Consider the following 121,896-nt stretch of genomic DNA (forward strand, 5'->3'; position numbering starts at 1 on the left):
TTAATTAATATAGGGAAGAGCGGGGCACAACCTAACGCTTTTTAATTTTGGCTCTATAATTCAAAAAATATTTAAGTTATATAAATCATATTTTTTTTCACAATCAACACACACATCTCTACTACAAATAAACACTTTAAGTTTGTTTGTGGGACCTACTGTTATCGTACAATTAGACCGAAAGTGACAGGAGTGCAAACTTTACAACTTACCCCATAGGTTTGGTTAATTGTAACAAACTAAGTGTTTGTTGTAAAACCTGCTAGAAAATTTGGTTAGAAGACAAATTCAATACAATTCTTTCTACATACTCCCTACTGAAAAATCCAGCTAAGACCAGCATAAGCTGGTAGCTGGTTTTAGCTGGTTTAAGGTGGTTTTTGCTGGTCCTGCCAGCCTGACAAACCTGGTCATGCTGGTGTGCCAGCTGGTCTTCAAGCCCGACCAGCTAAGTCCAACTAGACCAGCTTAAAAAGTGACCAAAACACAGCTAGACCAGCTTGCTACACCAGCAAAACCAGCTTCATACACCAGCAAAACCAGCTAAAACCAAGCTGGAGACCAGCTAAAACCAGCTCACCAGCTTATGCTGGTCTTAGCTGGATTTTTCAGTAGGGCTAAAGGTGGAAGGGTTAACGGGCTGGACAATTAAGACAAAAAAAATCATTATTGTCATCAATCATTTTTGTGTCAATTTAAACAACGCTCATACTCGTCAACATTTCGGTACTAAAATCTTAGAGACTTCTGAATGCCAGAAATGTCCCCGTGATAAACAATACACGATACAGTCGTGTGTGTTGCTATATTTTGGCCTCGAGATATTAAAGTCTTCCGTCCATCTGTTGTCAAAATTTATTAATTATGTTTTCCATTATACTAATTATACTAATATCATAAATTCACTCTCCTACGCAGATATATTATTGTGCAGCTGGGTTGTAGGTTGCCGGGTTGAGTTCACAATTGGATTGAAATATGTAAGAGGTATCGATTGTTTGAATACGATGCGTTTCCTACAAGATCTGTCAACTGGACAACATAGAATATTATATTGATGTGATTTTAGGTCATACAATTTACGGAAGTTTAAATAACAAAACGGGAGAGAGGCGGAATATGAGTGTGAAATACGGGAGACTCCCGGGGGGGAATGAGTATTTGTTGACAGGTATGAGCTTAATAAACTGTAATAAAAAGCATGTTAATTAATTATCATATTACCAAAAGCAGTAAGCGTCTAACACAACTGTCTACTGTGCTTCGTAATCTTCCCTACCTGTCCTGCATTGTTTCTCAGCTGTGTTTTCAACATTTACAGCTCCTACCCCTACCACTTATGACCGAACACAGTTCAGAATTCGCTTTATATGGCCGAATCCCCCATTGTTGCGTCATGCGTTCTAAATTCCATGATGTCATCCGTGGCAACCATAGGCGGTGGCAACCGGTGGCAACATTTGGGTCACGTGGGTGCCGAGGTGCCGAGCCATCCAACCACGATGGAGGAGGCGGGACAAATTTTACACAGACCAACCGGAACATCTTACCTCTTAAGAGGTGAAGAAAATGTCCTAAAGTTAACTAACCATGTGGATTTTTCGTGCAGTGTAAATAAATAATGACTAAGGCATTACACTTCTTAACTTTAAAATAAATGTTATATTTATTGACAAATTCGATTCGAAAAAATTTTGATCACTGTTGAAAAAGCGGTTGCAGTGAGGGTAAGTTCACTGATTATAGGATTAATATTATTAATAAAAAATACCTAATGGTTATCATTCTTTACTTTTAGCTGTGTGTTAGCCTACCGTTGCAATAATCCATTATCATGTTTTATTTTCATCTATCATTCATTTTCTGTGTTTAAAAACTATTTTTCTTTATAGCTATTTTCCATCTTTAAATAATAGGCTTGTAAATTTGTTAGACTGATAAGAGACTTTTATATATTAGAGGGTGAATGACCCCTTGTTCCATTTTATTCCTTTATGTTTTTCCTAATTTTGTGCGCCTTGCTATTGTTTTTTTATGTATGCCATTTTGAGTGTACATTTTGTTCATACTTAATGAAAGTCCACTAGATGGCACCATGTTTATTTGATTCCAATTTTTAGACAGGGCCCTAATACTATTTGGGAATTAAACCTTCAAAGACAATTATTTTCAAAACGTGCCTGTCTTAAATTAAACTGGTCACCATTGTGCTCTTAAAGGGATAGTTCACCCCAAAAATAAAAATTCAGTCATCACTTACTCACCCTCATGTTGTTCTAAACCTGTATGAATTAATTTTTTCTGATGAACACAAAAGAAGATGTTTTGATAAATGATGGTAAGCACACAGTTGATTGTAACCATTGACTTCCATAATAGGAAAAAATATTTTGAATTTATTGTGATAAATGATGAAGAAGATATTTTGATAAGTGATGGTAAGCACACAGTTGATGGTACCCATTGCACTTCATCGTATTTTTTATTCCTACTATGAAGTTTTTTAATTTTATTCCTACTATGAAGTTATATATGTTTTTATGAAGACATACTATGAAGACATACTACAGTATGTCATATTTCCTATATAGAGATTTTAAAGGTGTTTGGGAATATTCACACATAAAAACAAGATAGCAAATAAAAAAACAAACACATAATGGTCTTTTAAACCATAAAACATTTGGACAAATACCCAGCCAAATTTATAACAATGTTTCTGTGTTGTGACAAATCAAAAATACATATTTAATATCACTTACACAGACTTTAAAAGAAAAATGTAGAAAAGTTGCTAAAACATGCCATACATGCAATTTTTGCCACACACACGATGGAGGTGGATGACAGTGGGAGGTGGAGGGACTTTTATACAATTTTTTTTTCTCTTCAAGTAATTCCTTGTTTGTCTATTACACTTTGTACCTTGCGTAATTATTATAAATATTCGAATGTTTTAATTGATACATTTAGAGGAAAGATAGAAAAGTTGCGTAACAATGGACTTTTTATACAGATTTATTGTCAGCATTTTAACTCAGAGGTGACATTGAGAGGTGGAGGGACTATTATAAACAAACATTTTTTCCTTCAGGTAGTAATAATAATGTCTATTATACTTTGTAATCTTTTTACAGATTTTTGCATTTTATGCAGGTTTACAGCATTTTAATTGTGGTGAAAGTGACATGCTTGTCAAGTATGCAAGTCATACTCAAAACGAGACCTTTGCATTTAACCCATCCCAGAAAGAAGTAAACACACACACGCACGCACGCACGCACGCACGCACGCACGCACGCACGCACGCACGCACGCACGCACGCACGCACGCACACACACACACACACACACACACACACACACACACACACACACACACACACACACACACACACCTGGAGCAGTGGGCAGACATCCCAGCACCCAGGAAGCAATTAGGCAAAAGTGCCTTGCTCAAGGGCACCACAGTCAACACCCACGTTGGACATGAGACTTGTCCAGGAGGTGGAGGGACCTACCTTGTGTAATTATTATAAATATTTGAATGTTTCAATTAATACATTTATTAAAGGAAAAATAGAAAAGTTGCTGAACAATAAACTTACATACAGATTTATTGCCAGCATTTTAATTCAGAGGTGGATGACAGTGGGAGGTGGAGGGACTTTTATACTTTTAATTCAGGTAATTACTTGATTGTCTTATTTACTTTGTATCTTACTTAATTACTATAAATATTTGTATATATTTTTAATTTATACTTTAGGGACAGGCTTTTCAAATGCTTGTTGTTTTGGCATTACGTACGTATGTATATTTCTCCCCCTACTGGAGGAATCAGGAACAACGGGGTGTAAAACTGCCTGGACCGTAAATCTGCCTTGCTCCAGGTCTGCATGCCTCCGCGTATAGGAATAAAGAAAACTGTTGAATGAATCATTTGGTGTTTTGTTAGAGGATCTTATATATTTCTGCGATGTCGACATCAGTGAAAGTCTGAAAAGAGGCACAGTGAGTCAGAATGTGGTCGTGTAGGATGTACTGACATCATGCGGCTCGACGTTTTTGTCGCTGTATTAAGTTACCAGCATTTGCATTACTATCCTTTCATAGTAAAAAAAACCAAGACGTTTGCTCTTTAACACAAGGTTTTCTGTTATGTTAACTTAGTAAACTTCTTTATACACTTACATTTTGTTCGTGTAACACAACCTATATTAATACAATCGCGAGACAGTGTTAACTAATCAAATATATATATATTTTAAAACGTTTAGATTAAGAAAGTACCAATACATAAAACTAGTCGTGTTACTGTATCATTATGGAAAGGTATTCACTACCTTGCGGAATTAAGTTTACTTCAAATTAAGTTCATACACCCAGAACACAGCTAATTCATTTTTCAGATGACAGGATAGGCGACCTGTCTAAAAACAACGATTAATATTAAATTCAGAACCATGTAGAATAATTTCAAAACATATAATACAACGGCGAATTAACAGATTATATCATTCTTGACCTCATAAATTCATCGGTTTCGACCGTGGCGCCGTGGCTTAGTTGGTTAAAGCGCCTGTCTAGTAAACAGGAGATCCTGGGTTCGAATCCCAGCGGTGCCTTTTTGATATGCAGTTCAGTACAACAGGAACTGTTATTGAAACAGTCTCGGCAATACTTGGTTTATTATTTATTATAGGATTTATACATTTTATTGTAAAATTAGCTTATTCTACACTTAATGAGTGCCTGTTACAAATACCTAGATTATAATTGTACAATATTTCATATAGATATTTGTATTGAGAAACTTTGTTATAAAAATAGAATAGTGTGATTTTACATCTTAAAAAATGTAAAGCAAGAACAATACTGAAGAATTTGTTATATGCTAATATTACTTGCTACATTGGCAAATGCCTGTTAGCACCATAATGACAAAGAGTATTATTTCATCACAGCTTAAATTTGCTTTTTAACAGCCAGAGGCTTCTCTAACTGCTGACCATGCAAATTGTGCACCATCCACTCTTTGTTATTAAGGACAGTGAAGTTATTGGTTTTGTAATTAAGCATGTCTTGGGCACGAAACACCTTGTTGGATTCATACAGGTTGCTCCAATAGCGAGGGAGGGGTTGGAAACCTCCCAGTTGGGCAAGCTCATCATTATAGGCCCATTGCTCAGAGTCCAGTTTAAGGATATGGCGGGTGGCAATCCCACGGGCACGACGGGCGGCAATATCCAAATCGATGTCCTTCTCCATCTCCTCGCGTGTTGGAAGGGTGAATGAACCATCTAACACTGACATGACAAACTGAGACTGAGGAGAAAAAATGAGGGACAAGCAAGAAAAGAGACACATAAGTAAGAATAATAAAATTATTTTAAACATTAACACAAGATATATAATAGGAATTGCAGCCCTAAAAAGATATAAATATTAAAACTGAAAACAAAAATGGTACTTTGCCATGGCACCCTACTAACCTGAATGTGGAAATGTGGGAAAGGGCATATGGCCCTGCAGATGCCCACTATAAAGAGTGAAGGGTAGGCCGGAGGTATTAGGAACTTGTAAAGTGGCCAGACTAAGTGCTCCTGGACTCTTACACCCACTTTTTCGTCCAGAAAAGGAAAGGTGAAGTTGTAGCCTGTACACATTAGGAACACCTCTGGCTTGGCCCTCTTCCCATCTTTGAACTCTAGAGAGCCATCATCTAGCACAGACGTTACTGGAGGAGCCTGCTGGACTCCTGAAGGAAGGGGGCATGTCAAAGGGCGCTGTCCATGACTGAGAAACACCTGGTGGTAAATAACAGCACAAGGTATATAAGTATATAATGGCCATGTTGGTTCCCATTTAAAGGTGCATTGTGTAACTTTTAGAAGGATCTCTTGACAGAAATGCAATATAATATACTATATATCAGTTTAACTATTTTATCAGTGGTGTATAAAGACTAGTGCTGGGAAAAGATTAATCGCATACAAAATAAAAGTGCATTTTTGCCTAATATATGTGTCTGTTCTGTGTGTAATTATTATGTATATTTAAACACACACACACATATATACATTTCAGAACATTTTTATTTATATATCCATTTTTATAGTTAATATAGAATATATCACAAAATAAATAAATATATATACACATGTAAATGTTTCTGAAATACATACATGAATCTGTGTGTATTATATATCCATAATAATTACACACAGCGCACACTCATACATTATGCAAAAAATCACTTTTATTTTGTATGCGATTTATCGCGTTAATCTTTTCCCAGCACTAAAAGACCTTACATAATGAACTGTATTGTTTTTATTACCTTAGAATGAGCTGTTTTTATCTACATACACGCGGGTCTCCTTACATGGATGTCGCCTTCATATTTGTAAAGTAACCCTAAACGGACCAACTGTTTTACAGACCGCATTTCATCCCTATGTTGTTTCAGATGATGACATGTTTGTCTTGTGGCGGCTACCATATGCGTTTTGAAATTGAGGGGTGAGCTTTTGTTGCAATTCGCAATCTCACTACTAGATGCCGCTAAAATCTACACACACCACCTTTAAGAAAATAAAATTTTTATATAAAATTATTTGTTTTTCTTTATCTGAAAAAATAAGTTCATATACATCTGGGATGGCATAAGAGTAAATTATGAGATATTTTTCATACTTGGGTGAACTTTAATTGAGAATAAAAGGTATATTGCTTTTTCCAGTGGAAGAAATACTTTTACTATTGATTTTATTTTATGTTAGTTGGATTAAAAAATATTTTTTTTGCTTTAATATATGTATTTTGCGGTTCTTGAGGCTAGCGCTGTATCATGAAAAAGTCACGGCTGGAGAGGTAACAGTGCTTTGTGCCATGCCTAACGACACCCTTATTGTTTACATAAAGAAGGTAAATTGCTACTAGTCAGATGGGCAGTGAACTATGGGCTGCAAAGTTTGCTCTTTGGTCTGCTTTTAACTAACTGCACTTCTGCTCACTATGCTATTTAAAATTATTGAATATATTTTTTGATTGACTTTAGTGTTCTGGCTACTACCTACAACCAGACACGCTAGTCTTTCTTTAAATAACACCTTCTCATCACCTTAAAACATGTACATTGTATACACTCAATGAGCTATGCAAAATCCTAATGCATTATTCTAAATAGGAAAACAACTTAACACTGTGAAATACCTTAGCATCAACATTGGAGAGCTCCATTGCAATATCCAGCCCAGAGAGACCAGCTCCCAGCACGACAACAGATTTTCCCACAAAAGGTTCAGCATTTCGGTAATCATGACTGTGCATCAGTGTCCCTACATTGATATAGACAAACATTTAGAAAAAATAATATTTCTGCAAATAGTACAGCAACTTTGATGTTGCAGAATTACATTAAAGAAATAGTTCACCTTAAAATTTTAAATCTGTCATTAATTACTGATTTCAACGTCAATCCAAATCTGTATGATTTACTACTTATTTATATTATATAAGAATAAAAACTTGGGCTGTCAAGGAATGATTGGAATGACATACAGGTGAGTACACAAAGACAGAATTTAAATTTTTAGATAAACTATTTCGCTAATTCAAATATGTGGTGCAAGCAGTTCTAATTTTGTATTTGGCTGTTAGCTATACTAACAATTACTAAACCAATTGTATACATACATAAATGCTTGCATAATCAAATTTTATTTATAAAGCGCATTTTTTAAACCGCGGAGGCTTAACAAAGTGCTGTACACGAATCAGTCAGACAACAATAACATTAATACAAACAATCAACGATACAACAATAAATAAGACAATAAAACCACTCTCACATAGAGTCAAAAGCCAGACTTTGGTAATACGTTTTTAGACTAGATTTAAAACCAGCAAGTGTTTGAGTCTGTCGGATGTACAGGGGTAGGCTGTTCCAGAGCTTCGGTCCTGCACAGAGGTGTAAAGTACTCGAGTAAATGTACTTCGTTACTGTACTTAAGTATTTTTTGGGCTACTTTGTACTTGTACTGAGTATAAAAAATATAAGCAACTTTTACTCTCTACTCAATTACATTTTTGATTGGGTATTTGTACTCTTTACTCCACTACATTTGAAATGACACTTAACGTTACTCGCTACATTGTTTATTCGTCAAATAAAAATGAGACGAAAGTGTCAGAGGGTGATGATGGATAGAATCTGTGGTCGCGAGGTTACACGCACACACACACAACTTCATTTGGCGCTGCGCAGAGCAATCGTAGAAATCAAAGTACTGCGAGAGCGAATCAAATGCATATGGAGAAGTCTGGTCTCGCGGTACTTTGATGTCAAACGCTGAATGGCTTGCGTTGAGCCACCGTAGCGGGACATCTGCGTGCTGCGTATGTCATTAACTGTAGAGAAAAGTTCGCGTCTGGACTGAAAGAAGAGATAAAGAGCAAACATATGGATGCATATCACATTTGCTTCAGTCAAGGGACCCTTTGTTAAACTTGTGATGCTACAATCAAAACAAAAGTGATGCGCGATTGCAGGAGAATCATCCCGCAACTCAAAGGCAAGCACAAATGTTTATATACTCTGATGCTACTTTATCAGCTAACCTGAGCTGGTACATAACTTGATATAACTTACTATATAAACCAGCGAGGTCCTGTACTGATTGCCCGAGTATCTTAAGTACATTATAAGATTGATAATAAGTTAATTTCCCTGTCCTCACATTTAATCAAGTATGCTGTAATGTATTTACTGTAAGAGGGATGCATGACGGAAGAAATGTAGTGCACTTGTGAGATAGTGGTGTTACGTACTACATGTGTTTACAATTAATCTTTCAAATGAACAACTTCACGTTTTTAATATGCATTATCATATTTCTGTTGGTGTAATTTTAGTTTACTGGAATTTTTTAAATATTAAAATTATATATTTTTAGGATAGGCCTATATAAGAATATTTGGTAACACTTTACAATAAGGTTCATTAGTTAACAGTAGTTAATGTATTAACCAACTTGAACAAACCATGAGCAATACATTTGTTACATTATTTCTTCATCTTTGTTAATGTTAGTTAATAAAAATGTAAGCTTTAATTGTTTGTTCATGTTAGTTCAGACAGGGGCGCAATGAAGTGTTTCAAGGGGGGTATGCGAGACAGAATTTTGGGCCCCTTTCTTTAGATGATTGTTTGATTTTCATACCATAATGTGTAGCTATAGAAAATACTCAGCTGAGTGCGTTTATTAAATTTTATAAGTCGCATTTGCACCTAAAAATAAATGCATGAAGCAAAAAAAAAAAAAAAAGATTTAGGCTATTCGAAAAACGAATACCATTTTAATCTGGAATGGCAGAAAACATTCACGTAACTGATTTTAAAGAGATCACTTAAAGAAGAATAATGCATGGAGATGCATTTCTGAATCTATGGAAATCTATGGAAGGCGCTTTGAAAGTCGCGGCAGTCGAGTTTTCTGTGTGGTTTTATAAGCGAAATGTGTACATTTATGTTTAGCCTATAATAGTTCATTTTTCAGAGTTCAATTCAATTCATATTGATGATCTTATAGTCCATTTAGTCCATTTAAAAATGTTCTTACAAACTGATTTTATTTATCAGAAAACACCAAATAACTTATATTCTCTTAATGTCGTTGTTCTCCGCAACCCCCACACGCGTCCTCCGCTCATGACAAAAAGCATGGCCGGCAAAAGTTTTTAAAATTAATATAACGTTGATTTTTTTTTAAAGTATGTGCCTCGCCCACCCATGCCCTTGCAGTGACACAGAAATTGCAAAAAGCACAATTTAAATATGACGTTGATTTTCAGTCAAAAGCATGCCGCAATCAAATGTGCTGCTGATGGGAATGCACATTTAATTTCTATGCACTGAAGGTTTTATGAAAAGCGATAAAAGGGATGTACTCCATAATATGATGTTGCATATCCAACAACAACTATATCATTACAAAAATAATACTGCATGTTTTGGCATTTGATAGCATATTGCAGTATATTTGTTACGTAATGATGCACGGTGTTCTTTTTAATGTTCTTTTTCTTTAATATTCACAACACTTATCAACAAAACATTGATTAAAATTAAGAGACTAATTATATTAAACGAAATTTATTTTAAGCAAACATTTGAAGCAAACAAAACTTAAATTAAACTCGAAAATTATGTCTTATGATTCACTCCATTTGTACCGTCATATTAGCCTTCAATCCATTACAACGCCCAATATAGCGTTTAAAATTACAGTCTAATAATCGAATTGAATTGAAACAAAACAGAAACAACATTACAACAACATTTAAACACAACAATACTTAAACATAAATATAGAACAGACATTCTCTATTTGGATACATGTTAAAAACAATCTGATATAGCGTTTATAATAGCTGCACTAAGGGCTAAACCTCCGTTGCAAACCTAAATAAAAATGAATCACTTTCACTTTGAAAATGATGCGTTGTCACATTAAAACCATCTCTTAGTCATTTAAAATTTAACTCAATTACAATGGCTTAGACAATTCTCCTATTTCATGTTTATTTATTAAAGAGTCCACAATTGCAGAAAATAATATTTTTAACTCCGCCTATTACGTAAGTAATTGTCCGTCTTAGAAATGCAATAGCCTAGTTGTCAGCAGTCGCTATCCTAATATTTCCTTAAATAAAGCCATTGCTGTCCTTTTGTTTTAACACAAATATTTTTAATTAATAATGAAACATACAGTTTATGGATCAGCATGAGCGTTTTTATTGGCATGTGAGATCTTACCTTGAAATGCCAAACAGGGCTGTCGACTGTTTGTGGTAACTTAAAAAGATTGCATAGCAAACCCACCAAACTGATCCCAAACCAAAATGTTGCCTACCCACCCATATCCATACCAGCACAATCAAATTAAAAACCACCAGAACCGCCAAATATGTAATTGCATCTACTAGGTCATGGTTGCACGCTGTTTTAAAAAGTGTCTTAATTTTACTTATCACAAAGTCATTTACAGTAGTTTTATATTAATTTACTTTACATTTAACTATAGTGTTAATAATTAAACGTGTACAACAAAAAAACGGAAAAGTGATGACGGTGGGGCCCCCTAGCGTACTCATGGGCCCATATGCCTTGCATACTCTGCACCCCCCCTAACGGCGCCCCTGAGTTCAGAGTGCATTAACTAATGTAAACAAGATTTTAATAAAGTATTAGTAATTGTTGAAATTAACATTAACAAAGATGAATAAATGCTGTATAAGTGCAGTTCATTATTAGTTCATGTTAACTAATGTAGCTAACGAATGTTAACTAATGAACCTTATTGCAAAGTGTTACCATATATTTATATCACAAAGTTAGGCTATATATTTTTCAGCATGGCACATTCAAGTACACAATGACACTAGACTAAAATTAAATGGGTTTAAATTAAATTTAATGTAGATTTCTAGACTAAAATCTCATGGTATTTAGTTGAATAAAATTAGACTAAAACTAAATCAATTCAGATGACAAAAATATGACTAAAACTTAATTAAATTTTAGTCAAAAGAAGACTATGACTATGTTTAATCTGTGTTTGTTCTGCCAGGTCAAAATTTTGAGGTGTTTGATTTCTTTTCTATATTAGGAAATAAAACCTCATAAATAAACTTTCTTAGTTTTCACTGCCCAGACCTACAATGTCTCTTTGTGTTGAGGACTAGTGCATCTTTGAGCCAACATTCAGTACGAGTAAAAATACTTGAGTACTTTTAAATTGGGTTACTTTAATACTTTTACTCAAGTCGTATTTAAATTGGTGACTTGTAACTTGTAGTGGAGTAATTTTTACAGTAAGGAATTTGTACTTTTACTCAAGTATGGCTTTCAGCTACTCTTTACACCTCTGGTCCTGCAACAGTGAATGCTCTTTCACCCATGCTTTTCAGCATTACTCGTGGGACAACTAAAAGTAAGTGGTCAGCAGACCTAAGGGCTCTTGACGGGGTGTACTGGTTGATCAGGTCAGACAAATACTTAGGTGCAAGACCATTAAGGGAAAAAAAAAGTTTAACATAATTAAACTTTGTGAAAACTAATCTGATAAAAAAGAACAGCATGCACAAAACTAAATGGTTTTCCAGGTGATTGATACATGGTAAGTAGTATAATGATTAACCATATTGCCTCTGCTCATCAAACAACGGCATGGTTCAATCTAAAGTTTTCTCTGCAATCTTCTGTGCTGATAAACTGATAACATGTTGCAACAGCAAAGCATTCTTTACCATTTGCAAGTCCAGGCACATTTAGACGGTGAATCACTGCAAAGCCTTTTGAATGCAAACTAAAATATATGATGTGCGGAAGGGAATACCTTTGTATTTTTCCAGTCCAGGAATAGCAGGGATGTAGGGGTCATAAAAATGACTGTAATATAAACATAAATAATTTTATTTGTAGTAAATTCCACTTCTTTCAACCACTTTCTTACCAAATAAAATAATCAAAGCTGACTCTGAAAAATTTAACTGTATATACCTAAGTGAATGTGCAATCATTTTGTTGCACCATTAGTTACTGTTTAATCCACCTAGGCAATCCCCATATTGATCTAGCCATGTACATTTTAACTGCATGGTGGAAAGAGTATGAGGAGCTGTCATTCATTTCACATTTGTGCACTCACCCATTACACACCATTACGGCATCAAATCTCTCCGTTGTGGATTTGCTGTTGTCTAGGCCATCATTGGAGGTGACGTTCCAAGCCATCCCTTTCCAACCATCCTTTACTTCCTCTGGAGTCACTGAGGCCACCATGGTGCCAAACTTGATAAAAGAAAGGAAAATTTTAAAGCTTTATTTAAGACTGATGGTTATCAAGCAAATTAATAAATCATTCAGGCCACTTACCGGTAGTTATTTTTCTATTTTGCAATTTCAACTAATCATCAGTTTATAGTTAAGATAATAACAGTTCATGACAGACCAATCAAACTCAGTGTTAAAAAATTATCAGTGGCACAGACTGATTGGTCATAGCAGACATTGTCATTAATGATTATCTGTCAAATCCTATGTGAAGTACATTATTTCCAGCTTTTATCCATTTTTAAATGTGCACTCCAGGTGTGTGATAATTAAAAAAGGCTATTTTTGTACCTTTATGTGGTCCCACAAGCGAAAATGATGACAATACTGCTCAAGATATTTCCTCACTTCGGTGTGATGAACAAAAGATGGGAGATGCTTTGCAAAAGGAAAATCAGGGAAAGACATCACCTCCTTCGGAATATTGGTTCTGTTAAATTACATGACAACACAATACAGAATTACAATACAGCATTGAAGACTTTATCCCACGTGCTATGAATACTGCAGGAAGAAATAAACCATAGATTTATGTGACACTACAACTGCAACACAAAGTACTTACACAATTTATTTGCAAGATAAATGAAACATGTGGTGGCATTGATTAAATAAAATTTAACATACCTGTAGATACTAAAGATGTATTAATACATGAACTAAATCTTTAATTTTTAATGTATAATAAATGATTAATAGTTGTTGGCCTTACTTTTAGGAAATTATTATTAGGTTTTCAGAAGACAATCTTCATCCCTAAATGTATGAAAGGGAAACGACTCTTATCACACTACTTTATCACTTTCAATCAGTAATCATAACTTTAAGATAATAACTAACAAATATTTAAAGTTTTTTCTAGAAATATTTTGTCTTTTATAATATTTTTATTTCAATTTAATTTAGTCTTCATTCATTATAGAGTTCCTATTATTAGGTTTAAAAGTAATTAATAGTAATTCAAACTTTTCACCTTAGGTCCCTGTACATGCTGCTGTGAATGGGTAAGCCATCGTCGTAATATCCCACTTTTTCCTCGTAGACCCAGGTTCCTCCAATGTTCTTGGTGAGTTCATACACTACAGGTGGCGCAAAGGTGTCTGGGCGAGAGAGGAGATGGCGGGCCGCGCACAATCCCGCAGCACCGGCCCCTATAACAGCCACGCGTAGCTTCCCCAAGCCGGACATCCTAAGGCAGAATATGGATATAAACTAGCAATTTGACACCTGAGAAAACAAACAGAAAAACACGTGAATAACAAGTATTTTCCCCTTATTCAAATAGTGTATTTGTACCTGTTACTGGAATGACCAACACTAGGCTCTGTCTGTTTCTCTTTCTGCTTGTCTAAGTGCATATCGAATACATTTTGGAATCTGTCCAACTGCGCCGAAGGCTACTCTATCATATTAACCCTTCGCGTTTGAAGGCACCTTTTCATTGCAAATTGACCAAGGAGCTGTAAGGTAGAGCTTAAATAAATTCATGTTTATGCATGTAATTTAAAATAGCTTTGGTTTTAGCGCTACTAATTACACCTGGAAAATAAAAATCATATGTACAGGAGGACATTTACCTCAACCTCTCTGAATATTTTGGTTATTTTTACCGACTACACCTTATTGTCAGTGGACAGTGCGCCATCTACAGGCATTTTCTAACACTTCGCTTTAATATTTATGTCCTGCAGACAGTGTTGGTTTCATTAGTTTCATTTGAATGAAATGCCTCTCCCTATTAGTTTGCAAAAAAGTGTTTTAACGTTCCTGCGATCAGACAACATTTACACAGTTTTTAGCAAGAAAAATTTGTATTTCCAAAACGTAAAATCGCTGCGAGCAGGGTTCGAACCTGCGCGGGGAGACCCCATTGGATTTCAAGTCCAACGCCTTAACCACTCGGCCATCACAGCACCGGAAACAGAACTTAGTTGGGCCGCTTTTGTTTAGGTGAATAGTGTGAATAATACATAATTTATTGAAGTGAATAAACAAGTATGCATTTACAGAATAAGAAAGGTTCCATAGCACGCAAATTACAGCATATCATCTAGCTTTTACTAAACTAAGCGCAAGCTAATGTTGTTTTATTCTTTTTCTCAGTAAACTACTTTCCATATAAGATATAACCTATATAACATACGATTAATTCATTGCATTTTTAGTTAATTGTGATTAAATCATACCGTAAACCGATGCAGAGAAGACAAATGCAGATGCAAACGGACCTCCCGCAAGAAGTCACTGACTACTAGTAGCCTACATTCTCTTTTTTTACATACATATCGTCACATGATAGCCATTGTTGCCAGGTGCCCTCCCATTTTTCATTTTGTACTGTTCATCATGTATCAGAAAGGCTCTGTTCGTCATTTTGAACTGAATAAATGACATTAATAGCTCACTTGTTTCATTTAAACCGTTTTTATCAGCTCAAAAAAGTTTTCCCAGACTGACACTTCTATAAATTACAGCAGTGCGTCATGGAAAGATACAGTAAGCCTATGTGTTAGCACTGAGCCCAGACACATATTTTATACTGACCAGTGAACACAGGAAAGAAGGGCACGATTGTATCTAGTCTCTGCTTTCAGTCTTTTAGTTCCTTCATGATAATGTTTTTGGCACGTTTTACTATTATAATTATTTACGTTTATTCGGTTAAGCCAGCACGCGATAAGACAAAAAAAATGTTCGATATAATTAACGACCCTGCACTCATTGTAATACAATAAGTACGAATTGCAATACTATCTTAACTAAACGTATTTCGTTTCTATCTACAAAATTATAAGTTGGTAAAGTTTTCTACCCAGAGTTCGTGCTGTAGTGCAGTTACATGCTGTATTTTTAGTAAATGTCCAGCAGGTGGCGATACCACCACAGAAACAAAGATTAGTGTCCTAATCTGCTACAATGTGTCTATTGACAAAAGGTAACACTTGCTGTAAAGCTGAAATCTGAAAATGAATAGTAGAGAAAAAAGTGACTTGGTTTTTAACAGGGAGTTAAAAAATATCACAATCCAAAAAGTCAACACCATACACAATGAATTTCAAGTTATATTATGTACGTGACAGGATGTCAAATATCATGTTAATAATAAGGCAGCAAGGCTGTCAAATGTTACCTTGGATGGTTTTTAGTACGGGACAAAATATTAATAATAATACATTTAATTGTATAACATGTGTTACACAATTTTTATATAATATTACATTGTTTTACATAATTTATTTTGTGATCGTATATAATATGTGTCAAGCTCCCTGTCTGTCCTCCTGTTCTGTTCTCCTTGTATTCATTGTTTGCCTCCCTCTGCACTCCTTTTCCCATCATCCTCCATCACTCACCTGTTTCATGTCTACAGTCATCCCCACCTGCCAGCAATCAGCATCATCATCTCCACTTCATTTAAGCTCTCCTGTTTCCCTCTTTTTTTAGTGTGTCTGCCAATTCTTCTTCTTATTATGATTATATTAATCGTTTTTCCGAGTTGCCAGTCTCCTCTCTCTACACACATCTCTGGCAGGAGTCTTATTCAGAGACATCATTGCTGGTAAAACTCATATTGCCTTAATGTCTCACTACAACTATGAATGATTATTCATAACAATTACATTGCTTTGAGCGTGTGCATCTACAAAAGCAGCCTAGGAAATGTATGATATAATAATAGATAAAACTATTTAAAGTCTAAATCACACCCAGTTTTATGGAATGGCTCAGACAATTTTTTTTCCTGTACAAAGATCAACTGACTGTAGCTATGCTGACTTCCTTTAGTTGTTAAGTTTTGTTGCTGGTTACCATGTATGTTATAACCACATATAATGTAAGTTAAAAATTATATTTCACATAAACCTGTAAATCTAAAAATGGGACTTACTGTAAATTATTTATGAGCCTTTTTGTGCAATGATAGATACTGATCAGTCTTCTATCACTATGTAAAAGCAAATCACCTATTTGTTAGTGAGTTATTTTTATCTTCATCAAAAGGCTATAATTTGAACTCTTCAGTCGTTATAATTATTTTCTTTTCAGTCAAAATGCTCAAAATAAAACAGAGACAACTATTATTTTGAACAATTGTTTACCACAGGAGTTTTATTCTACATTTTCTGACCCTGCTTTTTGTTTCACAATAGTAGACTAAACGTTAACCCTGGGGTCTGAGTGTGTTTTGACTTGCTCTTACGTTTGACATCTTTCAATTGCTTAAAAAATATTAGTGGCTAATATCACATACCACCCAACACCATATTCAGCAGAATCTCTGCTACAATAATATGTGAGCAACATGTATGTACATGTTTGGAATTTTAAGTAAATTATATTTATGTATGTTAACAAATAATATATTGTAAAAAAATTATGAAATAAGGCAAGGGAGCACATATTAAACATTTGTTCACATGACTTTTGAGTACTGAATAGGGTTGAGTATTTGCTACATTTAAAAAAAAAACTTTTTGTTGTTTAAAGGCAGTATGCTATAAAGTGTCAATGCTCAATGGCACTGATATATTTTAAGATACGTCACTGGAAGGTGTTTTTAAATTAAGGCAGCTCAAACATGCATTTTAGTCTTGGACTAGTATGAGTCCTGTCCAGGAAACTTCCCCAATATCTACTCAAACTACTAATCCATGTGTTTAATTGTGTTGATATGATTGGTTACATGTTTGTGACGATTGAAACCTCAGGAATGAAACTGTGTTTATGGAGAAAATACTCAGCAATTGTATTAAATGATGCTTTCCCACAGTGAGAGTTTAAAGGTGGGGTAAGCGCTTTCTGGTAACCTTTGTTGATAATTCAAATTCCCTAAACAAACACGCCCTAAAAGAATCTGGACCCTCTTTTGATAGCCCCACACAGACGAGCGCAACCCAGGCAACAATGTCGTAAATGAGTAAAAGCAATGTGCATTACTATGGTAATCTATAGGTCAAATGTCTTTTAATAGTATCAGCGGTTTTAAAGTGTGAATGGTTTTGCTCCGTTTCAGAGGTTAGGCCACGTTAAATCCCCGGCAAGATGAAGAGGCAGAGATCAGAATGTTGCCGTGGACAAGCGTCGAGAAACATTACACATATAGCGCATCATGAACATGTTGCAGGATCAAAGACTTGCAGTAGCGCAAATAAGTGTCCTTGTTTGACAAATTTTTTTACCAGTAATGATTTTTTCAGTATTTGCTTAAACCCTATAGAGGTTTGATAGAACTGAGCACTCGATCCTCCTCATTATTAGTAGACGTCCTTTACTGCTACTCGGCCGACACACTTTAACAAAGCGTTTTTCAATTATCGCTTATCCCAACTTAAATATATACCTGTGAAAGCAGTAAGGATTTGCTGATTTTTTTCTATATGGTTTCAGCATTTTTCTTATTGCACTATAAAGCAGAACTTTATTACACACTAAAAGAACCGTTCATATTCTGAATTGCTGTAAAGTGCCATAACATGCTAGAAATATAAAATGGACATCTCTCTACAGTCATATACATACAGTATTTGTGCTTTACTGAGGAGGGTAATTTCTACACGATGTTCAGAGAAAGCTCCAGACATATCAGCACTTCACTAGTGCAGTTACAGCCTTGCACTCTCGGTTTTACAGTTATCACACACACCTTGTTCCTTTTACATTTTTCTAAGAGCTGAAACACTTTTCAATCACCATGATTTTCCCCTAAAGTAAACTGTAAAGTGTTTGGTCATAAATGTAATTTAACAGGAATACATTAACAGAGCAAGAAAAGTAAAATTTGCATTGGAGTCAAGACATCAAGTTTAAACAGATCATAACTACCAGTGAACTTTCTGAAAAAAAACTTTATCTTCCCTCAAGAGAGTTTTATCAAGATCTCCACAGCCCTTAAAACACTAACAGTAATATCATTAGCACTATTTAATCTTTACGGTTATGTATCAGGACATGCAGTTAGTTATTCACACATGGCTTCTTCATTTTGGCCTTGTTTTGGGAAATAAATAATGATGGAACAATTTCATGCTGTTGCTTATCTGATGTGATACTGAGCTCATTTTAAAACCAGACCAGATAATTTTTTATTATACAGGTATACTGGTATGTAAAACAATATCATTTTATAGCTATGACATGTTCATCATTTACGCACACGGAAGAACAGTCGCATATTATGAATTCAAGGAAAACGAGACATACGAGAAATAAAGATAGTAAAAGTAATAAATATGAAGAAGGTTGTAGGTGTTGCATATACACTATGCTGGACTGGTATACTGTATGACTAAGATAATCAACTGTTATAGTGTGTTAAGATATTTTATTGATCAGATATGTTGATCATTAGCTTTTTACAATATATAGGCTACAACATTACTTATTTATGCTGTGCTTTATGATGCTTTTGGTACAGCCATGATTCAGAAGAGTAGAATGCTATTACACACCCTGTATATGGGACAAAGGTACCAACTGGGATTTTACATCATGAGGAACAAAATTATCATGTATTAGTAATTTCACAAAGCCAGGAAAGATGTATTGTGGCCCCAAATATGTGAAAAACTACTAAATAAAATAACATTTGTTGTTCATGTACATGCTTTTATTCATACTTTTCCCACTTGTGCTTATTCTGAGGAACACTTGCTTAAAAGGTTCTTCAGAGCAATGCCATAGAAGAACCCTTTTGGTTCCTCAAAGAACCATTTAGTTGAAGTTTTTTTTAAAGAACCATTTCTATATATTTTTATAAAAATATATTATATATTAAGTCTTACATTTTTTAGGTGTTACCAAGTGAAGTAATTTTCAAGTTGATCCAACTTTTCACTTTTTACAGTGTATGGCATCGTTAAGCATATTTTTAAGAGTGAAGAGGATTTTTACTTTTTGAGAAGTGTGCACTAAAATGATACATAAGTAAACAATCACAAATGTTTTGATTGTGTAATGTATTCACAGCTAAAACATACATATTAAAATATTGAAAGGTGTAACAGCAAATAAACTAACAGCACTGGGCTTAAATTTTCAAGTACTTCTCAATCTAAATTTAATGATTAATAAGAATAATGAAAAACATCTTCAACCATTGTATAAATCAGAAAAATATACCTAATCACAAATGTTTCAGTAACATTTAGATCAGTGGTTCTCAAACTTTTTTAGTGTGCGGGCCCCCTTGTGAACAGCGCATCCCCCCCAATGAAAATTTATGACAAAATGTAATTACAAAGAATTCATGATAATTTATTGTATTTTATAAAATGTGATAAAACTGGGGCCCCCCTGGCACCATCTCGCAGCCCCCTTGGGGGCCCCGGCCCCCAGTTTGAGAACCATTGATTTAGATAATATATCCATATATAGCATGCAAAGTGTTATGAAAATTTACTGAAATGATATGCACTGCAGCTGAATGTAAACTTGTACTGTACGTAAAAAAGGAGTATGCAATGTACAAAAAGTATGTTGAGTTGAAGCTTGAACTGTCCGATTGAAATAATCTTATTTACTTATAGATTTAGCCAGGCTAAATTCTTCAGATTAATTTAAGATTCTGTTGACCCATCAGGCTTTAGTGACTCACACTTATGGGCTGGACCTAACACCTTAAAGGGCCTCTTTATACGGGCATCATAAACATACTTTGTGTTATCAAAGGGACAGGTTTGAATTTTAGTGACGTAGGAGTATTTCCCATGAAGTGTATTCCAGTACAAAGTGAATAGCATCAGAAATAATACTAGGAAGCATTGATTCATTTTTCAATAATAAATATTATCTCAGTGAGAAATTAGTTTTTTATTTTTAGATACTTACAGTAAACAGGAGGCTAAAAATATGAACTTATGCAAAATAATTCCAATTGGATTACTAACCAAAACATTTTAATGGCGGTGATTAATTGTGTGATGCAATAAAAGATATAAACTGGGATCTTATTGATGACAGCAATTAATTCTTTTCTATTCAGATCATTGAAAAAGTCATTGTAACAAAGTTGTGATAAACGACATAGAGGTGTCTGGTTTCAGAGTTCATATTTATTAAGCAACACCGTCTGTGTTAACTAACATAACTGTATCTTTTGATACACCCTCACTTGGAGAACAGGGAAACACACCCTGCACCTATCACTAACAGTTACTGATTCACCAAATTGGTTTTGTAATCAGTCATGTAAAACAATATACATGAAAGTGATAAAAACAAATGCACTTTTCATGCCCTCCCTCACGAGCCATGTATTGCAGGGTCCTTTATAAACCCTCATAGCACTCCTGAATCTCTCTTAGTGAACCAAACACCATTCATTAATCCAGATATGGGACATCTGGAGTTAATACTAATTTTAACATGGATATCAGGTTGCTATACCATAGACCACAATGACATTAGGTGAGATGATTATTAATATTTAGTAGTTGAATTAAATGTTTTGACAGTGATTAAAATTAAAACCTATTTTTAGTTTGAAGCTTTAAACAATTTTAATTGTATTGTGTATTTCTCTAAATTTAACCTCAGATCACGTAACAGCTAGTACATGCTATCAAAATAGCATGTATGATCTCTTGTAATCTGAACCAAAACATAAAAAAATCTAAATGATAAATGTTGCTATGACAATTAGTACTTAATAACTGATTAATTTATGTCTTTAGTGTAAGAAAATTATGTTTTATGTAGTGCTGGGCAAAGATTGATTCCGATTAATCGCATACAAAATGAAAGTGAGGTTTTGCATAATATGTGTTTGTACTGTATATGCAATTATTATGTATATTTAAACACACACACATATAGATTAGATGGTCATGGTCCTTATAATGGGTCTTTTTTTTAAATGTTCAACTCTCATCCCCTAAATGTGTTAGGATATCAATAAAAACACACTGTGAAAAATTTTGAGTTGTTCCTACAATATCTAGAGGTTTCTCAAAAACTGTACCATTTAAAAACGCAACATTGAAGCTTTCTTGCTTTGAAAAACATATCTTAACTAAAACAGGAGTTTAAATTGCATGGAGCATGGTCAAAAAGTCCATTGCTGCCATAAGTATATATTAGTAAACAATTATGCTAGCACAAAGTATCACATAATACATATATATATATATATTATTCAACCATATTGGTGGGGTGAGAACATGAACTTTTAAAAGTTGAAAAATAAGGACCACCCTAATATACATGTCTACATTTCAGAATTAATTTTTTAACTTATATATAAAAATGTGTGTGTGTATTTATATATACATATTAATTAGCACACACACTCATATATTATGAAAAAACTCACTTTTATTTTGTATGTGATTAATCACGATTAATCTATGCCCAGAACTAGTTTTATGTTATAACCATATATTTTTATCAGATTAAGTAATATATAATGTAACATAATGCAGTTAGTAAAATATAAGGATATATGATTTTATTAACTCTGTCTTTTTATTTTTTATATTTTCTATAGATACAATGTGAAACAAAGTGAAGCTGGTAAGTATTCATATTAAATATTTTTTAGAGAAACATTGTTTAGCAGGAAATGGCTACAATCGGCAAATGCTTTCTGGATTTATTGCAAATATTCATTATTTTTTCTCAATTTCAAATTTAATAATACTTTATGAACTACAATTTTCATAACAAATATCTCTTATTGATGAAACACTATTGATGGTCACAAAGAGTAAAAAATAACTTAGCATTGCACAAAATCTTGTAATCAGGCAAGGACACAAGCATAACTTTCGAAAAGAACAAGAGAATTGCCCTCATAAATCCTATCTGGTATTTGTCAATTTCCAACACATTATAAGAACATTTATGGCATTGTGCAATCTCATTTCAGGGATAATTTTGTTTTTAAAAAATCCGTAAATTTAGCAGTGGGGTAAACTGGGGTAAACATTTTAAATCATTAATTTAAATGAGTTTTTAATGGTTTCTAAGCCAAATGGAATATTATGCTACTTTTCTTCCCATTGCAATTTATAGAACAAAATAGTTTCAGACTAAAATTTGTTTTTGTCTTTCAGTGTTGGCTTCATGTGACTTTGACAGAAACGAAGAACCTTTCTGTAACTTCAGACAAGACCCTACAGATGACTCAGACTGGACGCGTCATACAGGACCCACCCCAACATTAGGCACTGGACCGCCAGGAGACTATCCCAGTGGCTGTGAGTAGAAAACCAATTTTGACCTGACATTGCAGACCCCAAATACGACTGCCAAGCAGAGGTGTCAAGTAACGAAGTACAAATACTTCGTTACCTTACTTAAGTAGATATTTTGGGTATCTATACTTTACTGGAGTAATTATTTTTCAGACGACTTTTTACTTCTACTCCTTACATTTTCACGCAATTATCTGTACTTTCTACTCCTTACATTTTAAAAATCGCCTCGTTACTTCTATTATTTCGGCTTGTTTGCTTTTTTTCATTCCGGCTTGTCATCGTTAAAAAAACCTATCTTGATAAATTGCATCATCCAGATAAATGCGATTGTGGTTGGATGAGAAGTATAAACATACACCATTCCGACACCCTATTGGTTTGTACGCAATCCCCGCCCCCCAGCTGACTGCAGATGATCAAAAGTTTGTTCGATGCTGCTGCACAGAAAAACATAAAAGAACCGCGAGAGCGATTAGAAAGCATGCGGCGCAGTTTGCTCTCGCGATGCTTTGATATCATCCGCCATCTGTTTGTACAGTAACAGAACGCGGCATTCTGTCTTCAAATGGAAAAGTACGAAATAAAACTCGCGCATCACTTTCAGGTCAGTTCACATTCACAAGCCTGTGTAAATATATAGCTGGCTGCTGACACCAACTCATCTGTGTGATTTAAATAGTGTAACAATACCAATTTATATCATATAACTTCAGTTGTTCAACTTAAATGACATTGTGCTGCGTTGCGTTTTGAAGCATGGCAAAGATATCTATGCTAAAGACATCTGTTGTTTTGTATATGCTTATAACTACCCTAAATTTTATTTGCATTAACAAAACCTACTTAGCTGAACGCTTGAGTGTTAAATCAATCAAACACATAACCATACATACCAACTTTTGCTTTTGTTAATAGACATCAGCTGTTTCCTTAAACCTGACTTTTTGAATTTACTTACAAGAAAGACATTTAGTAATTCTCCTTAATTGCTTGGATTTATACTGACTAAAGTAAAGTATACTAAAGTCCATTAGCTACACAAGTACAGATACAGGAATATAGGCTATAATATATAATTGCATATTTGTATAATTGTAGTTTGTGTTGCTGTCAAAATAAAATTATAAATGATAACAATAGCATATTTCTATTCTCACACATACTATAGTTGTGTGAGATTTTGTTGTTTTTTAACTAAAGAGGGCACCACTGTAAAAGTTTGGCCATCAGCGGCCCTGCTCTGAAGTTTGACTTTTTGCACCATTACAATATTCATAGGCAACTAGTCATCATATCTTCCTCTCTATGGAACACATGTTAATGCTCAGTAGTACACATATGTGGTTCTTTAATGCAGTGGTTATCAAACCTTTTTTTTTCGCGCCTCCCTTGTGTACAGTGGATTCCTTCACGACCCCCCAAAGAAAATGTATGACATAAACATTCTAAAACTTACAATTTGAATTAAACAAACATATTAAATTATACAATGTATTGCTTTTGTTTAGTAGCCTTCTTTTTTGAGGTTTAATTACACAGAATTTATAATAAAGTAATGTATTTCATAAAATATTATAAAACTGGGGCCCCTGGCACCATCTCGCGGCCCCCAGTTTGAGAACCACTGCTTTAATGTATTTGTTCGCATTGTATTGAAATGCGTTCATTTTTAATGGGTATATACCGTATGTGGTTGAAACAGATAGTCTAGTGCAGGGGTAGGCAACATGGAGTGCCGATGTCCTGCAGTGTTTAGCTCCAGGTCTAAACAAGCAGACCTGAACAAACTAATAAAGGTCTATAAAGTCACCTGAAACTACAGGTAGCCAAGGTTTTATAAGGGTTGGAGCTAAAATCTGTAGGACATCGGCACTCCAGGACTGATGTTGCCTACCCCTGGCCCTAGTGCATCCCAAATTGTTTAACATTAACATTTTTAATATAACACTATAGTTATTATGGCCTTTAGAAACATGTTTTAGAGGAGATAGGGTAGTGCACAATAGGCCCTTGTGGCGCGCCCTAGGCTTTTTTCCGTAATGAAATTTTTTCCTTACATTACTTTTACTTTTATACTTTAAGTAGTTTTGAAACCAGTACTTTTTCACTTTTACTTGAGTAAAAAGCTTGAGCTGATACTTCAACTTCTACAAAAGTCTTTTTTAACCCTAGTATCTATACTTCTACTTGAGTAATGAATATGAATACTTTTGACACCACTGCTGCCAAGACAGTTTTCGGACGTAGAGTATGCGCATTGCTGCGTTGCTGCGGATACGCGCCGGTTCTGGTTAGTCTAGATGAGATACAGCTACGGCCAAATCTCGCGAGGTGTTTGGGTTACGTTTGGGGGCAGAAGTAGGCTAGATTGGATACAGCTGCTGACTAACTTACGTGAAATGTTGGTGTTAAGGTTAGGTTTGGGGTAGGACTAAAACAGCGCTCATCACGGCGAGATTTCCACAAAGTCTGGCAGAGGCTGTATCCCTTCTAGCCACAACCTTACGTGCCTGGCTCGAGTTAACTTCCGGTCTGTGCTTGTTTATCGGTCTGGCTAGTGACTCAACAGTCCTCTGGAACAAATACCTTGTGTACAATAAAGATGTTTCGGTTTCCAAAAGACAGGAAATTAATGACCTCTAGGCTGTAAGTGTAAACTCATTGTAAACATTCATTTTACCCAGTAAAATTAGCTCAATGTAATGGTTGATACGTTTAACCTATGTAAGCTAAGGTAATTTTCTTGTCGTTTATTTAGCTTGTTTAAAAAAAAAGCTACTCTTGAGACTCTCTTGTTATATTGATTCTATGCAAAAGTCTTCCTGAAGTTAAGTTTGGGCCAAAAAAGCAATTTGTTTACGCTGTTGCCACTGAATAGGCCATGCGCATAAATTTAATCTAACAGTGGAGGTAACAATAAACAAAAATTTCTCCAGAGCAATTTTTTAAGGGAACACAAATAATACAGTTAAAATTGTATTTGCATAAGCTGGTAGCTGGTTTTAGCTGGTTTAAGTGACAGTAGCTTAAAACTGGTCCTCCCAGCCTGGCAAAACTGGTCAAGCTGGTGAGTCAGTTGATCTTTCAGCTAGACCAGCTTAAAGGAATATTCAATTTTCTTATAAGAAAAATCCAGATAATTTACTCACCACCATGTCATCCAAAATGTTGATGTCTTTCTTTGTTCAGTCCAGAAGAAATTATGTTTTTTGAGGAAAACATTGCAGGATTTTTCTCATTTTAATGGACTTTAATAGAGCCCAACATTTAACACTTAACTCAACACTTAACAGTTTTTTCAACGGAGTTTCAAAGGTCTATAAACGATCCCAAACGAGGCATAAGGGTCTTATCTAGCAAAACGATTGAATGAATAAAAATAACAAATATACACTTTTAAACCACAACTTTTCGTCTAGGTCAAGTCCAGCAGCGCGACCTAACGTAAATGCGTAGTGACGTAGGGAGGTCACGTGTTACATATATAAAATGAACACTTGCGGACCATTTTAAACAATAAACTGCCACAAAGACATTAATTAGTATCAGTTGACATACAACAACGTAGGAAAGGTCCTCTTTCAAGACGCTTGTAAACACTGGGCCGGAGTTTCGCGTTCGTCCTCTCTGACCTCTTGACGTCATGACGTATTGCGTGGGGTCAGCTGGCGTATCACGACCGGATCTACATGACGAGAAGTTGTGGAATAAAAGTGTATATTTGTTATTTTTATTGTCAAAAATGACAATCGTAGAAACAACACAATAAAATTACAAAAATAAACACAAAAAGAATTAAAAGTAAATCAAGTAAAAGCAATCCTAAAATAGAATGTTTTGAGAAGAGATTTAAAAGTCACTCATGTATTTGCTTTTCTAATGTCGGCCGGGAGAGAATTCCAGAGCTTGGGAGCATAAACAGAAAATGCTTGACGATCATCCCTAGTATAGAGCCGTGTCTTAGAAACAACCAAGAGACCACTCTAAGAGGAGTGCAGATTGCGACGTGGTGTGTAAGGCATTAATAGATCAGTCAAGTACTGAGGTGCCAGATTGTGCACAGATTTATATGCCAACATAAGGATTTTAAAATCAATACGGTACCTAACAGGTAGCCAGTGCAGTGACTCCAAGACAGGGGTTATGTGGTCCCTAGCCCTGACCCCAGACAGTACTCTAGCAGCTGAATTTTGTAGATATTGCAGTTTATCCAATGATGATTTAGATACCCCAGCTATAAGACCATTACAGTAATCAATGCGTGAAAAGACAAAAGAATTTATCAACTTCTTAGCAACCGGGAAAGACAGCATAGGACGTAGCCGAGCTTTATTTCTGAGGTGAAAAAACGATGTCTTAACTGTATTCTGCACAAAAATCTTAAATGACAGTGTGGCATCAAATATGACACCAATCTAAGGCAACACCATCAACAGACAAAGTAGGAGACCCAACCTTTCGCGTTTGATGTGGCGATCCAAGGAGCATAATTTCTGTTTTAGAGCCGTTTAGCGACAGAAAATTATTGGACATCCAAGTCTTTATCTCAGCAATGCAGTTAGATATATGCACAACGTTCACTTGCTGATCCGGTCTTGTATGAATATAGATCTGTGTATCATCAGCATAAAAGTGATAATTGAGGTTGAGAGATCGTAGTAATTGACCAAGTGAATAGGTATACATACTAAAAACTAAGGAACCCAATAATGACCCTTATGGAGCACCAGTATGAACAGAGCCGACTTTGGACCTATGACCACCCATAAAAACAAAATGACTGTGGTCAGTGAAATAGGACTTGAAGCAGTCCCTTTATCCAGTTAGACCAGGTTGCTACACCACCAAAACCAGTTAAAATCAAGCTGGGAGACCAGCTAAAACCAATTCACCAGCTTAGAGAAAATAGAGAAAAGCCTTATATTTTTCTTCAAAACTATTTATTTATTGCAATGTTTTTGAAGTTGTGTACAGTCAAGCCACCAAAAAAATTTAACTTAATGACTGTTAGCTAGGTAACGTTATAATCTTTAAAATAGCGGACTCATGGGAAAAATACATAATTTATAAAACATTTTTTGTCATGATTTATTTAATAATGACCCAGCATCATCTGTATTTAAGAGAAAAGGATCAATTTCTCTGATGTTTGAAGTTAATGATAGCTTTGACAGTTGACTTGGAGTTTCACAAATACTGAACGAGTTAATTCTCTCTCACCGTAAGTTACTTGTATGTGTAAATGAGGTAAAGGGATAAAGCAGGCAGTGGACCAAATCACTGTAAGACAAGGGGGGACTCATAATGTTTCTGAACTTAAAACACATTTTTTCTACCCTGTTTGGAATTGAATTATTTTAGTACTCAAACATATGCTTATATTATTTATAATACACATGTTTTTAATCATAATTTTAGGGGGTACAACCCCAGAATGTTTTATTAGATCTTTTTGTTAATTTGTCTCATGCATTCTCAAATTGAACCTTTCTCTCCATAGCCGGCTATTACATATATCACGAGGCTGACAATGTCGCGAATGGACAGAAGACCCGTCTGCTCAGTCCGACTGTTAGCAATGGACCTGCTGAGATCTGTGTACAGTTCTTCTACTATATGTATGGCGCTGATGAAGCAAATACTCTGACTGTCTATGCCAAACGTCCCAGCACTGAGGAAGAACTATGGCAGAAAATCGGCATCCAAAGCCCATCATGGCTTGGGGCTTCTGTTACAGTGCCCATTCCAGCTGGAGAGAGTGTTCAGGTGAGGGTATGAGTCTGCTCAAGTTTAGTAAATGGACGCCTCTGTTAATTCTTGTGTGTGGCTATAGACTGTTTGACTGCTGTTCTGCTTAAAGGACTGCAACCTGTAGGCAACTTTTGAAATGCAATAGGCAATAGCTGTTATGCCTTATCCTGTTCGACATGTGTTTTTAGATAAAGTGTTTATGGCTACAAGTGCACTACAGTGTGTCTAATCTATATTGGGTGTAAATCACACTTGAAGTCATAAAAATATTTTTTACTCTAGATTGTGTTTGAAGCAAAGCGAGGGCTCACTTCATCATGTGACACTGCCCTGGATGACATTGTCATAAGCGAGGGAGCCTGCCCTGGTAGTTTAATTTATTCTAACACATTTACATACAGACCCATTGGAGTTATACATACTGTATAAAACATTTATGTGTATATACAGAAAAGTTATGTAAAAGGAATATATGTTTGTTTCTGTTTTTACAGGTTGTATTGCTGGGTGTGATTTCGATGAGGGAAACTTCTGTGATTGGACAAATGAGGTGACATCTGATGAAATTTTTGGATGGGAGCATTGGAATGGACAGACAGAAACACCAGACACTGGCCCTGATGATGACTTCTCCAAACCTGGATGTGAGGCCAACGTTTCATACGTGACTTTGATGAAAACGCCATGATTTTCATTCCTTCCTTCAGAAAATTAATCTCAATGTTTCTTGTTTTTTCCTTATGTAGTGGGGATTTACCTGTTATTGGACTCCTTGTCTAGTGTAGAAGGTGAGGCAGCTCAGCTCTGGAGCCCCTCTACTTCAGCTGCTTCTTCTGGTTGCTTACAGCTGGATTTCCATTACTATATGTATGGCAGTGCCTCCAACATGGAGCTGAACGTCCATGTAGTAACAGCTGGTAAGATTTAATGGAATGGAGACAGTTTATTCAAAAATCTATGCATTCAGAGGACACTAATGATTTTATTATATCACTAGAATCACATTCACTCTTTTGAGCAATTAAATCATTTTACATCTCTCGTTTTCAAACAACAGTACTATCACCAAGGATAGCAAAATTAAAAGCTCTGACATTTTTTGTAGGTGGGGCACTTGGAGCCCCTATTTTTAGCCTCAAAGGAAATCAAGGTCAAGGCTGGAAACCAGCGACGGTTCCCTACATTGGTTCAGCTGATGTGCAGGTCAATTTTCATTTCAGTCTGAAATTCAGTCACTTTAAATTTACACAATGATCTGATCTGACCCATGTCTTTTACAGTCATTTATATTTGTTGCACATATTGCCCAAAGGTGTTTATATCTCTATTCATTATTTCATTTTAGTTTGTAATTGTTGGTGTTTATGGTGAAACAGACAAGACAGATATTGCTATCGATAGTGTCTGCATTACTACTTGTATAGGTAGGTGATGAACAAATCCCCCTCTTAATGTTTTCTTTTTAAAATTCACTACTAGTAACAGAAACATTTTATTGTAAAAGTCCATTTATTGTTTTTTCGCTTCATTTTAGGTGAAACTCCAACAACAGCACGACCGACCACACCTAAACCAACAACAGCAAGTCCATCAACGCCCAAACCAACAACACCTAAACCAACAACAGCAAGTCCATCAACGCCCAAACCAACAACACCTAAACCAACAACAGCAAGTCCATCAACGCCGAAACCTACAACCCCTAAACCAACAACACCAAAGCCACCTACTACACCACCACCAGGTTGGTAATTTTTCTTCAAAAATGTTTACCTTAAAATGTGAGATTAGAAAAGCTAAACAAGCCTTTATGTCTTCCAACAGTGACATGTCCTCCAGATGCTGAGTACATTGATTGTGGCCCAGCCTGTATTCCTAGCTGTGATCGGCCTTCAACAAATTGCACAGGTTCATGCATCAGTGGCTGCTTCTGTAAACCAGGATTTGTTTTCCGTGGTCAGCGCTGTGTTCCTATTGAACAGTGTGGTTGTCTAGATGAAGACAACAATTACTTTGAGGTATGTGAGTGTTCATTTATGTAAGGATGCATTTTTATCTGTGATCAAAGTCTTTGCTCTAAACTCAGTCTGTGTTTATACTCAGCCTGGTGAAATTATATTTGGAAATGGCTGCTCCAAGTTGTGTCGTTGTGCTGGCAACTACACCTTTGACTGTGTGGACAACAGCTGTGATCCTGTGACAGAAGAATGTCGTGAGGTTGGTGGCGTTCATGGCTGCTACCCTAAAGGTATGACAAGAAACTACAATCTCCCCTTAGGTCACAATAAATTAAGCCTTGATTTTAGATTAACTTTTGGCAATTAACAACTTGTTAACCGATACCTGTTAATAAAAAAATGTGTACACAAGTCAGTTCTTCTGCATTTAAATTTGTTAAATATATTTTGAAATTTCGCTCACAGGAACATCGACTTGTATTTCTTCTGGTGATCCTCATTACACCACCTTTGATAAACAGCGCTATGACTTCATGGGGAACTGCTCCTACCTGATGTCTGAGCCTTGTAACAGCACAGATGTGCCGTACTTCGCTGTGTACACAGACAATGAGAATCGCTACAACAATCCTTCAATCAGCTATGTAAAAGCTGTGCATGTCCATGCATTTGGAGTGAAAGTGTCCATTCTGAAAGGAGGAATTGTGCAGGTAGATGATTGTTGATGGTTTATGCACGGTCATGTCTGTTCACTATTATAACTCTAGATATATTTCATGTTTAGTGACACAATGAAAGGTACAGTATCTTGTTTGACTTTTCTTAGGTGAATGGTACCAATGTGAACATCCCTTTTACTCCTGTCAATGGCATTGACATTTTGATGGCTGGTGCACAATACACAGTGGCATTAAACTTTGGTGTGACTGTACGTTATGATGGAAACCACTACATGGACATTAAAGTTATCAAAGAGTGAGTATGACCCATTGAAACTTTATGAGATTGTTTGAGACCTTGTATTTCACTTTTAAATGTCTCTGCATGATTTTCCAGCTATGAGGACAAACTTTGTGGACTGTGTGGAGACTACAATGGAGACCCTAAGGATGACTTCCGTACCCCCACTGGTGAACTCGTCCAAAGCCCTAAAGATTTCGGTAACAGCTGGAACACAGACCCTGAGTAAGGCAACATGCAGTGCCTACAGTGTTAACAAGTACATTTATATAAATGGATATCATAGATGAACCTTTGATTCTTTCTTTCAGTTGTGAGAAAACAGAGGTTGACCCATCGCCTGGGTGTACAGATACTGAACTGGACTTGTATGAAGGACCTGCTTACTGTGGTATCATATTGGACAGCAAAGGTCCATTTGCGACTTGCCATCCAAAAGTCAACCCCAATGTGAGTGAAATGAAATCATATGATTTGTTAAGCATAATTATAAACTTCTAATGCATACTGTCTTAACATTGTGTGTATAGGGTTTCTTCAAAGACTGTTTGTTTGATGTGTGTGAGTTGGATGGTGCTCAGTCTGCATTGTGTGAAGCAATAGAGGCGTATGTCAATGAATGTCAGCAACGGGGTGTCACAATTGGATCCTGGAGAAACAGCACCTTCTGTCGTAAGTCTGAAAAATACATACAGTATTCCTCAAGGACACCGTAAGATACATGCGTTACATATTAAATAATATCCTGTGCTCTGTATTATAGCATGAAACTGCTAAAAGGTTAAATTAAAAACAATGGCAATAAAGCTAATTAAATATAACCCTGCCTGAAAATTCACTGCATTTAAACCAAACATTGTGAATAAGTGTAATAAACCACAGGTTAACACACAGTTTTCCTCTACAGCTCTTAAATGTCCAGCCAATAGTCACTTTGAATCCTGCGTCCCAATTTGCCAACCATCCTGTTACCCAATTCCACCAAATCAGTGTACTGGGCCCTGTTCTGAAGGATGTTTGTGTGACCCTGGGTTTGTCCTTAGTGCTGGACAGTGTGTGAAACAAGATGAATGTGGCTGCATGCGTAATGGACAGTACTACCAGGTGAGGAAACTGTCAATGTTTTAATATGTACACAAGATATAACTTGTTCACTACTGACATGATATTTACGTTACGAATTTCAGCCAGGTGAAGAGTTTTACACTAAGGACTGTGAGCAGTTGTGTAAGTGTGAGCCTCCATTTGTTACCTGTAATGCTGCTGACTGCCCACCCATGGAGCAATGTGGTGTACAGGGTGGAGTCATCGGGTGTTACCCAGAAGGTCAGTATTATAGTTGACTCACTGTGAGTAGCTGTATACCCGAATATAACCATATGATCACATTACACTGCAGTGAGACAGATCCCATCATATACATCTCATTATTTAAAAATACAGTATACTGTTGAATTTGAAAGAAGTTTTATTACAAATGGTTAATATTTAAAATATACTTGAAACATATTTTGTTTTGTATTTCATCTAAATCTTCTAGATTCTCAGGACTGTATTATCTCTGGTGATCCTCATTATAACAGCTTTGATGGCAAATACTTCACTTTCATGGGCACTTGCACCTACACTCTGGCACGCACCTGCAAAAACAACACTGGTAAGCAAAGTCAAAAACCAGAATACAAATGAACAACTAATGTTCAGACACTCAATGTAAGTGTATTGGTATTCAGCTTTAAAACAGTGATGTGTTTTTTCTCTTCTGGATTTGTAGGCCCCTGGTCCTCAATAGAGGGTAAAAATGAAGAGAGAGGAGTCTCTGGTGTTTCTTACCTGAGGAAACTTTATGTGACTGTCAATGGTGTCACTGTGACAATGATGAAAAGCAGGAAAACTTTGGTCAGTATTCACAGCTGCTGTCAAAATGAAACCATCATTTAATGAAGGTATTCTGTAGTCTTGAGTTTATAACTTTTGCTTTTAATTCACGTCTGTTGCTCTTTATCTCTTACACATTCAGGTAAATGGACTCAGGGTTTCCCTCCCTCACTCCCCATCTCCGCTCATGTCTCTCTCTCTTGCTGGTCAATATGTTATCCTCACTACTTCCTTCGGTCTGGAGGTGAAATGGGACGGCAACCATTATGCTAAGATCACTGTTCCCAGGTACTGTAGCTCTGAAAACAGATTCATTGTAAAATATCCTTCACTCTGAACTAAAACAAGAAAGAAACACTAAAACCCCACAATGATTGCTAAAGGGCATCAGCCACAAATAAATCTTAAAAAAGCAAATGAAAAAACATCTCTTAGGGATTGAATATCTTTTAATCTCTTTTTCATTCTTACTTTTTCAGTTCCTACTATGATCAGATGTGTGGCCTGTGTGGAGACTATGATGGAAACCCCAATAATGACTTCACTAAGCCAGATGGCTCTCAAGCCGATAGCTCAGATCAGTTTGGTAACAGCTGGCAAACTGATGAAGATGAGGACGAAACGTTAGTACTTTGACCTCTTTTTCATTTTATCAACTGCAGAAAAAAGTCTTGATGATTGGGTCCATCAAATTTTTGACAAATCAGTGTTGTGTTTTCAGATGCAAGCCTGACACAGGGCCTGACCCACCCTGTGATCCTGAGCTGGAGGATCTGGTGTCAAACCCAGAAAACTGTGGGAAAATAACTGACAACAATGGACCATTTAGGTTTGGCTTTAGTGTTTATATTGTTTCAAACATGAGCTAACAGACTACAGAGACCTTTAAGTGCTTAACCACTGCACACTTTCTCTCACCAATGCTCCTCACAGGGACTGTATAAAGGTGGTGGATCCACTGCCTTTCTTCCAGAGCTGTGTGTTTGATATGTGCCGTTATGAGGGACTACAGCAGACTCTCTGTGATCAGCTTCAAGCTTACACTGATGCTTGTCTGAGTGCAGGTGCACCTGTCTATCAGTGGAGGGAGCCAGACTTCTGCCGTAAGTCATAATCTCTTATATTACACAGCATAAAGTATAGACTGGACTGGATTCAACATATTAAACAGATACTCTGCAGTTTTGTATCCACCATGGAAAAAAGCCTCTTTTTTTCTTTCAAAGTGAGCTGGATTCAGCTAATCATTTTACCTCAGTATGTTGCCCCCTTGAGGCAACCAAAAAATCCCTTTATTTGGCTTTTGTTAGCATTTTAACGTAAAACTGAACTTGCACCCCCATTTCAACCTTCTTTATCATTCAATGACAAGTTTTTCTTTATATTTATTTCCTCCAGCTCTGGTTTGCCCTCCAAACAGCCATTACTCCATATGTGTGAGCTCCTGTCCAGAGACGTGTCTGGGTATCAACGGACCACCAGGCTGTAGTGAGAAGTGTGTTGAAGGCTGTGAGTGTAACCCTGGATTCATCTTAAGTGATGATAAATGTGTGCCACTTAAAGACTGCGGCTGTGTGGACTCCTCAGACTCCTACCATCCAGTGAGTTTACTTGAAACACAGGACAGTTTTGAAGATCTGATTTTTTTATTTCCATTTTTTACTGCTTGAGAAACAGGTTTATCATTGTGCTTGTTGTTGTTTTATCTCTATCAATGTTGTCATTTAGGTAAATGATAGCTGGTATGTTGAGGGCTGTACAGAGAAGTGTACATGTGAGGGTGGAGGATCTATTCAGTGTTATAACACCAGCTGTCTGCCTACTGAGAGCTGCCAGCTTCAGGATGGAGACTATGGCTGCAGACCTCTTGGTAACAATGACAGTAGCTTATATATAATGAAGTTTTACATGTCCTGGTACACTGTTTACAAACTTTAACACATTATATATAACTAACACATACTTTTTGACAATCTTTGCAGCAACACCTAAACCAACAACACCTCAGCCAACTACACCACCACCACCAGGTATTTCACACTTTCATTTTCCTTAATAATACTGTAGTAATTAAAAATGTGAGATTAGAAAAGCTAAACAAGTCTTTATGTCTTCCAACAGTGACATGTCCTCCAGATGCTGAGTACATTGATTGTGGCCCAGCCTGTATTCCTAGCTGTGATCGGCCTTCAACAAATTGCACAGGTTCATGCATCAGCGGCTGCTTCTGTAAACCAGGATTTGTTTTCCGTGGTCAGCGCTGTGTTCCTATTGAACAGTGTGGTTGTCTAGATGAAGACAACAATTACTTTGAGGTATGTGAGTTGTCATTTATGTAAGGATGCATTTTTATCTGTGATCAAAGTCTTTGCTCTAAACTCAGTCTGTGTTTATACTCAGCCTGGTGAAATTATATTTGGAAATGGCTGCTCCAAGTTGTGTCGTTGTGCTGGCAACTACACCTTTGACTGTGTGGACAACAGCTGTGATCCTGTGACAGAAGAATGTCGTGAGGTTGGTGGCGTCCATGGCTGCTACCCTAAAGGTATGACAAGCAACTACAATCTCCCCTTACATCAAAATAAATAAAGCCTTGATTTTAGATTGACTTTTGGCAATTACCAATTTACCAATCCATTCTTGTTAATAAAAAAAGTGTACACATTTCTAATGAAGTCAGTTTTTCTGCATTCAAATCTGTTTAATATAATTTGGATTTCTTTCCTTACAGGAACCTCAACATGTGTTTCTTCTGGTGATCCTCATTACACCACCTTTGATAAACAGCGCTATGACTTCATGGGGAACTGTTCCTACCTGATGTCTGAGCCTTGTAACAGCACAGATGTGCCGTACTTCGCTGTGTACACAGACAATGAGAATCGCTACAACAATCCTTCAATCAGCTATGTTAAAGCTGTGCATGTCCATGCATTTGGAGTGAAAGTGTCCATTCTGAAAGGAGGGATTGTGCAGGTAGACGATTGTTGATGATTTATGCACGGTCATGTCTGTTCACTATTATAACTCTAGATATATTTAATGTTTAGTGACACAATGAAAGGTAAAGTATGATGTATGACTTTTCTCAGGTGAATGGTACCAATGTGAACATCCCTCTTACTCCGGTCAATGGCATTGACATTTTCATGGCTGGTGCACAATACACAGTGGCATTAAACTTTGGTGTGACTGTACGTTATGATGGAAACCACTACATGGACATTAAAGTTATCAAAGAGTGAGTGCGATTCATTTTAACTTTATGAGATTGTTTGAGACCTTGTATTTCACTTTTAAACGTCTCTGCATGATTTTCCAGCTATGAGGACAAACTTTGTGGACTGTGTGGAGACTACAATGGAGATCCTAAGGATGACTTCCGTACCCCCACTGGTGAACTCGTCCAAAGCCCTAAAGATTTCGGTAACAGCTGGAACACAGACCCTGAGTAAGACAACATGGAATGCCTACAGTGTTAACAAGTACATTTATATTAATGGATATCATAGATGAACCTTTGATCCTTCCTTTCAGTTGTGGAAAAACAGAGGTTGACCCATCACCTGGGTGTACAGATACTGAACTGGACTTGTATGAAGGACCTGCTTACTGTGGTATTATACTGGACAGCAAAGGTCCATTTGCTACTTGCCATCCAAAAGTCAACCCCAATGTGAGTGAAATAAAATATTATGATTTGTTAAGCATAATTATAAACTTCTAATGCATACTGTCTTAACATTGTGTGTATAGGGTTTCTTCAAAGACTGTTTGTTTGATGTGTGTGAGTTGGATGGTGCTCAGTCTGCATTGTGTGAAGCAATAGAGGCGTATGTCAATGAATGTCAGCAACGGGGTGTCACAATTGGATCCTGGAGAAACAGCACCTTCTGTCGTAAGTCTGAAAAATACATACAGTATTCCTCAAGGACACCATAAGATACATGTGTTACATATTAAATAATATCCTGTGCTCTGTATTATAGCATGAAACTGCTATAAGGTTAAATTAACAACAATGGCAACAAAGATTATTAAATATAACCCTGCCTGAAAAATCACTGCATTTAAACCAAACATTGTGAATAAGTGTAATAAACCACAGGTTAACACGCAGTCTTCCTTTACAGCTCTGAAATGTCCAGCCAATAGTCACTTTGGATCCTGCGTCCCAATTTGCCAACCATCCTGTTACCCAATTCCACCAAATCAGTGTACAGGACCCTGTTCTGAAGGATGTTTGTGTGACCCTGGGTTTGTCCTTAGTGCTGGACAGTGTGTGAAACAAGATGAATGTGGCTGCATGCGTAATGGACAGTACTACCAGGTGAGGAAACTGTCAATTCAGGTCATCATTGTCGATTTTATCTATAAACTTACTGACATGATATTTATGTTTTGATTGATTTCAGCCAGGTGAAGAGTTTTACACCAAGGACTGTGAGCAGCTGTGTAAGTGTGAGCCTCCATTTGTTACCTGTAATGTTGCAGACTGCCCACCAATGGAGCAATGTGGTGTACAGGGTGGAGTCATCGGGTGTTACCCAGAAGGTCAGTATTACGGTTGACTCACTGTAAGTAACTGTATACCCGAATATAACCATATGATCACATTACACTGCAGTGAGACAGATCCCATCATAAACATCTCACTATTTCAAAATACAGTATACTGTTGAATTTGAAAACATGTTTTATTACAAATTGTTAATATTTGAAATATACTTGAAACATATTTTGTTTTGTATTTAATCTAAATCCTCTAGATTCTCAGGACTGTATTATCTCTGGGGATCCTCATTATAACAGCTTTGATGGCAAATACTTCACTTTCATGGGCACTTGCACCTACACTCTGGCACGCACCTGCAAAAACAACACTGGTAATCAAAGTCAAAAACCAGAATACAAATGAACAACTAATGTTCAGACACTCAATGTAAGTGTATTGGTATTCAGCTTTAAAACAGTGATGTGTTTTTTCTCTTCTGGATTTGTAGGCCCCTGGTTCTCAATAGAGGGTAAAAATGAAGAGAGAGGAGTTTCTGGTGTTTCTTACCTGAGGAAACTTTATGTGACTGTCAATGGTGTCACTGTGACAATGATGAAAAGCAGGAAAACTTTGGTCAGTATTCACAGCTGCTGTCAAAATTAAACCATCATTTAATGAAGGTATTCTGTAGTCTTGAGTTTATAACTTTTGCATTTAATTCACGTCTGTTGCTCTTCATCTCTTACACATTCAGGTAAATGGACTCAGGGTTTCCCTCCCTCACTCCCCATCTCCGCTCATGTCTCTCTCTCTTGCTGGTCAATATGTTATCCTCACTACTCCCTTCGGTCTGGAGGTGAAATGGGACGGCAACCATTATGCTAAGATCACTGTTCCCAGGTACTGTAGCTCTGAAAACAGATTCATTGTAATATATCCTTCATTCTGAACTAAAACATTTAGCAAGAAACACTTAAACCCCACAATGATTGCTAAAGGTCATGGGCAACAAATAAATCTTACAAATAAGTCTTTAAATATCTTTTCATCTCTTTCTCATTCTTACTATTTCAGTTCCTACTATGATCAGATGTGTGGCCTGTGTGGAGACTATGATGGAAACCCCAATAATGACTTCACTAAGCCAGATGGCTCTCAAGCCGATAGCTCAGATCAGTTTGGTAACAGCTGGCAAACTGATGAAGATGAGGACGAAACGTCAGTACTTTGGCCTCTTTTTCATTTTATCAACTGCAGAAAAAAGTCTTGATGATTGGGTCCATCAAATTTTTGACAAATCAGTGTTGTGTTTTCAGATGCAAGCCTGACACAGGGCCTGACCCACCCTGTGATCCTGAGCTGGAGGATCTGGTGTCAAACCCAGAGAACTGTGGGAAAATAACTGACAACAATGGACCATTTAGGTTTGGCTTTAGTGTTTATATTGTTTCAAACATCAGCAAACAGACTACAGATGCCTTTAAGTGCTTAACCATTGCACACTTTCTCTCACCAATGCTCCTCACAGGGACTGTATAAAGGTGGTGGATCCACTGCCTTTCTTCCAGAGCTGTGTGTTTGATATGTGCCGTTATGAGGGACTACAGCAGACTCTCTGTGATCAGCTTCAAGCTTACACTGATGCTTGTCTGAGTGCAGGTGCACCTGTCTATCAGTGGAGGGAGCCAGACTTCTGCCGTAAGTCATAATCTCTTATATTACACAGCATAAAGTATAGACTGAACTTGATTCAACATATTAAACAGATACTCTGCAGTATTGTATCCACCATGAAAAAAGCCTGCAATTCTCTCTAATAAAGTGAGCTGGATTCAGCCAGTCATTTATCTCAGTATGTTTCCCCCTTGAGGACACCAAAAAAAAAAATCTCTCATTTGGCTTTTGTTAGCATTTCCTGATTAAAACTGAACTTGCACCCCCATTTCAACCTTCTTTATCATTCAATGACAAGTTTTTCTTTATATTTATTTCCTCCAGCTCTGGTTTGCCCACCAAACAGCCATTACTCCATATGTGTGAGCTCCTGTCCAGAGACGTGTCTGGGTATCAACGGACCACCAGGCTGTAGTGAGAAGTGTGTTGAAGGCTGTGAGTGTAACCCTGGATTCATCTTAAGTGATGATAAATGTGTGCCACTTAAAGACTGCGGCTGTGTGGACTCCTCAGACTCCTACCATCCAGTGAGTTTACTTGAAACACAGTACAGTTTTGAAGATCTGATTTTTTTATTTCCTTTTTTTACTGCTTGAGAAACAGGTTTATCATTGTGCTTGTTGTTATTTTATCTCTATCAATGTGGTCATTTAGGTGAATGATAGCTGGTATGTTGAGGGCTGTACAGAGAAGTGTACATGTGAGGGTGGAGGAACTATTCAGTGTTTTAACACCAGCTGTCTGCCTACTGAGAGCTGCCAGCTTCAAGATGGAGACTATGACTGCAGACCTCTTGGTAACAATGACAGTAGCTTATATATAATGAAGTTTTACATGTCCTGGTACACTGTTTACAAACCTTAACACATTATATATAAACTAACACTTTTTGACATTCTTTGCAGCAACACCTAAACCAACAACACCTCAGCCAACTACTACACCACCACCAGGTATTTCACACTTGTTTTGTTTTCCTCAACAATAGCTGTTAAAAATGTGAGATTAGAAAAGCTAAACAAGCCTTCATGTCTTCCAACAGTGACATGTCCTCCAGATGCTGAGTACATTGATTGTGGCCCAGCCTGTATTCCTAGCTGTGATCGGCCTTCAACAAATTGCACAGGTTCATGCATCAGTGGCTGCTTCTGTAAACCAGGATTTGTTTTCCGTGGTCAGCGCTGTGTTCCTATTGAACAGTGTGGTTGTCTAGATGAAAACAACAACTACTTTGAGGTATTTGAGTTGTCATTTATGTAAGGATGCATTTTTAACTGTGACCAAAGTCTTTGCTCTAAACTCAGTCTGTGTTTATACTCAGCCTGGTGAAATTATATTTGGAAATGGCTGCTCCAAGTTGTGTCGTTGTGCTGGCAACTACACCTTTGACTGTGTGGACAACAGCTGTGATCCTGTGACAGAAGAATGTCGTGAGGTTGGTGGCGTACATGGTTGCTACCCCAAAGGTATGACAAGAAACTACAATCTCCCCTTTCATCAAAATAAATAAAGCCTTGATTTTAGATTAATACAAAGAGTGTACACATTTGTCATGATGTCAAATATCTTGCATTGATATCTGTTTAAATTTGTTAACACTGGATTTCTTTCCTTACAGGAACCTCAACCTGTGTTTCTTCTGGTGATCCTCATTACACCACCTTTGATAAACAGCGCTATGACTTCATGGGGAACTGCTCCTACCTGATGTCTGAGCCTTGTAACAGCACAGATGTGCCGTACTTCGCTGTGTACACAGACAATGAGAATCGCTACAACAATCCTTCAATCAGCTATGTAAAAGCTGTGCATGTCCATGCATTTGGGGTGAAAGTGTCCATTCTGAAAGGAGGGATTGTGCAGGTAGACGACTGTTGATGATTTATGCACGGTCATGTCTGTTCACTATTATAACTCTAAATATATTTCATGTTTAGTAACACATTGAAAGGTACAGTATGTTGTATGACTTTTCTCAGGTGAATGGTACGAATGTGAACATCCCTCTTACTCCTGTCAATGGCATTGACATTTTTATGGCTGGTGCACAATACACAGTGGCCTTAAACTTTGGTGTGACTGTACGTTATGATGGAAACCACTACATGGATATTAAAGTTATCAAAGAGTGAGTATGATTCATTTAAACCTTTTTATAAGATTGTTTGAGACCTTGTAATTTACTTTAAATGTCTCTGCATGATTTTCTAGCTATGAGGACAAACTTTGTGGACTGTGTGGAGACTACAATGGAGACCCTAAGGATGACTTCCGTACTCCTACTGGTGAACTCGTCCAAAGCCCTAAAGATTTCGGTAACAGCTGGAACACAGACCCTGAGTAAGACAACATGCAATGCCTACAGTGTTAACAAGTACATTTATATTAATGGATATCATAGATGAACCTTTGATTCTTTCTTTCAGTTGTGAGAAAACAGAGGTTGACCCATCGCCTGGGTGTACAGATACTGAACTGGACTTGTATGAAGGACCTGCTTACTGTGGTATCATATTGGACAGCAAAGGTCCATTTGCTACTTGCCATCCAAAAGTCAACCCCAATGTGAGTGAAATGAAATCATATGATTTGTTTAGCATAATTATAAACATCTAATGCATACTGTCTTAACATTGTGTGTATAGGGTTTCTTCAAAGACTGTTTGTTTGATGTATGTGAGTTGGATGGTGCTCAGTCTGCATTGTGTGAAGCAATAGAGGCGTATGTCAATGAATGTCAGCAACGGGGTGTCACAATTGGATCCTGGAGAAACAACACCTTCTGTCGTAAGTCTGAAAAATACATACAGTATTCCTCAAGGACACCATAAGATGCATATGTTAAATATTGACTATGGCTTGTGCTTTAAAACCAAACATTGTGAATAAGTGTAATAAACCACAGGTTAACACACAGTCTTCCTCTACAGCTCTGAAATGTCCAGCCAATAGTCACTTTGAATCCTGCGTCCCAATTTGCCAACCATCCTGTTACCCAATTCCACCAAATCAGTGTACTGGACCCTGTTCTGAAGGATGTTTGTGTGACTCTGGGTTTGTCCTTAGTGCTGGACAGTGTGTGAAACAAGATGAATGTGGCTGCATGCGTGATGGACAGTACTACCAGGTGAGGAAACTGTAATGTCAATATTTTACATTATATAAACATTATTTAAACAATATATAACTTGTGCACTATACTGACATGATATTTACTTTTTGATTGATTTCAGCCAGGTGAAGAGTTTTACACCAAGGACTGTGAGCAGTTGTGTAAGTGTGAGCCTCCATCTGTTACCTGTAATGTTGCAGACTGCCCACCAATGGAGCAATGTGGTGTACAGGGTGGAGTCATCGGGTGTTACCCAGAAGGTCAGTATTACAGTTGACTCACTGTGAGTAACTGTATACCCGAATATAACCATATGATCACATTACACTGCAGTGAGACAGATCCCATCATATACATCTCATTATTTCAAATTTCATGTTTTCTTAGTTATTAACAAATGGTTCATATTTGAAATATACTTGAAAAATATTTGTTTTGTATTTCATCTAAATCCTCTAGATTCTCAGGACTGTATTATCTCTGGTGATCCTCATTATAACAGCTTTGATGGCAAATACTTCACTTTCATGGGCACTTGCACCTACACTCTGGCACGCACCTGCAAAAACAACACTGGTAATCAAAGTCAAAAACCAGAATACAAATGAACAACTAATGTTCAGACACTCAATGTAAGTGTATTGGTATTCAGCTTTAAAACAGTGATGTGTTTTTTCTCTTCTGGATTTGTAGGCCCCTGGTTCTCAATAGAGGGTAAAAATGAAGAGAGAGGAGTTTCTGGTGTTTCTTACCTGAGGAAACTTTATGTGACTGTCAATGGTGTCACTGTGACAATGATGAAAAGCAGGAAAACTTTGGTCAGTATTCACAACTGCTGTTTACATTAAACCATCATTTAATGAAGGTATTCTGGAGTCTTGAGTTTATCCAACATAACTTTTGCATTTAATTCACATCTGTTGCTCTTTATCTCTTACACATTCAGGTAAATGGACTCAGGGTTTCCCTCCCTCACTCCCCATCTCCCCTCATGTCTCTCTCTCTTGCTGGTCAATATGTTATCCTCACTACTTCCTTCGGTCTGGAGGTGAAATGGGACGGCAACCATTATGCTAAGATCACTGTTCCCAGGTACTGTAGCTCTGAAAACAGATTCATTGTAATATGTCATTCAATCTGAACAATGATTGATAAAGGTCATTGGTCAAAAATGAGTCCTACAGAAGCAAATCGAAAAACATTTCTGGAGGATTAAATATCTTTTAATCTCTTTCTCATTCTTACTTTTTCAGTTCCTACTATGATCAGATGTGTGGCCTGTGTGGAGACTATGATGGAAACCCCAATAATGACTTCACTAAGCCAGATGGCTCGCAAGCCGATAGCTCAGATCAGTTTGGTAACAGCTGGCAAACTGACGAAGATGAGGACGAAACGTCAGTACTTTGGCCTCTTTTTCATTTTATTAACTGCAGAAAAAAGTTTTGAGGATTGGTCAATTTCAGATTCTTGATGACGTTTGACAAATCAGTGTTGTGTTTTCAGATGCAAGCCTGACACAGGGCCTGACCCACCCTGTGATCCTGAGCTGGAGAATCTGGTGTCAAACCCAGAGAACTGTGGGAAAATAACTGACAACAATGGACCATTTAGGTTTGGCTTTAGTGTTTATATTGTTTCAAACATCAGCTAACATACTACAGAGGCCTTTAAGTGCTTAACCATTGCACACTTTCTCTCACCAATGCTCCTCACAGGGACTGTATAAAGGTGGTGGATCCACTGCCTTTTTTCCAGAGCTGTGTGTTTGATATGTGCCGTTATGAGGGACTACAGCAGACTCTCTGTGATCAGCTTCAAGCTTACACTGATGCTTGTCTGAGTGCAGGTGCACCTGTCCATCAGTGGAGGGAGCCAGACTTCTGTCGTAAGTCATAATCTCTTATATTACACAGCATAAAGTATAGACTTCCTCAAACAAAACAGATAATATGGCATTATATTCACTTTAATATAATTATATTCACAAAGTAAGTATCACATTTTTTGTTACAGTAAAGAGCCTGCTTTCCTCTCTCTTTGTAATTTATAACAGTTCAGGTAGGAAGAGCAAAGCTAGTGTTTAACTACAAAGTACAATTAGGTTTTATTTATGCTGTAGTACAGAATAAACACCTAACCATGTGGTTGCAGCATCACTCACAAAGTTTCCAGTTATTACTGCAGTTATAGACCCTTTTACTGTTTGTACACAATGATGACGTGGCAGCGTATGCGCGCGCATTTAGGCAACGGAAGTATCGTAAGAATCCACAGTGAAGCAACACAAACAGTAAGTTATTTTAAAAAATTGACTTTATCAACATTTTCAACACAACTACCAGATCCGTGTACTATAGTGGAGTGGATAAAAGATGTTAGCAGATGGCCAAAAATAAAGTTGCCAGATACATATATACGTATATTAGTATATTATATTAGTGCAACCAAACGCAACAACGGGACATTTTGATGTTGAGAAACCGTTTTAATAAACTTTCTGAGTTGCTACCACGTTAGAACCAATGGGGAATAACACCACTTCTGTTGCCCAAATGCGCGCGCAGGCTATTTGATTACGTGAGCTGTAAAAGGGTCTATTCATCCATCTTTAGAATAACAAGGATGGTACAAAGATAAAGTGAGCCTTCACTGAGCTTAATTTTATCTCTGTATGGCTCAGTATCTTTTTATTATGCTGCTAAAATGATCGACTAGTTTGGTTTTCTGTATCTAGTGATTTAATTTTTTTCTAAAAATGATGTGCTAAATTTTCTAAATTTATTTATAGCACTTATGTTGATACTAATGCTTTTTTTAACACTAATGGGATTTTAAAGACTTTAGTAGCCAGGAGAGTATAGAGCAAAGTACATACTCCAAACTCGAACCTGCATCCCTACTTATTCACATTTTCCATTTTTCCTCCAGCTCTAGTTTGCCCTCCAAACAGCCATTACTCCATATGTGTGAGCTCCTGTCCAGAGACGTGTCTGGGTATCAACGGACCACCAGGCTGTAGTGAGAAGTGTGTTGAAGGCTGTGAGTGTAACCCTGGATTCATCTTAAGTGATGATAAATGTGTGCCACTTAAAGACTGCGGCTGTGTGGACTCCTCAGACTCCTACCATCCAGTGAGTTTACTTGAAACACAGTACAGTTTTGATTTAATTTGATTTTATTTCCTTTTTTTACTGCTTGAGAAACAGGTTTATCATTGTGCTTGTTGTTATTTTATTCAATCAATGTGGTCATTTAGGTGAATGATAGCTGGTATCTTGAGGGCTGTACAGAGAAGTGTACATGTGAGGGTGGAGGAACTATTCAGTGTTATAACACCAGCTGTCTGCCTACTGAGAGCTGCCAGCTTCAGAATGGAGACTATGGGTGCAAAGCTCTTGGTAAAAACTTAAGTAGTAGCTATACATAATATAATTTGCATGCATTATCTGGTACATCAGTTTTGCACCTTTTACAGTATCAAATCATCAACTCGTGCTGTTTCTGCACATACTTGTTGGCACTCCTGACAGCAAGATAATTTATTCTTTTTAACGGCTAACCATTTTTATCTTTCCTGTAGATACTGGCATTTGTTCAGTTTCTGGTGACCCTCATTACACTTCCTTTGATAAGAAAGTGCATCATTTCATGGGCGCCTGCTCCTACACTGTTACTAAGCCTTGTAATGAGACCTCCGGCTTGCAGTACTTTTCTGTCGAGACACAGAACGAGCACAGAGACAATAACAAGAAAGTATCTTATGTACAATCTGTTATCATCCATGTCCACAACACAAAGGTCATTTTGGGCAAAGGCCGTAAAGTTCAGGTAAGAGACATTTCTGAGATTTAACACATTAAAGGAGATTAAAGGTGGAGTGCATTCACATGCTAAACTTCTTTGTATGTTCTGAAGGTGAATGGAGTTCAGGTCACTGTGCCTGTCACACTTCCTAATGGAATTAAGATCTTCCTAAGTGGCAAATTTGTGGTGCTCGACACAGATTTTGGATTACGTGTCCGTTTCGATGGAAATCACCATGCTGATGTTGCCCTGCCTTCCTCCTATAGCGGACTGTTATGTGGACTTTGTGGTAAGAACTTGTCCAGCAGTTATATTGCAGATTTAGGGCAAGTAATAATAAGGAAGTGTTTATGTACACTGTATGCAAATACTACTACCAACCAAATAGTCTGATCAAAGTTTTTCATTTTTAATCTTAACAATTACAACTATATATGATAGGAAACTATAATGGTAATCCTAATGATGACAACATCAAGTCAGATGGGAAACCAACCGACAGCACCAATGAGCTTGGAGAAAGCTGGCAGGTGCCCGATGACAGACCAGAGTGAGTGAAGTAATATTAAAATATACAACATTGCAACTACACAAATGTGACCCTGGACCAAAAGACATGTTATAAGTTGCACATGTATATTTGTATCAATAGCCAAGAATACACTGTATGGGTAAAATCTGTTTGTTCACGTTCAGGGACTATTTTTTCTAGCGGAAGGAATGCTTTTATTGATTTAACTTCATGAAAGTTGCACTAAAATCATTAGGATTATAAGTAAAGATCATGTTCCATGAAGATATTTTGTAAATTTTCTACTGTATATATATATAAGTCTTAATTATTAGTAATATGTGTTGCTAAGTACTTAACTTTAAATGCAATTTTCTCAATATTTAGATTTTTTGGCACCCTCAGATTCCAGATTTTCAATAGTTGTACAACAACTAACAAACAATATATTAATGGAAACATATATATTCAGCTTTCAGATAAATCTCAAAAAATTGATCCTTATTACTGGTTTTGTGGTCCAGGGTCCCAAATAAGAATAACGTTTTTTCTATAGAGTGCACTAACTGGGAAAGAAGGATAAAGATTGAAATAAGGACCGTTTTTTTACAATTATACATTAATATATGTTTACTCATTTCACAGTTGTTCTCATGGTGGTGGAGACATTGAATGTGATGATAAAATTGAAAGTGAAGCTCAGAAACCTACCAGCTGTGGCATGATCACTGACCCCAATGGTGAGACACATATTCACTTATTCACTTTTAAACACACATTAATGCTAAAGTCACAGTAAAGAGTCATAAATGCTTTTCAAAGCTTTTACCATAATTTGAAATGAATCTGTTTTATTCCCAAAATCAGTGTTAGAGGATACAGCATATTTACTGCAGTGCCACTTTTTGTTTACCTACCTTCTATTTTGAACATCAAGGCTGCATTTGTTCTTCAGAGAGATACTGGTTTATGCCAACATGGTTTTTCTCTTAAAATTGAACTGTTTAAATATTCTTCTGGGGGTTTTGGCTACAGTGATTTTAGCAAATTACACCTTGGTATTACCAATAACCAATAACACATTAATAAAAAGAGCAACGGATGTAAATGTACAAGAGTATTCATTCTTTTCCTAAAACATTGTGGGAAATTATGTTTATTGCCTTCCATTTCCTAACATTATACACCAACTGGCTGTTTTTATGACCTTTAACACCTGCATTAATGTCTACTTATTTCTCTTTCTAGGAATCTTTAAACCATGTCATGCAGTGGTGCCCCCCAATCCTTACTTTGAGAGTTGTGTGTTTGATCAGTGTGGCACGGGTGGCAGTGCAGTGGCCTTGTGTCAAGCTATTGAAAGCTATGCTGACATATGCGCTCAAGCTGGGGTGTCAATTAACTGGAGAAATAACACTTTCTGTCGTAAGTGTTTGAGTATACGTGTGCATCTGTCTACGTATGTGAAGCTTTGGTGTACAGGGCTACATTTTAGACAAAGTTAAAGTTCAGTTTAATACTCAGCAGGTTTTAGATTTAGGGGTTTGTGTTTTGTGCTCCATGGGAATTCTGTAAAACTTTTTTAAAGCCTGCAATTTATTGTATCCTGGTAACCTTTTGAAAAGCTCCCCCTTCAATTAGTGAGTGTTAAATGAACCTGTTTGTTTCTTTTGTTCTCTAAATAGATGTCTTTAAAGATTTGTACCTTTGTCTCTCTCCTCCCACATTCCTGTTTCCTGCCCATTTCCCAGTCCATTCTTTTTCTCCTCTTTTCATTCAGTTTTTTCCTTTGTTGGGCGCTTCCTCATACCACTGGTTCATTTAACACCCCTCCATCTTTTGCATTTATCATAGCTATTAAATGTCCTGTTGGTAGTCACTATGAGCCGTGTGGTTCAGCGTGTCCAGCCAGTTGTCAGGACCCTGGATCTGAAGGCATCTGTTCTGAGCCTTGTGTTGAGGGATGCGTGTGTGACCCTGGTTTAATACTGAGTGGAGACAAGTGTGTGGCCTTTAGCGAGTGTGGCTGCACTGACAGAGACAACAACTACAGGCCTGTGAGTTACTAGTTTTTCAGCTCATAACCAGACTAAACGCATCTCTTACATTTGTTTTCAAGTTTAAGACAAAGATAAGGTTCTTAAAAAGGTTCCCAACTTTATCACACAGACCCCTCTTGAATGACTTTAAAGACTACCTTAGATTTTAAGTCTTAACCTTTCATAAGTACAGTACATTGAATTTCACATTTTTTCTGGGTACTTTTATTATGCATTTTTTGTTTACACTTGATTTTAAGGTTTCCTGTTACAGTGTAATGACACATTTAGGCAGAGGCGGACACTACTTAAGTATTTTTACTTTTTACATAAAAGTACATTTTTAAGTATTCGTATTTTATCAGTGTTTTTCTTTGAAAAACATACATTCCAAAGCATATTATCCTAATTTTTACTCCACATAATTTCAAGTTTTTGGTTTATATTTAATATTTAAGTACATTAAACATCTAGGTTTTTTTTTACTTTTACTTAAGTAAAAAGTACTTTTGTACTTTTACTCAAGAAAAGTAAAAGTACACAATTTTTATGTAATTAGGTATTAAATCAATTTAAATAAGCAATATAAAAGGAATACACAGTATGATTCTATGCTTTAGAATGTAGTAAACATTTTTTAGTAAAGTAAAGTACATTTTTTCCTAAGACAAACACTCTGATAAGGCACAGATGCTTGGAAAATGTACTTAAAATACTCAAGTAGTGTCCGCCTCTGCATTTAGGTACTGAGTCACATCTACAAACTTATGTATAATGCACTATAGGGTTAGGATTAGGTTTGGGTTTAGGTGCATGCAATTATGCAAAATTTACTGTTAATCATATAGTAAGTATATGTGACATGTAAGAAAAACACTAAAAAGTGTTGCCGTTTTTCTTTTCCATGCCATTTTTTGTTACATTTTAATGAACATTTTTGTAAATCGTTTGGCACCAGCATTTAGACACAAACCAATTTTGTTCAATTTATTCCATATTATTCATTTAAAATTCCCCATTTCATTGTCATAAATGTGTGACTGTGTTTTTTAGGTTGGAGACAGTTGGTTCACGAAAGATGACTGCACAGAGCGTTGTGTGTGTTCACCATTCAACACTGTAAAATGTGAGGCATGGCAGTGTGGTCCTGCTCAGGAATGTAAGGTCAATCAAGGTCAACTGGGCTGCGTGAACACAGGTACATCTTTAATTATTTGTTTCCTAAAACTTAATTAAAGGTGCAAAAGAGGATGTTTCCGCTGACTGAGAATCCAAAGACCGTTACTGAGTTTTTTAAATAAGTGCATGCGTAAGAACAGCCCCCCTCCTTCACAGCTAATTTCTAGGGAACGCCTTCCAAAACTCGTGCACGAGTATTTGAACACGAGTGTTTGTTTACCACTGGCAAATGCTGTGTCACGTCAGTGGATTCATTATGTGAAATGATATGATAATAAACAAATAAGACGTAAAGTTAGATCATTCGACGCTACTCCCATTTCAACTAGCATGTAGCAGACTGGTCACTGCCTTACAACTACAGTACAAGAACAATGTCGATATACCTGAATAAAAGTACAACAATAATTATTCCACAAAGAAAGAATAATGTTACCTGTTACCTGTCGAGGAGAATTTTTGCGAACTGCACGTCTGTCTTGACACCTCTCTGTTCCTTCATTGCTCTCCAGTGTTGAAATGTTTCTCCAATAATGACTCTGGTTTGATTACGTTATTCTGACCATTTAATCCTCTTCTCAGCGACTTAAAAAGTCTTTCTTTTACGTCCTCCTTCGGGTTTCTTCTCTTCCATGGTGCAAATTCGAGGAGGAAAGCAGGATTGACAATGAAAACAAACCGAAACTAAAGACGGAGTTTCATGCGTTATGCGCATGCGCCACTCGTGTAAAGTTACTGGAGCGTGCACGTCTCTCACAAGGAACGTAATGGCAGTGATTGACAAGCCAGAGGGCCAATGCTCCTGCAATGATTACGTCAACGATTGGCTGATGTTTTTAAGGCCGTACCTTATGCACAGATGACATATATTAATATTATTACTTTCAGTGCACCTAATAAATAGTCTTTTATCATTTATTAAAGACAGTTTCAAGTAATATTGCAAAAATATATTAAACAAACATCCTCTTTTCCACCTTTAAAATTAATTGAAACTTGCATGAATTGGCTTGAATCGAGTTGACAATAATCGAAAACAAACTGTAATAAGATCTTAGCATACTCATTCGAACTAGTGCAAGCATAGCTCAAAACAAGAATAAAAGATACCCCGCATTGCATTAACTAGTAAAGGAAGTTTCACCTGTGCATGCGTATCTTACCATCTCCCTTCTGTGCAGGAGTGGGCATTTGTCACATCGCTGGTGATCCTCACTACTACACCTTTGATGGCATCATGCATACCTACATGGGTACCTGCACTTACACGCTAGTGGCGATATGTAACAGCTCTATGGTGACACCCTTCACCATCGTGGCTAAGAACGAAGAACGCGGTCTGCCAGAAGCTTCGTATGTTCGCTCTGTGACCATCCATCTGCCCACTGCCAACATCACTCTCAGCAAAAGCGGCAGAGTATTGGTAAGAGCCCTAAATGTAAAGAGGAAAAGATAGATGAGGGTATTTAACGAAGCTGCATCTGCATGCCATCCTCTGATAAGACATTGGAACTGTATGCCCACTACATATGATTATAATGTTGGGTATTAAGTGATGTCATTACTTTTAAAGATCAGATACTGTGACATAAAGCAATATAATTGTTTTATACTCAAAAAAGCCAAAATAATTATTTGACTTCAAAGATTTCTGTGATTTACAAGTTTACATTTACATTTTTAAGTGCAAGTGCAAAATGGTGTAAGAGCTACAAAACATGGCATGGCTTTGTGGCCACCCTTTTGGAGGTACTACCCACTTTTGGAGTCACCCCCATTTGGAGGCTACATCTATCTACTTGGACTGTTTTGGTTTTGATTCTCATCGTTTCTCTCCACCAACTAGCTCAATGAACGTAGGATAAAGACCCCCTATGACATCAAAGAAGCCAAGGCGAAAGTGTTTGCTAGTGGAGTAAACAGCGTACTAGACACTGACTTTGGTCTGATTGTGAAGTTTGATGGAGTGCACCACATCGAGATCACAGTGCCAGGAGACTATTTCAACAAGGTATCAAACTGGAAAAGTTGAATGACACTACTTGATTTTTAGTCTTTTTTTTAGTTTTCAGTAAACATTTTTCCTGTCCCTAAACTTTCCCACTATAGGTTTGTGGTATGTGCGGTAACTACAATGGAGATTCCTCTGATGACGACTTGATGCCCAACGGCAAACCTGCCAAGGATGTCATAGAGCTTGGCAACAGCTGGAAGGCGGAGGGAGACAGTGATCCTGGGTACGTACCAGAAAAGAATAAAACCGACCAAAGTCAACCATGTTAAATATATAAATATATTTATGTAGCTCAACTGGTAAAGCATGGCTCTTGCAAAACTGTGGATTCGATGTCAAATGAATACACAAACTGTTAAAAAGTAGATTCTATATGCAATGTAAGCTGCTTTACATGAAAGCATAAATGTCAGGCACCAACTACAATACATGCATTTATGGTGGGTTTTAGATGTTTAGTTTTTATTTTTTTGGGTTGTGCTCATCCATCCAAATTCTCTTTACTTCATCCTCAGCTGCCAGCCCGACTTACGACCTGATGTCCATCCCAACTGTGATCAGAATGAAGAAGAAATCTACAGGTCACAGTGTGGAGAGACAATCCTGTCCGACCGCTTCAAGCCCTGTCACTCTCTCATTCCTCCAGAGGCCTTCCTTGGAAACTGTGTCTATGACATGTGTGAATATGATGGCATGCAGTCCACTCTTTGCGATAACGTTGAGGCTTACGCACAGGCCTGTCAGAGCAGCGGAGTCACCATCAGCTGGAGGAACAACACCTTCTGTCGTAAGTGAAAGAGTCAGAGATAACTGACAGTGTGACATTAGACAAAATATGTTTAAGATTAAAAAGGAGAAGAAATGTATTGTTGATGAAACCAAAAAACCTTTAACCAATGTTCTCATTTAGCATTGCTTTAAGCCAACCCAAGACCTACAATGTATATAACAATGCTATAGACAACTATCTACATGTCACCATTCACATCCTCAATAAACACAGTTATATTTGCAATTTGGAGGCATTTTTCATTGAAACAAAACTTTAGGTGGAAAATATTTACTATTAGTTAAATTCCCAGACCTTTAACATGATTTGCTTGGTATTGCTAGTAGGACGTAAATGGTTTTAGAGAAAGCATTTAATTCATCAATATTTTTATGTACTGAACTATCAAAATATGAAACCAAAAAGTTGATCTCAAGTAGACAACCATTTGGTGGCTACCAATATCTGTGCATTTCATCAATACTCTATGTTTAGCTGAAGGCCTTGATAAAAACTATGAATGTTCATGCATAAACAAAATTTGTTTAATTCAATTATCAATTAAGCATCATTCGGTTAAACCTTTTTCATTTGTGTGTTTCTAGCTCTCCCATGCCCTCCCAACAGTCACTATTCTGACTGCACCGTGCCATGTCCTCCCACCTGTGCCGACCTCTTTTCCATATTCTGCCCGTTGCCGCCAAACAGCTGCGTAGAAGGCTGCCAGTGTAATGCAGGTTTTGTGTTAAGTGATGGGAAGTGTGTCCCACTCTCGAGCTGTGGATGTGTTGACAGCACTGGAGAATATCATGATGTGAGTAAATAAAATCTAACTAGGGTCATAGTGTGTGAAATCTATTCCACAGCATTTTCATATCACATTCCACATCCCAAAAAGTTGCACTAATGACATTTATATATCTCAGGTGGGAGATTCGTGGGTAACAGATCATTGCAGCCAGAAGTGCAGCTGTAGTCTTGGAGGGCAGCTGTCTTGCAAGCCATTTGAATGTGACGACAACTCAGTCTGTGCTTTAGACAACAATGGAGACCGTTACTGTAAACCTGAGAGTGAGTTGAGCAATGACATATACTGAGAATGTGAACAATTATGACACAAAACTAGTCATAATGGTCAATTTTTCGAAATTGAGATTTATACATCTTGAATAAATTAGCTTTCCATTGGTTTAATAAGATAGGACAAATTTGGTCAAGATACAACTATGAAAAATCTGGAATCTAAGGGTGCAAAAAATCGAAATATTGAGAAAATCGCTTTTAAAATTGTCCAAATCCTTAGCAACACATATTACTGATGATAAAGAATTTTTTTATTTATTTACTTTAGGAAATGTAAAAAATATGCACATGGAACACAAACTTTCATGGAGCTCAGATCCCGCTCCGACATAAAATTTCATAAAATAATTGTTTTCTGTACTGACGTTTTTGGATAATTCTCTTAAATTAAAGTAGTAGCCAATGCTGATAAATGGCAGTTATATTTCAGAACGACATTCTTACAGCTTAATTAGTTTTTATCAATTTAAATGTATTAAATTAACGTGATTATATTAAATTAATTCATTTAAATGCATTTGACACATAGAATGGTGGACGCTGTGGAGGAAAAAAACACTCTTTATCTCCCTTGTTGCTGTTATCTCTGTAAAGAACAAATTACATTGCATTTTTATTATTATTATTATTATTTACTGTTGCCACCATCTAAATTCTATGTCTGCTTAATGGTTCGGGTAAGTATTTTTTAAATAAAAATTTTAAATGGTGTAATAACTTCTTTAGTGTGTTGTTCTGTATTTACATACAGTTGTTTGTTAGCTATAGCTTAGGTCCAGTTGAACTGATACAGAGCTCCGGATATACAGCGAAGAAAATAAGTATTTGACACATTAGCATTTTTATCAGTAAGGGGATTTCTAAGTGGGCTATTGAAGAAAGAAATCAGATAATTTAAGTATACAAGTTGAGTCATAATAAATAAAGTGAAATAACACAGGGAATAAGTTTTTAACACATGAAGAGAACAAGGTGCAAAATGTCATAGAAAGCCAGGAGATCACTTGAAATCTGTCAGGATTGAGAGAGAAACCCTGCCCCCTATCAGTACTAATTGATATCAACAGTAGTTATTTAATGTATTTTGCCAGTTTTTTATTTACTTCTATTTAATACTTGCATCTGAGTTTAATGAATGCTTATTTTAGTATTTATACACTTAGATAACCCAGAATCTGTTTTGCTTTTTATAGAATTTGATGACTGCAATATTGCTGGAGACCCTCACTATCGCACCTTTGACAAATTCAATCACCATTACCAAGGACCCTATACCTATGTACTAACCCAAAGCAACAGTCCACTCAGCTCCCTCACACCTTTCACTGTCCGCGGCAAAAACCAACGGCAAGGAGGCCTGAGTCGCGTGTCTCTCCTTCGTGAGGTGTATGTGGACGTGTATGGAATCACTGTTCGCATGCTTCAAAAAAAGAAAGTGCTGGTAAGGACATTGGACATGTGTAATCTCAATAGCAGTTTAACAAACCATAAATTGTTGTGCAATACACCATATATGTATTTGTGTATAAGTGTTTTTATTTAGTGATTTGATATAGCATGTAGTCTGAATCTCTTGCATGGTTTTCTTCCATCAGATAAATGGTGAGAACATTTCTCCACCCTACAGTCCTGTAAAGGGAGTTAGCATAAAAATGAAGTCTCGCTTTGTTATGCTCTCAACTGACTTTGGCCTTTCTGTGCGCTTCGATGGCAATATACAAGCAGGTAAGAAATGCACATTGACATAAAATAAATAAACAAAATCTGAGGGGACTTTACAGTTGACACAGCTATATAATGCGGCTTTCCCAAACTTTCATGATCAGCTTGCATTTGTTTCATATTTATCGAAGGACGACATCTTATCAAACTCTTATCTGTCTCTCTATGTTTACCCTTCCCAAAGTGGTGACTCTGCCCAGTGTATACAAATCTCGTGTGCTTGGACTGTGTGGAAATTATGATGGACGCTCCAATAATGACTACACAAAACCAGACGGCACAGTTGTCCGCAACCTCAATGAGTTTGGAGACAGCTGGAGAGTGAATGATAAAGATGCAATGCTTATTCGCACCCCGGTACTACCAAAAGTGGTACACCTGCACAAGTAAGAGAGATACAAAACAGTGCATTATGCATTATCCAAAACAAGTCTATTTAAGTCTAGAGGAAGTATGGTTATTATGCATTGATCAAAACCGGATAAAAACTAGCTTTTATTTTAGCCACCCTTTACTTACAGTACACATGCTGGATGTTTTCCAAAACAAAATGAGGTGCATTTAGTATATTTTTAAGGAGTTTTTTTATCTTTGTCTAATAATTGTGCATAGACATTTGAGTACTATCTACAAAATGAATTTCATGAGAAACAGAGGAAACAATTTTTGTCCTATCCCTAAATCCTCTATCAGGCGTGAAGTGGAAGAAGATCCAGATTCAGGCTTCGAGACGACCGGCTGCACGGAAGCTCAGCTGAATGAGTTAAATGGGAATAAACAGTGTGGGGCTCTCAGTGACCCTGCAGGTCCTTTTGCTGACTGCAATGCTCAGATTCCTCCAGACATCTTCCAAGAGTGAGTAATATGTGTTAATCTCTTAAGCACTATCTGATGTAACCGTCGGATAAAAAACACAGAGAAATATTTATGTTTGGGAGAGATGCGTTACTTGGACTTTAAATTAGATAATGAGATAAAGTGACTAAGACTGTCCGTGTTTTTTACAGGGACTGTGTGTTTGACCTGTGTGCTGAGCAGGGCAGTGAAGTACTGCGCTGTGAAAATTACGCTGTCTACGCTCGGGCTTGCCAAGATGAGGGGGTCAAACTGGGGCCGTGGCGACAACAGCTTGGTTGCGGTATGACAGACTTGTGTTCTTTTACACAACAAATACAATACATAATTTACAAAAACTGCTTAGACTGAGGTTTAGCCAGTTTGTAGCAATATAAACACTTTCTTACAGATTATCACTTATGAATACATGGAGTGTGCATAATTTCAACTACAGTATGCACTTAGTTCTCTTTCTTAAGTGCATTCTCAATAGTGTTATTGACTTAAAATGTGGTAACACTTTACAACCACTAATAATTTGTTAATATTAGTGAACTATATTAGTTAATGGGGGGGGTGCATGATCTCTGAAAGCCAATGTTGACATTTGAAATCACCTAAACAAACACACCCCCACCCAATAGAATCTGGACATTCTATTGAAAGACCGGCCACACACATATGCAACCCAGGCAACGATGTCAACTAGTAGACACGCCCCTTACTGCTGATTGGCTACAAGTGTGTTTTGGTAGTCGGCCTGACTCCCTTTACCAAAGTGTTTATCAAAAATCATGCACCCCTCCTTTAACATGAACTAGGAATGAACAACTATATTTGTTTTAAAGGTGCAATGTGGGACTTCAGAAGAATTGCTTGACAGAAATACAATATAATATACATTATATCATCAGTGGCGTTACATAATGAACTGTATTGTTTTTATTACCTATTACCTCTATATACACCGAATCCCCCGTTACATGGAACATCATGTATCTACATTATCCCTAAACGGTCAAACTGTTTTAAAAAGCGTGTTTTGTTACTACGTTGTCTCAGATGATGACGTGTTTGTCCTGTGGCAGTTTACGTAGCTTTACCATGCGTCTGGAAAGGAACGGGTGAACTCTGGACTGAGCCATTGGTTGAAATTCACAGTCTCATTGCTAGGATGCCGCTTAAAGTCCCACATTGCACCTTTAACTAACATTAACAAAAATGTATAAATGTTGTAAACATTAAGGGGCGGTTTTTTGGACAGGGTGTAGATTAATCCAGGATTAGGCCTAAGTTAGATTAGGGCATTTAAGTCGTTTATAAGTCGTACTGATATCTTTTAACATACAGTATGTCAATACAAGGTGTTTTTAAATTAAGGCAGCTGAAACATGAATTGTTGTCTGGGAGTAGGATAAGCCCTGTCCTGGAAACCACCCATAGTGCTTATCTATATAATGAATTAACTAATGAATGAAACCTTGTTGTAAAATGTTACCCAAAAATCAAAAAAAATTATTATGTGAATTGAAACTAGTGTTACATTTTAAATCATTATATTCTTTAAATTTAGGACAGTTGTAAAGAAGTAAATTTCAATTGAAATGGCACTTATTATCAACATTTATTTATAACAAAACAGGGCCATGAGAAAATATTTGACATTAAAAACATGAAATTAAAACCACTTAATGTCACGACCGGTTAAACACCGGGAAGTGGAAAACAAAAGGAGAACCCAAACGCAAAGATGTATAAAAATATAACTATGATTTATTTACAAAAAGGGATAACAGAAACACCCACGAGGGGGTAAAACAGAAGATAACCGAAACACTGTGATGAAACACAAACACGGGAAATAACTGCACAGGTCACAGGATACATAAACACTGAATACGACAACGCACGCACACCACACAGAGAACACAAGGGCATTAAATAGACAGCACATCAATGGGGAACAGGTGAACCTAGTTAATCACTTAAGACACGAGTACATAAGGGAGTAGGGTAAAAGTGACAAGACACTGGGAACACGTGTCACACATACATGATGTGAAAACACACGTGTTCCCACATAAACACAATGCTGCCATAATCTTGCCAACATCCGACCTGGATTATAACCAGAGTCAGGCAAGACCATGACAGCCACAAAACACTGGGAACACGTGTTACACAGATATGATGTGAAACACACGTGTTCCCACGTAGACACAATGCTGCCATGATCTTGCTCTCTAACACAGACCTGAACCTATACTAAGGTCTGGCAAGAACATGACAGCAACAAGACACCGGGAACATGTGGAAACCACGCACACAACGTGATTCCACATGTCCCCACACAGAACATAATACTATCACGGTCCTGCCAGATGCACTCAGACCTACATCTAGCACAGATGTCTGACAGGACCGTGACAGTACCCCCCTCTTTAAAGGCGGATACAAGACGCCATGAACAAAAACATTAAACACGAGGAACGAAAGACTGCACAACAGAAGACAACCACGACAACATTACCACAAACAACAAAGGTAAACAGACATACGTAACAAACGGATTGGGGTGATTTAACAAAAACAATATATGATGAAGGGGTGGTGGGGCAAAAACAGGGGAAACAAAATGTCCATGGGGAACATGAGTCTTACAGTCCCGCGGCTGAAAAGCCGACTGGTGACGTGTCTCCGGCTGCGCCGGCGGATGACGTGTCTCCGGCTGCACCGGCGGATGACGTGTCTCCGGCTGCACCGGCGGATGACGTGTCTCCGGCTGCACCGGCGGATGACGTGTCTCCGGCTGCACCGGCGGATGACGTGTCTCCGGCTGCACCGGCGGATGACGTGTCTCCGGCTGCACCGGCGGATGACGTGCCTCCGGCTGCACCGGCGGATGACGTGCCTCCGGCTGCACCGGCGGATGACGTGCCTCCGGCTGCACCGGCGGATGACGTGCCTCCGGCTGCACCGGCGGATGACGTGCCTCCGGCTGCACCGGCGGATGACGTGTCTCCGGCTGCACCGGCGGATGACGTGTCTCCGACTGTGCCGGCTGCGAGACTTTCCTTGTTCTCCTCCTCCTTCGTCCAGACACCGGGAGCTCTGAAAGGCCACTGGTCACTGGGGAAGTCTCTAGCGTCGGGGAGACGGAATTCGACCTCCCCATCCTGATGGCGCCGGTCATAATCCCCCTCACGCTGGACTGAGTCTGGCGGGGTCCAGCAAGCCCAGTTGGTCGCCGCCTGGCATTCACCTCGGGTCCGCATACGAGTGGGTCATTAAACTCGTAACCCGACTCGTATGCGGGACGGGATCCTCTTCCCCGTATCGCCAGGCGGCTGCCAGCAAACATCCTCGCTGGGTTCAGTTTTGGTGCGTGCGTTCTGTCACGACCGGTTAAACACCGGGAAGTGGAAAACAAAAGGAGAACCCAAACGCAAAGATGTATAAAAATATAACTATGATTTATTTACAAAAAGGGATAACAGAAACACCCACGAGGGGGTAAAACAGAAGATAACCGAAACACTGTGATGAAACACAAACACGGGAAATAACTGCACAGGTCACAGGATACATAAACACTGAATACGACAACGCACGCACACCACACAGAGAACACAAGGGCATTAAATAGACAGCACATCAATGGGGAACAGGTGAACCTAGTTAATCACTTAAGACACGAGTACATAAGGGAGTAGGGTAAAAGTGACAAGACACTGGGAACACGTGTCACACATACATGATGTGAAAACACACGTGTTCCCACATAAACACAATGCTGCCATAATCTTGCCAACATCCGACCTGGATTATAACCAGAGTCAGGCAAGACCATGACAGCCACAAAACACTGGGAACACGTGTTACACAGATATGATGTGAAACACACGTGTTCCCACGTAGACACAATGCTGCCATGATCTTGCTCTCTAACACAGACCTGAACCTATACTAAGGTCTGGCAAGAACATGACAGCAACAAGACACCGGGAACATGTGGAAACCACGCACACAACGTGATTCCACATGTCCCCACACAGAACATAATACTATCACGGTCCTGCCAGATGCACTCAGACCTACATCTAGCACAGATGTCTGACAGGACCGTGACACTTAACTGTCACTGTTCCTAGAGGAACAACTAGGTTTACTTTTGTGGATGTCAATGTTTATTGAATCATGACAAACTATATATTGTTGGAAAGGTCTAAGCCTCTGGAATACAGAGTAAGCGATTCATTTATGATAAGAGTGTGTCAAACATTTATATCCTGCTAAATGTCACTGTCCCACCAGCAGGACGCCTACAAATACTTTAGTGTTTTGCTTATAAATTCTTATTGAATCATGACAAACTATATATCGTTGGAAAACTCTAAGAGTGTTGTTTTTATATTTCATCATAATTTTCGAAAATTATGACGTAGTGAGAGTCAGTTTCTAAAATGTCACGTGCCCACAGATGGAACCAATTTGTTTTTACATAATTATGAATAGCACTAATACCCTGTTCTAAACTTAAACAATTTTGACAAACTATATATTGGAAAGCTCTAAGTGTGTAGTCTTTTTCACATATCATCACTATTTTGGGAAAGAAATTACGTAGTGAGTCAATTTCTAAAAGGTCACGGGCCCACATTGAGGCTCAATTTGTTTTTACATATTTATAACACTAAACCCCTACTCTAAACCCCACAAATCTTGATAAACTATAAATCACTGGAAGTTCTCAGAATGTATATTTCAAAGTCATCTGATGATAGAAATAATGTAGTGGCAGTTTTGTAACCTGACCCCCCCAGGAATACATATTAATTGTATATATTCATAACACTATATACTGGTATAAATCAACAAAATATGTTGACAAACTATTTATGGTTCGAAAGCTCTAAGAATGTAGTTTTCATATGTCAAAATTTTTAGCAGTAATAATAATGCAGTTACAGTAATTTATTCATTTATGATAAGAGTATGCAGCAAACCGTTGACACCTAGTGGCCGTTGTTGGTAAAACCACTAAAAGTGTGACACGTACCTCAGTTTTTGTGATTTTAACTTGAAATTTAGATCACAACTACTTGAGACTTATGGCTTAATGTTTTCACTATTACTTTTGTGAAATAATTACATTTATAATTTTTTATAAAATCAATATTTTATTGCATTATTTTTAATTATTTAAATAATTTAAATTGCTATATTTTTTCTGTATATTTTCACCTACAGAAACTTCAGTGAAAAACTTTAAATTGCCTTCTGTAAAACAAGCCCAAAATTAAGGAAAGTTATATTAATTTGAAGGTGAACTTCAACTTTTAACCTCCCCCAACACTCAGAAGGTGTGGGTGACAGTGAAGTGGTTAAAAACATTATAATAATATCAGTTAATTCATCACTAAAACTAAATTGAAACAGCATAAATGAACAACTAAATAATAATAATGTAATAATCCTGATTTCTTATCTATCTTCAGTTTTGGAATGTGGGCCCAACAGCACTTATTCAACCTCAATGACTCCGTGCCCGGCGTCCTGTGCTGATCTGGCAGCTCCTTCAGATTGTGAGCAGACACAGCTTTTGGAGGGATGTCAATGTAACCCTGGATTTGCTCTGAGTGACAACGACTGCGTGCCTTTCAACCAGTGTGGGTGCACATATCTGGGTCGCTACTATGCGGTAAGCCTTTATATGGGAGTACAATGTAACCGATTAGAAGAAATATTCAAAACAAGATGTCATAGGACTGATAATCTTTCTCTATAATCTTCCACATACAGCTGAAGGAAGTGTTCGTAACAGAGGACTGTTCACAGAGCTGTGAAAGTACCACCACTGGTGCTGTGTGCCAACCAAAGGGCTGTGGAGACATGGAGATCTGCACTGTGTTTGACACCAGACGTGACTGTTATAAATGTGAGTCCTTGATGGTATCACAACTGACTGCGTGCATGATATTGCGTTCATGCAGATATTCACGATCAACGGAAAATATGCAAATAAGCAGAGACACTTTCATGCTTTCTGGATGCCATGGATGTTATATGAATGAAATAATCGTGTTTCAGATACGTGATGCCTTAATGTTCAGAAATGATCTATATTTGTCCTCTCTTTCTGTCAGTGAGTCCGTGTTTGAGTTCACCCTGTCTGAATGATGGAACCTGTGAAGAGACGTCCGATGGCTCTGGGTACACCTGCATGTGTGCTGAGGGTTTTGAGGGCAAAGATTGTGAGATCTTCAAAACACCGGCTGAAGAAGGCTTAGGTATGTAATACTGAACAAACTGTGTTCAGTAAAATGTCCTAAAATCAATTTTGCTATATTCAATCACTTCATTGCAAAGCATTGAATGTAAATGTAAAATCTAAACCTTAAAGATTTTTTGCGGTGTCTTTAAAGTCATAAACTAGATTAATTTTTTTGATGTTGTTGTTTATGTATTTCTAGTGTACCCGTGATGATAATGTTAAACTTCAATATCCAAATAAGTTTTAAAACAAGCATTTTAGACACATACAGCAGCTCTTCATAGAGCATACATTTTGCATGCTTATGATATTAGTTTAATGTTTTTAATGTCTTTTGTTTGATAGATCTAACAAGTATTATTTTGATCGGAGTCTTTGTGCCCCTTGGCATCATTCTAATAATCACAGCAACCGCGTGCATGTGCAAGAGATGCAGGTAAAGGCCTTTCAAAAACAGCTATGTAACTATGATCTTAAAATAAAATAATCAAATCACTTAGCCAAGTACAAAACATTTCATATTTTTAGTTTTTCATGTATTTTTAATGTGTTTTGTTAATTTCTAATAGTCGCAAAAAGAAGAGCGATTCAAGGAGAATTGAGCTGAAGGAAACGGGTATGTGATAACAGATTATCTTTCGTTTTTTCTGTTTTTTATAAAAGGGGTTCTCAAAGTGAGGTCCAGGGACCCCTGGTGGTCCTCTATGCTTAGCCAGGGGGTTCATTTGTTAAAAATTATATAATTGTGTTGTATTATTAGTCAGTCTTGCTTCTGATGATTTTATGAAAGCTTTTAAGATCATTTAAAAAGTATAACTTGTAACTATGTAATTTAAACAAAATAAGTTTGCTGTATAAAGTTTGAGAACACCTGGTTTATATGAACTTAAGCTTAAATGAGAACCTGTCTATATGGGTGATTCTCACGAAAACTTGGTTTTAAAAATGTCAAGCATGAAAATGTAAAAATTGCTTAAATTTACTTTTTTTCCCACCAGACATTGAAAAACAAAGTCTGGAGTAAATGGGAACATTAATTTAAACACTTTTACTTATCATTTAACACTTTTTGCAACATAATTTAAAAAATTTGTCCTAAAAATCTCATTACCGCAACAGTCAGAAAACATCAACACTGACATATTTTCAAAATGACATGACACAAACCTGAAAGAACATAATTTGGAGATTCTGCACATGCATTTAAAATCAAAGTATTATGCTTCTATTAATTAAATTAACATTTAATAAGCATCTGTTGCGGTAATGATAATCAAAATGTCGTGTAAGCATTCTGACAAGACAATATTTCAAATTAACTGTAAAAAAAATGATCTTACCTGGTAGCCATCTTGAAGTAACTGGTCCATGTGCTTGGTCACTCAAAATCAAACTTTATTAAAATTCTGTATGTGTGCTTAAACTGTTCTCAAAAAGTGTTGCGGAGGATGAGAACATCAGGCATGGACACATCATTTTCCTAATTTTTCTTCATTATTATTATACATGAATATTCAGTAAATATTTTTTCTGTCATCTAAAGTAGTCTAGCAAAACATCCATTTATTTTTTTTCTAAATATTTTTGTGTTAATTTAATTAAATTACAACATAACGCATGTTCAAACACAGCCGGACACATTGCGGTAATGAGAATTTTAGCAGAAAATGAGATAAAATTGACAAATTATAAATTCTTATGTTGAAATCACACATTGTGCAAGGTAGAACACAGTATTGTGTTCATTCTGATGCTTTTTAATATTACTATATTACACATTTTATAGCTAAAATCATTAGTGCCATGGTGTTTCAATGGTTTCGTGAGAATCACCCATATAGTGCTTTTACAGTATAATAACAGTATGTCTTAAATATTTTCACAGATCATCACTATAAAAATTTGGATTCTGATAAGCAGCAGGAGACAAACAATGAAGTGCTTCACTATACAACATTCTGATTTGCAACATTAATCTGCTGATAAGCAAACATTTGTGTCTGTATTTATTGACTTTTGAATGTGTCAATTTTGAATGTGTTTGGGAATATGTGCAGTAACGGGCAATTCCCCAATTTCTGTTAATGTGCTGTAACTTATTTTTAAAAGTTCTTTTTAAATCATTTTTAATGTATTATGATTGGGGGAATACATGCAATTATAAAATGTTTGTGAATAAATTAAAATAAATTGTTTTTACTACCAACATACTTCAAATACTAACACATTTCTGGATTTTTTTGAAAAACAAGCAAAAAAGACAATTTATGCCCTTGTTGCATTTATTCAAGTGCAACGATCCAAAAATCAACACCACACGTTTCCAACAACTCTGACACTTGTGAGTTTAAACAGTGTTGTACTTCAAGGCATAACAGGAGAAAATAAAAGTGAACTTTCTTTATCAGCTATCTAAATGATTAAGGAGTGCCAAAAGACTGTTCATCTAGAGGAGCTTCTTGGCACTTCTTGGCAATTCTCAAATGTCTAATTATACAATACAATCTCAATATGAAACATATTGTTTTAACAATTCATAAACCTGGGAACACTCCAAGTGTCATCATCATTTTGGAAACTTAAAATACAGACATTAGGTAAATGCAGTGGTTACAAGGACTGGAATAAAACTGAAAATTAAAGGACACTGCTATTTAAATATTCTGTTTTGTGATTTGACTTATTAAAGGAAAACACCACCGTTTTTCAATATTTTACTATGTCCTTACCTCAACTAAGACAAATCAATACATACCTATCTTTTTTCAATGTGTGCACTTTTAATCTTTGTACAGCGCGTTGTGAATGTGTTAGCATTTAGCCTAGCCCCATTCATTCTTAAGGATCCAAACAGGGATGAATTTAGAAGCCACACAACACTTCCATGTTTTCCCTATTTAATGTTACATGAGTAGTCACACGAGTAAGTATGGTGGCAAAAAATAAAGTGTGCTGATTTTTAAAGCGAAAATAAAAAGAGAACTATATTGTATGGCGAAGAGCACTTAGTTTGCAGCCACGTTTTATTTTGTGCCACCATACTTACTTGTGTAACTACTCATGTAACAGTCTTTAAATGAAAGCATTGAATACATGATAGTGTTTGGTGGCTTGTAAATTCATCCCTGTTTGGATCCTAAGGAATGAATGGGGCTAGGCTAAATGCTAACACATTCACGACGTGCTATACAAAGATTAAGTGCACACATTGAAAAAAGACAGGTATGTACTAGTTTGTCTAAGTTAAGGTGAGAACATAGTAAAATATTAAAAACAGTGGTGTTTTCCTTTAAGAGGTGATAATAACATAAATACAGTTTTCTTAACAAACTACATAAACAAATAATCCAGCAACCAGTTTCGAACATTCCTATTCTTCCAAAAAACTATAAGTTACAAATATTTAAATAAAGTGCTAACACAACAAAATGAACATGTTCGTTCGAATTTTGTACCAATAAAATTAAATCAATTGATGCCTTGGAAAGCACAAGTCAAATAAAATGGTAAACTTTTCCTTCTACAATATATAATCTAACCGCACCAAAACTTATAACTTATAACCATAACAGAAATAATTACATACTCCATAGTAATATGCATAGAATCAGCATATTACACAATATGGTTTTAAAAACACATTTTGTGATGTCTTGATACATCAATGGGCTACTAAGTCTAAACATTCAAGAGCTTATATTCAATGACGTCAAAGACAAACTCTGTGCAATATTCCACAACAAAAGGTTTTCAGTCCAAATGCGTATATAGTTTTACAGTAGGAGCACAAATGCACTCAGCAAATGAGCACAGATATGTAAACATTGATGCTAAAACAAAGGGTGATGCACTACGTCAGTTGATTATTGATTATCGGTACAGCCAAAGGGCTTGAAGATTACAGCTCTGTGTAAATTATTGATGTTCAATGCGAATGCACAGAAATCAATAGCACTGAGTGGACAGGATCTGACCTGGTTCTAAGCTGGAATCTAGCGGGAGATGGTTAAGGTCATTCTGATGCAAAAGATGATCCCATTATTGATGACCGTAAAAAATTTTTTAAGTCCTACGATGCATTGTGTGTTTACATGGTACTGATGCCATAGACATCTCTAGTAAAGCCATCATACGAATGCACTGTATTACAGGTGAGCATAAATCAAATAACACAAGCTCCACCTTTGATAAGCCTTGGAGTGATTATAGGCTACTTAAAAAAATGAATTTGCACATAAGCAGTGAAAATAAATATTTGTGGACACTAGCAGGCTTAAGACACAGAGGTCTGCAGTTTAGACTTGTGACCTTTTGGAATGACTACCAGTCAAAACGGCTCCTTTATGAACAGAAATTAAGATAAAAATACATCATCCAGTGATTACCAGTTCAAACATAACTAAAAACTATATGTACCAGCTTATAGTTGACACTGATCGCTCACAGGCACAACAATGCAAACCATCTTTCAAGTAGTTAAGACGGTGGTTCTCAAACTGGGGGCCGCAAGATTGTGCCAGGGGAGTTTTGACATTTTATAAAATACATTAATTATGTATTAACTACCAACCAACAGCACTACATTGTATAATTGAATATGTTTAATTTAGTTTAATTCAAATTAGGGATGCTTAACGATTAATCACGATTAATTGTTAGCAGAAAAAAAGTTTTTGTTTACATCATATATGTGTGTGAACTGTGTATAATAACTTTGTATAAATAAATGTACACACATGCATGTATATGTTTTAGAAATGTTTACATGTGTATATACATTTGTATATTTATGTATAATTTATATTATATATAAATATAAATACTTAATATATAAAAAAATCTAAAAATTATACATGAATGTGTTCATATTTATATATATATATATATACATATTTATTATACACAGTTTACACACATATGTGATGTAAACAAAAACTTTTATTCTGCTAACGATTAATCGCGATTAATAGTTTAGCATCCCTAATTCAAATTCTAAGTTTGAGATTGTTTTATATGTCATGAACTTTCCTTGGGGGGGGGGGGGGTGCGTAGGGATGCACGCTACATGAGAGTTTGAGAACCACTGATTTTAAAAAACAAAATAAAAGCACTTTTACAAAGTAAAGCAAACTATTACTGAAATGCAAACGACAAAAAATATTAAATATGCACGGGGAAATGTTGGCCGTGTTGAAATGTAAAGACGTCAAAGAAAATGTATCCAATACTAGGTTGCGGACATAGAGGGCAAATCCCAATGTTGTTTGACCAACCATAATTCTTCCTCCCCATAAAAAGCCATCAACACACCCTTAACTTGTATGCAATGTTTTTACAAGCACAAAGCTTTGAAGCATCACTCAAGTGTCGATAAACCCTATGACATGACGCGCATGATTCCTTCAGAATGTCGAAAACAGTAGCTGCACATATTTTGCATTGAAACTCTTTAAAAGAACCACACACTATATGTAAACATGTAAAACAAAATAATGGATATTATGTGACAAAACATTTTTCAGTTCCTGACACTTTAAAATACCCCCTCCTCCTCCTCCTCTGCCTGTATGTGGTTCAGGTGTGTGGATCCAATACCAGCACCTTGCACTCACGCTTGGCGATTTTGTCGAGAGACAGGATGTTTCGGTCAGGAGGGAGGTAAAGTGGACGACCGACAGGAGAGCCCACAGGAGGGGTGATGGCCCTGCGCTCCATAACACTGCCTGTCCTGTGATCAAGACATACAAACATGAACTAATCAGTGCTGAATAAATAAACTGATAATGCAAGCACAAAACAAAAAGTAAAGTGAGTAATGGGTTAACTATGCTTCAAAGCTTGGCTATATGTGATCCTATTCATGTTTTTAGCATACATTTCAATGTGTTTGAGTGAAAATGTAAAGTTTAAGTTTACCTCGTGAGATGAAACTTTGATGGTTGCTGGTGCGAAAAGGACTGAGAGCGACCCAGACTGAGACTGGCCTGATGTCGGTCCAGAATATCTCGGACCGCTGGGCTGGACGGACTGTTCTTGCGAGACAAAGGACGGGCGTCAGGAGGAGGGTTGGAGACGGATGCCGTGAACTGCAGTTTCAACTTCATGTGTTGACTTAACTGAAGACAGAGGATTGGCAGAATGGTGAGTACTTAAAAATGGCAATGAGAAACAGATGGACATACACCTCACTGTTTACCTCAAAAAGACCTGCTCTGAGTATCTGAAATGCCACACTGACAGAGAGGGTACTGCCTTTCCGACAGTAACCAAGGTTACTGAGAGGAGAATGGCACACCACTGCATTAACTGCGGGGTCCTCCTTTTGCCCACGAGCTGTAAAGAATAGAAGAAATGAAAAGTCAATATTACACAGGTAGAGATGTAAAAAGAAATCAAGGCTTAGTAAAACTTCTCATATCTTTTACTGTTGGAGTCCTTATGTCTTGGGCTGTGTCCGAAATAGCTCCCTATACCCTTAAATAGGGCACTATATGAGAAAACATCCATTGTAAGTGGTGTCCGAAATCGTAGTGGAAATTATTAAGTGCACTCATTCAATCCTATATTTCACCGTAATAATGAGTTTACAACCGATGTACTCTCAAAGGTAGCCCCTACTTGTCCATCGAGGCTCACGCCAAATCAATTCCTCAAGAGCTCAAGTGTCTGAATTCACTGATTCGTTTTGATTGACTCATTCGAGTGAACTATATTAGTGAACTAATGTAGGGAATAGCGAGGGAAAAGGGGGCTATTTTGGACACAGCCTTGGTCATTGTAGTCCTGTTATCTTTCCCTGCCTTATAGGGGACATTTCACAAGACTTTTTTAATAATTTGGTGTGCCCAGAGTACATATGTGGAGTTTTAGCTCAAAATATCATATAAATAATTTATAACAGCATGTTTAAATTGCCACTTTGTAGGTGTGAGCAAAAACGTGTTGTTTCTTGGGATGATCTCTGTACTAAATGGCAGTGTCGTGGTTGGATAGTGCAGATTAAGGCGTGGTATTACCCCTTCTGACATCACAAGAGGAGCCAAATTTGAATGACCTACTTTTCACAAGCTTGCCAGAACTAAGTTACTAGGTTGATCTTTTTCACATTTTCTAGGTTGTTTCATTATGTTTACGTTGTTGTTCCTACTCCTTGTTTATGTCTTATAATTGGACTAAATAAAGATCTGCATAAAAAGAGAAAACTCCTTAAAGATACACTGAGCTGACTGAATCTTGTCCAAATCTCATAAAAGTATTACTCCATTTTCTTTTCAAATATCCCGATAATTTACTCATCCCCATATCATCCAAAATGTTGATGTATTACGATGTTCAGGTTTTTTAAGATAAAAAATTTCTCAAGTTAATAGACTTTATTTGACCTCAACAGTTCACAGTTTCAATGCAGTTTAAAACTCCAGTTTCAGTGCAGCTTCAAAGGGCTCTAAATGAGCACAAATAGGGGTCTAATCTAGCAAAACAAATCTAGTAAAAATAAGTAGTGATGGGCAGAGCGAGGCTTCGTGAAACACTGAAACAGTTGAATCAATTGTGTCGAGGCTTCGAAACATGGATCGAAACCGCCTCCACAGTGACACCTAGTGGTCATTTGCACGTATTGCCATAGAGCAGCCTTGACAAGGTTTTAGACAAGCGCTGACAAATTGTATCCCACATGTTGTGTAATTGATACAAGTGATCAGGTGGGAGAGTGGATAGTGTCCTCGACTCGCATGTAAAAGCCCTTTGGATCGAACCCCGGGAAACGCATTGTTATTACCGTCGTCACCATTAAGTTACATATTTTTTGTTGTTGTTTTAACATCTGTTTGACAACTACATGAGCTTTTAGGCTCATCATTGTCAATAACTATAAGCTGGTCTATTTAATAAATAAATTGAATAGAGATAAATACCACATAAACTATAAGAAATTAATAAAATATATCAAGCCACCATGTCACATATAAATATCTGCTGTGTGTGGAAGGACTTAGCCTACTTCTTTTTTTACAGATAATTTCTCCAGCCTTTGAAAAACTCCTCTCACAAAAACCCACAAGGTCAATATGCGTTTATTTCACTTTTATACAGATGTGCGATTGTGTTGTCTGTTCCCGACCGTGCCAATCAAACGCTGATTCGGCAGACCACACCTGATGAAACACTTCGAGGCTTCGTTTGGTCATAGTCACGTGACATGGCTGTTTTGAATCACGCTTCGGATCAGTGTTTCGACACATCTGCGCTTCGGGATCTCGCAAAGCTTCGGAACGACTGTTTCGCGTCAGCCATCCCTAAAAATAAGTAGGGATGCACCGATAGGATTTTTTTGGGCCATTACTAATGCCGATTTAACCAGGCAACTTCTGGCCGATACCGATGCCGATATTAAACACTTTCAGTTGGTCTATTAGCTAGTTTATTTCTGCATCAAATTATTTTTACTGAACATGGATTGAATCTAATTAACATTCAACTGACCATATAAATATTGCTACTTCACAAAAAGTTGGACTTCTTTTCCCCCACTAAAGTGCAGTTTGTTTCTTTTATTGTCCAAGACATTTGAGCCAGCTCAACAAAGGTATTCCGTCAGTGCTAACGTATAGTGCACACCAGAACATTAAATCATTTTAATTGAACAACAGACATGCAACTCATTGCCTTTATGAGGTTAATTAATAAACAATCGGTATCGGCCTTTCTCGTGCTATTGCCGATATGCCGATGGTTTCAAATTCATCAAAAATCGGCCGATAAATATCGGCGGCCGATACATCGGTGCATCATTAAAAATAAGCCAGCCGCGTGACTCGCCAGTGCGACCTAACGTAATACATAAGCATGGCGAAAGGTCACGCATGACGTATCCAAAAATACCGCCCCTAGTTTTTACAAGTGTGGAGAAAGAGGACCATTCCGATGTTGTTGTATGTGAAAGGATACTAATTAATGTCTAGGGATGGGTATCGTTAAGGTTTTAACGGTATTACTACTCTTACCGATACTGCTTAACGGTCCAGTACTTTAACGGTATTCTTATCGGTACTTTGGCCAATGACAACATTTGATCATGAACCTATGTTCACATGATTAAGTTAAATATGTGTCTGCATTTCATCATTACAAATTAATTTCTGGATATCATTTCTAAATAATGTACATATATTTGTTAATGCACCAGCGTGAAAGCTGCAGAAAAAATACTCTAAATAAGATATTTATATGTAGGCTATTTTTTAAATTAACTTGAAGTGCTGAGCATTTAGCCAAATAAATGTTTACATACTCATTTTTCTTTATTTAGGATTTTAAAACAAGTTGTTGAATGCATAACGTCATTTCTCCCAAAAGAAATCAACAGAATTTTAACGTAAGGTAAGCAAACCAATTAGGGAGATGGTACATTTATATTAAATGAGGTGAACAACGTTGATTCAACATGATTTTAGCATACATGCCTGACAGGCGCGGTGGGCGCGTGCAGCAGGTGACGCAAATTATAGGTCCTCCGAGGTTTAGACCGTCTCATTTCAGTTCTCTTCGCGGACTTCTGAGGCTGCCACCTTGAAAGACCGAGTGCTCGGTAAGGTTGTATGCTTAGAAGGTCGCAGCCCTTGAATTGGGACGGTTTCTGACTGCACGTAATGCACTTCTGAAAGATGCTTTGACAGATTGCTTGTGTCTCCGCCCTTACATGCAAACATCTTGTTGAACTTACCTGTATGACAACGAGCATTGTCTGCATCAACTCTTGTGAGGTATAACCACACTTTTGAACGTTTTCCTCTATCCGCCATCGTCACTCTTTGAATTAAGCGGGAGTTGTGTGATGTTATACTTTGCGTGGGGCCGTGCGCCGTGCTCGTTGTGTGTGACAGACAGCTTCCGCGGTGCGCATGAGAGATCTCTCTGATCTCACAGACAAACGTCTTGATTTTATCGCAAATTAGAAATGTTTGGTGAGATAAAATGTGCACGAAAACATTATTAAGCAAGAATACATAGTACATTTATTTTTATTTTTTTCTCCAGGACCGAAAGCAGAACCGATAGCGTCAGATCTTACTTATACTACGGTCTTTCATAATTTAGCCCCGGGGCCAGTTTAATACCGGGTTTCGGTACCATCCCTTTTAATATCTTTGTGTCAGTTTATTGTTTATTGTCACATGGCTGGTGCAAGATGAGAAGTTGTGGCTTAAAAGCGCTTATTTTTTATTTTTCTTGATAAAACAAAGGTAAGTTTGCTAGAAAAGGCCCTTATGCCTCAGTTGGGATCGTTTAAAGCTGTGTTGAAACTGCAATTTTAAACTGCATTTAAACTCTTAACTGTTGAGGTCCAATAAAAACTTGGAATGTTTTCCTCAAAAAACGTAATTTCTTCTCGACTAAGCAAAGAAAAAAGTCAACGTTTTGGATTTCATGGGGGTGAGTAAATGATCTGGATATTTTTTAATAAAGTGGAGTAATCCTTTACCCTAATCTCTGCACTTATTTGAAAAAAAAAACATTACCACAATTGGTATATGTAAGCCTGTCTGTGAAATCCAGGCTAAAGTCTCATAATTTAATTATAAGAACAGTGGCAAAGTTCCAATCATTGATTTTACACTGATTTCAATCTTTGACATGGACAATATTGACCTTAGTCAATATTAAAAATATGAAGGTTATATATATTATGTAGGATGATTTTTTTTAAATCTAATAACTTTATCTGGGTTTATACAAGCATGGTCACATATGCTTGCTTACCAAATGAATGAATCGACATTAAAGTGCCCGTATTATGAAAAACTCACTTTTTCTGGGTTTTGGGGTGTTATTTTGTGTCTCTGATGCTCCCACACGCATACAAACTTGGAAAAAATCCATCCATGCTGTTTTGAGTGAGATACAGGTTTCTTAATGTCCTCTGCCTTGAGTCTCAGATTGCGCCAGTTAAAATTCAGCTCCGTTGTGACGTAACAAACCGTTTCGTCACATTCAGTTTGAATTTTCCCGCCCACCACCCAGGGGGGCAGGGTTTCATATTTTATTGAAGCTTCCCTGGACGCCGCCATTGCTTAGCGAACACCAATCTGCTGTTAGCATCCCATTGACTCCCATTCATTTTGGCGTCACTTTGACAGCGAATAACTTTACATTTGAGGCGTTTAAAGACTCCATTTGTCCATTAATTATTTCTAAAGAAACACGAAAATGTATAAAAGGCTCCATTACCATGTATCTTACTTTATGTCCCAGTAGAAGCAGTTTTTGTAAAAATATGCTAACGATTGCGTCATAACCTGCGACTTTCTGTTGCACAGTAGAGAAATTACCGTATGGCCTGGGAGAGAAGCTCACATGCAATCTTTTACTGACTATGAGGCAATCGGGTGGACGTGAAGGCATAAAGTCAAGGGAGATTATTAATCAGAATACTAACCAAAATGTGCTCCTGTTCACGCTCGCCGTCTCTGCAAGATTCAGATTTCCCGTGGCACGGCTATTAGAAGACTTACAATTGTCAGACAGGTTGCTCACGTGACATCCACGTCATTGAGCTCAGTTTGAGTCTGCGCAGTACGCTCGACACCCAGGAAGTGCGTGCTTCTAATTGACTTCACTTGTCTTCGTTGAATCCAATGGGGTCGCTGTGTCCATTTCTTTTACTGTCTATGCCACCACCCCACTCGCAGGTCTCCACCCACCAGGTAGCTAGAGAGCATAGAGCAGTCACTTGAATGAGACCCTCTGTGCTGTTATCATGTCTCACGGAAATAACAGCGCTATTTGGATATTATGGATTATACTCCCGCCTACTTTTAAAAACAAAGTTTTAAAGCGTGGTTATTGGAACCCGGAGTAATCTTATATACAGTGTGTTACGACGCAAACAGTCCTCAGATTGTAGGCGATAAGACCTTCATGCGAAATCTGATGTAAACAACAGACTATGTATCTATATTTCACGGATTATAAGCATTTGTGGACAAAAATGGTAATTGGATGTATTTTATTGGACTTTCATGGATCATTCACACATCTGAAACAGACTGGATTCGATTCGCGATCGCGTTGTTTCATCACAAAAGGTAAGAAGTCACATTATATTTTGCATGTTGTCATCTTCTGTCACAAAATACTACATTCATGATGCTAGAGCTAAAAGCTTTTTGCCAAACTAACCGAGACCGTACGCCCCGGCTTTTCTGACGAGGCGAGCCTCTAATAACTTTACGGTCCGCATAGATATATACACGGTCCGGACCTCCCGCTAGCTTCTAGCAATTAGCACGCGGTCCACAAGCAGTATACATCCCCCGTCGGGTCTTAATTTATGTAATTTGCGAAAATAATGCGTTTGAAAATGTTTTATAATGGGAATATGTTAGCATTGTCCAGGGAAAACGAGTTTATTGTTGTGACTGCTAACGTAACATCACAATTTACTCTGGAATCATTGTGTGTCATGAGTTTCTTCTCCTGTAGTGTACTTATTAGTGATACTTTTCTGCATGATTTGTCTGTTGGCAACATAAACCGTTAATAATAATAATATATAAAATAATAACACAGTATGGTCTGTACTGCTCACGATACCACTGAGCATGCGCACGATCACATGACGTTAGTTGTGGGGCGTAATCAAAGGAGCAGCAGCTCATAAATATGTAAGACTAGCTCAAAACGGCACAATCTGAACTGCCCTGAAACAGAGGCTACTAGAGATGGGTAACAATCTTTTCCTACAAGCTATTTCGAGCAAACAACTTTTGAAACATGCTTTATGGAACTCATACACCTATATAACTTGTGGAAAAGCAGTCATAAGATGGGCACTTTAATTTTGAAATACATGATCTCAAGACAGAGAACACAGTGATATGAGAGACATGATACTAACACAGCAATAAATTAAACATGCTGAATGGTCCAGTGGTCAATGACAGTTTGGTGCTCATAATGCATAAATACCTGACCAAAAAACCCCACGACTGACAAATGGGAATGAAGGACCATGTAAAAAACTGCTTAAAGGTCACATAACACATGCTGTTTCAGCTAATCTCATGTTAATCTTAAAGAGTAGTATTGCATCCTTCATATCTCCAAAGAGTCTTTAGCTTTATCAGATTCATAAAAGACAGATCAGCTGTTTCGCTACTTTCCAGAAAAAAGCAGAGCTCCTGGAGACGTACAGCAGGTGAAGAGAGTCATGAGCAAACAACACACACAAAACATTATTCCACTATCTCTGGATATTTTATGATGCACTACATGTTCGTGTCGTTTACATTATATGCACTTATTAGCCGACTGCCAACAAAACACAGACATTTGATGCAGTTTTGTGGGGGACCGCACAATTTGAAAGAAATCCAGAGTTAAACAAACAAGCTATATCTATTGTTCTCATAATGTTGGGTTCTTCGAGACGCTGAACAAGCTTAAATTTCCCTCACAAACAACAACACACCTCTTTGGTGACATTGATTTTGTGTCTGCACTTTGTTAGTGTGTGTGTGTGTGCGCCAATCCGGGTAAAGTGCCCATATAAGGACTTCCACTGTACTTCCTGCACTGCTTAAGGAAAGATTTAGTAGCAAAAAAAAACTTTCAGAAACATGTACAAACCCCAACGAAGTGCATTCAGCACAGAAATACTTAGTTTAACTGTGTTAATAAGTCAGAAAGCATGACCCCCCCCCCCCCCCTTAAAATGTAATATGAGCCAGTAAATGTAATCATTCATCTGCAGTGCTGTCAGTGGGGTTTAAATCTTGTGACATAAAACTGTCTGTGATGTGCCAAGCCTGGCAATCAAACCTATTCTGGCATCTAATACTGAAATGACCACATACACAAATAAAATAATAATGTTAAAACCACTCCTTTATAAACAAAGAGTTTAATTTTCTATTGCTCTCACTTTTTCTTTAATCGCCGTTTCTGCTAACATTACAGCACTGTATTCCCCTGGCTATAAACTTTCTCGTTCTATTATTTCTTAACACCCTCTTACCTTTCATTGCTATCTTTATTCTTTTGTCACTTGGCTTCCTGCCACTATTGTTAACCTTGATCTACCAAATCACTCTCCACCTTCCTCAAACACATCCCCATTCATTCATCTACCACTTAGTTTGTGTACATCATAAATCAATCCATATATTTATTTGTTCTTAAAATCCTTCTAAAGGCCTTTACTCACCTTCAGGTGTCCAGACTAGTCGTACTGCCAAAAAGTCCTGCAGATTGTTTAGGAGGGTGTATCGCACACGGAAATGCTCACGGGTCTTAACAGCACTGGGACAGCTGGCAGTCATGATGAAGCGAGGGCGGTCCAGTCTCACGCTTGGTAGACTGTAGTGAGTGTAGATAGAATTGGTGAAGGGCAGTTTAGAAGTGGACCACTGTAAGACTGCTACCAATGGCACCTCCAGACCCTGCAGAAAACATGGTGATAGAGAGACAATTGTTAAGGTTTGCAGCTTTACATAAGTGCTTAATTAGGTATAGTTCCCCGGAAAGTTAATTCCCCTATAATTTACTCACCTGAGTCACCATCATGCCATTCTAGGTGTGTTTGACTTTCTTTCTTCAGCAGAACACATTTAGAGTTATATTAAATAATATCCTAAAACGCACACCTGCCCAGTCAAATGTCTTAAAATAACCACCAGAGCAATGTCTTAGCAATGTCTGTTGTAACTGTGGTACAAGCGGAATAATTGACCCAGTCCTTTGAATCATTTAAAAATAATGAACAACCACGGTGTAAAGGCGCTCCGCTTTGTGTCGTGCCGCAATACCATCTTGGGTGTGCATTATTTTTGAATAATTTAATGGTCAATTATTCCTTACATGTGTGTTCATTTGAAGAAAGGAAGTCTTATACACCTATGAAGGCATTAAGGTTAGTAAATTATTGGCTAATTTAGGTTAGCAGAGCATAAGTCATAGGTTCAAACTCCAGGTAACACATATGGCCTACCCATGAAAAGCGTATACCTTTAACCCTCAAATGGTCCTTGTTTCCTGTTTACACTACTGGCCCTTGCGGTCTATATGAAATTGAAAGCATAATTGTAAGAAAAATATACATTTTCAATAATACAAATAATATATCTTTTTTACTTCTCATCTATACAATAAAGCTGTGTTTTGAGAGATTTGAAGTACTTTTGTACCCATTTACCACAAAAATCCACAACTACACAATTAGCTTGCATGTGAAATTTAGATTTTTTTATAAAAAAAGCACTTAAATGATGATCTAAATGTTATTTAAATTGCTTCTGGATATTGATCTAGGTGTTAACTGTATAATTTCACCTTTTGCTGGTTAGAGATAAACCTAAAGGAATTACCGTTTAAGAAAGAAACAGCTTTGACCAGCAGAGGGCCATAGAAAGCCAGTATTTTTACTGGATATGGCCAACTGCTCACATCACTACTTTAGTGATACATTTTGTAAATTTATGTACATATAAACATTAGAAAGGACGTTAAAAATAAATATTATTTCACATTTTTTGTAGTTTTTGATGCATTTTGAAATGTCTGTTTTTTTGCAAAATGCCACAGAAATTGGACTGAATGTAAGTGTGTGTGTGTGTGTGTGTGCGTGCCTGCGTGTGTGCGTAAAAGAGTGGGCATGAGAGGGAGAGAGAGAGCATGTGTGTGTGTGCGTGAGTGTACATGTGCGTGCAAGGTCACACCCCTTTATTCTGCATTTGTGGCTGATTTTATTTGCAAAATTCTATACAAATGCTCTCTGTGGCAGTCATACCTGTGTTTGTGTGAGCATGTGTTTTTATTTGTGCACAAGTACCAGGCCTTCATTGCTGTGTGGAAATTTTCAGATTTATTCTGGATTTATTGATTTTTTTTACAAATTGAATTAAAAAAAAAAATATTTGCATTTCACATTCAAAAACCAGATTAATAAAAAATGTACATACCTTCAGAACAACCGAATCAAGACCAGTTTTTTGTGTATGTATAGATAGATTATTTAGGAAAAGTCACAAAATTTTATATCTCTGATATGAAGGGAACCACTTTTTTTAACTAATGAAATGTCGATTGGGGTCATATAGACCCAAGGACCAAATGAGGGTTAAATGCACTGTAATTGCTTTAGATAAAATAGTCAAATGCCAAAAGTGTCCAACATAATGGCAGTGATAATGGAGTGATAATGCATGGCAACCCACCTCATTTGAATCATCTTGTGGCTGGTTGTTGAGCTGCAGTTGGAAGAGAAAGTTCTGCTCTTCCAGAGCACTGAGCATGCTGGGAAGATGGCTCGATTCACTGTCCATCCTGTAGAATGACCCCATTGCAACCTCTCCTGACTGATGACTGGGAAAATCAAAGATTAACCGATAAATAAAGGCTTGATATAAATATAAATGCTTGTTGTTCAAATGATGTGGCAAAATGGTAAAAACAACACCAAGATATTTCTGAAACTAATAAATTATTTTAAAAAATCTGTGATTTTTATTTCCTCTGTGGGCTATCTCAGACAACAAGATGTGTGTTTAGAAAAATGAGTGCATGCACCGCACAAAAGAATAGGGTTAATTTTTTAAATATGGTTTTGGATGTGAATAAAATGGTACACCGTTTTCAAAACAAAATGTGAATAGAGCCAGTATATTAAGTGATTTGTCTTAAATTAACTGAAGTTGTTTACAAGAACAAACTAGTACATTTAAGAAATATTAACAGAATGCTATTTTATAAGCTCTATACTTTACAAGCACTAGGCATCAGGTGCATGAGGTTGCAGTAAAATTATTTCATCTTACCAGACGTTGTCCACCAGCAGCACAGAGCCATCCGGCATCATTGGTAGGTATGAGGCATTGAAGTTGGGAAGGATCTTGACATCACGCACACAAACTTCCTCTTGAGAACTCCCATTTAACACTAAAACAGTCAGGTGTTAATGCACACATAAATAGGACATCTTGCATGTGAAGACACAGGAAACCACACAAATCTAACCGAAAGTGCAAAACATCCACTGTCTGCCTAACATTTAAACTGTTGTCTGTCAAAGCACCAGAGCTATAGCAATTGTGAAGAACTTGTTTGGTTAAATGTAAGAACTACGTAAATAGTTTGACTGAAACACATACACAATTACATTCCATAATTTTAGTGTCAGATTTTTTTAGGTATTTAACAGAGATTGTGAACAATGGATCTGAACATAGTAAAAAACACACAAGTGCCCTGAAGCCTTGCAGACTGGAGAGATATGGTAATAAATCCTCTTATGAAGATTATTTCAGACCAATGTGAAACACAGTTACATAATTTCAATACTTCCACTTTGTACACTTAAATCATTTGTGCTTTCAACCTTTCGATGCAAAGATAAAAAAAGAGATGACGTTACCTTTGAGGACAGTTAAGTGTCTCCCCGAAACAGTCATTTGCTGACACTTCACCGTGGGGGGAGGCAGGACATTGAGCGTAGTGCTGACTGAGAGCAAAAAAATAAAGATCCGTTTACAACAACGCTTTCCTTAATGTGTGGTTATTTATAATGCTCAAGTTCTTAATATGACAGTATAAAATCTCTATAAACATACATGAAATTAAAAAAAGAAAGACTGAGGTTGCATAAGGAAAAAAACAGGCTGGTTGGAGCTTTCAGGTTCTGAGTCATTATTGACATTATGCAGTACTGTGCTGAAGAAAGCGAGTGCTCACCCTGGGCTTTGAAGGTGTTTAAATCCTGGCGAAATGTTTGGCAGGGGCTCTTCTGTTGGAGAATGTTAAGGTAGCCATGTTCCTGGATCTCAGCTTTCTCCTCTTCTTGCTTCCACACAGTCACTATAATCTGCATGAAGGCAAACATTCAAACATTCAATCAGCACTCAAGGTGTTGTGACACTGGTGTCAGATTTCATCTAGATCACACACAAACACAACACAAGTAAGCAAAGCAATTATGTTTACCAAAGGCAGTGCACACTGCTGTCTATCTTTGAACAATCTCACCATGTAGGCTATTACATATACACATACCTTTACTTTAAGAGTGTTGACAGGGAGTTTATCCAATGACACAGTAAGAGGGAAGATGACCTCATCATTTAAAACAACCGGCTCATCCACAGGAGACTGAGTAACAGAGAAATACTTCAGGGTGAGACATGGGACACGTTAAAGACTCGGGTTTTACTTTTGTGTACTGTTTTTATCATTCTTTAAAAACTACATTGTAAAAGTTGGTTCAACTTAAAAAAGTAAGATACTTGGTTGCCCTAATATTTTGAGTTAACAGCATTGTTAAACAATTTTGATTTAACTAATATTTTTAAGTCAAATTAACTAAAAATTTTAAGGCAACCAGGTAACTCGCTGTTTTAAGTTGAACAAACAATGTTTTTTTTTTACAGTAATAAGGTTCTTTCTTTTGCAATAACAACAATATTTTAACTTTTCATCTTAAATCAAAAGTTCCAAATTAATAAACCTCACTGAAATTGCACTACACATCGCTGTATAAAAAGAAAACAGAGAAGTAAACGCAATAGAAGATAATAAATGTGTAGACCACTTATCTCCATAAACATTAGACTACTGGCTAATGCAGCATCAAAGCTGAAAGTTGCTTTGGATAAAAGCGTCCGCCAAGCGCATAATGCCTGTAAAAAAGTTTTAACCATTACGTAAATTAAGTAAATCGTCATTTAAAACGCATCATTCCATCTTTTAAAAAAGGTCAGAATCAGTGCTGATACCAATACGGATATCTGACGGGTGCTGGGTGCATCCTTAGTTTGTTTCACTAACACGGGTACATTACCCGACCCCACAGTTCCAGCTGCTATGGCTGCTATACCTAAAGGCGACATTTAAAAAGGGTTTGCACCATGTGGTGTGACTTCTGAAAACGGAGAAAGAGAAAGTAACACCATGTTTTGCATGATAGGCTGTACTTACCTAACATGTGCAATCTGCTTGGTCTACTTATTGCTGTGTTTTACTATGTGTTATTTTAGAAGGAAAACACATCTGCATTAAATGACCTTTCGTTGGCTATCACTTTCTTGTTAAGCGAAAGTATATATCATTAAATATAATAACTGTGTAAAATAGACTGTCTATATGAACAGACTGCAATGATCACATTTGATTTCCCAGATGTTATGTACAACCTGCAGATTGTGTTGACAGCAACTGCTACAAATATGTGCATTAGAGATGTTTAATAGCATTTTGTTTAGACAACTGTAGATACTAAGACCTCTACAGCAGAATAATATCTTAAATGTTATGTATCTAACATATATAGGGTACATACTGGTAGTTTGTGGCACTTTTTGAAGTAGACTGTCAATATGAAACCGTGTCAAAAACAACCTGAATTTATCTATTAGATATATTTCTCATAGAAACTCTGCAGAGCACACAACACTCAAGCAGTATACAGGAAATGTCAAGACTTCCTTGTTGTATTAGAAAAAGTCAAATTCATTTGCATGCACAGCGCAGTCAGCATTGGGTGCACATTATTAATATAGGGTGTAGTTAGTGGTTTATACAAGCACCTGTACAGGAGCCTTGCGGAACTCCCTCACGCCATTGCCCGTGTTGTTATGAATGAGAAGCGGTTTGCATTCTCTGAAGCCCCGGTACCTCGGGCCCCCTCTGCCCGCGCAGCCCACCTCCGCAGCATCATCATCGTCCGTATCCTCCACACACTCATCCCCGCTGCTGTGGTAGTCGTGATATAAAGGCTGCGTCCGCTGTCGGTTATCGCCGGGGCAAACGCTGGCAACGGCGCATAGAGATCCGGCCAGCTCCCTCCAGGAGCGACTGGTGTGATGCTCCGAGCCGCTCACATCAACAGCCGCAGTGCCAAACGAGCCTGACCCGGACGCAACGTTTTGAGAGCGCAAGACCAAAAGAAAGCGCACGGTTTCCCCGAGGAAAAGGTGGCTGCGACGCGGCAGCGTGCGATATTTGGCCGGGTCCGACAGGTCTGAGATGGGCACGGCGGGGAAATACATGAAGTATTCACACTGCGATTCCATCATTAACACCATGACCATCAGACAGAGAGAGAGGTCGACGGGATCCGGGTTGGTTTGTAAATAATACTGAAATGTCTCTAGATTAAAAGAAGCCGTTTTACCTTTCACCTCGGGGATGTTAGGGTTGCCAAGATTTCATAAAAATTGCATTTAACCTGTTTTGCCCCATTTCTGTCGTTCAGCAGTTCGCGCATACAGATGCATTGAAGTGCGCTATATGAAAGGCGTATTCATCGAGCACAGATGCATGGATTAGAGCGCGATATAATAACCAGGGAAGAAGAGTCGCTTGTCGAATAAGGTAAACAATGATTGTAGACCATAAGAACTGTACTACTAACACTACTAATATTATTTCAGATGTTTTCGGATTATTGATTCGTTTGGTACATAATAGTATATTAAATTATAGATTATTATTATTATTTGACTTTTAATAATCATATAATAATACAGAAACAATATTAATTCGCTATTTTACATACATTTAGCATAGGCATGGGGCTTTTATCTGACTTACAAGTTAGGAAGCATTCACAATTTTGTCTTAGATTTTAGTAGTATAATTTTGACCATAATTTTAAGATATCCAATTTACTGCCTCGTCTTCTTTCAGTAAATAAACTCGGAAATTGCATGTATGGTTTTTCCAGGGACTAACAAACAAGTCCACATCAAAATGAATTTACAGTGTAAAGGTAGTATTAAAGTTAGCAATCGTTGTATTTATGGACAGGGTATCCATATTAACCTGTGTGTTACTTATCGGTGCGGTTCACTTTCAGCCCCTTTGCTGTTGTGTTTGCAAACATGCATTCTTCAGATTACATTATCTCATTCTGCACAGAAACCGTGAGGTACATGATAAGGACACTGGTAGTAATCTATACAAACAACTGAAATACATTCATCAGATGATTAAAAAAAGACATTAATCAGATGATAGTCTTTGCAATCACTGAAAAAGTTTTATTTTACTACATACAAGTAACCAAATAAGGTTCATCACTCCCAAATATTTACACAGGTTTCCCCCATATATTCAAGTAAGAGAGAAAATGCAATAAATATGGTTAAGCAGATAACAAAGGTTTGAAAAATCTGAGCCAACGAGAAAAAGGAAAGGAGAAAAACATTGTGTTCTGAATTGCTTTTTATAACCATATACATCAATATTCTAAAAGTTTATGTTAGAGGTTCTTTATTCGAGATTATTTATCTGAGTTTGTTTGCCTGCCCATATATATATCCAGTCTGTGATCATTTATCAGTTGTGTCAAATATGCAAAGCTTCAGACTTTATTGGCTCTTATTGTGACATCTGAATTAATTTACTATAGCCAATATTTGTATAATGAAAAAAAAAACATTTCAAGCACAAATACATCAGTAACTCTTTGGTTTGGTGGTACTCCAGTGTTTAAACTGCTATACTAAAGGTACTCCAACTAAAGAGTCATGAAAACACTAAACTTATATGACATGCAAGTAATATACAGCACAGTCATTCTGAATATAGAGTGCTCTCCAAAATAAAAGCAGTCATATACCCCAAGCTGAAACAGAAATCAATGCATACCTTAACATTTTATCAATGTTTATCAATAGCATTAATATTTTAATGTAAATAAAACTGAAAATTAGCCAACATGTCTTACCTAATCAATCTCCCAAAATTAACACTTAGAAAAAAATAAGCATGTTTTATTTTGACATTTCTTAACTATTATTACTCTTTGCTTTTTGTGTTCTGTTTGAGAGCCCCAGTGTTTGATCCAATAGGTATTTTACATTTATTTTGAAGAAAATTTGGGTTTGAAATAGTAAAAAAAACAGCTCTAACAGTTATTCCCATCACAAAAACAGCATGAGTAGCGTAAGCTAATGACAAAAATGGAGAACTTCCTCGTTACTGGTAATAGTACAAACAAAAGTGAATGGGGTACAATGCATGTCCAAATGTGGAGCTGTATGTCATATATACAAGTTAATGATTCCTATTTATCAACATGCATATTGTAGCTACACATAAAATGACATGCATGAATAAGTGCATTAAAATGAGCATATGCAAATGATGTCTTCTTCATCTCAATAACATTTAAATTAGTACAGTAAAATAAATAAATGAATGCATAAAGTAAGATGTCATCTTCTTGCACTGTATCTGCATACAAAAGCTGGCTGTTCAAACTTGGTCAGTTTGCACAGTGCGTTCCAGTCAAATTTTTATACTACTTTTCATTAGCACTCATCATAATAGGAAAACACAGCTTAGTTGGGGAGTATAAATGCAGTACATACTTAGAGAAATGTATACAAAAGCATAATAAATACAACAAGCTTTTATCTTAAAGCACTGCTTCACTAAAGTATTAATTGTAAGGCAAAATAACCATTTTGTCTGTCCAGATATGACAGCATTTACCTTACCAATGAACATTCACCATCCATTAAAATTTGGTCTAGATTTTATATTCAAAACATCAAAAATAAAAGGAGGTAAATATACTGTAACAAGAAGTGCATTTGCCCCAAGTGGGAGATACAGTACAACCCCATTTGTCTTTCATGAATGGTTTATTATTTCACAGTGTTAGAAGCTGGAGATGTCATTTTACCAGACTCATGTGAAGAGTCATGATAGTTTTTTACAGTGAGTCACAAAGCAGATATGTGACTACAGCGTGCCTGCTTTCATGACTTCTCTCTCAGTTCTTTTTTTTTTACTTAATGTGTGGTGTATAAAAAAAAGTTAGCCATGTCTTTCTTGAAACAAACACTATTAGGATCCCTCTTAAACATTTACCCATATAAATGGGTATAAAATTAAATTCTGACCACTCTCGTGCACAGAAAAATTTGTGCAGGGTCTGTGACTTTTATTGCATTTTTCATGGAGTAAATGTGTGTCTCTTCAAATTCGGTTGCTCAGTTGCAAAACTCATAAGTGCATCTGATATGTTTTCTTGTAAATGAGCACTTTTTTATGAGACTCGGTTTAGTAATTTCACTGCACTGTGTTTGTGCAAGTAAGATCATGAAATGCATTTCCAATTGTCTCATTTTACTCATCCACAACATCAACCTCACATAAATATGGAGCCACATCTTTTGGCCACTGTTAGGCATCTGTGTACCATTTTTTCCTCCAGTAGCTTTAGTCTTTACTGTAAAACTTTGCACTGTATTAAACAGAATGTAGAAGAACAAGACGAGGAAGAGTCAGTGGCAAATCGGTGTGTTGTAAAGCCAAAAGCATGCTTTGGTTTTCCCTTTGCCGGTACGTCTCGTTCAAATATCGTTAGCAGCAGAGCGTGCGGTCTTCTGCAGGTCAGATGGAGGAAAACAAAGCAGTCCTAGTCCACATGCATCAATCGCGTCCAGCGGAGCATATTTTGAAACTTTCAACCAAGCTCAACCATACACTAGACGTAACGGCAGGTGAAAAAATGAAGCACACCTAAAGCTTAAGTCTTGGACATCCGTTCACCTTTTGTAGTGCAGCACAGAGGCCCAGTGGAGCCAAATAAGGGTCAGAAATCATTCTGACTTTGAGGCAAAAACGGTGTTACAAGCTCACTATCTAAACCTTACTCTTGAATCAGCATGTTCTAAAGATTGATTTCGAAGCATTACTGTCCCATCCCAGTCTTTCTCGACCAATCTCTTCCCCCCTTGGTCTTCAGTCCTTAGTATTAAGGACTCCCTCACTACTTGAATTCCTCCAGCAGCAATGTCTGGCCTTGGGGGTTGTTGGGCTCGTGGGAACTGCCGTAGATCTAACAAGTCTTTGTACTGAATCTCAGGCCGGATCATACGTAGGCAAGCTTCCCACGTGGCGTTGTCTAGTCCAGGCTGCAGCTCGTAACCTAGGATCTTCACTAATCCACTCTGGAAGGGACGAATGGTCTTGTCCCGGATGCGACTGGCTTCTACAGGCCGGCCACCGTCACGTAAGCAAGCACGAGCGAGAACCTCCCGTCTGTTCCTAAGCAAGGCTACCTCAGCCTCCATTCGGCTACGTCCGAAGCGATCTATTTCCTCCCAGAAAGTGAGGTTGAACGCTTGGTAAAGGTACCAGTCTAAAGAATTCCATTCTCGTAGTTTTACTCTTTGCTCATCTGTTAAAGCCAAGGGGGCTGGAAGTGCAGCCTTACCCACCCAGCCAGACCTTACACTTGACACCTGCTGTCTGGCATTTAGGCTAAAAGAAACCACAGCATCCAGGGGCCAGCAGAGAGCGTGGCGGAGCAGAACCATAGAATGGTCAAAATACTCTGACAGGAGGATAAGCTTAAAGTTTCGACGCACTGCTGCCACACCACGCTTAACCAGCGGTAGGCTGAAGTTGGCATTATGATCCAGACCGAAGTCAAACCACAGCAAGTTGCGAGCATAATGGTTGTTTCGCAGTCTGGGATCATAGTATTTATGGGGGTTATCGGCAAAATCACCAAGGCCTTTGGCACGCCTGAATGCAGGGGCAACATTTTTGTAGTAGGCATAGGAGGATTCGGCTAAAGCCACAGGATCTCGAAGGATAGAAAAATAGAAGGTGTCAGATGGCATGACCTTTTCAACCTATAAAAAAAAAGACGAAAAACAGAGTTATTCATATCAGAGTATTACTTTTGTATACAATAAAATTGGCTAGAAGTATTATATTAGACATTTTTTTCAACTGTGCAATGCTAAAATATGTTACCCACTGTATGTTATACCTCTGGCTTGTTGAACCGCATATGATTTCCTATGATGTCAAAGTCTTCCATGTGAGGACCTCTGTACCCTTTCACCCTTTGGGCAATAAAGGGAAGCGGGTAACCAAATTGGTACCCAACAGGCAGGGCAAATTTTAGGCCCCGCTCCTCTCCAAACCGGTAGAGCATATTGAGAACGGTGCTGCTGGCTGTCTTGTGAGTCTTCAAAAACATGATGTGAGTGTGAGGTTGACACGATCCTAGAGAGGACCCTTGGGAATTCTCAGAGGGAAAAGCAAAGAGGGATCGAGGCCTCTCTGGCTGCACCCAACTAGTGCAGAGAAAGAACAGAGAAACAATAGATGCTAAAAAGATCATGAGAATGAAAACCAAGCCTCTCATTTTACACTGAAAACTGATGAGACAGAGAGAAATAAAGCACTGATGACAGAAAGATGGAAAAGACACATCCAGAAAAGAAAGACGAGCATGTAGCTATTTAATAGAGTACACAGTATTGGCAAAAAATGTAATGGAAAAAACTAGTTAGATAGAATAAGCCTAAAATAATGATTTGTGCACTGTAAAATTACTCTGGAGGGTGTTAAATACCACCCATAAAAATTAGTTATACTTAACCTCCTGAGACCTGGTGTGTCCACATACGTGGACATAAATTTTTTTTGTTGTTTACACCATAATACTTAATTTTGTGTAACTGGAACTTGTTGTTCACAAATGTGGACAATTACACGGCTTCATGTTCAAAGAAAATTATTTGGTTACTATATTTATTGGTTCTTCTTAACCCCAAAGAGCTGAAGAAATCTGAAAAAAAAGACAAACCAAAGCTTGGGTCTTAAGCCGCCTTTCCACTGCACACGACAAACGACGGCCGATAAGCCGGAAGTCATTCATTTCCTATGGAGAGTCGCAAAGCGGATGCGTGAGGTGCCGACCATCTGCGGATGCGTAAATATCGGATCCGTTTTGACGGTTGGATGCGTTAAAAAATTTGAACGATATGCCGACCGGAAGTTATGTTTTTCATTGTATTCCAATCACAAACTGTGTGTGAGGTGAAAATGAGTAATCCTTTTGGTTTAACTTTATTAGTTACACTTGAATCCTTAAAAAAACACTATTGATTACTGATAATAAATACATTATTAATTTAATTTGTGTATGTAATTATTTTAATCTTGTCTTTATATGTTCTCTCAAAAAAATATTGGCAATCTTTGTCATATATGCATAGCTGTTTATTGTTTCATTCATTTGCATTCATTTATTTATTCCACCATGGTAAAAATATTAGAATGAAGCCTCTTGCGCTGGAATGAGCTTCCCTCCCATATACGATTAAACTGAAACTTCATTACGACAGCCACTAGGGGGAGAACTCCGACTGTCGTTTTCGTATGTCGTGTGCAGTGGAAAGGCGGCTTTAGGAGGTTAAGTATATGAAGTAGTAAGTAAAATACAAAATAATGGGTACATTCTACCTACACTACATTCTATCTATTTCTTAACAGTAAAACTGCAACACTAAAAAATAAAGTAATACCCCAAAATATTAGCTTTCCCACTGCAAAGTGCGCATTCGTCAACATCCAGGTGGTACTCGGTGTCAGCCTGGCTAGAACCACAATTGTTTGAGGTATAAGTACGTTTTTATTTAACTTGTTTATATCCTCGTGAATGGAAATGTTAAGTTGTTTAACAGTAAAATCTACCAGACGATTAGTCATTTCATTTGGTGCTTCTCTGTCTCTGTTGTTGGGTGACAGATTGACAGGTTAGAATGCCAGTCAAGTTTGCACTGAAAGTGGAATACATTGTCCAGTCCTTGCACTTGCGAAAAAGAATACGAATAAAAATCTATATTTATAATTGAAATATATTAACTTCCATTATTATTATTTACATGGCTGAAATCTATGAACTGCGGAGCTGCTGCACATGAGTGGTTGAACTTAAGCTGAAAGAGAGCGAGAGAGAGAGAGAAACGAACAGTACAGACGGGTAGGCGTCAAGCAGACCAAAAATGGTCAATGTGGTATGCTAGATAATTACTGTTTTCTTGCATTTATCTGTTGATATATTTAGTTTTGTGTTATAAGGGATTAATTTATAAAGCCATTTTATTTTTATTACGGATTCATAATTAACGTTTGCCTTACCATGGAGGTTTTTATTTAATGTCTGATTAAAAAAGTATTTCAGGGTTTATACTGTATGTTATATAATGTGAGTTGTATATGAAGTTGAATCACTTAAAATTGAATGTAAGTACGTTCTTGTTAGTGTTCAATGTTTTATGCACATATACAGTGTGTAATTAGTTTTAAAATGAAGTTGTATACATGCCAGTCTCTACTGAGGTAAATAAGATCAGTTCTCCTTTCATTTCAGTGTTTCCTTTCATTTTCGAATGAAAACGTGAAGAAACGGTATGTAGGAATATTGCTTCTAATGTATATTTATATAATAAATAAAGCAATTTATGCAATCCTGTGTCTGACTATTTTTAAATTCAACCCTCTTTGAATAAGTAATATGCAATTTTTCCTATTGGCTAATCATTATTATTAATAATTTAGTAGAACTGTTCCTTACTTCCCAGTTTATGTTACTCTATTTTTTTAAGTAATTAGTTGAGAAATATTAGGTAGACCTTACCTAATTTTTTGTTTGTTTTTCATAGTTGGTTAATTTAGGTACTCAAATACATGATAGAATCTACCAAGTTAGTGCAAATTGTTACCTCAGTTTTATTGAGTAGATTCTATAGGTTATTTTTTACATTGTGATTTTTAATCAATGTGTTATGTTTAATGTTTATATTTTCGAATGTTTATATTATAATTTCATATAAACAGCACTCTGGTTAAATGTCTAGCCTTACAAATAGACCAATATCAAACACCTTTTACAAAAAAGTACTTTTACAATGTGTTATGTTTTACAAATTTATATGTTACAATCAGTGGTTGCCGGTGACTTTTTTTCGAGGGCACACAATGCAAAGCTCATCACAACATGTATGCAGCCTGTCATGCAGGGCCAGATTAACACTTTGTTATACCTTGGGCAACAATATTCAAGGGCCCCATCATCAGGACCCCAGGATCACCATAATATGGTCATATACAGAATATATTACTGTATTATACAGTAAATATACTCAATACTTCAAATTCTAACTGTCATCAGGTGTATTTTGATTTACAAATATTTAAATGCTCATACAAATGCACTACTATGTCCCCTATCAAATACATTCACTCACATATGATGCTATGAAAACAAAACACATCAGCATCTGTATAATCTCCGGGCTGTAAAAGTAAGCTGGCGGTGTAGAAAAGACCTGGCTAATTTAGCTGAGTTGTCCTCGTCGTTGACGGAAGCTCACTTAACAGAACTTTTTAATTAATACACATTTAAGATGACCATGGATTAACTCTAATTTGCATAGTCATTGATATAAAAAGCTTATTTTTTGCATATACAAGCATTGTCTAAAAATGAAAATAGGCTTTTACTTAATTATTATTAAAAGACCATCATATAGCCTATATATTAGACACCCAAACCAAAGTGAAGAAAATGATCTTTAATTTGCAAGTCTGAACTGAACATCAACGCAGACATGATTTTCCTCACAGAAGTTTAAGATCATATAGGCTACGTCTTGAACGTAGATATATAAATAAACAAACACAGGGAAAGGAAGTTTAACACTGTGAAGCACAAGCAAACATGCTGGAAGGCAGCTAAAAACCATCAGGACATAAACACCGGCTTATTTTATTTTATTGGAGCCTTACCTCCAGATAACGTAATAAACTGGATTGATGATTTAAATGTTGTTTACTCACATGTGCGTTGTGAACTCTCCGGATTTTATGTTGTGCACTGCTCCACTCGTTCAATTCTCCACATGGTCGGGTTGTTTACAGTATCGCGTGAGCAGCTACACTGCAGGTTCGACTTCATTTGGCGCTAAGCAGACCTCTCGGTGATGTCAAAGTACCGCGAGAGCGATTCAAAGCAGATTTCTCCATGTGATACCTGGAATCGCTCTCGCGCTACTGAGCTGTCACTCGTCTGTGGGTTCTCTGCTCCCCAGTCACTTTTGCGCCGCTATAGTTATTTGATTTCATACGCCGGTCGGATCGCGCAGATACGTGCGTATCAAGTAGACTACACTGTTTATACTTTACATTTTCTGCGTTTCTGATGTCCTTTTCCTTTTTTAATTTCCGCTTCGCGCTCCAACTTAGCTTCTCGTTTTTTCCTGTTGTACCAATGCCTTGCGTCACGTAATGCTCGGCGAACCTTTGACCCACCTAATGCGGACTGACCAATGAGGAGAGGGTCTTAACCTGAGGCCCGTCTCTTCATTGGTCAGTCCGCATGAGACTCAACCGCTCTCAACTCACGTTCAAAGTAATAGGCAGCGCAGCGTCTCTCTTTGCAGCTTAAAAGCCCGTGTTGACAGTTTGTTTAATATAAAGCGGCCAGCGGGAGATTACCAGATACAGTATTTTGCTCGTGCCCTTGCTGTCCTGGGCCCTTTGGAGGTCTTGGGCCCCTGGGCAATTGCCCAGTTGCCCGTATGGTTAATCTGGCCCTGCTGTCATGTGTGTGGTTCGTAATTTCAAAATATGTGTTCAGCACGTCAAGTGAACCTATGTGCAACACGCGTCATATCAAAATAAGTGTCTGCTGCACACGGTCTAAAGGGTTTATGATAAAAGAGACGCTCACGTTTGCCAGATACTCGCATAATCTCATGCGTAATCAGAGTTTACTGTTAAGGGAGTGTCTTGTGAGTATTTTGTGAATGTGAGCGTCTCTTTTATCATAAACGGTTTTGACGCGTGTGCAGCAGGCACTTATTTTGACAAGACACGTGATGCACATGGTTCACATGACGCAACAAACACATATTTTGAATTCGTGCCCCTGGGAAGAGCAGTCATCAGCCGCCATTGGTTATGTTATTGTATATGATATTGTCAGGTATTAGTCTAGAAACATAAAAGAAACATAGTTTTAAACACTGTGTAAAATGACAGTAATGAAAAGTAATATAAAACATAAGAAAAGTAATGCATAATGAAGAAAAAAAAGGAAATAAGGAAGTCAACTACTTCTGAAGACTTGAAGAAAGGAACAGAAACAATTTCTTACCTTTTATTAAAGATAACTCCCAAAAGCTGTCCTGCAAAAGCAATGACAGCAAATACCAGAACTGCTTTCCATATCGGCCTCAGTCTATAGCACCCCAGCCACCGCATTCTCCTGTGATCAAGAGTAACAGTCTGTTAGTGTGATGGAAAACATTGTGGTGAACATTGGTAATGTTTTTATTGGTGCTTTAATTGATGTCTTTTTTAAGCTGTTTCTCAGCAAGGTATAGTGGTGATAAGATTAACATTTCCTAAAACTGGGTGTTAAGAATTGGTGTGAAACTGTCTGGAGAAAGTTTGCCACTCAGAGACAGATTGCTTAAGTCTGAGGTGAACCAAGCCCCCCTCTTTGGCATAAAGACAAAGAAATGAAAAAAAAAAAAAAAAAAAAAAATATATATATATATATATATATATATATATATATATATATAGACATAAATAAATGTGAAAAGAAATAAATATAGAAATAAATACATGTATAAGTAAATAAATTAGGAAAAAAATACAATTATAAATAAATAAGGAAATACAGATTTAGATACTCTATTTTTATATATTTATTTATTTTTATTAATTATTTTGTCAGATCTGGCTCTCCATATATATCAGAAGACCTTCTTGCAAGAATAAAAAATAAAGAAGTCACCTGAGATAGTAAGCATAAATCTAGGTTTTTCACTTGGTTGTAAACTTACACAATGGAAATGTGACGCGGACATTTAGACAAAAAATAGTATAGCCTATGGCAACAATAAAGAACAACAGTTATTACATGTATTTGAGGTATGTTAAGTATGGAATGAGGAAAAAATTAAAAAAACAAAAGAATACTTGATTTCTTATTTGTTGTTAAGCAAATCAACATGCACATTCTATGCAAAAAGCATAAATGAACGCTGTTTTTATCACTCTATAAACAAATGTGTTAAAAACATCACATTCTTTGTTAGTGTAGGGGCAGATGACACATAGGCTACTGTGTTAAATAGCATGTACAAACAATGTGTAAAAAATTAACATATTTTTTGTGTAGCTTATCACAAAACTACTTTTTACCCAAAAAAATGTACCCTGCTCTACCCACACATGCTTAAAAGCTCATTTTTACTCAATTTAGTGAATTTTCCAAATTCACAGAAGAGACAGCCTAATGTTAGAGCTTGCGGACACTTGTGCAGAGTACATTTCTACAGCATCCTTCTATATGGGGAAGACAGGTGTAAAATATGGCCTTTGTTTTTATACATTTGTCTCATCGTGTTGAACACGCGGACAAAAACAAACAGACAGCCGCTGTCATAAATCACAGATTGCGCCCAGCAATAAGTGCCAGTCGCCGCTAAGTCTGACACACTTACCGAGCTGACCGTCTAAAAACCATGATAAAACCCGGCCGGTATCACTACAGATGGGCGCTTCGCGATAACCACAGTGCATCTCGGACACCCCGGCCGATGCTTTTCAAATCTGCCCGACGACGTCTGTGTAATGTAACTGATCCATCAATGCGCACAGCTTCCGACCACTAAACGTCTGCGAATTGCCGTAAAGTGCGATAGATACCTCGTTTGCTTGACATGCATGCGCTTTCCTCGAGCTTCTTTGAGACAGCAGTTGGTTTAGAGGGAGAAAAGAGAGCGCTTTGTATCTATCTGGAGGGGTCTGTATGTGGGGTTTGTGCGTGTTAGTGTGGGCGGGTGCTTATGGACCATTCTGCTGCTGCTGCTGCTGCTGCGTGAATACAGCTCTGACGTCACACTAGCTCTGCCTGCACCAGCGGTAAATCTGCATTCTGTAGGCTACATATTTTTTTCGTAAAATTATTTTATTTATAAATGTAAAATTTTCACAAATGTACACTTAAAACAATAAACAAATTGTAAAATTGTATAACACACATTGAATTACTTAATTAATTGCCTATTTGTCACTGTTATGTACTATGTATATATACTAGTATGAACATAATACAAAACAGTGACAAATAGGCAATTCATGTAAATATATAGATATATATATATATATATATATATAGGTAATTTTGCTGATGTGAACTTGCCTCTGACAATACATTGATGCTATCAGGCCAATGTTTCCAAAACAATGTTGTCCAGAGTGATCTGAGCTTGCTGGCATGATATTTTAGATTAAGAAAAGAGGATCTAGCGAATGGGTGATAGTGTAAGAATGTTAATCTAAGGGCCAGAGTTTCAATAAAGCAGGTATCATGATTTGATTGCCTTTAAGACCCTATTTGACTACATTTACATTTATTTATTTAGGAAACAAATTTCTATTCTGATTTTAAGTTTTTGATGCTTGTGGCTGTATGCTTCCATTAAGCAGATGCTTTATATGAGAGGAATCTTATGGCAGCATCAATCCATTTTAGATCCTCCTTTGTGAAAACTGCAACATGATCTCTTTGAATATGTGAGAAACATCTACATGAACAGAGCATTTCTAAACTCAACACTGCTGACATTTCACACAGTAGGCTACAACCACCACCAGTGTCTGTGGTGGTTTTCTAAAGCCGGCACTGAGCATAGCCGTCCCCATTTCTTACCCCACATTTTATATTTTAGTAGGATAAAGTGTAGTTTATAATACATAGAGCATGATGATTAGAAAAACTGTAGCCAGAACTCTGTGCATCAAAGTAATCATTGTTACCCCAGTTTTTCGAGTAATAATTCATGTCATTATGATCTTATGTTAAGTTATGTGAGCAAAAGTTATTGCCATTTGACACTTTTATTGCTGTTATATGAATACTCTCGTCTATAATATGCAAATAATAGGCTAGTAAGAATTTTTATAAAGTGGTGCAAAACCTTACAACCCTGCCTGTCACCTACATTTTCTCTTCAGCAAGTTATCCTGCTCATTTAGCCCATATTTATACATAAATAAACCTTTCCTGTGTCCTGACCACCAGGGATATAGACATTAATCCACACATCTCATCTAGCCTACAATAATGTTAAAAGTAATAAAAAAGTATTGTCATGTGAAAAAAAATGTAGGCTGTTATATATTGTTTATGGAAGAGGCGATTTTCCGCAGAATGTGAATGATCATTTGATATGCAGAAGCAGTGTGTCAGCAACGGGTCAGCAACATACTTCAAACGGATTATGTGTGAAAGCACAACAAGTGCTTGACGGATCCTACCGCAATACGCACCGCAAACAAGTATGTGCAATTTACAGTATTCACAGTTCACTTAATGCAATAAATGTACATAAAAAACATCAAAGGCCTTTCATAAATAGTCTTGTAATCTGATATTTCATCCACCAAGGGTTATAAGAAAAGGTCAAAAGCAGCTCTGAGCCCTGATTGGACTGCAAGTCAATGTAAAATGTCAAGACATTTTTGCTGCTTACAACATGGAGGTTACGCATCAGGAATTTATAAACAGTAGTTCATTCTAAGGCCTGCGCTACTGACTGGTAGTTCTTTAAAAGCCTGCCTATATTTAGACCTAACTCATGTAATTGTGTAACTGTGGCAGACCTCTGATACCTCTGGACTACCATCATTAATCAGGAATGAATGACCTTTCTTTTCAGGCAGTCTATCTGTAAAATTATGAGAGTGGAAATTAATAATGAAGTTTTATACGTAAGTTACATTTGTTCCCATACTTGTACGTGCGTAAGTAAATCAGCTTACATGTTTACATAATTACAGGCCCAAGTTCTTATTCTTTAGGTACATCAGACTACCCTGAAGGGACATTCCAATGAATTCCAAAACGGTAAAAAAATTTAATGTTTAACTGCTAGAAAATTAGCATATTTCAAACAGACAGACTGAAAAGCATTCTTTATACCAATCTACCACTTGATCTTTTACAGAAGCAAACTATATGATTATATTAATATATATGATACTCTCTAAACAAAATCGTGCTAAATACTAAATAGCACTTAAAGCTTGTAATCATAGGGGAACCATTTTTAGTGCTATAAAGCACCACTATAGCACCACTTATGGTTCCACAAAGCACAATATGGTTATACCCAGGTGTTACATATGTGCTATATGGGACTGAAAATGGTTCCCCTATGATTACAATCCAGTGAACCACTTTTAGTGCTATATAACACCGTTTGTTTTTAGAGTGTGCAGAATGCAAATAATGGAATAATGCAAAAAAGTAAGAACCTTAAGAAGACTTGCCATGATAACAATTATTCTTGATCCAGATGTCTCCTTTAAACTAAAGCTCCCATAACACACGCTATTTTTGCATATCTGATGTTAATCTGGAGTACCTATAGTACCTAGAATAGTATTGCATCCTTCATATCTTCGAAGAGTCTTTAGTTTTATCAGATTTATAAAAGACAGATCAGCTCTAGTGATTTTTCCCATAACGTATTTAAAAAAAAACACTGTATTTCAAAAGAAGTTGAATGTAGCGTTGTCATACCTCTTACGGCATCTTTATATGTAACCATATTCTTGCCAGTGTAATGATATAATCCACATTTGACCAAAATTAAGTTTAAATGGACATACGTGCATATTTAACAGTAACGGCGGTCGATATGCGTTCTTCTGATCATTAATTAGAGTGGCCAAGTCGCGTTTCATATTGACAGTTGAATACGCTCAGTTTATTAAATAGCCTACATCTTAGTTTATTAAATATGCTTAGTTTATTTCATATTAATAATACATTTATTAAATGTCTCTTGAAAACTATGAAGGGACAATGATACACTGACATGGTAATGCTAGACATATACTTTGTTTGCACAGTCCTACCGTAATTGTGTCACTCCTAGACGTACGTCTGGCGTCAGGGGTGAAACGTTTACCTCGATGAAGGAAAGTCATTGTCTCACCAGGTTATGTTTATTCGGCTATCCAGTGCTGAGCTTCGATGAAACTTCATGAGACCGGCGAGATGCTTCCACAGGGTGGGAGATACGTGGCGTGATTGTATACGGAAATGAACCTGGACATTCAATCCGTCGAAAAATCTCAAAATCGGCAAAATGGACATACGTGGTTTTCATCGGACAGCAACGATAAGCAGTTACACACCGACTTCCAACATAACACAGAAGTCTTACTTACTGCATGCAACTTATGACCCAGGTTGGGACTTTTCAATGAAATCCAGCGTTAAACAAACACACACGCTTCCCTCCGCTGTTACCCCAGATAAACAATCTATATCCATTGTTTCCATAATGCTGGCTTACTTCTCCTTACATCCAAAAACACACCTCTTCTTTTGTGACATTGTTGAGTCTTGATATAAAACAAAACTCTCGCGTGAAGTGATGCCTGTAGGTGTGTTCGACTTCATGCGGCGCTGCGCAGACCGATCGGCGGCTGACTTGAAGCAGTGCATTCCGGTTAGTAACTTTGTCCGACTTAAGCTGGCGCTGCAGGCACGTGACTGTGTCATATGGTTTTTAAGTACCGCAAGAGCGGTTCGAGATCAGCCGCCTGAGTAACCAGCGCAGTTCGCGGAGAGGAGCTGCACGGGCTGTAATGACGACACAGCTGTTTCACGATTGGTCGGATTCACCACATGACAACAATCACGTGTATTTCGTGTTTATTTTCACGCCGTCAGTTCCACACATGCTCACAAATCTGTATTTTTATAACAGTTAAAGCTATTTTCATGTAGTCGCGATGTTATATTGTGTCATCTTCATCAAAATAAAATTGATAAAAACGTAGACCCAACTACATTGGTATTTAAATAATATATGCTTATGTTGAACTTTATTCTTGTAAAAACAGATGCTGTAACCCTCTCAGTTCCACTCATGCTCACACACGGACATTCAAAACAGTATAATTCACTTTTTATGTAGTTTACATCTTACAAATCATGTTTAATGCGATTAAGCAAGCAAACGGCACGTGATCAGCCATGCCTGACGTAAATGCAGCAAACTACGGGAACCACAGCGCGTCCGACTTCACGTCTCCGTTTTCAGCTCCTCCCCGCCTGCACGCAGCTAATCTCGCCGATCGGTTACATCCAGCCACAGCCGATGTCGAACACACCTTGTGACTTAGCATCTTCAGTTCTCGCTCTCTCACTGATTGACATGTGGGCGTGCTTTTCCGGGGAAAGTGCTCTTAATAATAAATGATACGTATGGCTTACCCCATATTCGAAAAAAACTTTCTGAAACTTGTAAGAACCCTGGTGAAGTGCATTCGGCACAGAAATACTCTGTTACACGTCCAACAAACCAACTCTTAAACTGTGTTAATAAGTCAAAATGCATAAAATACCGTTTCCCCCCCCAATAATCCACCTACTGAAAAATCCGGCAAAGACCAGCATAAGCTGGTAGTTGGTTTTAGCTGGTTTAAGGTGGCAGTAGCTGGTCTTAGCTGGTCCTTCCAGCCTGGCAAAGCTGGTCAAGCTGGTGGGTGACCAGCATGACCAGCTAAGGCCAGTTAGACCAGCTTAAAAAGTGACCAAAACACAGCTAGACCAGCTTGCTACACCAGCAATACCAGCTAAAACCCAGGTCCCCAGCTTATGCTGGGTTTAGCTGGATTTTTCAGTAGGGCCATGTCATATAATCGTCAGTAATAGTGATTCTAAAAAGTGCCTTGCTTTTCATAAAAAAAAATGAGATAACTTATTTATGACTAAGATAACCACAAATCAATAAGGCAAGGTTATCAGTCCTATCATCTCTGTCCCATTTTCAATAATCACAATATTAATATTTCAATAGGGTAAGACATGTCACTATTAGTATGCATGTCTACAAGTGATCATAACACGCAAGTGTTCCTGTAGCTCAGTTGTAGACCATAGCATTGGCAATGCAAAAGGTTGGGGGTTGGATCTCAATAATACACACAAATATTGATAAAATTTGTACCTTGTAATGCACTGTAAGTTCCTTTGGCGTCTACCAAATGCATAAATGTAAATGGAAGAAAACTTAAAGTCAGCTCAAGTGAGCTAAACACACAAAACAAATGCTGGGACAAGCACATAAGATGGCTGTTAAAATTACTGTGCTGTGCCTATGACATAAGTAGTTGCTATCTAACTATGTCATTTGCTGTGATGTACAGACAATGGGTACATGTGTCTTAAATAGACTTAAATTAAATGTATCAAATTTGTCCATGGCCTACTGCCCTAATTTGTGAACAGAATTGAACAGAATCACAAATTGGCTAACTTTAAAATTAAAATCTTTTTTTAAACGTTATTTTAAAAAGTACAATTTTAGTGTTTGTCAGGCATCACTTTTAATGTCAAGTGTATTAAGCTATATGAGACTCTTTTGAAACCTTGAGAGCAATACAACAGCTCTTTGTTTTATAGAAAGCTAAGAGCTTGTGTAAACAATCTGAAACCTCACAGAAATCATTTTGCCTCACTCAGTCAGTCTTGTTTCACAGGCACTGAATAATAGGAGAGTTCAGATCACTGTCCGTATAAACTTGTGAGCTGGGTAACAAGCTTAACTTCACTAAATGCCTCAGTACAATAATCTATTTAACTACTTGAGATAACTATGGCAACAGAAAACCGCTTTAGAGTGGATGACATAAACCATATGCTTACCAGATATGTATTCAATACAAAATAAGTAACAGCTACCAAATGTTTCATTGCAGTTACTAAAGTCAACACTTTGCACAGCATGTAAGCTTAATTTCCCTTCATAAAAAGCAGAAACTGCTTTATAAAAAAATCAAAACTTGATTTTGTTTTTTCTTGTTGTTGTTTTTAATTAGAATATGGCTAGTAGGTACTTACCCAAAATGTGCCTCGGAAACTGCAAATTTTTTGGTTATTCCTTCAGTCGAAAAGCGATGAAATGTTACAGCGCAAAATAAATCAAACCTGCTCGAGTCTTCAGTAATCCACAGTCCTCCTCATAGTGAACAAATGCATAAAGTTTCGTGTATCATATTGTGAGATGTCACTGTCCTTTCTAACTAAAATAATGCGCTCTTGCTCGCTTAAGAAGTTAAGTTCATCACGTCGGCATTTCAAGACAATCCATCCCTCCCAACCCCCATCCATTACTGTATCACCGTCTGTCAGTACTTTAAGCGTGCACGCGCAGTGCGCTCCCGTCATTCTGCAGGGATGTGTAACTTTAGCTTGTTTTCCTTTCTGCAGCCACTTGATATCATCTTACATTTTTGTGGTATCGCTGCAACAATTCCAAACTGACAGTAATGTCAGACATGTTTAAGTAATTAATAAGTCATCACATATATATGTCCCTTAATAAATCATTTTGTCAAATGGTGTGTCACACTTTAAAATTGAAATATGCAGTAAATAAATGTGGCCTTTATTTTTGTGCTAGTAAAAACCTAAGAAATTATTACTTCAAAGTTTCTTGGGCGTTGCGACCTCCATCTGTTTCACATACAATAAATATCTACAGGCAAACAAATGCCCCATTCATCTCAGAGCTCTTGCACCGCCAGCTGATATTCAGGCATGGACCTCAAGGGATATCAGAGGATCTCAAAGCTCACACTGGTTTCCTTCTGCAAGCAAGAGTCAGTCTGAAGAGACTGGTCAGTCAACGTAAATAAAACCCACTTCTTCAGCAAAGCAATAAACAAAGTATATGTTTTAAAATCAGAGGTACATTTTCAAAAGAAAGACTGACTCCTCAGGGTTCATATCATCAAAGACCTGTTTTGTCTTGTTGAAATTGTCCATTAATTGCCACCTGGATGTATAATGAACATCCAGGCCTATCATCAGGTGGGAACTGGGGAAAATCTTTGGCTTGGTGAGAAAATTGCTCACTGATGTCCTCTAAAATATAGCCTACTCATTGAGCCTGGGGGAAAGGGCTCATAAAAGTTATCCTGGATCCTCTTGTAGTGGTTCTATATTGGCCCTTAACCATAACCAGTTAAGAACAAGTCCAGATGTACCAGGGGTCCTAATGATACCTTGTTGGCTTGAAACAGCTGGTACTCTACTACCTCATTGGACAATTTATTAATTAAAATCAGTTTACAATTTTTTATATTATTTATCAATTTCTTGCTAAAAGGGACATAATTTTGGGTAGAAAAAAACAACAAATCACTGTGTTTGCTGACAAAAATAGGATTATAAACTCAATCAAAGAGTATTTTACATATTTATTTTAATAGTTCATGATTTTATGTCTGCTGCATATTAAACATAAGAAACATAATTTACTGCACAACGGGAAATATTTATCTGTTGTAGTTTATAGTGACATTATTTTCATATGTGATGGGAAATTAGTGGTGGTGTGTATGTAACAATAGTTTAGGGGGCAGTTATTCTTTTATTTGGCATGCAAGTAAAACATCTGGTAAGCGCTACATTTAGCACTATATTTCACACAACAGCGCCATCTAGAGGCTGTTTTAGTAATAGCATCTTTGTATTTGATGACGAAACAAATCCACGTGACGTTTTGTAAAATTTTGGTTACTTGACATTTAACAAACACTCATAGCTTTGACATTTTGTTCACCTTAAGCTAGTTTTATCTTTCTGTCTATGACGCATTTAATTCACTATAAAAATAGCAAGACTAAAAATGTGCCTTCTCATTTATTTATCATATTTATATAGGTTGTAGTATTAAAGATTTTACAAAATAATACAATTGTTTGGCTAAATTGTTGGCTTAATAACTGAAATTACATTGTGATCATTTAGTTTTAAGCTAAATGTATGTGCCCCTTCAGTATGTCCATCACTATTGTTGGTTTGTTGACTCATTGTGGAAAGAAATCTAAACTTTAAACATATTTGGTAACTTTTATCAGTGCTGACACACTTTTTCTTTGCCTTATTTCATTTTAAAAATGAATACATGTTAATTTATAAATCGTTTAAGGAGAGATTTAGGAAATGACAGAAATCAAACTGTAATGTTACAGTAATTTTTTAAAAACAACTTTTTAATTATGATTTATTCATCATAATAATTTTCAAAAGTTTATTATCAGTGTAAAATCAATACACAGTTCTGAGTTTTCATAAAGTAAAATCAGTGTTAACTGCTTCAATATGAGGTAAAAGTCTGTCTTCTCTCTTCTTGTAATATACAAGGATGGAGTATTTATTTCACAAATGTTCTCCCCTATTCTACACTTTCTAAACCACCATTAGTCCTCAGATTACAGAGTTTTGTATTTAAGGTAGAAAAACATGCTTAATTCCAACAAAATAAAAAGTAGATAAAAATCTCTTAGTAGATAAAAATTTAAATTCTGTCATCATTTACTTGCCTTCATGTTAATCTGTATGAGTACCTTTAATTTGTTAAACAATAAATTAATTTTGATAAATGATGGTAACCACATAGTTGACGGTCCCAATTGACTTCCATAGTATTTGTTCTTCCGACTATGTAATCAATGGGTGTTTTGTGTTCAACAGATTAAAGAAACTCATACAGGTTTAGAAAAAGATGAGGATGAGTGAATAATGGCAGAATTTTTCAAACTATCCCTTTAACTACATAAACATAATAAAAAAATCTACAACTTAACTAGTAAAATTAATATTGTTAATATAAAATGACAAAAAAATCCAAAACGCACAACCAATTCATGAATACATGCATGAAGCTGCACTAAAAGTGGTCAAGATAGCAGTTTCACTAGACAGCAATATTCTATATACAAATGTCAGTCAATTAGGGCAACTTTGGTGTCATTACACGTGCACATGCATGCAAATAGCATAATCATACAGGCATGCACTACAGTGCTTTAAATGATGCTACAAAACCCCATGGGACTTTGTAACCCAATATCATGTATAAAGCCCCCTCTGAGCATAAAGCACTCCAACCTCCCAAGAGATCAAATGTAATGGAAACTATTAAGTATGGAAGGGCAGGCCAGGAAAGGCAGGGGGAGGGCAAATGGGGGCTGGGTTGAATTCATTCACCAGGGCCTCCACATAGAGGGGTCACCCCCTGGAAAGAAAGGGGGAAGGGCCGATTGGGCTGTAGGTAGAGGGGAAGGAGACCCGGGGGGAGAGGGATGTTCTTGGGATATGCTGTAACTTCGTTCTCTCATGAGGGGAATTCTTGGTGAGTGGGAAGGGCTGGAGGGGGAGGAAGGAGGGGGTGGAGAGTGAGGAGTGTGCAGGTGAAGAGGGTTGGGCTGTAAAGAGGGCAGGCTTAAAGGGGAATGAGTTGGGGATAAAGGAAGAGAAGTGGAGGTGGCCTCAGCACTAATATGGGGCAAAGATTTCAGCAAATGGTTTAGTAGACGTGCACCCAAAGGTTTGTCCATCCCAGGGCAGCTTAGGAGCATGTTGTGCACCTCATGCATGCACTGGATATAACCACTACTGTATCTTTGTCGAGATTCAAACCCAGTGCCTGGACCATGACTACCTGAAAATCAAAACAAAAGTACATAGAAAAATAGAACACAGATCTTTTTTTTACCTCAAGTAATAAATCATGAAAACACGGTACAATAAGGTTGTATTATTTTGTTAACATTAATGAATGAACTAAAAATGAACAATATATCTTTCCAGCATTTATTAATCTTTGTTAATGCCAAAACAATTGTTCATATTAGTTTATGGTTAACAGTCAAAACTTTTAATTTTAAAAATGTAATGCTGGATTAACATGAAGTAGATCTAATAAATGGTTTAGACGTATTGTTTACTATTGGTTCATGCTAGCTAAATACAACTTTTTTTTATAAAATGTTACAACAACAATACATTTATTTTTAATGATCATATAGGCTTTGTCATTTTAGCCTGTTTGCTTAAAGGGATAGTTCACCCAAAAATGAAAATTCTGGCATCATTCTCACTTTTATGTTGTTACAAAAAAATAAACCATTCGTGGACCCCATTTACTTCCATAGTATTATTTTTTCTACTATGGAAGTGAATGGGGTCCACAAACTGTTTGGTTACAAACATTTCTCAAAATATCTTCCTTCGTGTTTATCAGAACAAATAGTTTTTTATGTGGGTTTGTAACAACATGAGAGTGAGTAAATGATGACAGAATTTTCATTTTGGGGTGAACTATCCCTTTAAAACAGCAGTGATGTAATATGTAAGTCTAACCTGGTCCATGGCTTCTTTGAAGGTTCTCCATGTGCTGAACTGTTATCTCAAGAACATCAGCTTTCTCTAATTTAGATTGCTGTGGGATACGACAGAAAATGTTCTCAAAATTGGCATATACAATATAATGTAAGAGGAAGATTATAAGAATAAAAAGCTAAATAAATCTGTGTATATCACTTACATCCAAACTGTAGGCATCCACCATAATACCCTTAAGTTGCTCAAGGCTTGAGTTTATCCGCTCTCTGCGCTTCTTCTCTATCAAGGGCTTGCGCAGCTACACGATAAACATGCCAGTTTTGGAAAAGTGTGTTCAAATATATTATTCATTAGGCATCCGCAAGTAAAAAAAAACTTAGTTATAAGCATGCAAACATGTCCTTAAAAAGTTAAGACGTTTCCTCCGGCATACAACACAAACGCTCTCACGGTGAAGAATATAAATGCCTATTTTGTCATATAACTTCCTTGCATTACAAAACGGATAATCAGTAAACATTACCTTTCGCTCTTCTTTCGCGTTGAAATTTTTATCCGGACCGTTACCAATATTGGAGGCCGTCATCGTTGCTTGACAAATAGCAGAAACGTATCTTTATCTATAAAATCTTTATCGCTGCTTTCCCACGCCTCTGTGTAGAAAGTGAGGGTACAGTTGCGGTGGCCTGACGCAACAAACTAGTCTCACTTAACCTCGTTTAACATGTACTCAGGCTCCCCCTTAAACCTCCACCCACTGAAATTACCATGACAATGCATGGGTGCTTTTTGCTGCACAAATTCCCACAGTCTCGAGTTTGCCTTAGAATGAATGATCCCACGTTTCACGCATGCAGTGTCCCGTGCTTAGATGAAATTTGAAATGTATTTCTTCATCTTGAAATAAAAACTATTGGAAGTTTCCAAACTTTTTAAGAGCAATTAAGGTTCAATATTCACAACGAGGAAGCACCTGCAGGTGTATAAATCAGCGAACACCTGTGAAAAAGTAGCCTAATTGCAAACCCTGCTATTTATTGCATGCCATAATAAATGCAATAGTTAGATGAACAGCCTGCATTTGAAGAGTTTCGTTGCAAAACTACGTTTTTAACATTTTTGTCAAAACAGGTTTATTATTATGTTATTATTTTATTATTTTTTTTATGGTGCTACTTAGCTGTATTTTTTAAGTTATGAAAGTTTAAATCAAAACAAACCAACTGCAGTTGAATTGATATTTATTGGAATGCACAAACAAAAAACGAAATTTCTGACAAATTAAAAAAAAACGAAGTTTTCTCATTTGCAACGAAACTCTTCGTATATATTTGACTATGGATAAATCCAGATTCAAACTTATTTGTTTAAAACAAAACAAGAATAGGTCACTCCGACAAAGACGGAGGACGGCGATGGTTGGAGGATGGTAATGTGCAACAATAGCAAAGAGATCTTAGTTTTTAAGTGTTTTCACAGTGGGAGAACTGGGCCTATTATTATCTCATGGCTTCCCACCCCTTTCTCCACTGCGCGCGACCCCATCCCCTCTTCCCTTTTCACCATTGTTCCTTTCACCTATGGGACGGGCACACTCCACTGAAGCACGCCAAGATCTCTTTTTCTGTTGTCCAGCGATAATGACTTCTTAGCTATCGGGGTGCCAATCCATAATGGTCATTAAAGACTCTTCAGTAGCACAAAAAAAACAAGTTCATGTCTTGGGGTCTACAAAAACAGCTTCTTTTTCTGTTAAATTTAAAGCATTATTTGAAAGCAAAAGATTGATTATGTTAAAAAAGTAAAGATTAGGAAATAACATTAGGAAGTAATTGTAAAAATATAATTGCATTGAAACATGCTTTTCCAGCAGACCACAGTATAGATTAATAAATAAAATGTATTAAAAATAAATAAATAAACACTTTTACGCATGATAAAAGTTTTAAGCTGTCTCAGTAAATGGTCTGTAGCCTATAGCTATACTACCGAGGAATGTTGAATAAAGTCGGTTTCAGTGGCTATACCCACGTAAGTTTGGGTTAAGTTTGAGCAAATTCTGGTTTATCTGAAAAAGTGACTCTTCTGTGGTTTGTATTGGATAGGCTAACTGACGCTACACGGATAACCTTTTTTGGAGCATATTTTATACCGGGTATGATCACAAACACAAACTGGACCAGTTGTGAGCAAAGTGACAGTTACCGAGATAAAGTTGGTTCGATATTGGCCGTTTGTCAGATTAGATTCTCGGAAAAAGCTCATTAAAGATTTTGCGCAATGACAAGAAACTGTGGGTAAATTGTTTAAAAATTGAGACGATAACACACAATAATTCTCTGTTTTAATCTGATTTGCGGCTGCGTCATAATTATACGGCTGCGCATAATAATACTAAACCTAGCCTACATACTATGTACTGCATTTATGTGGGAAACATCTACTTTTGAGAGCAAAACAAACCATGCACACATTGCGCGAAACGTACGTGACAAGTGTTGTCTTGATAATGTTGTAATTTTTTATTTTATTTATTTAGTTATCAGGGACATAAATATTTCTGTAAATGCACCAGAATTAGCCAAAGGCTATTTTACACCCGTTGCTTTGGACAAAATCCTTAAGAAATTAAAATATCAGAATACATAATAATAACATTCACCACTGTTTTGCATTTCATTTTAATCTGCTGCCAAGATAATTTGAAGTTTGGGTTGCAGGCTAAATATGGAAGAATATGTAAAATCTTTTAAATGTTTATCTTTTTTTAGTTTGGTGTTATCTTTTGTCTATTCTTTTTGAGTTGTTCTTGTTCCTTTACACAAACACACAAATGTAAAAAAAAATCTCATGATTTAAAAAATGTGTAAAAAACACATGGGCCACTGTGGCCGCTGTTTGCACATAACCATATAATCTCAAAAAAAGGTACATGAAGGTACAAAAGTTGTCACTGGGTGGTCCCTTTTCAAAAATAACACTTTTGTACCTTAAAGGTGCATATTGGTACCTAAAATGGACACATTGGTATGTTAGAGGTACATACTGGTTCCTCAAAATGGTACATATTAGGACCTTTTTAAAAGATACCACCCCAGTGATAACATTCATGTACCTTAATTTCTGAGAGTGTACATTTGTTAAAGAGGAAATTTCACAAGACACCAAATTTAAGCCCCAGAGTATGTCAAGTTCTATCTCAAAATATCTTATAGATTATTTATTATATAACATGTTAAAGCTGCCACTTTGTAGGTGTGAGCAAAAATGTGCCGTTTTGGGTGTGTCCTTTAAAGTGCAAATGAGCTGTTCTCTGCACTAAATAGCAGTGCTGTGGTTGGATAGAGCAGATTAAGGGGCGATATTATCCCCTTCTGTCATCACAAGGAGAGTCAAATTTCAATGGACTATTTTTCACATTTGCATGGTTTACCAAAACTAAGTTACTGGGTTGATCTTTTTTACATCATCTAGGTTGATAGAAGCACTGGGGACCCATTATAGATTTTCGTGATATATCCCCTTTAAGTCGTGATGTAAATAACCATTTTATCCTTTAAATTAAATTTTTATTTTTGCCCTATATTTGGAAGGGTCATGAATAATAACGCTGAGCTCTGCTCTTAGGCTCATGTCAGTAGATTACATTAGTAAAAATGTGAAAATTTTTGTAATTAATTTAAAGTATAATTTTTTGTTAAAGCGTACATCTTGACTGAGACATCACAGTCGGTGTTATGTTGAGATTGGCCTGTTTTCCAGCAGTCTTTTGCGTGCACAAGGTTTACATAAAAATAAGGAAACAAACGGGTTTGAGGCTCACGATATGTCATTACCATGTACAGCGCTCTTATTATTCATCTATGCCTAGTAAATACAGTTTTTTTATTCCATTTTTTATTACAATGCTGTTCTTAATGAGTTACTTAAAATTTGGACCATATGATGGTAACCCATTAGTTATTACTCAGATCTTAAGAAATAACTTAAAATTTGAACCATTATTTTAATGTAAAATTCATGGTAACTTATTAGTAATTAGTTGGGTATAATTAGAATATAAAAAACTGTATTCTAATTCTAAAAATCATGGTAACTCCCTAGTAAAGACTGTAATCCTGGACGTTTATAATGACAACAATATTACCAATAAATGAAATGATACTGTAAAGACATAAAGTATGGTACCTGAAGCGTGTAACATACAAACACTCATCATGTATATATACAGTACTGGGCAAAAGTCTTAAGCCACCATGCCACAATTAGATTAGTTGTTTTTGCAATGTTGTAGTGATCATCTCAGTCCCTTTAAAAGAATACAACCAGAAAATACAGGAAATGTTTATAGTATTAAAAACAGTATAAAAGTGTAAACTGATGTGTCAAGTTTTTAGGCTAAACTCTCCTTCCACTTGAGCAATAGCAGGAAACTGCAGGATCTCTTAAACCTAACTCAAATTTAATCCTAATTTTTTATTTTAAAGAAATTAGTCTTTTTACTTCATTCTGCTCAAAAACGCTCAAGATGTGTTTAGTGCCAAGAGAGGTCACACTAAACACTGACAATGCCTAAAATTTAATTTTTTATTTTTGTGAACATATTTCCTGTATTTTCTGTTTATATCTTAATTAAATAGATTGAAAATAAATATGGATGGACATTAAAACGTCTAAAACAACAAGTCTGGTGGTGGTGGTCTAAGACTTTTGCACAGTATTGTATATTTAATAAAATCTTTAAAAGCACTTTATAGTTACACAGATTACTAAATGTTAAATAATTAATTAATTAGTAGTGCAACGGTTAACACAACATGTTATTTCACTCAAATTTAACTCATATCTAACACAAAATGGCAACTGTAAATCCATGTGCCTGGCTTCGGTTGTGTCTTTGAATCACACACTCTAAAAATAGCTGGGTTAATTTTGACCCATAATGGGTGAATATTGAACAGAACACACCACTGGGTTAAAATTGACCCAATGCTGGGTTATTATACCACATGGTTTCATACTGTAACAACAACCCAACATGGGGTTATTTTTAACCCATCATGTGTTTTGTCCATTTAACCAATATGGGTCAAAAATAACCCAGCCATTTTTAGAGTGCAGAAAAATCTGTTTCACTTCTCTTTCTGTAGCTTTCACAGTCTGTAATTTCTTGTTAAATCTATGTGTTCAGTTAATCACACAACAGCTCTTTTCAATATTAGCCGCGCACTTGCTCTCTGTGCAAATGTTCATACGAGCTAAACACTTCCATCTGTGATTTCCGCATGCGTTTGGCATCATGCAGCACATCGGTTCAGTTCATAGTCAAATCAAACATGGATTAATATGATATGTAGCTATTTTACCATAAAAGCATATAAGTGATAATATAAGTGATAAAGTATTAGTTTAATTATTGATCAACATAAAGGTTGAACATGTGATCATATATATTTGACATGTAATAGTTAATAATAACTACTAAATAAGTAATAAGTAACTAATTGTTACTTAACAAAAACAGTAGTATGCTACTGATTAGTTAATCCATCTTCTTTATTAGTTACTAGCTTTAACAATTTATACAATATTAATTAATTTCTGGACATCCAGCTTTTTTAAACTTTATAAATTGTTGTTCCCATGTTGCGTTGTTTTTGAGGTCGGCTTACTAAACCCTGATGTTTGTTGACCTATATGACATAATGTGGTGTTCAGGTGTTTATAACAAATACAATTTAATGATAACAAGGGAATTTGGTACATTCTATATATCACTTCAAGATCTGCAAGGCTCACAGTATTTTTTTATTTATTCACTATTTGAATTTGGCGGCTTCTTGGCTTCATGGCCCCATGAGAAAAGTGTCATCATACTGAGAAATATTGGTGGAAACAGTAGACTCTCTTGGGACTCCTCACATGCTGTTTTTTGGAAACTGAGGTTTCAGGCATACTGTTTTCTGACTATTATATATGAAGGTCGAGAGTTGAGAAAGTTAATAACTACAATTATGAAACAAACTAACCTAAATAAACCCAAGTAAGATTTGTTAGGTTTTTTCAACTTTATAAAGACTTTGTGCAAAGGGCAACGGATTTCAAATAAGCTCTTCTTTTACCTGCATTTTGCATGCATGGACACATGTTTTTGGGTCATTAATTCGAGTCATTTTTCAGTCAACCCAACTACTGGGTAAGTGGCTCATTTTCACTAACAGTTTAATCAATGCACGTTTCTTCCACCATGACACATCGGCCCAACTTTCATCTTGCACCGCCTCTTTTGATGTTGATCTTTTGACTACTCTTCAATCAACCGATCAAATTTGAGGGATAATTTTACAGTTTAGTTACGACCACAGTTTATCTTCACCATTGTCATTTACCTACAGTATCACTTTCCTCTGAATTAAGAGGTAAGATATGGTCGGGATCTGGGGTTAAGTGCGAGTTTTCTACAAAAAATTTGTTTCAGGGTCGACAAACTATGTTGACCCAGAAACATCTCTCACTTGGCCAAATAAGGTCAAGCTGACAAATTTGTTTATAATGTATTTGATATCTTCAAAACATAAAAGTAATCATGAAAATATTTACCCATATGAAATAAACTCAGGGTATTAAAAATAAAACCATCCTAAAACAAAGTAAACATTTGCTGTGGTAAAATTAACAACCCCTCTTGATGGGTTTAGCCCAACACGTGTTTAGCCCTTTATTTATCCAGCCAGTGGGCTAAAAATAACCAAATTTGGCTTGTTTTTGACCAAGTGTTTTTAGAAGTGTAATTTTTGGGTTGTTTTCCTCTTATTGTCTGAGGAAATACGACTCATTATACCTGACAAAATAATTATCACTAAAATGGAAATAAAAAAAGAAAAGAAAATTTCCTTTGAAATTAATCTTTATTTATTATTTCGCCTACACATTACAAATTAACATAAAATAAAGGACATACAAGTCTGTTAAAATCCAACACAATTATTTCACACATACCAGCTTCATTTAATAGCACATAAACATACAAACAACTTAAAAAATATATGAATAGAAAACACTTCTATCACAAATCGAAATGTAAGCATTATAAACAGAAGTTATGGGAAAATAATGCTTTAATTAAACACGATGGGGCGGTTTCCTGGACAGGGATTAACTTAAACCAGGACTAGGCCTTAGTTTTATTATGAAAAATAACTAGTTTCAATAAACATGCCTTACTAAAAACATTACTTTATAATCACTGTCCAGGAAACAGCCCCAGTATTTTTCATAATTAATGCTTCAAATTCTTGGTAATACTGCTATACTTTTGACGTGTCAACATGTTTGATGATTGATATAAACCACACTGTAAAAAAATGCAGCATGAAGTTAAACTCCTTGGATTTACAAGTCAATTCAACTTGCAATTTTAAGTTTTGTCTTGTGCAAAGTTGACATAACTTATAAAATCTATTTGAAATTCTTAAACTTTATTTATTTTTTTAAATTACAGTGCGTTACAGGAGCAAAACTGTGAAAAAAAACGACTAAAGCATATTTGAGAAAGAAGCCAGTGAACTTTTGCAGAAATAGGTTTAGCACATTTTAGTGTTCTGCCAATACAGTAAACAGCTTGTCAAGGAAGGCGACAACCATTTCCTGTCATTTTGACTCATGGCCCCTTTTATTTTGAACTGACACAGTTGAACTGTGTCATTTAGAAAGCAGTTATACTGTAAGTGCCTTTTACTTTAATGCACAAAACAGCGAAGATGCACAAATTATTTGCTAGATTAAAATTTTGCAATAAATGAGTCATGTTTCCATTCCTTCTGCAGAAAGCTACATATAAGTACAAAAATAAACCATTTGGTAAGCCACAGTAGGTAATGATTACGTAGTGAGGGGAGTTCGAGAGCGGTTGTTTCCATCTGAGCTGTGACTATTCATTTGCAATATTTTACGTACAGCGTCTACATCCATCTTTCTGCGAAAAGTTTCAGTGGTGAAATAGTAAGCAACCGGGTCTAGCATTGCATTTAGGCAAGCTATCATGAGGCTATACCGGTAGGCTGGTACCAGCGAGCATAAAACATTTTCAGAACCTTTATAAGCATACAGTAACACTAGCATGATATGATATGGCAGAAAACAGATCAGAAAGATCGCCAAATTAGTCGTGATCATCTTCTTGATCTTTCCGCTGTCTACTAGATCACTAGTCTGGGCAGCAGTACTTTTACTTATAGCCCGTATGAGCCCCCATGAGCTGAGAATCATAACAGTTAATGGAATCCCAAAGCCGACAGTTAACGTGGAAATGAGAGGGACAGTTTGAGTGGCGTATGTGGGAAAGCTGCTGAAACAGCTGCTTGACAAATTCAAACAGCTGATTGACAAATTAGAAGAATGGTTCGGAGAAGTCCGCACTTTGAAGTAAATCGGCAAGCTTGCTCCTATGGTTAGGAGCCAGATCCCCAGACACACGCACCAGGCTTTCTTGCGACCCTCACGAACACGAGAGGACAACGGGAAGCAGACTGCTACGCAGCGGTCAAAGCTAATGGACGTAAGGAGAAAGATGCTTCCGTACATATTTGCTAGCAGTATGACTCCAGTAAATTCACAGATTTTATGTGGCAGACCTTCAAAGCCTCCATGGTAATATATACGCACAGGCAGGGTGCAAATCAGAAGAATATCTGCAAAGGCCAGGTGAATCATGTAGACGGTGGTGTGAGACCGCGACTTTGCAATGCGAAAAAAAATCACAAGAGCAGTGAGGTTGAGAGTTAGTCCAACTATGAAAACCACTGCATACACGGCAACAAAAATTAAATCCTGCTGGTCCTGTGTTGCGTTATTCCAAGACTGTGAAACTGTAGAATTCAGCATGGCTGGTCTTAGGATTTATCCTTTTGACTAACCATTAATAGCCTGAAACAACAGATGGTTGTGTTTTAAATGCTAGCAACAATATTGTAAAATGTGCTTATAGTGGCAATAATGTTTCCAGAAAGGAAATATCACTTTTGCATGGTCACATTCCACCCACAGTTTGTTCTTAAAAATTGTGCAAAAATTGTGTAAAAAAAAAGGAAATTTCATTTCCTGTCTTTAAAATTCTGTCTTCGTTGTAACATGGCCAATAAGCAAAAATTTATATATTTTTCAAAATATCTTCATCAAGCACATAATGTATGAATATATCAGCATTGTTAAATCTTACAGTCAATACATGAAATGTCAGAAACATTTCTCAAATCTTGTGGTAAAATCTCAATGCTATCAAATATATTTCCTAAAAAAGAAACCATGAAGAAAATGATGATGTGAAAGATGTTGACTTACTGTTGGTGTCTCTAGAAGTTTCATCTGTTGGTCTCAATACTAAAGAACCAATACTGTTCTGGTGTTTCAGTCTCTTGTCTCAACGCCCAGGAAATACATTTGTGGTTAGTGCAATAGAACTGCTCCTTTAACGCTGCTTGAACAACTTTTGAATTCAAAGATTCTCATATGCAAAAACTTTAATATAAATACACTTTGGCACTGCCTCTGACTCACATGAATGCATAACCATCACTAAAAGTAAAAACAAAGGAACCAAAACCTATGAGAACATCTGTTGCTTCCAGACAGGAACAACAATTTCATTTTAGATAGCATCTACTGCTTAATTCTAAATTATTTTATTTGCAACATGGTTTGCAGGTATGAATTATGTAAACAAAAGAAAAAAATTATACAAATAGAAAAGCTCTAATTATTAAGCACTTGTTTTAACATGTTCAATTTCAAAGAACATATAGATCATGACGAAATAAGTCTGCCATATACATAATGGCCTAAATTATGATTTTTATGTTACCACACTTACTTTTAATAAAACTAAATGTTCTCCCAACAAAGGTAATAAAGTAGCTTGAACAAAGTTGTTTTGTTGTTGAGAGGGTCGATTTATTATTTTGTGCATGCTGAATAAAATTAACATACACTGTAAACAGATCTAACTTGTAAAAAGTAAGGGAAGTGGTTGCATTAAATGTTTTAAATTGAGTCAACTTGCAGCCTTTTTTAAGTATAATAAACACTGTAACATTACTTAATACAAACACAACAAAATCAAGTTGAGTTAACTAATAGTACTAGTATTACTCAGTTAGTTTAACATCCTTTTCCTGGTACAGGTAACTTTTTCATGGTATGTTGTTGTTTCCATAAACATTGATTTATACTTCATCTTTCTGTCAGATGAGGGCACGAAACGTTTATTCGAAACGTTTATTCAATCAACGCGCCCTCCCAGCAGCTGTAAAGCACAATATACTTCCGTATGCAGTCTATGCACAAGCACCACTCTTCTGAACAATGGTAACTACAAAACTCAAAGAAGAAACAGAAACTCTTATAAATTTTGAAGATAAATAAACATAAAGTCTTTATTTTTAGTTAAAAACACAAAAAATAGCATTTAAATTCAAATTTTACTCTCCAAATGCAGTCCCATGTAAAGTAGGCTGGGAACTACACGCCTATTAGTTATGTTTACTAAAATCTTTCATGTAGTTTCGACACAAAATTATTAAGTTAATTTCCTTCTTACAAATTTAAATGGATTATACATGATAAAATGAAGTTAAATTTACTCAATAATGTGTTCATTAAGAATTACTCAAATTATTCAAATGTTCATGTTATTTTAACTAATATTTTGATAAAAAAAAGAATTCAAAATGTTTTATACAGTTTACTCGTATTATTTTTATTACATAATTTTATTAGTGTAATTATCCTACACACAAATATTATTTTGTTGACTGGATTAGTTATTTTCTAAATTGTTTGTCCAATTTGCCAAATTGAGTAATATGAAAAAACAAAACAATAAATTGTCCCAGTTCCCAGCATGCATTCACTTCTTTGGTTTAACACCTAAAAATGTAAGTTTATTCAACCTAAAATTTTCACTTAAAGTTTCACTTAAAACTTGTGTGTTACCAATTGAAGTAATTTTTTAAGTTGATCCAGCTTTTTTAAAGTGAAATTTTTTATGGCTTTATTTATGCTGTTATATGTTGTGTTTAGAGTTATTTTTGAAAGAATGGTGTTTGTTTGTTGTTACTATGAAAGAGAACTGTGTGTTCATTGTAGAGGGCGGTACAGTGGTTTAGCGTGCATCACTTTACTCATAGCAAAAAGGTCTCGGGTTTAGGGCTGAGTCAGACAAAAAACTTTGGTCAGAAGACCTTTCTATGTGGAGTTTGCATGTCTTCTCTGTGGCATTGTGGGTTTACTCCCACAGTCCAAAAACATGCATGTTAGCTGAATTGGATATGCTAAATTTCCCTTTACCCAACGTGTGTTGACCGATTTATGATATGATGGAATGGTGTTTATACAGTACTCATTTCAGTTGAGAGGACTTAAGTCACTAGTAAAACCAGAAATTTACTTATTGCCTAATCATTTTAAGTTTGTTTAACTTGTTGGTTAAAGTTGAGAGGCATGTGACATTACTGATAAAATTGAGTTAGGTGAACTCACTCAAAAGTTGAGTAAACTCAAAAAAGCTGTGCAGCAAGTTGCCTTAAAATTTAAGTAAGGTCAACTTTTTTACAGTGAATAATCGAACATCCAATGCTACTATATTTACAAAATGTTTTTATTACAGAAAATCGATTAATGGTGTATCTATATACCCCTTTTTCGCCAACGTCACAGCGCTAACTGGAAGAAAAATAAACAAATAATTCAAAGGAGTGGAGTCAATTATTCCTCTTATACCACGATTACCACAAACATTGCTCTGGTGCCTATTTTTAAGACATTTGACAAGTTAGGTGTGCGGTTATCAGAAAATAATGCATACCCACGGAACATTTCTCAGCCAATCAGAATACAGCATTCAACAAACCTGTGGTAAGCAAATGTTAATCCACATACATACAGTATGGTGCAAAAGTATTTGGCCACCACTACAAGACTTGTTGCTTTAGAAGTTTTAATGTCCATTCATAGTTATTTTTCAATCTATTTTGCTAAGATACGAACAGAAAAGACAAGAAATATGTAAAAAAAAAAACAATTTAAATAATCAGAAATGTCTTCTTTAGGCATCGTCAGTGTTTAGTGTGACCTCACTTGGCGTTTTTGAGCAGAATGAAGTAAAAAAGTAATTTCTTTAAAATTAGAAATTAGGATTTTTCTTATCTAATAAGAGATCCTGCAGTTTCCTGCTATTGCTCAAGTGGAAGGGGAGTTTACCCTAAAAACTTGACACATCAGTTTACATTTTTATACAGTTTGTAATACTTTAAACACATTTCCTGTATTCTCTGGATGTATTCTATTAAAAGACTGAGAAACAATAATATTTGATCACTATAACATTGCAAAAACAACAAATCTAACTGTAAGACTTTTGCACAGTACTGTAAATGCATAAATACATCCATAAATACATCAGTATTAACATATAATTCACCAATTTATCAATATATAATTATATCCGCTTTTTAATATTTCAAAATAATAAAATAAAATCATTTTATTCACATAGAATGCATTAGAGAGCATATCATGCCAGTGTTGTTTTGTATGACACTTGCAAATAATTCAACATCCGTTGATGGTCACTGATGAGTAATTAGGAAACAAAAAGTGCTGAAGTGTAGTTATCTATATCTTTTATTTACTCCTAACTGGTCTGAAGTCAGATGGTCTTTATGACACCTATAAATGAAAAATACGATTAAGAAACTATATGAGAACACTTTTTCAGCATTGGGCAGAAACCATAAAGCCAGAAACGATATTTTATTGCTATTGCAAGACCATTTTACGGTAGTAAAGAGTAATCATACAATATATTGGTCTGTGGAAATCAGGTTGAAGTTTACCTACCTCTTTATTATTGCATGTACCACAGATGCATCCGAAGAGGCCATTGACCGCCTGGAATAAACATAGCAGCAGTTCTATACAGCCAGCTCCCAGCAGTGCACCAAACAGGCCAATGTTAAACACCACTACATCTTTTGGCTCTGTGCATAACTCCCACATTTCAGAGTTTGACAGGTAACTTTCAGTTCTGTAAAATGTAAAAATAAAACTTATATTAAAATAATACAATGCAATTGTGATGTTTTGAAAGGACATATGTTAAATTTTTTTCCTTAGGTCTACAAAGAATAACTTTAATTGGTAACACCTAAAAAAACGTAAGCTTTTAATTACATTTTTTACTTGAAGTAAGTTGAAAAAGCTAATTTTCATATGTTACCAATTAAAGTAATTTGAAGTGAAGTGAATCCAACTTTCACTTTATGTAAATCGCAGCTATTTAGTTCTCAAAACAAAAGCTCTTTAAAAGGGACACTCCACTTTTTTTTAAATATGCTAATTTTTCAGCTTCTATAAGCATTTGATTTTTGGAATCCATTCAGCTGATTTCCGGGTCTGGCGGTACCACTTTTAGCATAGCTTCGCATAATCCATTGAATCTGATTAGACCATTAGCATTGCGTTAAAAAATAACCAAAGAGTTTCAATATTTTTTCTTTTTTTTCTATTTTTGGCGTAATAATCACGGACTTTGCCGCTGTAACATGGCTGCAGCAGGCGTAGTGATATTACACACTGGCCGAAAATAGTCCCCTTGGTTACTTTTAATAGCAGGGGACTATTTTCAGGCGCTGTGTAATATCATTGCGCCTCCTGCAGCCATGTTATGGGAGCAAAGTCCTTGATCATTACGACAGAATGAGAGTATAATTCCTAGCCATATCGGCCTAGAAAGTTCCGTAAGTCTTAGTACAAAATGTAACTACAGAAGAGTCAAGTTTTAAATAGAAAAAATATTAAAACTCTCTGGTTATTTTTTAGCATGATGCTAATGGTCTAATCAGATTCAATGGATTATGCTAAGCTATGCTAAAAGTGTTACAGCCAGACCCGGAGATCAGCTGAATGGAAAATAAGTGTTGTGTCCCTTTAAGAAAAAATAAAAGATTATTCATTTATTATTCATTATTTTCTTACTGGTTTTTGAATGGTCTCTCCCAGATGCCTGAAGGATTCATGCAAACCGGTCCATTAAGCAGCCCAACAGCAGCTACAACAATACTGTACAGGGCTCCCACCACTCCAATTACAGAAAATATAATGGACAGGAACATCTAACATAAAAGAGAGCAAAAAGCCATATGTGACTTAAAAAGTAGTGAATGGAATAATGTACTATAGTTTATTTGTATATACGCATTTAAACATTTAAATTGTTTGTACACTGGTTGTGTCTTTTAAAGTTAAATTGGCACGCCTGTTACAATTCTTAGCCACTATAGGCCTATGAATAATAAAACGAATAATCAAAATCTCACCCCACACCGGTTCCCACAACAGCCTTTTCTCCCAGTGCTATGGATGTGAATAGCAGGGATCAACACCTAAAAGTGTAAATCAGTGGATAAACACACAGCAGAGATATATGTTAAAGTAAATAAATGAATTTTCTTTAGTTCTCACTCACCAAGATGCCACCTCCAATTAGACCTCCCATGTATTTGACTTCATCTGTAAGACGGTACTTTCCATCTGCATCCTCTTTAGCATAAATGGTTTCCCAACCAGGGAAGAACAGAATAATGTTACAGATAATAGACACCAGTGCAAGAGGATAGAGACTGATGCCAATACACGTGGAACACTTTCCTGTACACATGATATAACCTTTCAGTTATGAAATATTCAGATTTTAATTTTAGTTCTTAGTTGCCTCCACTCAGTTGTACTTAACTGAGACAATAAGGCTTATAAATACTGATAGATGATCAGACATACACACGCCCATCTGTCGTCATACTTTATCTTTATTGAATTTTACTTTAAATAGCTAATGTCTGTCATAAAGTTTGGGTTGTTAAATTTGTAAACTAGGTAAAGAGGATCCTGAACAGAGCAAGTTTACCATGGTTTTATTATAGTAGAAGTGTCACAACAATGTTTCTTGATGGGTTTTTTACTATTTGCAAAACCATGATTAAACTATGGTTAGTGTAGCAAAACCATGGTTATTTTAAAAGGATTGTTTTTTATTTGCTTGAGATACTTTAATAATTTCCACTCATTAAGAAGTCATATCTTATTGCTCATAAATTAAACTGAGACATTATCAGGGCAACTGTCAAATGATCAAAGTTTGGTACTCGAGATGAAAATGATTTTATTTATAGTGCATGAATGTGTAGAAATAGACCGAACAGTGTCCCTACAGAACAAAGCTGAACTCTGAACCTCATTCACTGATTTTCAATTCCCATAAACGCTCTAATCAACGTCTGTAAACCACCCAGGAAACTCTGACAATCTTTGTTCCTTTACATCATACTTGTAATGACGGCAGATAAAGTAAAACCTATTGGGTCATGTACCAAATCAAGGTACAATCAGTAAATGCTTGTTTGTGCTGTTTATTAAAGGTGCCATAGAATAAAAACTGTATGGGCATAGATGGATAATAAGATTTCTGTACATAGTAATGACATACCGCGAGCCTCAAACATGATTGTTTCCTCATTCTTATATAAACCTTGTACTTTGTTCCAATAATAACACAGAGATGTGTCTAATTTAGTGTTGACTGATTGTGTTGTTTTTAACACACGTGTTCTTAGAGTGTAAAACAAGATAATTTTTTTTTCTATTTATCAGTTTGCTCACCACAAAATGTATACATCGCTGAAATAAGCTGCCTTATAATAGTAGAAATAAGCTGGGATTTCACCACACACCCTTTATAACCTCTGAGTTAATGAGTGTAAAATTGAGTTGAACTGATCACATCACAAAGGTTGCTGGAATTGAACTTAACTAAATTAAACTTAAACTAAATTCAACAGAGAATTGCAGCCTGGTTTAAGAAATCTTTTCATTATTTAGATACACAAGCACAAAGTTTTGTGTGTCATTTGAAACATCTATTTTATTAGTCTGTAAGACCTATAAAACCCTCAAACTATGACTTTGCAAAGCTTTAAACAAGGCTCTTCATACAATATTCAAAGCTTTGTCTTAACAACTCCTTGTTTTTAAGTTCATCTAATGAGTATTTTACCAGTAAGATTTGTTTTATTATGGTCAATTCTACCTCAACTCAAATTCAATTAGGGCTGGATATCGATTCAGATGTTCCAGATCGATTCGATTTCGATTCATAAGCTATCGGATTGATTCCATTTCTATTCTCGGTTCAATTCTGATTCTCGGGCCGATTTTTACACTCAATTCTCGATTCAACTAAATGAAAATAGATTTAAAGGAGCGGTGAATCAAATACTCAATTTTAACTTGATAATTTGTTATATAAGAGGTCATCATACTTAAATCAACATCCTGCAAGTTTCAGAACTGAAAACGTCCGTGCTACTGAAATATAACCGTTTTTGGCACCAAGCCAGTAAAACAAGCCAGTGTGGAATTCGGAAATCTATGACGTCAAAGTAGAATTGAAGCACCGCCCCATAGCCAAATACAAGGACCACTTTTGAAGTCCCGCCCACAGCTTTGCGTGACACACGTGTGTCTCAACAAGTAAATATGTCTTTAAAGATTGACAAATGTAACCAAAATGACTTTTAAATACATTTTTTCTGAGAGACTTTTATTTTGACGCGGTGATCTGTTATGATAGACTGGAAACGCATTT

The 121,896-nt window shown here is 36.7% G+C and overlaps 8 protein-coding genes and 2 non-coding genes across 14 annotated transcripts; 3 read left to right on the forward strand and 7 right to left on the reverse strand.

Moving 5' to 3' along the window:
• The first annotated feature begins 4,554 nt into the window (after nt 1-4,554).
• trnat-agu (transfer RNA threonine (anticodon AGU)) lies at nt 4,555-4,628 on the forward strand. The gene has a single exon. It is a non-coding gene; the product is annotated as a tRNA-Thr (tRNA).
• A 55-nt stretch (nt 4,629-4,683) lies between these two features.
• Nucleotides 4,684-15,228, reverse strand: LOC135730852 (uncharacterized). 4 transcript variants are annotated; one of them, XM_065248830.2, is made up of 8 exons: nt 15,088-15,228; nt 13,875-14,128; nt 13,193-13,331; nt 12,717-12,859; nt 12,405-12,457; nt 7,219-7,343; nt 5,496-5,810; nt 4,684-5,328 (listed from the first exon to the last, which is right to left on the reverse strand). In XM_065248830.2, the coding sequence occupies exons 2-8, from the start codon at nt 14,087-14,089 to the stop codon at nt 4,969-4,971; spliced, it is 1,350 nt and encodes a 449-aa protein (XP_065104902.1). In that variant the 5' UTR covers nt 14,090-14,128; nt 15,088-15,228; the 3' UTR covers nt 4,684-4,968. The 4 variants fall into 4 exon arrangements, with proteins under 4 accessions (XP_065104902.1, XP_073668457.1, XP_065104901.1 ...); XM_073812356.1 differs by having other exon boundaries at nt 13,875-14,090; nt 15,088-15,171; XM_065248829.2 differs by lacking the exon at nt 15,088-15,228 and adding an exon at nt 14,198-15,064.
• Nucleotides 14,733-14,814, reverse strand: trnas-uga (transfer RNA serine (anticodon UGA)). Its single transcript has one exon. It is a non-coding gene; the product is annotated as a tRNA-Ser (tRNA).
• A 6,069-nt stretch (nt 15,229-21,297) lies between the features above and the next one.
• Nucleotides 21,298-33,455, forward strand: LOC141281525 (zonadhesin-like). The gene is made up of 19 exons (XM_073813379.1): nt 21,298-21,307; nt 22,954-23,097; nt 28,598-28,863; nt 29,131-29,215; nt 29,343-29,492; nt 29,595-29,765; nt 29,954-30,051; nt 30,194-30,272; nt 30,383-30,592; nt 30,673-30,866; nt 30,952-31,096; nt 31,272-31,516; nt 31,633-31,781; nt 31,863-31,991; nt 32,078-32,216; nt 32,297-32,438; nt 32,674-32,870; nt 32,954-33,092; nt 33,307-33,455. Exons 1-19 carry the CDS (start codon nt 21,298-21,300, stop codon nt 33,453-33,455), a joined length of 2,841 nt encoding a protein of 946 aa, XP_073669480.1.
• A 101-nt stretch (nt 33,456-33,556) lies between these two features.
• On the forward strand, nt 33,557-65,937 carry LOC135730854 (zonadhesin). The gene is made up of 67 exons (XM_065248832.2): nt 33,557-33,665; nt 33,787-33,932; nt 34,124-34,267; nt 34,366-34,473; nt 34,578-34,747; nt 35,043-35,245; nt 35,373-35,514; nt 35,627-35,674; nt 35,766-35,959; nt 36,045-36,189; nt 36,376-36,620; nt 36,737-36,885; nt 36,967-37,095; nt 37,182-37,320; nt 37,401-37,542; nt 37,778-37,974; nt 38,060-38,198; nt 38,414-38,530; nt 38,648-38,772; nt 38,894-39,039; nt 39,214-39,357; nt 39,456-39,563; nt 39,668-39,837; nt 40,138-40,340; nt 40,468-40,609; nt 40,719-40,766; nt 40,856-41,049; nt 41,135-41,279; nt 41,432-41,676; nt 41,793-41,941; nt 42,025-42,153; nt 42,240-42,378; nt 42,459-42,600; nt 42,744-42,940; nt 43,047-43,185; nt 43,385-43,501; nt 43,619-43,743; nt 43,872-44,017; nt 44,179-44,322; nt 44,432-44,539; nt 44,644-44,813; nt 45,857-46,059; nt 46,185-46,326; nt 46,509-46,756; nt 46,844-47,021; nt 47,174-47,282; nt 47,889-47,983; nt 48,492-48,668; nt 49,098-49,300; nt 50,336-50,480; nt 51,643-51,884; nt 52,308-52,472; nt 52,571-52,698; nt 52,991-53,262; nt 53,850-54,058; nt 54,171-54,315; nt 55,521-55,768; nt 55,923-56,052; nt 56,234-56,435; nt 56,743-56,904; nt 57,057-57,187; nt 62,385-62,587; nt 62,689-62,824; nt 63,033-63,176; nt 63,506-63,596; nt 63,730-63,776; nt 65,046-65,937. The coding sequence occupies exons 1-67, from the start codon at nt 33,642-33,644 to the stop codon at nt 65,120-65,122; spliced, it is 10,188 nt and encodes a 3,395-aa protein (XP_065104904.2). The 5' UTR covers nt 33,557-33,641; the 3' UTR covers nt 65,123-65,937.
• A 2,166-nt stretch (nt 65,938-68,103) lies between these two features.
• Nucleotides 68,104-83,464, reverse strand: trappc14 (trafficking protein particle complex subunit 14). Its single transcript, XM_065248833.2, has 10 exons — nt 82,735-83,464; nt 81,206-81,301; nt 80,888-81,017; nt 80,571-80,657; nt 79,975-80,095; nt 79,375-79,522; nt 77,367-77,601; nt 69,357-69,493; nt 69,077-69,276; nt 68,104-68,888 (listed from the first exon to the last, which is right to left on the reverse strand). Exons 1-10 carry the CDS (start codon nt 83,236-83,238, stop codon nt 68,735-68,737), a joined length of 1,812 nt encoding a protein of 603 aa, XP_065104905.1. The 5' UTR covers nt 83,239-83,464; the 3' UTR covers nt 68,104-68,734.
• A 710-nt stretch (nt 83,465-84,174) lies between these two features.
• Nucleotides 84,175-101,161, reverse strand: gal3st4 (galactose-3-O-sulfotransferase 4). 2 transcript variants are annotated; one of them, XM_065248836.1, is made up of 4 exons: nt 100,908-101,161; nt 93,126-93,236; nt 87,945-88,254; nt 84,175-87,804 (listed from the first exon to the last, which is right to left on the reverse strand). In XM_065248836.1, exons 2-4 carry the CDS (start codon nt 93,230-93,232, stop codon nt 86,803-86,805), a joined length of 1,419 nt encoding a protein of 472 aa, XP_065104908.1. In that variant the 5' UTR covers nt 93,233-93,236; nt 100,908-101,161; the 3' UTR covers nt 84,175-86,802. The 2 variants fall into 2 exon arrangements, with proteins under 2 accessions (XP_065104908.1, XP_065104907.1); XM_065248835.1 differs by lacking the exon at nt 100,908-101,161 and adding an exon at nt 94,486-94,819.
• A 1,929-nt stretch (nt 101,162-103,090) lies between these two features.
• her8a (hairy-related 8a) lies at nt 103,091-106,148 on the reverse strand. Its single transcript, XM_065248558.2, has 4 exons — nt 105,724-106,148; nt 105,403-105,498; nt 105,219-105,297; nt 103,091-104,517 (listed from the first exon to the last, which is right to left on the reverse strand). The coding sequence occupies exons 1-4, from the start codon at nt 105,784-105,786 to the stop codon at nt 104,060-104,062; spliced, it is 696 nt and encodes a 231-aa protein (XP_065104630.1). The 5' UTR covers nt 105,787-106,148; the 3' UTR covers nt 103,091-104,059.
• A 5,978-nt stretch (nt 106,149-112,126) lies between these two features.
• Nucleotides 112,127-114,881, reverse strand: si:dkey-3k24.8 (lysophosphatidic acid receptor 6). The gene is made up of 2 exons (XM_065248559.2): nt 114,540-114,881; nt 112,127-114,125 (listed from the first exon to the last, which is right to left on the reverse strand). The coding sequence occupies exon 2, from the start codon at nt 114,081-114,083 to the stop codon at nt 113,082-113,084; it is 1,002 nt and encodes a 333-aa protein (XP_065104631.1). The 5' UTR covers nt 114,084-114,125; nt 114,540-114,881; the 3' UTR covers nt 112,127-113,081.
• A 1,951-nt stretch (nt 114,882-116,832) lies between these two features.
• Nucleotides 116,833-121,501, reverse strand: tm4sf21b (transmembrane 4 L six family member 21b). Its single transcript, XM_065248838.1, has 5 exons — nt 119,722-121,501; nt 119,573-119,638; nt 119,232-119,368; nt 118,095-118,281; nt 116,833-117,923 (listed from the first exon to the last, which is right to left on the reverse strand). Exons 1-5 carry the CDS (start codon nt 119,911-119,913, stop codon nt 117,915-117,917), a joined length of 591 nt encoding a protein of 196 aa, XP_065104910.1. The 5' UTR covers nt 119,914-121,501; the 3' UTR covers nt 116,833-117,914.
• Nucleotides 121,502-121,896: the final 395 nt, after the last annotated feature.

Source organism: Paramisgurnus dabryanus, chromosome 2 (genome assembly GCF_030506205.2).
Source record: "Paramisgurnus dabryanus chromosome 2, PD_genome_1.1, whole genome shotgun sequence".
NCBI lineage: Eukaryota > Metazoa > Chordata > Actinopteri > Cypriniformes > Cobitidae > Paramisgurnus > Paramisgurnus dabryanus.

Coding starts and splice junctions, on each gene's coding strand:
- gal3st4 (XM_065248835.1), bottom strand. CDS start 94,508: ATGGTTTTTAGACGGTCAGCTCG. Junction 93,237..94,485: donor GTTTTTAGACGGTCAGCTCG/GTAAGTGTGTCA, acceptor TCTTGATCACAG/GAGAATGCGGTGGCTGGGGT. Junction 87,805..87,944: donor TGCGGTTCAACAAGCCAGAG/GTATAACATACA, acceptor TTTTTTTTATAG/GTTGAAAAGGTCATGCCATC.
- tm4sf21b (XM_065248838.1), bottom strand. CDS start 119,913: ATGTGTACAGGAAAGTGTTCCACGTGTATTGGCATCAGTCTCTATCCT. Junction 119,639..119,721: donor TAATTGGAGGTGGCATCTTG/GTGAGTGAGAAC, acceptor TTACACTTTTAG/GTGTTGATCCCTGCTATTCA. Junction 118,282..119,231: donor GAGAGACCATTCAAAAACCA/GTAAGAAAATAA, acceptor TACATTTTACAG/AACTGAAAGTTACCTGTCAA.
- LOC135730854 (XM_065248832.2), top strand. CDS start 33,642: ATGATGAAAAGCAGGAAAACTTTG. Junction 42,154..42,239: donor AGCTGGAACACAGACCCTGA/GTAAGACAACAT, acceptor TCTTTCTTTCAG/TTGTGAGAAAACAGAGGTTG. Junction 43,186..43,384: donor CATCGGGTGTTACCCAGAAG/GTCAGTATTACA, acceptor TAAATCCTCTAG/ATTCTCAGGACTGTATTATC.
- LOC135730852 (XM_065248830.2), bottom strand. CDS start 14,089: ATGTCCGGCTTGGGGAAGCTACGCGTGGCTGTTATAGGGGCCGGTGCT. Junction 5,811..7,218: donor TCTCCAATGTTGATGCTAAG/GTATTTCACAGT, acceptor ATTTACCACCAG/GTGTTTCTCAGTCATGGACA. Junction 5,329..5,495: donor TCCCACATTTCCACATTCAG/GTTAGTAGGGTG, acceptor TTTTCTCCTCAG/TCTCAGTTTGTCATGTCAGT.
- LOC141281525 (XM_073813379.1), top strand. Junction 28,864..29,130: donor CAGCTGGAGAGAGTGTTCAG/GTGAGGGTATGA, acceptor TTTTTACTCTAG/ATTGTGTTTGAAGCAAAGCG. Junction 31,517..31,632: donor TGAAAGGAGGAATTGTGCAG/GTAGATGATTGT, acceptor GACTTTTCTTAG/GTGAATGGTACCAATGTGAA.
- her8a (XM_065248558.2), bottom strand. CDS start 105,786: ATGACGGCCTCCAATATTGGTAACGGTCCGGATAAAAATTTCAACGCG. Junction 105,298..105,402: donor TGGATGCCTACAGTTTGGAT/GTAAGTGATATA, acceptor CGTATCCCACAG/CAATCTAAATTAGAGAAAGC. Junction 104,518..105,218: donor TCAAAGAAGCCATGGACCAG/GTTAGACTTACA, acceptor TTTGATTTTCAG/GTAGTCATGGTCCAGGCACT.
- si:dkey-3k24.8 (XM_065248559.2), bottom strand. CDS start 114,083: ATGCTGAATTCTACAGTTTCACAGTCTTGGAATAACGCAACACAGGAC.
- trappc14 (XM_065248833.2), bottom strand. CDS start 83,238: ATGGTCATGGTGTTAATGATGGAATCGCAGTGTGAATACTTCATGTAT. Junction 81,018..81,205: donor TCAACACTCTTAAAGTAAAG/GTATGTGTATAT, acceptor GCCTTCATGCAG/ATTATAGTGACTGTGTGGAA. Junction 69,277..69,356: donor TCAGAGCAGGTCTTTTTGAG/GTAAACAGTGAG, acceptor CTCTGTCTTCAG/TTAAGTCAACACATGAAGTT.